Source organism: Nycticebus coucang, chromosome 5 (assembly GCF_027406575.1).
Source record: "Nycticebus coucang isolate mNycCou1 chromosome 5, mNycCou1.pri, whole genome shotgun sequence".
NCBI lineage: Eukaryota > Metazoa > Chordata > Mammalia > Primates > Lorisidae > Nycticebus > Nycticebus coucang.
The window spans coordinates 128,733,285-128,877,463 of NC_069784.1; the positions used below are offsets into that span (position 1 = coordinate 128,733,285).

Below are 144,179 nucleotides of genomic sequence, written 5' to 3' on the forward strand. Positions count from 1 at the left end.
TTTGAAAGTTAGAGTCATGATCCGTCTCCCTTTCTCCTCTCTGTTACTCTCTCTATATATATTTGTGTGTGTATGCATACACACACACACACATGGGCAAGTACTGAAAATATCTTTTTTGTGTGTGTGATTTTTTGGCTGGGGCTGGGTTTGAACCTACTCCTTGAGCCACAGGCGCCGCCCTGAAAATATCTTAAGTACATTTCAAAATAATGTGCCAGTGTATCAAGGTGAAAGTATTCCAAATACATGTATGATAGAGTTCTATTGGTATTTTCTATTTCTTTATAGATTTTAGGTGGTTTTCCAAAGGGTTCTCATTTTTCTATTTTTTGATTGTAATTCCTTCCTTTTACATTTCTTCACCCAGGCATCTGATAATTGGTATTTTTTTTTTGCAATGTTAATTTGTCTCAACTACAGTATGATTTTTTTTTCAGTAGGAGTTAGAGGTGTATAGACAATGGATAAACTCAAAATTAAGGACCAGGTGTTATTTTATATCAGCTTTAATTGGATGAAAATGTATTTTTGCTCCTAATAAATAAACACTATTTACCTATTTCTACAGTCCTTTTGCAAAACTGAACTATCAGATAAACAATACACATTTCATTCTGTAACTTAGAATCTAAACAGCATTAAAGGATACCAATAAACACCCCATGCACCATGACCAAACATGAGAACTGGTCATTCTATATACATATTTTAAGATTTCAAAAAAAGAGACCACGTTATGGTCTTGATCTGCATTTCATAACTGCAATATTCAAATTATGTTTTGGTCTTGTTCATATGCACCCTGTAACATTGCCAGAGCATCTACACTACCACTGGCTAATATAACAATTAGCCAGAATAAAGAAGTGCCATCCATCTACTATTAGTGTGATTTATGTACAACATCAATCTCTCAAGACATATGGCTCTCCAATTTATTTACGTATACATAATCTATACCCTCTACTTTTTTTCCCCATAATAGATACTTCTGAAATTAGGTACTATAGAAAGTGCATTAATCTTTTTCTGTATGCATTAGCACATTCTAACAGTACACAAAGATATCTTGGCAATCTAAAACACAAAGTGTTCTTTTTAAAGTGCTAATTTTTCCCCAGGGAGGAATTTACTCACTAGGAAAAATCAAATTCTAAAGCCAATATTGTGCTCTTGCAGTGGTAGCATAGACACCAGCTGAGGGCTTTTTTGTTTATTATAGCTCTGTAACTTAAACAGAAGGAATTATACCATACTTTAAAAATTGGTAGAGTTGCAAATACACAGACACATTTCTAAATGAGATACCCTCCTCCATAAATACGGGGTTAGCACAGAAGTGCTGACCCAGCATGTCTACCAACATAGGACGGGTAAATCTACTCCAGACTCACTCTCAACACAGTTTCCTAATCAGGTTTCAAAAGGATATTCCAACTTCTAAATCTGTATTCTACAAATGCTTAGATCAGAGATTAGGACTCTTTATAAGGGTCCCTATCTTTTACATTTGGTAAAGTATTAAAGGTATTGTCAAACAGACAATTCATCTAATAGTCCAAAGTATCTTATAAAGATAACTTACGACTAGCAGGTCACCATCATATATAGTAACAACAAGAATATAAAGTCCACATTTAAAAAGATCAATGCATGCCAGTATCATAGTATATTACATATTTTCTAGTCATATGCACCAATTTGTTGTGCCTCAAACACAGAAACAAGTATAATACTATACCATATATGTGTATACATCATAGTAGCATAATAAACTCAACTCTAATCAAGGAAAAAGTAAATAATTTAGGAACAATAGAACTTTACAATAGAAGGGATGATTCTTTAAATTTTTCTTTACTCTTTAGGAAAAAAAATAGGACTTTTTGTAAACATCTCCATAGCTATCTTTTTTCAACGTATTAGTGAAAACTATTATTCAAATAGTAAATATCTAAGTGACATGGATAAAATATATCCTAACACATTAACACTTTCAGAAAAAACAGGCATTTGTTAAAAGAAATGATTATTATAAATATTTTCTATCTTGCATTTTTAACTACATTTTCATAAATAATGTATTTAAAAGTGCTGAGTATGATAGGATAGTCAGCAACGGCAGTGTAAACAGAATTTTTGTTTTCTACTCTGCAAATTTTTTAAAATCCCATTTTGTCAAACAATGCGACAGTTAAAATATTTGCATAGGGAATAGATAATAGCCCTTTTAATCATGTCTCCTGAATTCTATATAAATTAGAAAATCATATTCACATTAAAAAAATTCTTGAAATGTTTTAAGTTTATGGAAAAAGAAACTTACGATGCTAACCTTTCAAGTAAAATAAATTTAAAAAGAAAACCCCCAACTTGTTTTTTTAAAAAACATGTTTAATAAATTAAAAAATGAGAGGTAGTTAAAAAAATGACAAAGAAAACCTATAATTTTATATACCATCCTTAATATAAGGCCAGTGTTCTCAGTGGATATAAATCTTTTTAAAACTTTCATTTTAGGTTACTCAGTATTACAGTCATTCAGTTTAGGATTAAAAAAATAAGTCTCCAGGGGGGAATGATATTCAAATGTAACACCTTGGTATAACTATGACACTGATTATTATTATAATTTTTGTGCACAGTAGGATAATATTGTTTTCTGGAAGGTCAGAAGTATGTGTTTTGCCTTAAAGATTTCGGGTACTTATAAAAAATAATATGGCAGCTAGGAGATCTGAGCACGCTACTGCCTTCTGAGAATGGATGAAAATAAATAGGTTGGTTTTAACATCTTCAAAACAATTCGTTCTTAAGATATTACGTGAAAAGAGTACAACTTCTTTTGGCAAAAACTTAGCTTTTCACTGGATTTCACTTCAAGGGAAGTGTGCCACAGGAGCGTGTCATTCATAACATGTTTTACAATGCTACATGTAGGCATTCCTTATTAAATCATTTTTATATTCCAAAACTAAGTGATCAAGCTTATTATTATTTTTTTGCTGAAGTACATAACTTTACACAACCATTTTAGAACTGGAGAGCCAGTCTTTAACAAATTGATTACAGTATTGGACATCTGATATATACATAGATTCATTTTCTTCTATTACAATTAAAAACAATATCACTCTTTGATTTGTCATTGAGATAGAATATCTTCAAATTGTTTTGTGCTTTTATTCTTTCTTCTTTTTCCTCTTTAATATAGCAAACTGTTCTGTAAGGAAAATGCCAGTGTTTGGCAGTCAATGACCAGAGGACCCCTCCACTAGGATTTTCCAGCAAACAGAGATAAATAGCTCTTTTTTTCATGTACAGAAATATTGGCTTCAAAATTATTGTACTGAACACAGTAGATAGCATATTGAATATCATTGTCACATTGTAAAAAATGCCTTTTTTGTCTTTGTTAAAAAAAAATGCAAACCATGGCCAATTTTTTGGCAATTATTTCTGTAAGACCATATTGCACAAAAGTCCTTAAATACAGATATAAGTTATGCTACTGGATTAAATATTACAACAACTACGTGGCAAATGAAGCAGTTTTACTTCGCACATGCAGTCTCTGGAGATACACTGGGAGACTGTTCATAGGACTACAAATACAGTTTGCTTGCAAATAGAAGGAGTGTTGGATAAAACCATTTGGCAATTCATTGTTTTGTGTGGAATCTTCTCCAAGCTTAATCATGGATAACCTTGGATAAAAATGGAGACAAACACCATAATGGTTGTATTTTCACAGTAGCCTGAGGAATGCTAAACTGTAGTTCTCCAGGAGCTCAAGTTTCTGATGTTATTTAACTACTCTTATTTCCCATCCCAGCCCTCCAAAATGATTTATTTTTAAGATGAAAATTAAGATTCAGAAGAAGAGCCGGCAGTACTTTCAACAAATGACTTATAAATTTGAGAGTTCAAAAACCTCGGAAAAGAATCTCTGTGCATTAAAGTATATATCTGAAGTTGGGCATCTTCATACATGTGAGGATTGGGATCCAACAGATTTCTATTGATCACCTCTCTAACTCGAGAATCAAGACTGACCTAAAAAGAAATGAGAGCAGACACATTAAACAGTATGTTTCCAAAAGACCTCGATTAAGTAAGTACCTGTAGATTGCTGATACTCAGAGAAACCTCAAAGAGTAAATGCAACTACTTAAAATCTTGGGGTCATCTTTTATTTCAAAGGCTACATACCCCCATGTACTTCTCTCTCCAAAAGCTGGATTAAACAAACAAAAGACAACCAGCCTTTCAAACCAGAAATTTAGTTCACAGACATTTCAACTTACTTGGATTTATCTTTTCTATGCATACATTCAGGGTTTTTTTGTTTGTTTGTTTGTTTTTTATTTGTTTGACATGTTCTGCTCCTTGTGGAGGTACCAGAGAGTTCCCCAGACAGAATAGGAATTCACCTCTTCCTGTGCTGTGACAACGGGGGGTGACTGGTCAACATGGTAAAAAAATCTAATGGCAAAGAAGAATCCTCTAATGAAAATTAACATGCATATCAAATGCTGATTCCCAACAGTTTCCCATCAAATCATACTGTGTCCAACGTAAGGAATGAGGACTGTGGAAGGGCAGAGTACAGAGGAAAGTAAGCCTGGTTCAGTCTTACGTCTCCCTGAGAAGGCCTAGGGAGCATCCTCACACACGTTTATCCGAAGATCTCTGTACCAAAAACAAAGCAGAACAACTGCTTCAAGTGGACTTTCCTCCTTCCTTCTCCCTCTCTCCCTCCCTTCCTTCCTTTTTTTTTTTTTTTATAGATATTGTCTTGCTCTGTCACCCCAGCTAGAAAGCCACGGTGTCAGCTTAGCTCACAGCAACCTCAAACTCCTGGGCTCCAGCGATCCTTCTGCCTTAGGCTCCCGACTAACTGGGACTACAGGTACCGGCTAGTGCACCCAGCTAATTTTTCTATTTTCAGAAGAAATGGGTCTCACTCTTCAACTCCTGAGCTAAAGTGATCCTCCCACCTCAGCCTCTCAGAGTGCTGAGACTACAGATAGGAGCCACTGTACCTGGCCTTGATGTGGAATCTTTAAAAGGAGAAATATAAACAGGAATTCGGAATACTCAGTAAAATAATCAACACAGTATTATTTGAAAAGTGTACAGAAATTAAATTCTGCAGTGACTTAGGTTTGTTTCACCTTCCTCACTAAATGCTAATCCTGTTGGAACTGGTAGGACATGTTGGAAAGGAAAATGGGGAAGAATAAATACCAATAAAGGCATGCTTGGTAGAACAAACTAAAGCTCTGTCCTGAAATGCCATGTTAGAAAAACCACAAGAGGCAAACCATCACTCAGAATCCTGATCATTTACCTCGATCCTCTCTCTACTGGGCAAGGAATAGGATACTGTAATTCACAGTCAATTTTCTCATGACAGATTCAAATGGATACAAACTTTTCACACAGCTAAACATTTCGTCATAAGCATTGTGCAGAAGGCTTTTTGGTTCTGGCTTCTTTTCTCACCTACTGTTCAGCTGATGTCTGAAGTCTCAAACAATTTCTGATTGTAGCCTAGTGTATTCCACCCCAGCCTAGTGTATTCCATCCCCAGATTCCACACCTCTGTGGACCATGTGGCATTGGTTTGGTTGAAACCTCCATGGGTGGCTGATAAACTTGTCAGAAAATGCTGATCCAGACTACATTTTTGTGTTGCTTGACAAACTTACACAGGCATCTCTCATTTTATCACACATGGCTTGACTGTGCTTGGCAGATGCTGTGTTTTCTGTTACAAATTGAAGGTCTGTGGAAACCCTGTGTCAAGCAAGTCTATTGGTGCCATTTTCCCAACAGCAGGTGCTCACTTTGAGTCTCTTTGTCACATCTTGTAATTCTCAAAATGTTTCAGGCGTTTTCATTATTATTGTATCTATTATGGTGATCTGTGATCATTAATGGCACTATCGTCATTGTTTTGGGGGGCATGAACTGTCCTCATCTAAGACCTAATTGATACTTAATTGATAAATATTGTATGCGCTCTGGCTGTTCTACTGACCAGCCATTTCCCTGATTTTCTACCTCTTCTTGGGCCTCACTATTTCCTGAGACACAACAATACTGAAATTAGGTCAAATCATAATCTGACTATGGACTCTGTTCAAGTGAAAGGAACAGTCATGTGTCTTTCGATTTTGAGCAAAAGCTAGAAATGGTTAAGCTTAGTGAGAATGGCATCTCAAAAGCCAAGACAGGGTGAAAACCAGGACTCTGTGTCCCAACACTATGCCAAGTTGTGACTACAAAAGAGAAGTTCTTCAAGAAAGCGAAATGCTACTCCAGTGAAAATAGGAATGACAAGAAAGCTGAAATGGAGAAAATACGAATGAATGAGACAGAAGTTCAAACCAGCCATACCATTCTCATAAGCCAAAACCCAATCAAGAGAAGGCTCTCACTCTCTTCAATTCTATGAAGGCTAAGAGAAGTTGGGAAGCTTCAAAAGAAAAATCTGAAGCTACTAGAGGTTGGTCCATTAGATTTAAGGAAAGAAACTCTCTCTCTAACATAGAAGTGCAAAGTGACTTAGCAAATCCTGATATAGAATTGCAACGAGTTATCTGGGAGATCTAGCTAAGGTCACTGATGAAGGTGGCTACATACAACAACAGATTTTCCATACAGACAAAAAAAAAAAAGCCTTGTACGAATAGGAAGGAAATGTCATCTAGGACTTCGATAGCTAGAGAGAAGTCAATGCCCGGCTCCTCCTTGGGTGAGCTCACTCTCCTGTTAAGGGCTAATGCAGCTGGTAACTTTAAGCTAAACCCAGTGCTCATTAACCACTCTGAAAAGTCTAGGGACCTTAGACTTATGAAAAATATGAGAGAATTATGATAGGCTTGTGCCCTATCATTGGAACAAAAAAGCCTGGATGACAGCACGTCTGTTTACAACAGGGTTCTAAATATTTAAAGCCCACTGTTGAGCTGTATTCAGAAAAAAAGGATTCTGTTCAAAATTTTACTGCTCAATGACAATGTGCTTGGTTGCTCAAGAGCTCCGATGGAAATGTACAAGGAAGTAAATGTTTTTACCACTGCTAACACAAAATCCATTCTGCAACCCATAATCAAACAGTAATTTTAAATTTCAAGCTTTATTATTTTAGAAATATATTTTATAAGGCTATAGCTGCCATAGATAGTAATTCTTCTGAAAGATGTAGGCAAAGTGAATTGAAAGTCTTCTGGAAAGGATTCACCATTGTAGATGCTATTAAGAACATCTGCAATTCATGGGAGGAAGTCAAAATACCAACATTAATAGGAAGAAGTTGAGTTCTACTCTCACGGACGTCTTTGTGAAGTTCAAGATTTCAGAGGAGGAAGTGACAGCAGTTGTCACAAGAAAAGCAAGAGAATTATAATTAAAAGTGACCTGGAGATGTGACTGAATTGCTGCAATTTTAACATTTTAACAGATGGAGAGCCCCTTCTCATGGATGAGCAAAGCAAGTCGTTTCTTGAAATGAAATTTACTCTTGGTGAAGATACTGTGGACATTGTTGAAATGACAACAAAGGATATTCCAATTTTGGAAGAAGTTTTATTGTGGGTAAAATGCTATCAAACACCATCACGTGCTACAGAGAATCTTTCATGAAAATAAGAGTCCATAGATGCAGCAAACTTCATCGTTGTCTTATTTTAAGAAATTGCCACAGCCACCCCAACCTTGAGCAACAACCACCCTGATCACTCCAGCAGCCATCAGTGTCAAGACCCAACAGCAGCAGAACGGTTATGACTCACTGAAGGCTCACAGGAATGTCAACCTTTTTTAGCATCAGGCTATTTTTGAAGTAAGGTAGGTACATTACTTTTTAGACATACTGCTACTGCACACTTAATAGACTACAGTATCATATAAATACAGCTTTTATATGAACTGAGAAACCAAAACATTTGTGCAACTTGCTTTACTGAGATACTTTCTTGCAATGATCTGCAAATGAACCCTCACTATCTCTGAGGTACGCCTGGAAAACATCTTATGGCTGAACTATATATTCTTTATTGTTGGGAATTATTTAAAAATAAAGATGTTCTGGAAAGGAATTGTTTGATTTTTATTTTCTATGTTCATTACCATATAAAGTCATCATCAATTCAAAGCAATTAAAAAGCACAGATTTTTTTTCCCCAAAGGTTTTTATTTTATCCAAAAACATATTTTCTTTTCATGCCATATGAAAATGTTGACTTTGGAGTTTAAACTGATTTATCTGATTTTCAAATGTGGTGTTACGCTAAGGGAAAGCCTTACGAGATACACTCCGCTGGTTTTGGAAATGGTGCTCTTACTTTCAAACTTGGGAGAATTTTTTGTTTTAATGAAGAAGGGAACCTTAGGTTAGTGATAAAGAAAAGAGAATAATCTTCTTCCAAATAATAATATCATTAAAGATACAGTTTCTTCTCAGTAGCTGGAATCATATTTGTTAGCTGAAGATAAGAAGACAGAGAAATAAGTTGAATTATTAAATGCCTTGAGTTCTCCTTATTTCATCTACTTTTTTTGGCACATTAAAAGCAGTAGCGACATCTTGCAGAGAAAATGTTCTCATTCCACATTTGGTAATCTGTAACAAAAATGCATTTGGTATTTGCATTTAAAGAATGAAATATTTACCTTAAGATCTGGTTGGTTGTTTGAAAAGGTTGTTGGTCAGTGAAAAGAAGAGTAGACAGATCAGAGAATGAGGATAAACCCCACGCACATTACGATCAGAGTTTCGTCTTGTGGCATCTTTGTGCTTCAGAATGTGGAACATCTACAATACAGTTATTGGAGGCCGATGCCAGCTTGGGGCTGAGCCATAGTCACCCTGGGAGGCAGGTGGGTCTGGATGGCCTGTAAAGCCACCTTATCTGGACTCTACTGCATGAGGGACTGAGGAGTTTGCTGCATAGAAGTCCTGCTAAGGGAAGAGAAGGTTGAGTAGCACAAGACAAGAACTCTCCTTGGACAATGAACATCTATCTCCTCTTCCTCAGTCTCCACAGCCTCAGATGGGGGTGGTGAGGGGAGGGAAGGTGCATCAACAATAAATGAGTTTATTACAGGGCACAAGACAGCAGTGACAGGTTTGTCAGCATTTAACTGGCAGTTTGGGCAGTGCTTAAAACTTCAGCAAATGTAAGACAAGGCAACTGAAGCTTTAAAAAGACGCAAGTGACTCTGCAATAGGCCTCTGTGACCCTGGAAACGTTTGTTCCCACAGGGAGTAGGAGCTAGGGAAGCAGAAAAGCAAGCAGCTTGCAAGTGTGACAAAAATATTCACCAGCAATTCCACAAATTACTGGGAAGGAGAAAATAATGAGAGCACAGAGTTCAATAAGAGTCTGGAGGTAAAGTGGGGAGAATGAAAACAGAACTCTTACTAGTGTGACTTGGGAAAACCTAAGGTAGACTGGGTTAAATACGGTGGCTAATCTTACTAGATTTTCTATCCAGTGAAGACTATAAAGATCAGGGAATATTGCAGGAAGGAAGTACACCAAGTTTTGTTCTAGTCATCAAGATGCAACAGAAAATTTAACCCTATGGAAAATTTTGGCAGAATTATACCGAAAATGATAAATTTTCACTGAAAGAAAGCCTTTCTGTCCTGTAGCAGGCCCTCCTTTATGTTAATTTAGTTAATATCCTGAAAAAAATTTTCACATATCATAATTAAGCCCCTCCCCCATTTTCCTCATCTTACTTTTAGTATGATTGATTAGCTTTATTTAGGATTCTTTTCCAAGAAAAATTCTGATTGTTTTCTTTTTCTCATTATAAAATTATATCCAATTTTATTATGCCATTGGAAATTATCTTTTTTTTTTTTTTAATTTGTTTGTTTTTGAGACAGAGTCTCACTATGCTGCCCTCTGTAGACAGCTCACAGCTGCTGTGGCATCACAGCTCACAGCAACCTCAAAATCTTGGGCTTAAGCCATTCTCTTGTCTCAGCCTCCCAAGTAGCTGTGACTATAGGCGCCCACCACAACGCCCAGATATTTTTGCTTGCAGTTGTCATTGTTGTTTAGCTGGCCCCAGGCCAGGCTGGAACCCACCAGCCTTGGTGTATGTGGCTGGCACCGTAACCACTGTGCTACAGGCACTGAACCTATCTTTTCTGTTTGAACTAAATTTGATATTCCCATGTTAAAATTTATAGACATAAAGAACATCTATCAATTTTAATAAATTATTACTATGTGCACATTTAGTCATATATTATTTTGTGCTCGTTGTTTTTACTAAAAATAATTATAAGCTGCAAATAAGACAGACTGTTTGAATTTATCTTTGGGAATGAATATTATTGGGAAGATAAAGCATAGTAACCATATTTTTGGTAGTGTCCAGATGATGGGAAACTCTATACTCTTGTCTTGGGGAGGATTCTGGCATGTGGTGAAGGTTACCATTACTCATTTTATTTGAAATTCTAAAGTTGGGTTTATAGAAATAAAGAAAGAACTAACCAACATGTAGCTGGAAAAGCCGCATTTCAGGAATCGGGTTGGGCTTGTGCTCTGCCTGTTCTACCAGGTATAATTATAATGTCTTAGGATATTTTTTACCTTCAGAGAATCACTTTCCTCTGATGTTAAGTGGTGCCATCTGTCTTGGCTGCATGATTATTGTGAGACTTAGATTATAACATATTATTTTAATCTTTTTCTTGAGACAAGGGTAGAGTGCCATTCAAGGGATCCTCTTGCCTCAGTCTCCCAAGTAGCAGAGACTACAGGAACTTGCCACTGCACCCGGCTAACTTTTCTAGTTTTAGTTGTGACGGGGTTTCACTCTTGCTCAGCCTGGTCTCCAAGTTCTGAGCTCGAGCCATCCTCCTGCCTGGGCTTCCCAGTGTGCTAGGATTACAGGTGTGAGCCACAGCGCCCGGCCAGGTTGTAATAATAGATGAAAGGGGCCACTGTGCCAACAACAAATTTAAGCCCAGTGTAAAGGATTAATAGTAATGATGATGATCATAATAATAATTGACTGTAATTACAATAACACCTTCTTGATCAAACACAACGTCTCTGGCGTTTAGAACAATTTGAGTTTTACCTGCCAGAGTGACTTTGCATGACTATTCTTATCCTAAACTACATGATTCACTCTTCACCTCCTATAATTTTTAGTTACTTGTTTCAACATGATCTGCCTGTCCTCCTAAAATGTAAACTCCATAAGGGATAGACCAGTGCCTGCCTGTTCACCATCATATCCCCAATATCTAGCCTAGTGCCTGGCTCATGGCAAATACTCAATAAATATTTTCTTAATGATAATATGTATACATAAAGTGATAAATTGGAGAAAATAAGAGTCAAATGATGCCTGTTTAAATAAACTAATCTACAGCAGTGACAGTGCTAAATTTGCATAATTTCACTGGAAGGTACATATACATGCACACGTAGAATCCGCAGGTGTTACCACATATGCATGATTTTTAGATAATTCTAATGTTTAAATAGGTTTTTTACTTTTCTCTCTCAGAGAGTAAGTGGAAACTTAAGGTGAAATCAGAGAAAGCAAACAAGTCCTCCTGCTGATGACATCAGCACATGGCAGAGCGTGAACATCCTGGATCTGGGGGACTGCAGGGCTTTCTCCATGTCCTCCGGGATCTGGGGGACTGCAGGGCTTTCTCCATGTCCTCCCGGATCTGGGGGACTGCAGGGCTTTCTCCATGTCCTCCCGGATCTGGGGGACTGCAGGGCTTTCTCCATGTCCTCCCGGATCTGGGGGACTGCAGGGCTTTCTCCATGTCCTCCCGGATCTGGGGGACTGCAGGGCTTTCTCCATGTCCTCCCGGATCTGGGGGACTGCAGGGCTTTCTCCATGTCCTCCGGGATCTGGGGGACTGCAGGGCTTTCTCCATGTCCTCCCGGATCTGGGGAACTGCAGGGCTTTCTCCATGTCCTCCCGGATCTGGGGGACTGCAGGGCTTTCTCCATGTCATCCGGGATCTGGGGGACTGCAGGGCTTTCTCCATGTCCTCGGGGATCTGGGTGACTGCAGGGCTTTCTCCATGTCATCCGGGATCTGGGGGACTGCAGGGCTTTCTCCATGTCCTCCCGGATCTGGGGGACTGCAGGGCTTTCTCCATGTCCTCCCGGATCTGGGGGACTGCACGGCTTTCACCATGTCCTTACGGATCTGGGGGACAGCAGGACTTTCTCCATGTCATCCGGGATCTGGGGGACTGCAGGGCTTTCTCCATGTCCTCCCGGATCTGGGGGACTGCAGGGCTTTCTCCATGTCATCCGGGATCTGGGGGACTGCAGGGCTTTCTCCATGTCCTCCCGGATCTGGGGGACTGCAGGGCTTTCTCCATGTCATCCGGGATCTGGGGGACTGCAGGGCTTTCTCCATGTCCTCCGGGATCTGGGGGACTGCAGGGCTTTCTCCATGTCCTCCGGGATCTGGGGGACTGCAGGGCTTTCTCCATGTCCTTACGGATCTGGGGGACTGCAGGACTTTCTCCATGTCCTCGGGGATCTGGGGGACTGCAGGGCTTTCTCCATGTCCTCCCGGATCTGGGGGACTGCAGGGCTTTCTCCATGTCCTCCCGGATCTGGGGGACTGCAGGGCTTTCTCCATGTCCTCGGGGATCTGGGGGACTGCAGGGCTTTCTCCATGTCCTCCCGGATCTGGGGGACTGCAGGGCTTTCTCCATGTCCTCCCGGATCTGGGGGACTGCAGAGCTTTCTCCATGTCCTCCCAGATCTGGGGGACTGCAGGGCTTTTTCCATGTCCTCCCGGATCTGGGGGACTGCAGGGCTTTCTCCATGTCCTCCCGGATCTGGGGGACTGCAGGGCTTTCTCCATGTCCTCCGGGATCCGGGGGACTGCAGGGCTTTCTCCATGTCCTCCCGGATCTGGGGGACTGCAGGGCTTTCTCCATGTCCTCCCGGAACTGGGGGACTGCAGGGCTTTCTCCATGTCCTCCCGGATCTGGGGGACTGCAGGGCTTTCTCCATGTCCTCCGGGATCCGGGGGACTGCAGGGCTTTCTCCATGTCCTCCCGGATCTGGGGGACTGCAGGGCTTTCTCCATGTCCTCCCAGAACTGGGGGACTGCAGGGCTTTCTCCATGTCCTCCCGGATCTGGGGGACTGCAGGGCTTTCTCCATGTCCTCCCGGATCTGGGGGACTGCAGGGCTTTCTCCATGTCCTCCCGGATCTGGGGGACTGCAAGGCTTTCTCCATGTCCTTACGGATCTGGGGGACTGCAGGGCTTTCTCCATGTCCTTACGGATCTGGGGGACTGCAGGGCTTTCTCCACGTCCTCCCAGATCTGGGGGACTGCAGGGCTTTCTCCATGTCCTTACGGATCTGGGGGACTGCAGGGCTTTCTCCATGTCCTTACGGATCTGGGGGACTGCAGGGCTTTCTCCAGGTCCTTGTTCTATCACACCAGGAAGCTTGAGGAACCAGAGCCCTGAAGCAAGTCTCTGAGTGTCACAGAGATGTGGAGTGGTAGGCCCACATTTGAGTCCCGGGTAATGACACTGCCATCCCTAAGCAGATTTGTACATTACTGAACAAATGCAATTTTCTTCAGTGTAGATAAAAGTCGTATTTGTTGAAATATTTATAATTATTTCTTTTTCCAATAGTTCAATGCTGGTTATAGTTGATAACAGCCTTTAAATAGATGTTTTATTCCAGATCTTTATTTTACTACATTTGTCTTTTCAATGCCTAATAAAATGCAAGCTGCCAGTAGATCTGTTATGTGCAGCAAGGCTACAATGAGTCTTAATGCCTCTCTATTATCTTCATTTGCTTCCCTGTTGGTGACATCATTTTAAAAATGTACTTTAAAAAATAATAAAATAAAAAATTTACTTTTTAAAGAAATGCTATGCATATTTAAATTTTTAGATTTTTTTTAATTTAAAATTTAGCCTTTTCCCTCTTAAATATGCACTTTACCAAGAATAGAAGTTTTATCACTTCTTTTTTTATAACATAATGCTCGAATGATTACAAATGCTTAAAACAATGAAAGGGAATGTAATTTTCAGGGCACTGACCTCAGGGGCTTCATGAAGGGAAAAAGTTATATATTTATAAATAAAATTTTAATGCTGACTTTACACTTAACTAAGAGGAACTTGATAACAATCAAATTAAATGAAAGTCTAGTGAAGAAAATACAGTTTTGTCCAATAATAAAATCTTGATCATTTTTGGTTATTTAGTCATTACTATTTTATAACTAATTCAAGTATTTACTTTCTTTAAAATGCTTCAAGTAGGGCCAAGGAAGGGAAAGGGAGTGGGGAGGTTTTAGTGGAGGGAGGGTAATGGGTGGGGCCACATCTATGGTGCATCTTAGAATGGGTATAGGCGATTGCACTAATGTACACAGCTATTATTTAAAAAGAAAAAATAAAATTAAAAAAAAAAAGTTGCAAGTAGAAACAGCCATTGACTTTCAGAGGTGGAAAGGCCAGACTGTCTAGCTCCAAAATGAGAACTATACATAACTCTTCTGGTCTGTAGGGGGCCACCTTGAGCACGGTGTTAGGAAGGATTCTGAGGTTCAGTCTGGGTACAACAGTAAAGAGGACCACAATTGAGAAGCCATGTGATTTGAAGGGCAGGAAAAAGTGGTGGCACAAATGGCCTTATAGGCTCCTTGTGGCTTTGGTTTATAGTTTCTGGGCCCAATTGTATTATTTTTGTAAACAAATCAACTGAATACTGAGACACAGGCAAAGTGATTTATCCAAGGCCACAAATGAGGTGGCAGCAAAGCCAGGACTAGAATTCTGTGCACCTGAGTAGTGCTGGTCCCGTGCTCTGACTACCATATAATCCCAACTGTCTTCATGTGACATGTGTCTCTCCAGAGTTAGAAAACAAAGTTGGAGGAGTGATTACTCGTGTCATCAGTTACTAATGTATGGCAGCTGGTTAGAAATTGATGTGCCTTTGCACAGCAAGGTCAGTGAGACAGGAAAGGGCTCTGAAATAGCTATAAAGTGCATACCACACTGTATTTAGTTTTAGTGTCCGTGAGTTAAGTCGTTGAACACGATACGTTGGTTTAAAATACAGCTTTTTAACAATTATCTTGTATGACTGAAAATACTTACTTTTGGTTTATTTCGTTTTTGCTGCTTAAAAGGGGAATTTAATTACTATGTTTACAGGTGAAAAATCAGTTGCTAAGCCAAAGCTCTTGACATAAAGCTTTGATAATTTAGATTCTATGTCAAGAGTTATTTACAAGTTATTTCCAAGTCAACAAAGTGATAAAAATTTGAATGTCACCTCTGTGAATCTCTCTTTGTACGATATTTTGAGGGTGTTAAAGAGTAATGGTTAATGTGAATAACAGGAAAAATAAAGGAGAGAATAAATATAGTTATGACACTAAATATTAGTCTATGCAATTCAGGTGAGTTCAACTATGTTCTTGCTCAGGAAATAATATTTAATGGCTTTTTCTGAAACTCAGAGTAACTTTGTAAAAATTATTTTACAAAGCTCCATCAATCAGTAACATCTAAAAAGCAGGGGCTATAAAGATAATAGGAAAATGTTTCTCATAAAAACTCAAGATTAGAAAACGGAAACTCCAGAAATAAAGGAACCCTATGCACTTACTATGGAGAGTATTTTTTTTCCTAACATTTAGAAAAATGCAACAGGAATCATTTTAAGATGCTATACATGTAGTACAAAGAAACGGCCTAGATAATCTAGACAATCACTTTAAGATGACACATTTCACACAGTTTGGGGAGAGAAATGGGATAATTTTCCCAGGGATTCTGTAATTTGGGGTAATTAAAAACACATCCTTTGGCCACATTTTTATTATCAGGTTTATTTGCCATACAATGCAACTCTTTCATTTTTAAAGAGACATTTTAGGGCTAGGTGTGGTGGCTCACACCTGTCATCTTAGCAGTCTGGGAGGCTGAGGCGGGTGGATTGCTTGAGCTCAGGAGTTTGAAACTAGCCCGACCCAGAGAAAGACTCCATGTCTACTAAAAATAGGAAAATTAGCCAGGCTACTAGGGAGGCTGAGGCAACAGATCACTTGACCCTAGGAGTTTGAGTTGCTGTGAGTATGATGCCATGGCACTCTACCCAGAATGACAAAGTGAGACACTGTCTCAAAAACAAATAAACAAACAAGATAAAAAGAAATTCAATTCAAGAACAAAGAGAAAGCTTAGAGCACTTCCAAAGAGAGTAAGAAGTGGGTCCATCTCGTGAATAAGAAGAGGTAAGAGAGATTCATATAATGCAACTTTGAAACAAGAATGTTCTGGGATCAATGTAATGGCATAAAATAAAATAATATAAAATAACATAACATAAAAGAAAATAAAAATGAGAATTAGCATGTTAATAAAATCCAAATGGAGTTGGTTATTTGTTGATGTTCTCGGTAGATCAGATATCTGAATGTATTTACAGGATGCAGAATTATACTGGTCTTAGAAATACAGTGAGACATCAGTAATAAATATTCTGAGGCTACAGAAAAATTCTCCCCACCTTTGTTTTATGAATACTTTTTCTGTGTTCATGTAGGAAATAAAAAATAAAACTATCTTTTGTGCATCCAATTCTAGATTTCTCATTTTATAGAGACAGTTATACTGGAGTACTGGAATACCAATGGCACTTTAAACTAACTAATAAAAAAATGTAAATTATGTAGGTATTGTATACCTAAGTCAAAGTGAAACAGTTGATATAGCATTCTAAACTTAGAGGTTAACAAAATAGACGCTCTTTCCTTTTATAGATCTCCAAGTAAGGAGTGTGAGGCAGGATGGAGCCACACACTGAGGGAGGGGTGAGGGACTGATGCCCAAGGCCCATGATGTTCAGGTACACCAGACAGGGGTGTGGAGGCTAAACTTTCCAGCTTTTCTAAGAGCAGAAAGTATCAGATCAGGACATTTAAATGCAAAGTAGAAAGCACAGTCTGTTAGAATAAAAAGACAAGACTAGAAGAAGATGGCTTGGAAAAAAGAGAAGAGATTCTGGGAATGTCTTTGTTCTTGAGGTGCCTCTGGAGCTGGGTCACTCAGGGATCCGGGGGCCTAGTCACACGATTAACCCCTCCTGCATCAAATGATTTTAACTATTAGCTGAAACACTTCTTGGGGACAAATTAATTTTTTAAAAGTGAATGGAAAAGTACTATTTGGTTGCCAGAAGTGTTCCTGATTGATTAGTTACATTCCGGCAAGGAGAGAAAAAAGCCTAAACTTTCAATAATATAAAATCTAAATGAAGTAAAATAATTTCCATTTCCAACCTCCACCCCCAAATATTAGTGGCCAAAAGGCCCATTCTTCAGTTCTGTAGAAATTCAAGAAAAAACACTAAAAAAATGTCAGGCAGCTGGGCACCTGCAGCTCAGTGGCCAGAGCGCCGGCCACATGCACCAGGGCTGGCAGATTCCAACCTGGCCCGGGCCTGCCAAACAACCACAACAATTACAACAACAAAAAATAGCCAGGCATTGTGGCCAACACCTGTAGTCCCAGTTACTTGGGAGGCTGAGGCAAGAGAACTGCTTAAGCCCAAGAGTTTGAGGTTGCTGTGAGCTGTGACACCATAGCACTCTACAGAGGACAACATGTCTCCAAAAAAAAAAAAGTGTCAGGCTTTTTTCTTTTCTTTTTTTTTTTTTTTTTTTGAGCCAATACCAGAAATTTTCAAACTAGTGTGTGTGTGCAGATTTCTGAGCTCTATTTCCAAAAATTCAGATTTAGAGTTCCTGGTAGGCCTTAAGAATAAATATGATTTTTAAACAAATGCTCCACGATTCTCTTACAAGTAATCTGGGGATCGTGCCTTCAGAAACACTGCCCTTAAGTATGTTCTTATTTTCATTGTAGTTTAAGCCACAGCAGATGGTGGGCTTAAACAGCCTTCTTGGTGTTAGTTCTGAAAAGCAAGTGGATACCATTCAGCCGGAGGTAAATGATGAAAGCGCAGTGTAGACCCCAGCCTCCAGCACGTGTTCAGGGAGAACCCGGGATGGAAGCTAATTTATCCACCCAGAGTTGTCTTCTGACCCGTCCACATCCCACGCACTACCCACCTTGGACAGTTGTCCCTTTCGGGTTACCCTTGGTTTTAGGAAGCCCACCTCACTGTTTTCCATATTTTTACCTCTTTTGGTGATAGTATGGAAATATAATCTTCATATATCATTCTGGCCTTTTCTTCAATGACTTTTTTGTTCTGCTCTTTCTTTAAGTCTTCACAGGCAAGCCAGAAAAGGAGGTTCTCTTCGCTGTATTCTGTCCGGAGGAATTCTCTGAAAAGGTTTCTTCCAGCTGGGGCCTTCATCATCTTGTCAAAATTTTGAGACCAGGATAAGACTTCCTCTGCAGTGGGGTTTTGGCTGCAAAGACAGAATGAGGTCATTATCAAAGGGAATTTTGATCCATAATGATACACAGGTAAGGGGAAGAGCTGATGGACAGTCTATCCACTGCTGCCCAAGATGATATACAGGTAAGGAGAGGAGCTGATAGACACTCTATCCACTGCTGCCATCTAGTGGTCATAATTCTGCCGGTCAGTGCAACCTGACTAGAAATACGTAAAATACCTGGGAAGGACTAGGTCAGTTATTTCTGGGTCTTGACAAAAATTAACATAGGCACAAGAGGCATGGGAGGAAGCCAAGCATTCAAATAGCCAGGGACTATATACAAGATGCACAACATCCTAAATCCCTAATGAGGCCTAGAAATGTTCAGACTCACAATATGTTGCAAGTTGATAAAAACAATCTATAAATTGATTAAGACAAACAGAATTTTATCTTTGCTTCTGACATAGATTTCTATTTTCTAGCCATAAGACTCAGTTTTATTGTTTTAAAAAAATCTGGTAGGTATTTTTTTCCTACTTGTCACTGGATCTAAACTGAGAATTCATTGTGTGAATTTGTGACATATTTTCCTAAACTTTAAAGAATTTTTTCTATTAATAGTCATGAATAAATTGTTGGTCATGAATGGAATTATCACGAACGTAACAGAGAGGGCTTTTACAATAACACCAGGGGCTTTTAAGATATCTACATTCAGATTTTCAGTGACTTCTTTGCTGCGGAAGCTGCCAGTCATTAGCATTTGCAGAGAAAGAAAGAAGCTTGAAGATTCTTATGGTTAAAACGATCCTGATGTTGCTTTCCCTATTCACTGGTTTGGTTAATAATTTTTTCAATGTAAAATATATTTGCTCAAAGAAGTATTTGTATTTTATATTTTCCTAACCTTTTGGACCAGGCATTTTACACAGATTTTTCTGTTCCATTATGTCTGAATGAACTTCTTTATTCACTTAAAAATTTTTAAATTTTAAAAAGCTTAAAAATTAAGAAGAAGCATCATTAAAACCCTCTCACAAAAAAAGCAAGAAGAGAAAGCACCTATACAAATAGTCTATTTGTATTTTGATTTTATTCCACGGATACTGCATGTCAGCTTCTTGTTGGAGAGAAAACATTGATTTAGTCAGAGTGTGTTCTGCTGGGAACAGGCCCTTCACGACTGACTACGACCTTCTGTATCTTTTTCTGTGTTTAAACACCTCCCTTATAAAGAGAAATATTAAGAAATCTTCACAGAAATGGAAAGTAAAGAATTAGGGTGATTTGCGGGGCTATTCATGTAATAATTTTGACTTTTAGAAAGAGAACGATAAACTTAGGTAACATTTTAGCCAGAATCTCCACAAAGCTTATAGAAAAATGGGTGAAAAGCAATTACAATGTCAGGATAAGATCTTCCAGGTGGAGCATGTGTTCATTCCATAAAACCATTTTGAAGAGGACCAGGAAGCAAAAGATAACACTTAGCACTCAACAGACGTACACAGCATATAAAGAGGAGAGTCAAGGACTGCGTGGTTCTCACACTCACCATTCCTCTAGGACCTGGATGCTCTCCATTTTTGTCGTATGTGTGGGTCTTCCCGCATTTTCCCCTCTTTCTTCATTCCTAACAGTGAGGCTGTAATGCAGCATAACAATTTATTTTGTCAAGGGTAATCCAATTAGTTAAAAATAATACATTTTGCAGGAGAAACATTTAAAAGAGATTTTACTTTCAACTGTGTGAGACCGTTTCAAGCATAAAAAGAGCAATATCATTGTTAAATAATGGGTAAGCCCATGTCAACTATAGGAAAGAGAATAATTTCTTTTAAATAGAATAATTATTTCTTTAAATAATAAAGAATTATTTCCTTAATAGAAATAAAGAATTATTTCTTTAAATAATGAACTAAATCAGAATCTCAAAAATGGATATTGTTATACATTATTATTTCATCTTTACTTAAAATCCCCAAGATACTTAACATGATTAAATGCTTTAACATTTGATATGCAAGGACTGTCCAGAAAGTATTCAGCCATGTATGTCTCTATTTTCCAATATTACATGGCTGAAAACTTTACTTTTTTTTTTTTTTTTATCGTTGGGGATTCATTGAGGGTACAATAAGCCAGGTTACACTGATTGCAATTGTTAGGTAAAGTCCCTCTTGCAATCATGTCTTGCCCCCATAAAGTGTGACACACACCAAGGCCCCACCCACCTCCCTCCTTCCCTCTTTCTGCTTCCCCCACATAACCATAATTGTCATTAATTGTCCTCATATCAAAATTGAGTACATAGGATTCATACCTCTACATTCTTGTGATGCTTTACTAAGAATAATGTCTTCCACGTCCATCCAGGTTAATACAAAGGATGTAAAGTCTCCATTTTTTTTAATGGCTGAATAGTATTCCATGGTATACATATACCACAGCTTATTAATCCATTCCTGGGTTGGTGGGCATTTAGGCTGTTTCCACATTTTGGCGATTATAAATTGAGCTGCAATAAACAGTCTAGTACAAGTGTCCTTATGATAAAAGGATTTTTTTCCTTCTGGGTAAATGCCCAGTAATGGGATTGCAGGATCAAATGGGAGGTCTAGCTTGAGTGCTTTGAGGTTTCTCCATACTTCCTTCCAGAAAGGTTGTACTAGTTTGCAGTCCCACCAGCAGTGTAAAAGTGTTCCCTTCTCTCCACATCCACGCCACCATCTGCAGTTTTGAGACTTTGTGATGTGGGCCATCCTCACTGGGGTTAGATGATATCTCAGGGTTGTTTTGATTTGCATTTCTCTAATATATAGAGGTGATGAACATTTTTTCATGTGTTTGTTAGCCATTCGTCTGTTGTCTTTAGAGAAAGTTCTATTCATGTCTCTTGCCCATTGATATATGGGATTGTTGGCTTTTTTCATGTGGATTAATTTGAGTTCTCTATAGATCCTAGTTATCAAGCTTTTGTCTGATTGAAAATATGCAAATATCCTTTCCCATTGTGTACGTTGTCTCTTTGCTTTGGTTATTGTGTCCTTAGCTGTACAGAAGCTTTTCAGTTTAATGAAGTCCCATTTGTTTATTTTTGTTGTTGTTGCAATTGCCATGGCAGTCTTCTCCATGAAGTCTTTCTCCAGGCCAATATCTTCCAGTGTTTTTCCTATACTTTCTTGGAGGATTTTTATTGTTTCATGCCTTAAGTTTAAGTCCTTTACCCATCTTGAATCAATTTTTGTGAGTGGGGAAAGGTGTGGGTCCAGTTTCAGTCTTTTACATGTAGACATCCAATTCTCCCAACACCATTTATTGAATAGGGAGTCTTTCCCCCAAGGTAAGTTCTTGTTTGGTTTATCAAAGATTAGGTGGTTGTAAAATGTTGGTTTCATTTCTTGGTTTTCAATTCGATTCCAAGTGTCTATGTCTCTGTTTTTGTGCCAGTACCATGCTGTCTTGAGCACTATGGCTTTGTAGTACAGACTAAAATCTGGTATGCTGATGCCCCCAGCTTTATTTTTGTTACAGAGAACTGCCTTAGCTATACGGGGTTTTTTCCAGTTCCATACAAAATGCAGAACCATTTTTTCCAAATCTTGAAAGTACGATGTTGGTGTTTTGATAGGAATGGCATTGAATAGGTAGATTGCTTTGGGAAGTATAGACATTTTAACAATGTTGATTCTTCCCATCCATGAGCATGGTATGTTCTTCCATTTGGTAATATCCTCTGCTATTTCCTTTCTGAGGATTTCATAGTTCTCTTTATAGAGGTCCTTCACCTCCTTCGTTAGGTATATTCCTAGGTATTTCATTTTCTTTGAAACTATGGTGAAGGGAGTTGTGTCCTTAATTAGCTTCTCATCTTGACTGTTATTGGTGTACACAAAGGCTACTGACTTGTGGACATTGATTTTATATCCTGAAACATTACTGTATTTTTTGATGACTTCTAGGAGTCTTGTGGTTGAGTCTTTGGGGTTCTCTAAGTATAAGATCATGTCGTCAGCAAAGAGGGAGAGTTTGACCTCCTCTGCTCCCATTTGGATTCCCTTTATTTCCTTGTCTTGCCTAATTGTATTGGCTAGAACTTCCAGCACTACGTTGAATAGTAAAGGTGACAGAGGACAACCTTGTCTGATTCCAGTTCTAAGAGGAAAAGCTTTCAGTTTTACTCCATTCAGTAAAATATTGGCTATGGGTTTGTCATAGATAGCTTCAATCAGTTTTAGAAATGTGCCACCTGTGCCTATACTCTTCAGTGTTCTAATTAGAAAAGGATGCTGGATTTTATCAAATGCTTTTTCTGCATCTATTGAGAGGATCATGTGATCTTTATTTTTGCCTCTGTTAATATGGTGGATAATGTTTATGGACTTGCGTATGTTAAACCAGCCTTGCATCCCTGGGATGAAGCCTACTTGATCATGATGAATGACTTTTTTGATGATAAGCTGTAATCTATTGGCTAGGATTTTGTTGAGAATTTTTGCATCTATATTCATGAGTGAGATTGGTCTGAAATTCTCCTTTTTGTTTGGGTCTTTTCCTGGTTTTGGTATCAGGGTGATGTTTGCTTCATAGAATGTGTTGGGGGAAGATTCCTTCTTCCTTAATTTTTTGGAATAATTTCTGCAGTACAGGAATAAGCTCTTCCTTGAAGGTTTGATAGAATTCTGGAGTGAAGCCATCTGGATCAGGGCATTTTTTTGGTTGGAAGATTTTTTATTGTTTCTTTGATCTCAGTGCTTGAAATTGGTCTGTTCAGGAGCTCTATTTCTTCCTGGCTGAGTCTAGGGAGAGGGTGTGATTCCAAATATTGATCCATTTCTTTCACATTGTCAAATTTCTGGGCATAGAGTTTCTGGTAGTATTCAGAGATGATCTCTTGTATCTCTGTGGGATCAGTTGTTATTTCCCCTTTATCATTTCTGATTGAGGTTACTAGAGATTTTACTTTTCTATTCCTCGTTAGTCTGGCCAATGGTTTATCTATTTTATTTATTTTTTCAAAAAAACTAACTCCTTGTTTCATTAATTTTCTGAATGATTCTTTTGTTTTCAATTTCATTGATCTCTGGTTTGATTTTGGATATTTCTTTTCTTCTACTGAGTTTAGGCTTAGATTGTTCTTCTTTTTCCAATTCCATAAGATCTCTTGTGAGATTGTTGATGTGCTCTCTTTCTGTTTTTCAAATGTAGGCATCTAAAGCGATGAATTTTCCTCTCAAAACTGCTTTTGCAGTATCCCACAGGTTTTGGTAGCTTGTGTCTTCATTGTTGTTATGCTCAAGGAAGTTAATGATTTCCTGTTTTATTTCTTCCTTCACCCATCTGTTATTCAACAGAAGATTGTTTAATTTCCATGCCTTTGGGTGGGGTCGAGCATTTTTGTTAGAGTTGAGTTCCACCTTTAGTGCCTTATGGTCTGAGAAGATACAAGGTAAAATTTCAATTCTTTTGATTCTGTTGATATTTGTTTTGTGTCCCAGGATATGATCAATTTTGGAGAATGTTCCATGGGGTGATGAGAAGAATGTATATTCTTTATCTTTGGGATGGAGTCTTCTATATGCGTCTATCAAGCACAGTTGTTCTAGGGTCTCATTTAAATCTCTTATATCCTTGTTTAATTTCTGTTTAGAGGATCTGTCCAGCTCTGTAAGAGGAGTGTTAAGGTCACCTGTTATTATGGTATTATGAGATATCATATTGCTCAGACTGAGTAAGGTCTGTTTCAAGAATCTGGGAGCATTTAAATTGGGTGCATAAATATTTAGAATTAAAATGTCTTCTTGTTGTATTTTTCCCTTGACCAATATAAAGTGACCATCTTTGTCTTTTTTGACTTTAGTTGCTTTAAATCCACATGTATCTGAAAATAAGATTGCAACTCCTCTTTTCTTCTGAATTCCATTTGCCTGAAAAATTGTCTTCCAACCCTTGACTCGGAGCTTTAATTTGTCTTTTGAAGCCAGGTGTGTTTCTTGCAGACAGCAAATGGATGGCTTGTGTTTTTTAATCCAGTCAACCAATCTATGTGTCTTCAGTGGGGAATTCAAGCCATTAACATTTATGGAGATAATTGATAAGTGTGGTAGTATTCTATTCGTCTTATTTTGCGAGAGTCCATTGCTTAGTTTTATCTTTTGCATCAGTGTGGAGGTTTGGTTCTGTCCTTTAATTTCTGAGTTCTTACTTTGCTGCTGATGCATTGTGGTGGTCAGTGTGCAGAACAGGTTGAAGTATTTCCTGTAGAGCTGGTCTTGTTGTGGTGAATTTCCTCAATGTTTGTATATCCGTAAATGATTTGATTTCTCTGTCAATTTTGAAGCTTAGCTTAGCAGGGTACAGAATTCTGGGCTGGAAATTGTTCTGTTTAAGTAGATTAAAGGTAGATGACCATTGTCTTCTTGCTTGGAAAGTTTCATTAGAGAAGTCTGCGGTCACTCTGATGGATTTGCCCCTGTAGGTCAACTGGCGCTTACTCCTGGCAGCTTGCAGAATCTTTTCTTTTGTCTTGACTTTGGACAGGTTCATCACAATGTGTCTTGGAGAAGCTCGGTTAGAGTTGAGGCGACCTGGGGTCTGATAGCCCTCTGAAAGCAGTGTGTCAGAATCTTTGGTGATATTTGGGAAATTTTCTTTTATAATATTCTCTAGTATGGCTTCCATTCCTCTGGGGCATTCTTCTTCCCCTTCTGGAATTCCTATAACTCGTATGTTGGAACGCTTCATAAAGTCCCATAATTCTGACAGTGAACGTTCTGCTTTCTCTCTCTTCTTTTCTGCCTCTTTTACTATCTGAGTTATCTCAAGAACTTTGTCTTCTACCTCTGAAATTCTTTCTTCTGCATGGTCTAACCTGTTGCTGATACTTTCCATTGCATCTTTAAGTTCCCTAATTGACTGTTTCAGTTCCTTCAGCTCTGCTATATCCTTTTTATATTCTTCATATCGTTCATCTCTTATTTGATTCTGTTTTTGGATTTCCTTTTGGTTATTTTCCACTTTATTAGCAGTTTCCTTCATTGTTTCCATCATTTCTTTCATTGTTTTCAACATGTGTATTCTAAATTCCCTTTCTGTCATTCCTAACATTTCTTTATAGGTGGAATCCTCTGCAGTGGCTACCTCATGGTCCTTTGGCGGGGTTGTTCTGGACTGGTTCTTCATGTTGCCTGCAGTTTTCTGCTGATTCTTCCTCATGAGTGATTTCTTTTATCTGTTTCCTCGCCCTAATTTTCCTTTCACTTCCTCTTGCTCTTTAAGTTCTCGTGCCTGTGGAAGTTGCGGGCGGGTTTAAACGGATTGAACACACGTGACCACTTGCCGGTTTTCTACTGTTTTAGTCCTCCTCTTGGGGTCCAGAAGTCTTTCGCTGACTCCCTGTATCCTCGCAGGGGTGATGATAGGCAGATCCCAGCAGCCAGAGATGCCTGGAGTCCTATCTCCCCAGACTCACGGTGCCCAGATGCAAGGAAGCTGTTACTCAGCTGCCATCTTGCTCCGCCCTCTCTGGCTGAAAACTTTTCAGAGAGCCCTCATATATCATTACATTACTCTATTTATTTTATATTTTTCGTAGCGATTGAGTCTTGCCATGTTCCCCAGACTGGCCTTGAACTCCCGGCCTCAGGTGATCCTCTCACCTAGGCCTTCCAAAGTACTGGGATTCCACACATGAGCAGTGGCATCCAGTCTATGTTGCTCTTTAAATAGAAAGTGATTTTGGCTTCTAGTTAGTTCTAGTCATAGTTTGTTTTCCATTTATTTCCCCTCGTCAATAGCCAAGAAGAGAAAATGTGTCAGAATTTAATACAGGTTTTGCTAAATTTTCATCATCCTTCCCTGCGGACTAGGTTGCTGTTACCAATAACATAATTCCTCCAACTACTAAAATGTGAGCTCCTGGATTTATAGTTAACTATCTTCCTCCTTTCATCTCAGTTTGTTGATCTCCCATGTCTTGTGAAAGATAGGCCAGCAACTCTGGGTGGTGGTGGGGGAGTCTCAGTGTCACTTGGAAATAGGCTTGAGAATTTTACAGGATTATAGGATCTAGGATAATCCCAGGGTGGTTGGCCACCCAGAACAAGAATAATTATCCTGGCTGAACATGGTGGCTCATTCCAGTAATCCTAGCACCTGGGAGGCCAGGTGGATTGCTTGAGCTCGGAAGTTCAAGATCAGCCTGAGTAAGAGCTGATACCCCGTCTGTACTAAAAATAGGAAAAAAACTAGCTGAAGGCTGTGGCAGGTGCCTGTATTCCCAGCTACTTGGGAGGCTGATGCAAGAGGATCACTTGAGCCCAGGAGTTTGAGGTCGCTGTGAGCTATGATGCCACATCACTCTACCAGGGGTGACAAAGTGAGACTCTGTCTCAAAAAAAATTAAAAAAGAAAAGAATTGTTTGATTCAGATAAACTACAGCTATGCAGTGCCTCAGGGGGACACCCAAGGTTCCAGGTGTAGACTAGAAATATTGGGGGGGAGGGTTACAGGGAAGTGTTAAGAAGCAAGGTGGGGAAAATGACTCAACAGCCTTAGAAAACTCCAACTCCTTCATACATCAGCCAACTGATGCCTCTGTCTAGGAGCTAAGGAGTTTCAAGAGGGCCTTTCAGAGAGCAAAGTGAGTTTGGTTAACATCCCTTTCATTTCTTTATTCTTTCCTTCACTCTATTAGAGGCAATGGAGAGTATGATTTGGTGGTGCCTGTTGGTGCTGGGCACCATTTTTTCACTACTGATGTTATTGACCCCATTTTATAGATGAGCAAAGTGAGGTGCAGAGTTGTCTGGTATGTTTCTCAAATTGAACACTGAGTATGTCTTATGGTCAGAGTTTGAAAGCCACTCTTTTGAACAACCCTGTATTTTATTGAGTGGCCTCCATGAGGCAGGCCCCTGACAGACTCTCAGATAATCACTTTGTATGAGAATGCAGGAAAGGGTCACTAAATGTGGCTGGAGTAGAAAGACTGTGGCTACAGAGAGAAGGAGTCTAACAAGAAGTTAATTCTTTTTATTTATTTATTATTTTGTTTTTTTTTACAAGTAGTTAATTCTTAATATTGAAAATCTGGTAAGAGAAACCAAAACAGTGTCTCATTCTCCCATTCTCAGGACCCAGGACCCAGGAGAGAATGTCACATAGGGAAGGACTTCAGGAAGAGAAGCCTGAGGTCCAGGCCAACATACAAGTGAAAGTAAGACTACGCAGGACAGTTCCCTGGAGGAAGTGGACTGAACTGGAAAAGAGAACCCAACAGGAATCGGAAAGGATCCTTTAGTCAGAAATAAGGGCACTTCATAGGACGGTGCCTGTAGCTCAAAGGAGTAGGGTGCTGGCCCCATACGGTGCAGGTGGCAGGTTCAAGCCCAGCCCCAGCCAAAAACTGCAAAAAAAGGGGCACTTCATAGACAAACATTGAATTTCACGATAAAATACATTTGAGTTCTCCTTTCTATTTCCAGAGACAGGTTTGTTGGTATAGAATATGGACATAAAAATGGTGTGACCCAGAGTCCTAGCAACAGAAACTAGAGCCCAACTGTCCCTGAGAGCCAAGGCACACTGGCAGGAGCCCTGCAGGAAGGGAGCAACCCCACGGTTAGAGACACCAACGCTTCCAATGTAGTGGAGCCATGGGCAGGGATTCCAAGAGAGCACTGCAATATTTCTAGGTCTTTGCATGTAGCTACCATGAAGTTCTTCTGTGGCTTGAGGTCACTAAGAAACCTCAGTCCTCCATGTCACTATACACTTAAGTGAGGTAAGTGTTTTAGAGAACATTCATTAATTTCTCAAAGTATCTTTGAGTAAGACTGCTTCTCTGGAATTCGATGTATTTCCAGTAATTATGGGAGATTGGATGGGTGGGGAAATACACCACTGATAATATTCTGTGACGTTTCTTGTATATATAAAATGTGCATTTTCTTGTAAATTCTAGAAAGATTTTATTTAAATAGGAAATTAACCCTCATTCTGCCAAGGTTTATTAAGCTCACACGTGTATGTATGCACACAGATTAAGGCACTACCGAGAGACTGGAAAAAGAGCTCTCCTTCTCTGCTTAAATAACTAACTCCTTGAGAGTTTATTGTTGTTATATGTTTCTACAGGATTCCATAAAATGCACCGCACAAAATGCAGATGCACCTCGTTTTATGCAAAATCTTTGAAAAATGTGTTCTCTGAGGTGACTTTGCTGTAGAACAACCAAATCTGGAACCCACATGCATGATTCACAAGTTTCTGAACGTGAATTCTGGCTCTTAGAGCTGTTTGTGTGATATTTACAAACATTCCAAATGCTACCATATTAGAGCGATCATTATGAAATAGGGGGTTGTGTTTACATCTTTCATTTCTACAGATGGTAAAATACGGGCACGCATTTGGACTAAAACTACTTATAATAGACATTCAATAAACGCTTAACTGTTCACCATGGTGCCGTCTCTTGGTCTAATACCGAAACACTCTTGCCCTGTAGAAAGAGACTGAACTTTAACCATGGACAAGTTGTCCTTTTAATTAGCCATCCTTTAGTGCTGTTCTTTAGAACTGGGTTTCACAACTTCAGTTATTAAGAACCACTAAAGGGCAGCGCGCCGGCCCCATATGCCGGAGGTGGCGGGTTCAAACCCAGTCCCAGCCAAAAACTGCAAAAAAAAAAACCACTAAAAATGCCACTGTCAGATGAAGAACGATGGAGAAAGCAGACAGGGAATGGATACTGGGCTGTCTCCCCATCCTGATTCCCACTAATGTCTGTCCCCACTTTCACCTGGTGCTGATTATGTGGGTAATTTTTTTAAGCCGATAAATGACTAAGAATATTTGCTGTGGATCTGTATGTCATGTTGTATGTGTTTGAGAAATGACCTAGAAGGAAAACACCAAACTTAACAGTTCTGAGCAGTCGCACAGAGACAGGTTTTTGTTTTCACTTTTCCATGCATAACATTTTAAATTACCATTTCTACCTGTTAAGCAATTAAAGCCGGTAGGAGAACACGCTGCGTACACAGTGCTCACTATAGGAGACTCGATCAAAGCTTAAATACTTCATGGAAGGACACTGCTGATAATCCAGCTAAATGGACTAAAGTCGGCACTGAAATCCCCGTAGAGATTTTATAAAATGGAGACTTGGTGCATTTGGCACATTTCAGAAAGTGAGGAAATGTACCGGGGGGTGGGGGTGGGGAGGGGATTGTTTGTTTACAGGGGAGGGTGGGTAATGGGTGGGATAAACACTACTTGCTGCCAAGGACAGAGTTTACCTATTGATTCGTCAAGCTGGCTATGTGCAGGGTCTATTTGGGAAGATAGTCTGCTATTGTAAGAAAAACAACTGGCTCCTAAGATCAGCCCTTACGAGGGTTGCAAATACTGTGAAAAACTTCACAGTAACCATGGTAACTCTAGCAGAGAGGCTAGTTTCAAAATCACAAATATTTACAGAAAAATTCAACTGAGGAATCAATAAGATGCAACATCAAGGCTCCAACAAAGAACGGCTGTCGTCGGTGAAGGCAGACCATTCCAAACTGTAATACTCTCACATTGCATTATCAATCTTTCTTGTCATTTAAAAGCCTCTACCTCAAAGTTCCCAGTGCAACAATAAAATCAACATCCTTCAGGTTCTGAAAAAGAACTGGGAGATTATTCTTTAGATCTTTCCTTTTCATTATTCAAAATATCATAGTAAAATAGCACAGCTCTATTCAGGAGATAACAATAACTTACAAATATGTATGAAATGCGTGGTTTATGCAGTGTTGCCTGGGCTGGAAAAACGAGATGAGTAAGACAAAGGCTCTGCTACTGAGGATCTCACACAGGTAAATAAATGATAGCACTGTGATAGCAACTAAAACAGTTGGCGACTTGGTGTTTCTTAGGCACCACTGTGGAATCTGTGCTTTTGGGTGAGAGAATCTGCACAGAGGCAGTAACGATTATACTGGGCTGCAAACTAGCAGGCATTTACCAGTTGGAGACCTGGACAAAGGGGCTTCCAGGCAGAGGGGGGATAAAAGCTGGGAGTTGCACAAAAGTATGATGCAAAAGCAGAACCCAACGGACAGATGAGAGGTCTCAGGGCAGGAGTAGCAAATTAGGACGGCTGTGAAATACCTGGCATGCGGTGGGCCAGACAGCAATGAAGCGGACTCCAAGGCAAGATATGGCCTTTAGGGCGATTTTGGCTTCCTGCTTTACTTTCCCCATTCACTATGGAGATAACGGTCGTGACCACTTCACATGGACACAAAGCAAGGAATAAAAACTGTGACAAAAAGGCAAATTATTACAAATGCTTACCCATTAGACTGCATATTAAAATAATAATCCCAAATTATTTCAACCTGAGAAAATAGAGACTCTCTTCTTCCACTCTAAAACACTTCGGCATACATTACCTTGCCCTTTCTTCCTCACAACAGTCCTGTTAGGTTAAGCAGAGGACTTGTTGTCAATCATTCCCACTTACAAGGAAACAGTCCTGAGGGATGACTTGACAACGTCCACTAGTGACACAGATCAGAGAAAGGATGGGGACTCACATCTTCCATCTTACACAAGAGTTCCTTGTAGTATTTTCCTTTTTCAGTTGTTACACAAATTAATTTTTCTTAAACGTTTGGAAAGGGCAACCTCCTGTTACAAACCAGTGCACTGTGTGTAAACAGAACACCATGCCACAGGAGCTGCTGCCCAGAGGAAGGTGTCTATGATAGAGACTGGTGAGCAGCGACGTCTCAATTCCCTGGAATTTGAGATTACCATGGGATGTTACAAAAGGTTTGCACGGCAATGGCTGAAAGAGGAAGGAAAAAGGTGACTCCACGAGTGACTGTGGACAAGGTGCTGCTACACCAAGGGTGCCTCCCTGGGAAGGTCTACTTTCCATCAGCAAAGACAGCTGAGAGCAGAATAAGGAAAAGAGAACAGAATTGATGTACTGCTTACGAGACAACAACAAGAAAAAAGGAAATTCACCTGAGGGTGGGACATTAACCACAGAATACCAACAATTTCAGGCATAGAGAAACTCAGTGTCAACCCTGTGACTTGATCCTCACCTCTGATTTCTCTATTTTTATAATACAGCTTGGTTGTGAATGGGGTATGTGGATAAGAGAATAGTGGCATTAAAAAAAATCCCACATCGCCACTATGAAGACTCCCCCCACATTTTATAATCCAGTATCGTGTGTCATAAACAAGTATTTCATTTAAATTTTGTTTTAGAAACTTAAATTGCTCAAGTAAAATAAGCAGCTATTAAAAATATGTCCACTAGATGGAAGTGTTACCTTTATAATAAATACACTAACCAAGTCAGAATAAAGGAAAACTGAAAAAAGTTTCTGCGAGTAATTACTCTTATTTGGAAAAAAACAAAAACAACTACTCTTACTATTTAAGAAGACAAATATTCCTAAGGAATTTGAAAAGAGTCAGTTTTTCTGTGAATAATAATCAACTTTGGAGGGGATAAATTTAATCTTTGGAGGTGTGCAGAACTGCAACCAGTTTTTCCTTTTTGGCATTTAGAAAATGTTTTGAATTCATCCTGAGCCCAAAGTCATTTGATTTAGGAATATTTTAGCCTTAAAAACAGGCTGGTATAATCCTATTAACGTTGTCCTCACTCTTTCCAATAGCAAGTTGCTTTGCTCTATACTGTCTCGTGCTGGGGTAAAAAGAAACTTAGGTCATAGGTTCGTGGAACAAATTAATTAGAAAAGATTTTTAATTACCAATAGCAAATACTTTCTATTTAAAATGTTTTCAAATTGCCACTGTTGAGAGCGGATTTTTTTTTTTTTCTTTCTGAGACAGAGTCTCACTATGTCACCCTCGGTAGAGTGCTGTGCCGTCACAGCTCACAGCAACCTCAAACTCTCAGGCCCGGGCTGGATTCGAACCCTCCTGCCTCGGTGTATGTGGCTGGTTAACCACCATGCTATGGGCATCACTGTCTCCACACTTTTAATTGCCGCTTCGGTTGTATGTAAACGTTCTCCTCTTTTTCGGACACACGGAAGCTGAAGAGAAATCTCTCCATTCTCTCTCTTTCTCTGTGGTTAATTTCTCTATGTGTATATGCTTCTGTTTGAGAAGATGAGTTTCAAAATTCCCTTTTTATCTGTATTAAATTTTTATTTCAAGCCCCAAGCCACACGTTTTAAGTTCATCAGCATATTTATTTGATTTTTAGAATGCCAGCTGCATTTAACATGGTGAAAATCTGGACCCACTCTGTAAACCTAAGTTCAGTTAGATATGGAGAAAATCTGGACCTACTCTGTAAACCTAAGTTCAGTTAGATATGGAGAAAATCTGGACCTACTCTGTAAACCTAAGTTCAGTTAGAGAACCAAAGCTTACTTGGCATGAAGAGGGTTTCTCCACTTTTCCTACTGGAGTGATATAGGTATACTTTACATAATCCATGCCATTCATCAGAACCTTCTACTTCAGCTTGACTGAAACCCTATTTTAAGCTGTTCCTTCGATCCACTATAATTTCCCCTATAAGTCATAATTGAGTTAGCAGATTTTTTGTGGGAAAGCAAATATCTTGCATGTGAAAACTGCAAAAGACTTCTATTTAGTCAGCAGATACTGTTATTACAATGACATGTCATCATCCGAGTCTTCAAGTGCATTAGTTAAACTGGAACTCCAGCTTCTGATTTTAAAAGCTTATGTCTTTAGCCTAAAAAGCAGAATGAAAATGTTAGAATTCCAGCAGTTAATATTCAGAAATGTTTCTGATGGCCAACAGGGTCATTCATTCACCCAGTCATCCCTTGCATGGTATTTTCCAGGTACTGTGTGTATGAGTATGTGTGGGATGGAAGTGGGGGTGTCCTTGGGAATAAATATTATTGAAGGCATTTTTGAAACTCATCTTTTCAAACAGATGCATATATATAGAGAGAAATCAGCTACAGAGAGAGAGAAAGAGAGAATGAAAGACTTCTCTTTAGTTTCCATGTGTATAGAACTTACAGCACTCTGGGAGTCCTATGGTCCATGAGGACCATATTCCACACAGCCATAGGACTCCCACACCACTTCCGAAGTGGTACGGGAGTGCAGAAAGAGCAGCTACTATATTAACTGACAACATACAAATAGGACAACAGTCAAATCCTAGAATGTCTGGTAAATTCCTGTGGGTCTGAGATTTGCAAGAGACAGAAATGAAACATTATCACTATGGGGTTATGAGAGGGGCTTGTAGCCTGCCCTGAGCCCTAAAGTAAGTGATGTATATATCTTATTAATCACATTTTACTGGTGAAGAAACTGAGGCTCAGAGAGATTAAGTAACTTCCCAAAGGTTTCATAGTTCTATATTATGAAACTGGGATACACCCATCTCCCATGCAGTCTATTGAAAACTGGCTTTATACAAGGAAGGCGTGTCATTAGAATCTGTGTGTAATCATAAATATAGCAAGACCACCTATATTTAGAATGAAACGTGAATTTTTACTATTCCACTAATATTTATGGAATTGGTCAGTTAAAAATGATTTTGTACTTTCAAATAATCTGTATCTGTTGTTTTGTACTTTCAAATAATCTATTTGCCTCAAATGAAAACCACCAGTGGCAAAAATTTGCCTTCTACTTAGGAACTGATTCTCCCATGAGATGTACATCAATAGATAGTCTATAGATATTTGAGATAAAAGCAGGAATTTTATGGTGTTGGAAATTACTTTCATTTGTAACATCCAATTCAGCAGAATTATGCAATCAACTTCATTTTCACAAAAAGTGGACCTTATTGTCCTAGCTGACAAAAGAGAGAACACATTAATTTTTGGGTGGAGTCCTAGAATAGCAGGCAGATTGTAACAGTCTTCCTTGCCTAGACCATGAATGAAAGTAGGCTAGACCCAAAAGAGATCGGGAAGGATTTTCGTGAGAGGAACAAACGAAGAGTTAATAGTCACTTCAATCAGATGTGACGCAAAAGGGCAGCAAAGCCGTCAATCTCATTTTTGTATCATTGGTTGGGAGGCGCTATTATTGATTGGGGAAGCTCTTTGATATTGGCTAAATAGCTAATAAATTTAGCCAGGTTTGGAAGGGTCAGATTTTATATTGTCTTTGAAATTAGATAATTTGCTTTGAATTAATCCGGAAGGGAAGTCTGAGTTCCCTCACATCAAACATTCGCCCAGAAGGATCACGGAGTTTCAGGGGCTCACTTAGCTTCTCTGCCATAGGCTTTTTTTCTCTCCAATTTCCTCCTCTTTGTGCAACTTACCATGAAGCTTGTTTTTGCAGATTCACCAACAGTCCCCTAGTTAGTCGGAGTACAAGATGTATTAAGATTCTTACCGTATTGGACCTCCCTGTAATATTTATAACCTCAAATGCTCTCCTGTTTGTGAGACTCTCCTCTCTCGGCTTCTGGGACACTCAAGCACTGTGTCTGCATGTCACCTCTCACAGTCTCTCTTCCATGTTTTCTGTATAGCAGCTCCTCCACTTCTCTGCTGCTCTATAAATGTTGGTACGCCTGAGGTTTGTAGCTCCCTGCCCTTCACCCGGGTGCACCCTCCAGGGTCATCTTCCTCAGCTCTTATAACCTGTATGTTGGTGACTCCCATCTTGTCATATGTAATCTAGATTTGCCCTGCAAGCTTCAGATCTATTTATTTATTTATTTGTTTGTTTATTTATTTATTTATTTGACAGAGTCTCTCTCTGTTGCCCTGGGTAGTGTAGCTTAACAGCAACATCAGACTCCTGAGCTTGAGCAATCCTCATGCCTCAGCCTCCCTACTGGTAGGTAGGACCACAAGTACCCGCCACTATGCCCAGTTCATTTTTCTATTTTTAGTGGAAACAGGGTCTCGCTCTGGCTCTTGCTCAGGCTGGTCTCAAACTCCTGAGCTCAAGCAATCCCCCTGTTGGCCTCCCAGAGTACTAGGATTATGGGTGTGAGCCAGTACGCTCGCTGCTTCACACTTATTTACACAACTGACTCTAGGGTCCACCACAGGATACAGGTGGAACTCGTCTGCTGGTCCTGTTCTCGCGTTCTCAGTGGGCAGGACCACCACCCAGCCAGCTACTCACAAAAGCAATACGGACTTTCCTTCCCTCTCTGCCTTGTCTATCACTAGCTCTTGGCAGCCTGTCCTGATTTTTTTCTTGAAGACATAATTGTCTCCACCACTTTTACTGCATCTTTATTTGGGGCCCCAGTGTCTCTCACCACAGCTGCTAAACAAGTCTCCTGACATTACCCTTGTTCTTTGGCTTTTCCTTCCAAATAGTTTCCATTCCCTTCGAGGGGATATACTTGAAACTTACAGTGGACTTTGTCCCCTCCTTACTTAAAAACCTTCAATGGCTTCCCATGTTCAAGAAGTAAACTTCTAACTCCTGAACATGGCGTGACAGACACTTGGCCTATCTCCTCTAGTCTTCTCTTTTGTCTTCTTGATTTTAAATCCCCTCAGACCTAAACCGATTTCAGTGTCACCACCCCATGCCCTTTCCCCTCTTTACGACTAATCAGTACTACCAATGGTACACACATGGGCAGGGGCACGGAGAAAAACGACGTGTCAAAGAAATCTTGTGATGCCTTAATAAGCTCACCTGCCCCATAAATACACCAAGGCCTGGGAGAAAGTGCCTAGTAATTTTTGAAAAGAACTTCTGCGGCACACATTTTCATATTTTATAAAGTAGCCTCAACTGGCTAAATCATAAACACCTACGGTGTGTCAAATATATTATAAGCTGAGATCTATTTTTGGCTATCTTAATGTATGGAATTTCAGTATATGTTTACAGAAATGCCCAGTGGTAACTGACTGTTGTGAATTTTTGTGAATTCAACTACAAAATCCACATATTATAATTTTACTGAGGTATTAACCTGAAAAACAAAAAAGTAGGTCAAACAGAAGGAGAATTGCTAGTATAAAAAACAGTACAATGAGTTGGTGAGTCAAACTCTGACCTTCCCATGCCTGTCACCCCAGCACTCTGGGAGGCTGAGGTTGGAGGATTGCCTAAGCTCAAGAGTTCCAGACCAGCTTGAGCAAGAGCAAGACCCTATCTCTACTAAAATTAGAAAGATTAGCCTGGGTGTTGTGGTGGGTGCCTATAATCACAGCTACTCAGGAGGCTGCGGCAGGAGGCTCACTAGAGCCCAGGAGTTTGAGGTTGCTGTGTACTATGATGACACCACTACACTCCGCCCAGGGTGATAGAGTAATACTCTGTCTAATGAAAAACAAAAAAAGAAAGAATCCCACCTCCCTCACCAAAAAACCCACCAACAAGTGACCTTCCATGTGTTCATTCTTGTCCAAAGTAGAGGAAGCCGAGCCATGGGTATGAACAGCACCAGCCCATTGCCAAGGTCATCCCTGAAACTCTGGCACAGCATGGCCTACCCAGACACAGATGGTCCTCATCACATCACCACATAGAATGAGTCAGCCTTGGCTGGGACTTGAGAGATTTTTTCCAGGATCCTTGAAACCAGTGGACCCCACCCCTGTCTTTGTGCAGAGTCCTGTCCCTAAACGCACTGCCACACCTCTACCTACAGTCTCTTTCCTCCTGTCCCCTTAGAAGTCTGGGCTTCCCCAGCCACCGAAGTGAAGCTCCTTCTACCATTAACCTCCCTCTTTGAAAACACTCGTTTTCTTTGGAACTCCCTTTCCACATCAAATATGGTCCCTGCCCTACTTCCTGCCGCTGACCCTCCTCGGCATCCAGCTCTCAGAGCCGCCGCCTCACTCACGCTCGTCCCACACTCACTCATTCCTCTTCTGTGCCGGCTGAGGCTTGTGCCACTTGACGTCCCCCTCCTGCCTCTCCTTCCTCCAACAGCGCAGATCCCTTCCCACCACTTCCTACTGTGGACTCTCCTTTCTTCTGACTCTGCACCTCACAGGGGCCACGCGCAGGGTGTCCCCGGGGAATGCCCAGAGACCCTCCAGAACCCCCCCTGGCTCCTCACCGACAGCCTCCACTGGCTCTGAGCTGCCTTGCCTTCTAAGCTGGTGGTGGCCTGAAATGATTGAATCTTTTCTATTTTCTGCCCTGTTGTTCTTTCTACTCTTCTGAGTAAGACCAGGAATATTTTTATCTATTATTTTCTTTCCCATCCACCTTTCTCCATACATAATTTTAATACTCCATACATAATTTTAATACTACAATGTGACACTTAGAAAATGTTTACCTATTTTACCGTAAATAGCCAAAAAGAGTACACAGAGCCTACCTGTCATGGAAAAGGGTCATGTCGGTTCTAATTCTGGCAGCTTTACCATAGCACACGTCACAGAGTCGGCAGAGGTAGCTTTAATGCTAACCTCTTTTAGAGGATGACCTGGGTTTAATACCAAAATATTCATACCTAGATTTAGTCACTTAGCACTTAGTGAGAGTTTGTTCCCTGTCACTGTAGAGGTGGAGGGAACCCACTAAAAACTGAAGTAGAAGAGTGCCAGGCAACAGGAAGCATCCAACAAACTGTGAATGAGTGAATTAATGAATGAATAACACAAAGAAGGCTCATAGTCCTAATGCCCACTTTTGGGGTTGATGTGCACATGGCCTGGATTTATTTTGATAGATGTCTTTTCCTTCTGTAAAGTTCTTATCATTGATGGAAACTGTTGAGGAAATCTACCTACGCCACAGTGAGATGAAGTTTCAAAAGCATAGAGTTCATTGTCAAAGATAATTATGATGATCTGTTGACAGGTACTTTGGGACTCTTGTGCAGAGTAAGTGATGCCACAGGAATAACGGATGCTCCCATGTGACAGGAGGCCCCGAGCCTTTACTCCCTGGTGCCGAGGAGGAAATGAGTCACCTTGCATGTGGAGCAGTTTTATTTCCAGGGAGTGTTTTCTTCACCATGGTGCAGACATGTGTTTTGTTTTTCCTTTCAAAAAATATCCTTTGACTTTTAAGGCACGCATCTTAGTATTTCCATTGGCAGAGAGCTAAAGTGTGACAGCATCAGAGGATAAAATAGGACATGTTTGCAAAGTTTTGAATCATGGATGCTGCATTACTTGTTAAAAATGGAGGGAGGGGCACCCAAAAACACATGTCTAAAGTGCTTAACATTCACTTCATGAGATTTACCCCCTGGTCTAGGAACACTGGGAATTCACGTGTCCAAAAGAAAGATGATTTTAGCTTTCAAAGGGCTGGTTCATGTACTAAATTTAGTCTGTGACTGTTCTCTCCTAAGAGTCTAATACAGTGGGCCAAATCTCACAGGCACAAGACTGGGAAAGCAGTATTTGGAAATGGTTCTTATCAAAACTAGACATGAACAGTGTGGAAATGTTGCATTAAAGTAGACTGAATAATGGACTGGATAAGAAGAGGCTTGCATCCTAACTCCACCTCCATCCCTAGTGAGCCCAGGGATGGCAGGCGAGCTATCAGTTTCCTTACCTATAAAATTAGACACAAGAGTTTGCCAAACATTATTTTTTTTTAAGAAAAAGTCATTTTCCCTCCCCCTAAACAAAAGCTTACACCTAAATCTAATATGTACAACAGCTAAAGACAGAACTATTCCCTTGGAAAGTACAAGGAGAAGCCAGGACTGTGGCCAGAAATACTTAGTCCTCTCTTCCCTCAACCATCAACTCTCACCACCACGAAGTGTCCAACAGAGGTCAACTCAAACACTTTGGATAGATGCCAGTTGAGGTCTCCTGAGTTCTAATTTGCTATGACTAAACACTGGAAACTCATCTTCTTCAATGGACACCTCTAGAAGCAGCCAATTGTTAAAAGAAGAATTAATATCTAAAGACTTTATATGAAAAAAAAAATAGCCTGGGCTATTTCTGATGTTATAAGAGGGTTCCTAGAGGAATTGGAAAATTACCTTTAAGCTCAAAATAAAATTGAGAAGATCTACCTTCCTATTTCCACTTTGATGCACTTCAATTTTGGAAGCACACAGCAAGTTTCTAGTCAGCAATGCACTTTTACAACATGCATTATCTCATGTGGGGGTATCTGAACAACCTCACTGACTCACTGTCTGACACATGGCAGTTTGGGGGGAGCCTCCAACATTTTTCAAAGGTTTCTTTCTCATAAAGAAAAGGGGAGTTGCAGGGCATAGTGGCTCACGCCTGTAATCCTAGCACTTTGGGAGGCTGAGGCAAGTAGATTGTTTGAGCTTAAGAGTTCTAGACCAGCCTGAGAAAAGGGAGACCCCATCTCTACTAAAAATAGAAAACTAGCCAGGAACCTGTAGTACCAGCTACTCGGGTGGCTGAAGCAAAGGACTGCTTGAACCCCTGCGTTTGAGGTTGTTGTGAGCTACTACAACACGGCACTCGACCCAGGATGGCAGAGTGAGACTCTGTCTCAAAGAAAAAGGGTCGGGGGGGGGGGGAGAAGGATAGAATTTGAAGTCATTTTTTTCCCCAGTAACAACCTTAAACCTCTAGACAAGTGGTCTTGACAAACTCTCTTCCCCTGTTGAAATAAGGCTTAGTCTTATGCATAGAAACATTTGTCCATTGACAGACTGTCCATTTTACAGCCTAGATTCAGGCATCCATCACTTCTTTAGGTAAGACAATTACAATGGCCTAGACCTCATCCTCTTGTTTCTTCTTCTTGAAGTGGAGGCCTCTCAGGAGATAGGGAGAAAGACTGATTTGGTTTCTAGACAGAGATAGAAAAAGGATCAGCTTAATAAGTCATTATAAAGTTTATCGAAACTGTTTAGAATTCTGAAGGAAACTGTGGAAATATTGAGCAGTCACGAGGATATACTTACACTCCGTGTCCTCCCCCAAAACTAAGTGCAATGGTAATTTTTAAAAGATAGGAATAAATTTAAAAATGGGAGAAGAGCAGATAATGAAATATGAATGAGAAATTCAAATTTGAGGAAAATATTATATTTTTTAAAAAACCCTTAACATGTGAAGCTAGAGTGAGGTAGTTTATATTTATTACTAGACATAGAAATTTACTTTCTTACCATTCTACTTCCTAAAAAGGAAGTGAATGCAGCCACATGACAACTGCCCCCATTCATGAATGACAGTTACTTCATATTTTGATGTCTAACTTTTTTTTTAGAAGCTAAATTATATTTTTAGTATTTCTTTTTGTTCTGCTCCTTTGACCTAGCCTGGAAAATCTGAAGAACATTTATTTCTTTTTCTTTTCACTCCAAAAAGCATTAACAGCTTTCTTTCCTCAACTCAAAGTACAAAAAGAATAATATTTTAAAACTCTGTGTGTGAAGGACATTTTCATTTGCAGTAAGACAATGTAGTCATAATTAAAATCCATAGTTCGAGGTATTTAACCTGATTCAAACTGTTTTCAAAATCAAGTTGTTTATGTTAGACATTACCTATCATTTGTGATATGAAGAAGGACTTGTAAATGTATAGATTATACATTTTATATCGTAGACTTAGCCATTCATCACTCATTGCTAACAAATGCAGCTCCCAGCGAGGATACTCTAGACCTAATAGAGCACACAGCCAACGCACCAGGTAGTTGGGGATCCTCTCTAGAGGTATTCGGAGTTGACATGCTTAGCAAGACTGTTTTGTTCTTGATCCATCATCTGTGTTCTATGACAATCTGATGCTCATGAGGTAATATTTATTTTTATATATTTTTTTATTTTTATGAAATCATAGCTGTGTACATTAATGCGATCATGGGGTACCATACACTGGTTTTATAGACCGTTTGACACATTTTCTTTTTTGTGTGTGTGTGTTTTTTTTTTTTGTAGAGACAGAGTCTCACTTTATGGCCCTCGGTAGAGTGCCGTGGCCTCACACAGCTCACAGCAACCTCCAATTCCTGGGCTTAAGCGATTCTCTTGCCTCAGCCTCCTGAGTAGCTGGGACTACAGGCACCCGCCACAACGCCCGGCTATTTTTTGGTTGCAATTTGGCCGGGGCTGGGTTTGAACCCGCCACCCTCAGTATATGGGGCCGGCGCCTTACCGACTGAGCCACAGGCGCCACCCCGTTTGACACATCTTCATCACACTGATTAACATAGCCTTCCTGGCATTTTCTTAGTTATTGTGTTAAGACATTTATATTCTACATTTACTATGTTTCACATGTACCCTTGTAAGATGCACTGCAGGTGTAATCCTACCAATCACCCTCCCGCTCATGAGGTAATATTGAATGTATTTAATGTGTAAAAAAATTTTTTTTTGAGATACAGTCTCACTCTGTGGCCCTGGGTAGAGTGCCATGGCATCATCACAGCTCACAGCAACCTCAAATTCTTAGACTCAAGAGATCCTCTTGTCTCAGCATCCCAAGTACCTTGGACCATAGGCATGAAGCACCATCACCAGCTAGATTTTTTCTTTGTTTGTTTTGGTTTTTTTTATTGTTTGGGATTCATTGAGGGTACAAAGAATTAGGTTATGCTGATTGTATTTGTTAAATGAAGTCCCTCTTATAATTGTGTGCCACCTCCAAGAGGTATGCCATCCACTGTGACCCTCCCTCCCCCTTCCTCCCCTCTCACAGCTAGTTTTTTCTATTTTTAGTAGAGATGGGTTCTCTCTCAGAGAGAGAGGCGGGTCTGAAACTCCTGAGTTCAAGCAATCCTCCTGCTCAGCCTCCTGGAATGCTGGGATTATAGGAGTGAGCCACCACGCCCAGCCTGTACTTTTAAAGTTACCAAAGGCAAGTCCCACTAAATATTTGTTTGGCAGCTAACAAATACAGGGAAATGAAACTTCAGTATTCTGTATTCTGGTGTTTTAATCTTTGAGCATTCAGAAATAAGTTTTGGCAGGTAAATAAAGTCATACACTGATTACAGAGACATGGCATAATGCAATGGAGAAACGGTCCAGTCCTCGACACCGTGTAACAAAGTATGGCGATACATGGCATTTAAAATAGAACAGCTTTATAAGACTTTATTTCAAGCCAGCTCCTGTGTCAGATACTATTCTAGATGTGTTATGCTTTTTATCTCATTTAATTTTACAGTAACCTCATAAGGCAGGGATTCTTATTACTGCTATTTGGCAGATGAGAGATCTGAGGACCAAGAGAGATTAACAAATATGCTGAAGGTCACAGAGACAGTGAGGAGTGAGGATGAGATTTGAAACCTGGCAGTCTGACCTCAAAATCACCATCTCCAGTGCCTACCTGGTATTTCATGATTAAGACCAGACCCAGATGATCTCTTCCGGTGTGGTAAAGAACAAGCTTACACACTGGGTCTGAAAGGTAGACCTTATCTAGAACTCTTATTTCCTCCATCTGAAGCTGTTAGAGCTTACAAATAAAAAACTAAAGACAAATTATGTATGTCTTTCCAACAAAGAATCATTATCTGGAAGCAATTTTGGTATTTATAAAAACTACTTTAAATCATCCAGATTACTACAATATCGGAAGGGTTTTCTGGCACTGGCGTTTTCTATGGTGAGTGGAACTTGTTCACCATCGAGGGGGCCATGTAGTGTAACACTTCTCATCTCCTGGTTCTGTCATAATGATACACATATTTGCCATCATATCCAAAAATAGATGTTGGGAATGTTAGATGTAGAGATCACACATGCATATGACAATAATCTTATTTTTATCGGTATCGTCAAGAAGCATGGATGGAGACAAACATGATATCAAATAATCTTTCTTTCTTTGTCTTATGGTCAATTTTAATGCAGATTCTGAGGAAATATATATTGCTTGTGGAAATGTCTACATGGTAACAATGATAATCTTTAATAATTCCTCGTGCAAAGGGAAAAGACAGGTTGAGAAGTTTCTGTTACTGCAGGATTTGGCACGCGTGTGCACACGAGTGCTGCCTTGCCCAGGTGTGGGACTGCACAGGTAGCAAAACTTACCAGGAGCAGCTGCAGCAACAGCACCAGCAAAAGCAGCAAGTGTTGTTGGGCCTCTGGTTTCCGGGCGTCTGAGACACAGCAGGTGTTCCTTCATTTTGGGACTGCTGCCTCTTTCGCATTTCAGCTACTTCAGTACCCAATTGTCTGAAAGAAGAGAAAAGAATGTACGATTTGAAAAAAATTGCAATAAGGATAAGCCGCCTATGCTGAAGGAAGCAAAATTTCATTAAGGGAGGAGGGAGATAAGAAAAAAAGAACAAGTAACTTTTACCAGCAGACTAAAAATTCTCACGAAAATGTTCTAAAAACTTTGCAAACAAACTTCTACCATTATCTGATGTATAAAATTATAATAATGAAGTTCCCATGAAATCAAAATTATTGGTAAGGTAAATACGTTAAGGTTTGAAAATTTATTCTTAACTTTCTTCTTAAACCAAGAATGATTACATCTGCTCTCCTTACAGGGATGTATATAACTCGTTTCTCCACTGGTGTTTACAGTAAGGAGAACTGAGCTTTACTAATCATTGTTTAGGTTTTTTAACTATATAACATTATGAAGATCAAATTTGTTTTTGGCGACCTCTCACTTCCTTTAAAACACTCAGTAGCCTTTTGGACACTTCTGACTCATCCTCCAGGCTTGATCTTGATAACATTAGCAAAGTGCCTTATTTTCTGTTAGGTGTCACTGTTGCAAAGGTATCAGCTCTCTTCTTTCCACCTCCCTCCCAAATTTATTTTAACAGAGACTTGGTGGAAGGTAAAAAGTCATCAAATTCGGGGTAATTACTTTTGTGGAATTTATATGTCATGGCAATACAAAGAATAATGGAATAGAGAGTGCCCTGTGACCTTAAAAATCAGGTCAAATTTAGAGGACAAATCCTGATTTAAGATAGGGTGGAGGATAAAAAAATAAAAGTTTTATTTTAGCAGAATAGTATACAATTTAACATGAACTCTTAGAAAAGGAAATAAAATCTACTAATAATGCTTTTCATAACTATGCAATATATGTAGATTATACTCATAAATTATCATATGTGGCTGAGAATAATATTTATTAAAACTGTAAAGCGCTTCAGGTTATTTTAGCATTGTGAGCTTGTTCTTTAAAAATTATATTTTCAGTTCTAAATACAATGATAGGCACTTCTTAAAAAAAGAGAGAGAAATAGGGGGAAAAAAATTACATTCTTGAAAAAAAGATAAACATCTCTTTAGGCCAGAAATGGGGCGGAAAACCACAGTGGTATGTGAATGGGGTCTAAAGCCACAGTCATTCTGTAGTTCAGAAATGGAATCAGAAAGGGACACAGGTCTGTGCTTCGGGGGTTGGGGGTGAGATACTCTCTTATGAGGAGCAACCAGATTCTAGGCTACCTGCATATCAGGGGCTGTGGTTCTGCTATTCATAAAAAGCAGAATAAATTATTCTACTATTTGATGACACTTAGTGCAAGAGGGGAAGGGTACAGAGAAAGCCATCCATACTGGACCTATGCCAAGCAGCCCACTGGGTCAGGGGTGTCTCCAAAATTATTCCTAGTTGGGAAAGAATCCTGAGATACTGCTTTAAGACTATGAGTCTTGAGGGACTAGTGGAGACGGTGGAAAAGCATAAACATTATGAAGAGTAAGTGAGAGTAAAAAATGCACCTCTCATTCAACGTGCTTCTTGAAAGCAAAAATTCAAATTTATACCAGAAAATAGCCAGCCAACTCAACAATTAGGAGAAGAATGTACTCCTGAACAAGTGCAAATACTATAACAGAATCACCTGTTCTGTTATAGAATGACTTACATAGTATAATATGACTTACATAAACATATGTTTAAGATAAACAATGTGATAAGAAAAGGATACTATTCATATAGAACAAGAAATGACAAAACAAAAATACACAAATATAAAACAAGAATAGATAGAATGGAAAATGGAAATGTAAAACAGAAACATTAAGACATTCAAATGTAATAATCTCTTCTGAAAATAATCCCCAAGAACATAAGTAATGGTGCCAAGGAGTATACACAGAATTCAGCAAAGAGAGATAAAAAGATAAAATGCAAAAAGAGAATTGAGATAAGCACCCCAGTTATTTTGGAAGGCTCCACAATGCACCCAATAAGATATTCATCATAAAGAGAGAAATAACAGATTGTCAAGAAAGTGATATTTTAAGGGAAGTTTGCTGAGAACTCCCAAGAATTGGAAGGAACAAAACAGAACAAAGTCTCACATGAAAGAGCACATGCTGAGCAGGATCAACAAAATAAAAATAAAAATAAATCCACAGTCTCACACCTTAAAGTATAACCACAGATTTGTGAGATAAAGAAATCAGCTGTTCTACCCACAGAGAAGTAATTGCTTTGACTAATAGTAGACTTTCCATGATCAATATGAAGACAATAGGCACTGGAATGGTGTGTCCTTTGATTGACAGTAGACTTTCATGATCAATATGAAGGCAATGGGCAATGGAATGGTGTGTCCTTTTACTGACAGTAGACTTTCATGATCAATATGAAGGCAATGGGCAATGGAATGGTGTGTCCTTTGATTGACAGTAGACTTTTCATGATCAATATGAAGGCAATGGGCAATGGAATGGTGTGTCCTTTGACTGACAGTAGACTTTCCATGATCAGTATCAAGATAATGGGCAATGGAAGCTTCATGAATAAGAATAGCACCCTTTTAAGAAGGAGTTCCGAGAGCTGTCCTGCTCACTACCCACCAAGTGAGGACACGCTGAGATGTCAGTGGTGCACAACGTTAAGGAGGACCCTCACCCCAGCCCAATAATGTTGGCACCCTGATCTCAGACTCTCAGCTTCCAGACTTGTGAGAAACAAATATCTTAGTTTATGGTACTTTGTTATAACAGCCTGAGCTAAGACAACAATCCCACTAATATACTCGTCTTTCCAGTAAAGAATTAAACAATGCTGATGTTATTCTATGTTACTATATAAAATAGCACTTAAAACAAGTAGCTTAGATCTATATAAATTGACTTAAGTAGATCACAAAATAATGTTGACTGGCAAAATGCTAAACAAAAATATTAAATACACTATCATTAACATAATCTTCGTAAGCATGCAAACAATGATCTTTTTTTTCGGGACAATATATGTAGCAGAGTTATAACAGCATGAACTGAATCCATAACTTTGTGTGGTTTGGAAAAATAATAATGTGATTGGAGAAGAAAGGGTTCCAAATTTATCTAACCATTTCTTTAAAAAGGCAAAGATCTGAGGCAAAACCAAAATTTTGATATTTATTTAATTGGGGTAGTGGGCCTAGCTACATTTGCTTTATTATCTTTTGTTACTTACGTGTATTTTATTTTTTTCTTCAGAAACACACACACACACACACACACACAATTACAATATAGCTTTATTCTAGATGGAAGTCTTTATCTACAACCGAAAAATTTGCAGAAAGATTCAATAAGTTTCTTAAGAATTGAATACCCTTGTACCCTCAATGAATCCCCAACAATAAAAGCAAAACAAAACAAAAAAAAGAATTGAATACCTTAATTTGTTCACAGTTAAATACTCAAGTTAAAAAAGTTGTGAGGTAAATGCCATCTTGGATATCTGCTTACGTAGGCAATCTTTAGTGATGTTGTGGTTTGAAATTGCTGTAGGAAGCATGGTTTCAAATATTACGTTAGGTTTATACACTTAGATTTGCAGGGCCTTTCACTCTCTTCTATGTCTTTTGGCTGGCAAGAAAAAGTTAAGTTATATACAAATATTTTCTTTGTGCTCTTCTGAGGTAATTGTATTGTTGTACCATAATCACCTTCCTTCTGGAAAAAATATTCCCACTCACTAATTTTTTGTGTGTAGGTTTCTATACCATTTGGTGAAGACTGTTTTTATTTTCTGACTGATTTCTACATGTTCCTGAATACAGCAGTTCAGCACCTCATCTGTGTTTCAAATCTAAATTGTTGGCTGCCCAGCATACAGATAAGAAAACAGTCTCCTATCATATTTTGCTACATATCTGCACCAACAAAAGAATTAGACACCCAGAGCTGAAGAAGAGGTGGAGACTACGTAAGAGCTACTTGGACCAAATCTCTGCAATAATAGTAAATACTCAATAAGGCACAGCTCTCTTAAGATAATACTGAGTAGACTTGTTGCCAAAAACTTAGTTTGGTACAATGTTTTCAGGCTACAGATGTGGAAGCTTTTTATCACTGTCTTTCTGCTAGGAGACCATTTCACGTACAGGGTGGGTTGTAAAGCTTTTATTCACTGGCTAGCATCATCCCCTCTCAGGGTTCTACACAAAAGCTTACTCAGTGAAGAAAGACTAATCTTCTGGTTTTTTATTTCACCACTGACACTATTTTTTGTCACATGTAAATGAACTGAGTCTCAAGTGACTCATAACACCCACAATCAACTCTTTACCCAACAATCAAACATCATTATCTTTGCAGCCATCTTGTCATGGTAAGAGAAAGCATTCAGTTTCACCACATAGCTGTTCATTCAGTATCGAGCCCCACAAAGGTATGTGCTAAAAAGCCAAATTTGTGAGCCTTCTTTAGCACTGGGATGGACAAGGAATCTACCAAGTACAGTTATTTATTCTTAGTTGTGATATACTTTCCCTGTGAAGAAAAGCAAATCACCTCTCAATTTAAGGTTTCTGATAATTATTCTCCTTGAGCTAAGCCAGCACATGTCTATGTAACTGAGCAAGCCTTCAATATCCTAGTTCATGATCTATTTATCTAAAAAGGATCATATCCAAATAATTTGTGATTTGGGGGCCAGGGTTGGGGGACCTTTTTTTAGTGTATTTTTCTTCAAAACCATCAATTTAATGATTAAAACTATCAGAAATTTAAAATGAAACTTGTGCATTCAGAGAGAATAATCACTATGATTGTGGTTCCAGTACATACTCTGGGTGGTCAGACTTCATCAGTAGCTACGTCCACATGGTTCTTTTTTCCTGGCTAATATAGAATCCTCAATAAATTGTCTCATAACGGTGGGTCAGTAGTTCTCTCTTCATATTTATGTTAATATTTACACATATGCAGTTACATATAAATATATGAAAAGACTAGAAAATAATTACCCCTGTGCTTTCCTCTCTCTTTGAAGAACAGAATCAGATTAGCATCAGCCCCTTCTGTCCTGGCTCTCCTGGAGCTCCTGGCTGAGTTTTAAAGCATTAATTGACAGGGCTATTTGATAAGGGCACCTTGTGCAGTTCCCTAGCTAATGTCCCCAGAAGGTTAAGCCGTTTCTATTCCACAGGACATCACAATATCTGCTCTTATGATTCTGGCCTTCTTTCAACTTTCCATCTGCTTCCTTTGAGCATGCTCTCTGTAGACTGTGCTCTCTGTAACCGTGCTCTCTGTAGACCGTGCTCTCTATAGACCGTGCCCTCTATAGTGTTTTGGCTCTGGAATAAGGGACATCGAAACTTGAAACACAAAGGTCTGCTTTGTCCTGGGTGCGTGGCATTGAGCAAGTCACGCAACCTCTCTGCCTTTGCTTGCAAAATGGGAAAATGACATTTACGTCACTCAGTAATTGTAAGGAACAAAAGGAAACATACTCAATGCTACTTCTACTACTAACCATATCAGGGTGCCAGGTGAGACGCACTCGACTAGTTGTCATCCCAATCAAAACAATTCTTTTCTTTAACTTAATTTTTATTAAATCATAACCGTATACATTTATGGGGTACAAGTGATGATTGATATACAATGTGGAATGCTTAAATCAAACTAATTAACATAACCATCACCCCATTTACTTATTTTTATGGTAGGACATTTATAATATACTCTTAGTTGTTATGAAATATACCCTTGCATTGTGTACATTAGGTGAGATCCTGCCAATTACCTTCCCTCCACTCGCCTTCCCCTCTCCCCTTCCCTCCCCCTCTTCTTCCCTGTACCTTTCTGGACTATCTTTGTATTTTATCACTCATATAATATGATATTCATATTTTATCAATCATAAAACAATTCTTATAATTATTAGTCTTAGACAAACATTTATCTTCACGTTAAAAAACAAAAAACAAAAAACACCTGATGACTTTTCTTCAAAATTTCACAATGGGGCGGTGCCTGTGGCTCAGTGAGTAGGGTGCCGGCCCCATATACCAAGGGTGGTGGGTTCAAACCCGGCCCCTGCCAAAAAAAAAAAAAAAAAAAACTGCAACAAAATTTCACAATGGGTTTTAAATTATCATTATAAGGGTGATAGATTTATTTGGAAATTTCCAAATATCAATTTTAACATAACAAGTTAATATTTGAGCCTTTGTCATTGAAAGTGTACTTCCTGGGCCAGCAAGTAGCGTCACATCGTCTGGGCTGTTATTAGATCTCTTTTGGTTCCTACCTGGGACTTTCTGGCTCTGACTCTGCATTTTAACAACATAATCCAATATGGAGTAACAGATGATTGGCATAGGCCCTGAGGTCTGGGCATCCCTGGTTCAGTCCACAATAGGTTGTCACTGACCTTAAGGGCCTGATTCACTGGGCATTACAATTCATGTGCAGGGTCTATTCCTGGGAGTTGGAAGGACATGGTGTGTTCTAGTGAGGCCCAAGCAGGAAGACGATCTCAAAGGACTTGTTGAACGATTCCATTTATCATCCTGTCTATTCTCTTCTCATCTGGGCATAAACAGAAGCTTCCCTCTCGGTATACCCACGCTTGTAAGGTTGAGCGTGTACCCACGCTTGTCTTTGAGACATAAGTTGTATTGTGACATGCTTTTTGGCATCACCAGCGCTTGCTGAAGGCTCCTCATCCAGGAAATCTTTGCAGACCCTCCTGGCCTGTGGGAAGGGCCCGGCATGGCTCCATCTTCTTTGCCCCATAATTCCCTGTTGAGTTAGAGCTCTGCCATTTCTAAGTTTCTCCTATAAGATTTTTCAGGACAGAGCCTGGGTCATTCACCTTAGTGCTCTTGATGGACATAAAAAAATAATTATGGTCTCAATCTCTGACCAAGCACTGACATCTCATGAGCTAGAACTATTCCTTTATTTTGCTTAGAGGAAAAAAAAATTAATTGAACAAGGAGAAATGTCTTTCATAACCTTTATCTCACATTTTTTTCCCTTAAAATGTTGATACGTACTAATGTTCGTGTATTTTGGAATGTAGTACAAGCCATTATTTCATTTTCAAACACACAGTTAAAAATTATATTTTGATGCTATTATTTTCAAAATGGTATGTGGTAAGAGGCATCACGAATAAGCTCGAGACTCTGTGAGCTCAGCTAACATATGTTACATATTAATTATATGACCCCTTTCTTGAGATAAGGGAGCTCCATCCCTGTGCACCAAATGAGTGGAACGAGAAAGCGAGGTTCCTTAACAGAGGCCGCATTTGCACAGTTAAGATGAAGGGGAAATTTATCCAATTATGTAGAAATTTTGGAAAGCCTGGAAGACCAAAACACATGAAAGTAGGGCTTTTAAAAATCCTCTTTTTACTGGACTTATTCAGCCTTTGTTTTATTTCAGAATAACAGCATTAGCTTAGGACAACTGCCTTAGAAACTGGGAAAAACACATTACAGGAAGAGCAGGCTTTGTCAGAAATACTGTACGGTGACAATGAGAATCCTAAGGATGGCCTAATTATATTCTCCATGTCATTAAACAAGAATGAGCGTTTAACGTAGAGTCATGATGGGTTTACTTAGGAAAGTACCCACAGCACGTTTATGTGTGTCACACGGTCACTCTGAGAGTCAGCGAACTGAGAACAGACATGTTCGTTATTTCAGTACGGGTAAAGATAATAACTAACATTAAAATAAAGAAAAAACTACTTAAAATGTAACAAGAAAATAAAAAATTAATAGACAAAACCACAACAATTGAAAAAGGGGATTCCAAAGATTATTTCCGCTAATAATAATTATCCATATAATTATTTAAGATGGTTATACAAACAGGGATAAATGCTATAGTGAAAATAAAGAGTTAAATGCTGTGTGGAAGTATGCCCAGAAGGAGCTAACACACGCAGAATATACCCCATGTCTCATTAGTTTGTGCTTACTGTAACAGACTTAAATGTTATTCACATTTTTTTTTTCTATAATGAAACCCAGTAGGTTACCTGTGGTTCTGTCTTTGTACTTCACAATACTTCCTGTTGTAAAGAACAGCTTTGCCTGGCCATCTCCTCTGGTCTACTCATCATATAAAGGAGTGTACTACCTTTGCTTTACAGAGCTACATTCTCGCCTTTTGCCTTACACTATAAACATCTACAAAAGAGCATTGAAAGACACAATCAAGTAACAGTAAATTTACTCAAAAATCCACGTGTATTCAGGTAAAAATTTGCTTGGGAGCATTTTTGGTCCTCTTTTCCCTACAACATATTATTTATTGTGTCTGTTTGTTCAAAATAATGTCTTCCCCTTATTCTGCCTTTAATATAATGTATTTTCAGCAAAGTTCATACCAGTTCAATCTTTTTTTTTTTTTTTTTTAATGGACACACCAGCCTCCAGGAATTATACAGGTGATGGAATCAATTCAATCAGGTCTCTTCACTCACGTAGCAGAACACGTTTGTCATTCCAGGAGGAGTGGGCAGCGGCTATCAGGAGGGCTGTGCTTGACCAGCAACCCCTTCCCAACCTCCCACCCAAGTCCCCTCTGAAGTGTAGAAAAAAGATACCAAGTAAAACGACAGGATTTTTGTTTCTTTTTAGGGGATCTGCGGGAAGGGGTGGGAAATTCTGGTGATTCTCTATCCCCACATGTGCATGAAGAGCACTGGACATGGAAAGAATCCAGTTAGTTCAGTTTTTAGCAAACAGTAATTCTAGAGGGGAAGTGGATACCAGAAGCAATACCTGGGACATAATTACATAAACCAGGCATAATAAACATCTACTTTATAACGTTCTGGAATTGTTGTAAGGATGCTGTTACGTGTTTGCACAGTCAGCCCTCTGCATCCAGGGGTTCTCCACCTGCTTCACCCAGCAGCAGGTTCAGATACAGAGCCTGCAGGTATGGAGCCTACAGATATGGAGCCTGCAGATATGGAGCCTGCAGATATGGAGCCTGCAGGTATGAAGCCTGCAGATATGGAGCCTGCAGGTACGGAGCCTGCAGATACGGAGTCTGCAGGTATGAAGCCGGCAGATACGGAGCCTGCAGCTACGGAGCCTACAGATACGGAGCCTGCAGGTACGGAGCCTGCAGGTACGGAGCCTACAGGTATGAAGCCTGCACATATGGAGCCTGCAGGTATGGAGCCTGAAGGTACAGAGCCTGTAGGTATGGAGCCTGCAGGTATGGAGCCTGCAGATACGGAGCCTGAAGATACAGAGCCTGCAGATACGGAGCCTGCAGATATGGAGCCTGCAGGTATGAAGCCTGCAGATACGGAGCTGCAGGTATGAAGCCTGCAGATACGGAGCCTGCAGGTATGAAGCCTGCAGATACGGAGCCTGCAGGTATGGAGCTTACACATACGGAGCCTGCAGGTATGAAGCCTGCAGATACGGAGCCTGCAGGTATGGGTATGGACAGCCGCGTGTAAGGGGCTTGAGTACGGTGGATTCTGTTATCCTCAGGGGATCTGGAATCAATACTATGTGCATACTGAGGGACATTTCTTTATATACACAATGTAGACACATATATACACACACACACAAATACATGTATCTATAGTAAGCTGTTAGGTACGAAGCACAACGATGGGCACATAGTAAACACTCCCCTATACTCAGCTATTCATATTGTCATCATAATCCCTACTTCATCCATGACACCTTCCCACCTCAATAATCCTCTGAATTAGAAGAGTGACTCACTACCCTTCACAGTATGGGTAGTGAAGGACCAAGGTGATTTTTTTGTTTATTTTCCCCCAATAAACCATGGACCTATACTTTTGTCAAATACAATAAAAAGGAATAATGAAATGAAAATGCACACGATACAAACCCCAATTCATTTTTATTATTAGGATTTAATAGATATAAAATTACTCTGTTAACTTGCCATAGAAGTTTCTAAATTCTTACTCCTTTTTTTTTTTTAATTCTTACTTTTAATTCCTTTTCTCAACCAATAACAACTTCTCTGCAAAGAGCCCAGGCCCATGATCACACATGGCATAGCCATGTTCTAACACTTAGTGTCTGCACCAAATGTCAGTACTAGTACTGTTTGGAGAATCGGTGATAGCAGCGGAGAATTCAAACCCTAGGTCTACCTTCCATCCTTTCGGCAAGCCATCTAACCATTTCGAGCCATGCAATTATAAAATCAAAGTAATTGTATCACCTAATTCATCCAGCTAGTGTGAGGATTAAATAAAAAGACCCCTGTAATGAGCACGGTACTGGGCACAAAGTGAGCTCTCCATTTCTGTTAATCGCCATTAGCTTTATGCTTTTATACTTTTCTCTACAAGTAGTTTGAGGATAAGAAACTTAGCCAATTATTATTAGTATCCTCAGCATCTAAGGCAGTATCCACCTGTCACAGGCTTGCTCAGTTAATGCTAATGATTTCTCATATAGAAACAGAAATATTGCTATGGAGCATGAAAAAAATATAATCAATTCATGCACTATTGGAAAAAAAATCATTGCTTATTCTGTTCTACCTAATTCACAAGCCATTACACCATTAATTAAAAAAAAAAAAAAAACACACACACACACTGCAGTTAGGTTTCATATTGAAAGTCAGCCTCCTGAATGAAGGGCTCTGACAGTGTGTTACTAAATTGTGTAGAAAGGGCTCATAATTAAATAGAAGATGCATGAGCTCTTCTTTTACCGAGCAGTGTTTACATCCATTCTCATGCAGCTTTCAGAGTAAACATCTAAGGCAGACCTTCCATTTTGTAAATAAGAAAACTGAAAATAGAGAGATGATTACTTAATCCCGGGCTGTCCAGTTAATACCCACTACAGGTTTAAATTTGAGACTGCCCATCTCCAGAATATGTTATCCTTCTTTCTCTGTAAATAACTCCCAGGCAACATGGTCTAGCACAGATTTCTAGGGGAAACCTTAAGAAGTGATCACACCGAGAAGTAGAGCCCTCACACAAATCTCTCTGCCAGGCAACAGGCATATTGCAGATGCCCTGGAAAGCTGGCTGGCTAAGTCCATCTAGGATGAATGATTTTGTCAATCTCTCTCCAGGCTTCTCCACTTTTCCATAATAACTTTGAATCTCTACAGTTAAATTATCTTATTTAGCAAGAAGCCCGGTAATGGTCAGCTCTTAAACACCTATTGGTAGTTTATTGTTCAAATAAAAACTTGATTTCCATTTCTTATCAGTTGTGAAATATTTGGTCCAAAAATAAAACTATAGAGAGTGTCATTTATAATTAAAGGTTTAAAAATTTCAAGTCAGTGAACATGCACGTATTCAGTTCCTGCTGCACACAGCTCCTATCAGGCCAAAGATAGTGTCTTATTTTTCATCTTCATGATGTATCAGTTTCCATTCAGTTAGTTTACAGTGAAAGTTTGTAGGTTGGCTTGCAATAAAGGGGCATCTCCTTTGCTATGAATGCATCTCTCAAGGGCTTCTAACAGGCATGCCTTTGATAACCTACGGATACTTCATGAAATTTTCAAAGAGGATTTAGCAGTCGGGGTCCCAGAAAGTAACCGATGGCACAGAAACTTAGAAAGGGTTTACTAATGGGTTGTTTCAAAAAGGTGTGGGCAAATGTAGGGAAACTCTCAAGGACAGTGACGCACTCTGGGAAAAGGTGCGCAGAAGGTGCCAGGTGTGGGTCGTTACGCAGGCACAAGGCGAGAGAGCAGGGAACGAACCCAGGGGCAGAGAGGGCTGCACGGTGAGAGGCCTTCGGACCAAAGTTGCGACCTCAGTGCTCTTGCTCTCCTGTGGTGTCTGCCATCAGCCAAATCAATTGTGTTGGTGGCCCTTACGCTCCAGCGTCCTGCGACAGGGGAGACTGAGGGAGAGAATAATATTCTGAAGGGACAAATGGTAACTATCTAACCGAAGGCCCTGCTGTTCCCCTTTTCCTGCACGTCCTGAGTTCTGATTGATGGATGACACAATGTGCCAAGAGCGGCTCAGTTTTCCTTTCAGTATGTTGCTCAGTGTGACGTTCAGTCCTAAATAAAGAGAAATGAAACTGAGACCAACCTCAAGATGTGTGCCAGAATTCAGATGTATTTCAGGAGTAGTAAGATAAATATTTCATATCACTTTTTTTTTTTTTTGAGACAGATTCTTAGTTACCCTGGGGTTGAGTGCCGTGACATCAGAGCTCACAGCAACCTGAAACTCTTGGGCTCAAGAGATCCTCCTGCCTCAGCCTCCTGAGTAGCTGGGACTATAGGTCCCCACCACAAAACCGGCTATTTTTAGAGATGGGGTCTTGCTCTTGCTCAGGCTGATCTTGAACTCCTGAGCTCAAGCAATCTGCCCCACCTCATCCTTCCAGAGTGCTTTCTGTCACTTTTGTAACATAAAGACAAGGGATTATTATCAGCACTTTAAAAAATCTTGAGAAGGGCTCCATGCCTGTAGCTCAGTGGCTAGAGTGCCTGCCATATACACTGAGGCTGGAGGGTTCGAATCCAGCCCGGGCCGGCCAAACAACAATGACAACTACAACCAAAAAACAGCCGAGCGTTGTGGCGGGCACCTGTAGTCCCAGCTACTTGGGAAGCTGAGGCAAGAGAATCACTTAAGCCCAAGAGTTGGAGATTGCTGTGAGCTGGGATGCCAAGGCACTCTACCGAAGGTGACAAAGTGAGACTCTTATCTCAAAAAAAAAAAAAAATTCTTGAGGAGAAAATGAATCCCATCATCCTCCAGAAAAGAGCTACCCCTACCTGTGAGAGAAACTTACACAATTTCTTACATTTCCAGAACGAATAGCGTGTTCTGGGACTTGTTTCACACTTAGTTTACTTCTGGCTTTTCATTCACCCACAGCACAGCAGCAGTGAGCAGCGCTCTGCTGAGCCTCCGTTGGGGCTTCTGAGTTTTCAGAGGTGGGTGAAATTTATTATTATTCAACATGACTGATACTTCTCTCAATGGTCCATCCCCTTCATTCTGTTCAGCTCTGCATGCCGCATTTGAACTAATCACATACAATCGTTATTACAAATACTATTCATTTTCCACAGCTTCCTCACTACAAAACTCCCTATTAAAGCAGAATAGATGTCGGAAACACTTGGAACAGAGTCTGTTACCATATTGACATGACTGTGGAGTAGAATGAAATTTAAAAAGGTTTCCTTAATTCCATAATTGGCAGGAAAAAGGCTCCCTTCACAATTGCCTAGGCTAGGGAAGTTTTAAATGGGATACAGTGTATTAGAAATTCTTGCTTAGCCTTAGTAAATGGCATGTTAGCAATCTTTATTCTCGTCATTAATTGGGTTTGTAATATTTTCAAAAGGATTTTTTGTGTGTGTATACAATAGTTCATTTCCACACAGAAGGATTACACAGTGGCTCAGATCTGTAATCCTAGCACTCTGGGAGGCCCAAGTGAATAGATTGCCTGAGCTCAGGAGTTTGAGATCAGCTTGAGCAAGAGTGAGACCCTGTCTCTACCAAAAATAGAAAAACTAGCTGGACACTGTGGCAAGCACTTGTAGTCCCAGCTTCGTGGTCAGGCTGAGGCAAGAGGATAGCTTGGGCCCAAGAATTTGAGGTTGCTGTGAGCTATGATAACAGTACTCCAGCCTGGGCAACAGAGTAAGACTCTCTCTCAAAAATAAATAAATAAAATAAATAAATACAAATTCTAAAATTGAACATAAATACAAATAAACTTAATGAATATTAAATTATTAATATAACTGTACACAGAGGGTATCATTCAAATATTTTTTAAATACTATACTGTTTATAAGACATTCTTGGTTGTATATAAACAAAAAAATGTTAAACTTCCCTCAGAAGGTTTTCTGTTAGTAGTTAACACTGGAATTGTCAATAAACAATAACACAATTGTGTAAAAAAATAAGTAAATGTGGTATTCTTAAGAACCAATATTTTCCATGTTAGAAAAAAGAGAAATAGAAAAGGTAAGAAAATTTGTCATATTGCAACTGAATTAGAATTATTCACATGATGTTATGATTTTTTTAAAATCTTATTTCTTGCTCTTCCCATTGAACAATCTCAGAATCAGTGACACTCCAGTATCAAGGATCCTGGGTTCTACATATCATTCCCGACAAAAAGGAACCAGAGCTTCACAGAGAAACAGTGACTCAGGTCTACACAGAAAACTCTTTAGAGGAACCAAGGGCATCCTACACCAGACAGTGGGGAAGCGCTTAAAGAGCAGTGAGTTCACGAACAAAGAATTCAAAGCCAATTTGAAGAGGACTCTATAAGCCAAAGTTAGAGTAATTTAAGCACCAAAAACAATGTATGCAATAGATGCTAACACTGAATGAATGAAAATTCATCCCCACAGTAATATTGAATAAGGGATGCAAGGTTTCTGCAAACAGAAGAACGCCAGTCAACGAACGCCTTGGTGCGTGCCACACCTTTTGGGGGCAAGACATGATTGCAAGAGGGACTTTACCTAACAAATGCAATCAGTGTAACCTGGCTTATTTTACCCTCAATGAATCCCCAACAATTAAAAAAAAAAAAATAGGAATTACAGAATTAGGAAATCCTCATTTCCCCCCAATAAAACTGAGAATGGGGCCCAAATATCAAAGATCCTTTACGAATTAGAAAGGAAAAAAGAAATACATACTTCCCTAGTGGAGAGATGTTTCAGAGGTCTCTTTTAGCAAACACCACTAATGAGAAACCACCTGACAACTGACGCAACATGAAATAGAACAGAATGTACCTTCAGTCATCCACTGTTATTACTGAAAAGTACTTGAGTATCATCAAGTCTATACCTGATTTTCAAATTACAGAAATAAAGGAGACAAAGGAACAAGTAAAATGACATCAAGAAGAAACAGTAAGACAAATCAAAATATAGGAATTTCTAAAACACAGTTCTCCCGGCCTCTTCACAAAATCAGTATTACGGAGGGAAAACATAAGGAGATTGTTCTAATTTGAAAGGGACTAGAATACATTACCAAATGGGATGCCTAAGTTTGGATTAAATCCTGTTTAGAAAATAAATAAATAAATCCTGTTCAGAAATAAAAAAAAAAAAACTGGCTGGAAATGATACTTGGGACAACTGGGGAAACTTGAATAGGCTCTGGATGTTAGATGTTATAGAATTATCATTAATTTGACTAGCTGTGATAACGGTACTGTGATTAAGTAGGAGATCGTATTTATTCTTTGGTGATATACATTGAAGTACCTCAGAAATCTCTTTATATCTGCAGCTTTTAAATGATACATCTTTCTGTATGTTTTAAAATTTCATAATTTAAAAGTTAGAGCAAAAATTAGAAGAAGAAAATTGTCCTTAACAACAAAAACTAAATTGCAGTTATTTACAAGTAAAATCATTATTTTCAAATGGGTAGCAGGGAGAATGGGTGGTGAGCTTCTCTGCATAATTAGGGCCAAAGTACCAGGTGGGAAGAGAGATAGGAAAACAAATAGTTTGATGTGGGTTGTTTTGGGGTGACTTGTACATTTCCCATTATCTAGAATAACCATTAATTGCTAGCATAAGGGTACTTACTGGCTAGTATTAACTAAGTTATTCAGTGTTCAGAATTTTCAAATATTTTTGTCAATAATTTTACAACTAAGTAACATAGTTTGGTAACATGGAATGTGAGACTCATGGGAGAAATATTCAGCCATGCTTTGGGACTTTTTTTTTTTTTTTTGAAACAGTTTCCCCTCTGTTGTCTCAGGCTAGAGTGCCTGTGCATTAGCCTCACTCACAGCAACCTCAAACTCCTGGGTTCAAGTGTGATTCTCCTGCCTCGGCTTCTCAAACACCTGAGACTACAGACACCTGTCACACCTGCCGCCTGGCCTGACACCACTTTCAATTAATCTTTGGAGAAATGCTTAGCAGAACATCTGTATTTTGTATTAACATTGACAAACTGTACACTGTTTCAGAGAAAAATATGCACCTAGGTGTTATAATCTCCATCACTAGTTTATACAAATTGACCATTTAAAAATATCAGCTATATAAGAGATAGATACTGATTTCTTCCTTTCTTTCTAGGCATACCGGGTGGAGCAACATCATATTCTTTTCTATTAAAAAGTAATTGTAATTGTATTGTTTTCTAATTTAATACATACTTGCTTTTAGAATTTATAAACTATACAAAAATATTTCTCTCTAATGGTCAGAAGTGATTTTATGTTTCTAGAAACACATTTCATTAAAAAAAAAAAAAGAGTATCTATTATAGCACAATAAAATGCACAATGGCAAAGAACATTGACCTTGGAGTCAGACTCTATGACTCTGAGTAACTGCCTGACTTCTGCAAAGAGAGGTTAACATCAGGGCAGTGCCTGTGGCTCAAAGGAGTAGGGCGCCAGCCCCATGTACTGGAGATGGCAGGTTCAAACCCAGCCCTGGCTAAAAACTGCAAAAAAAAATGAGGTTAACGTCCTTCATTACTTCCTTCCTTCCTTCACTGAGTAACTTCCCCGAAGGCTAATGTTAGGCACATTTCCATTTGCTTATTTGTGCTTATTTCTCTTATTTTATGAAATTCCATTGCAACTTTTTTTTGAAATTACAGAGTGGTATTTAGTTAACAGAACAACAATTATTTCATACAAGCTGCATCAGAGACAACTGAAGATGAAAAAACTACCATCCCCATATATAACTAACTTGTGCTATGCACCAACAAGAACCTGCTTTAAATTTCCGTGCCAATTTACAACCCCCATACTGTACCAGGCAAGGTTAGTGGCTATTGAAAAACCACCAGGACAGAGCTATCTAGACACATTTGGTAGTGTGTTAACTATACAAAAAAAAAACACTGTACAGTTTAAAAACAAATCTTACACAGCCTTACATTTCAATTTTTTTCTTTAAAAGGAGTGAGTTGTGTACAGGGGAGTTAAATGCTTTATAGACAAGAAAAAAAAACTGCGCTAGCACCAACTTATTCATCATCGTCATCTTCTTCTTCATCTTCATCTTCATCTTCCTCCTCCTCTTCATCCTCCTCATCTTCCTCCTCTCCCTTCTTTTTCTTGCTTTTTTCAGCCTTGGCGACTCCCTTTTTCACTGCATCAGGCTTTCCTTTAGCTCGGTCTGCAGCAATATCCTTTTCGTACTTTTCCCTCAGCTTTGCAGCCTTCTTTTCATCAGGCTGCTTGTCCTCCGCAGCAGTGTTATTCCACATCTCCCCCAGCTTCTTTGCAGCATCACCAATGGATAGGCCGGGATGTTCTCCTTTGATTTTTGGGTGATACTCAGAACAGAACAAGAAAAAGGCCGAAGGAGGCCTCTTGGGTGCATTGGGATCCTTGAACTTCTTTTTTGTTTCCCCTTTAGGAGGGATATAGGTTTTCATTTCTCTTTCATAACGGGCCTTGTCTGCCTTTGCCGTATATTCAGATTTTCCTTTCTCTTTAGCAGACATGGTCTTCCCCCTCTCTGAGCACTTCTTAGAAAACTCTGAGAAGTTGACTGAAGCATCTGGGTGCTTCTTCTTGTGCTCCTCCCGACAAGTTTGTGCAAAGAATGCATAGGATGACATTTTGCCTCTCGGCTTCTTAGGATCTCCTTTGCCCATGTTCAGTTATTTTTCCTCAATGAGGCACATTTTCCTCAATGAGGCTCTCACTTGCCCCAGCGCTGTCTCTATGGAGCTCACTGTACTGCAAGGGCTGTGAGAGTGGGAGCCAGACGCAGCCTCCTCACTCTCTCCACTCTGTCGGCTTGTCTCCTTATTACAAGAGTACTCAGTATATTCTAGAAAGAAATCCTTTGACAAATATAGCTACTGTGTATGTTTTCTTCCAATCTGTGAGTTGCCACCTCATTTTGTTAATGCTTTCTTTCAAAGAACAAAAGACTTGATTGTGATGAAGCCCAATTAATCCATTTTTTTCTTCCCATAGTTCATGGTTTTGTGTTCCAAAAAAAATCTTTGCCTACTACAAGATTATGAAAATTTTCTTCATTTTCTATTTTACTATTAGTTTTATAACTTAAAATTTCACATTTAAATCCATGATCTATTTTGGGCTAATGTACAGAATGAGGTGAGAGTCAAGGTTCATTTTTTTTTCCCTATAGGGATCAATTTTTCAGCAACATTTGTTAAAAATCTTATCTTATATCCATTGGATTCCCTCTGAACCCTTGAAAATAATCAATTGACCATACATCCATGGGTCTATTTTTTAAATTTGTAATCATTTGTGTATATAATAATTGTTTATCTTTATAAGTTACATGTCGTTTTTTGACAGAGGCATACAATGTGAAACAATCAAATCAGGGTAATGGGGTATCCACCACCTCAGGCATCTATCCCTTCTTTGTGTTAGGAACTGTCCCATTCTTTTCTTTTAGTTATTTTTAAGTATACCCAAACTTATAGATTGATTATTGGTGAAAAGTTCCGATTGTTTTCTTCTAACTTTTTCACACTGCCTTTTCGGCACTTCTAAATAGTAAACTTGGTTTAACTGTCCAGTTGGTACGAATTCATAATGAATAATAATCCCTCTGATATCTAAAGTTCAGCAACATCATTTTGACTCTTAATCTGGACTGACAGAATTTTTTTGGTTATGGAGAAATTACTGACTTCTATTGTTCACTGTGATGATTTGCTTCAGGTTGTACTGGTACACCCATGTTTCATCACCAGTGAGAACATGGTCCAAAACATCATCTTGTCTCTCCAGAGTTCTTGACAAACTTGAACTCCTTTGCTTTGGTTCATCTGTTAGCTCTTTCGAGACCATTTTTGCACACACCTTTCTGATGCCAAGATTTTCAGTTAAGATTTTTGTTTTTCTCTCTATCGACATTTACTTGGTCTGCTATGCTCCTCACAGAAAGCCACTGATTTTGATGCAAAATTTGATGAATTTTTGCAATGTTTTCATTAATTTTGCACATTACTGGCCACCCTGACCTCTCTCCATCAGTGGCACTTTCTTTCCCTTAAGAAAACATTTAATCCATTTGTACACTGCTGTTTTCTTCATGGCATTATCCCCATAAACTTAGACTAGCATGTCCTTGATTTCACGTCCACTCTTGCCAAGTTTAACAAGAAATTTAGGAGTGAGTTGGTTGTTCTAAGTCAAGCTCCAACATGCTGGCAACTACACAAAAAACATGCAACAATAATGAACTCCAGTCAGCAAAATATCACCACACATTGACACAAACACAGCTGTGAGACACGGATATACCAAGGTTATGAAACCTTACCAAGTTGTTTGTACAGTGCTGCCAACTTAAGCACACAGTGCCAAGTTCATGAACTTAATTGTCAGACATCCTATTTATGTATTTTTTCAGACATCTTTCTCTTTTTAATTTAATTCCATTTTGGACTAGATAAAGTATACATGTTTTAAAAATTAACTTACATTCAGGTTTTTTTCTATGTAAGAAGAATTAATTTAGTATCTATTGTGATAAATACTTCACTTAAAAAGGTGTATGCTGCTATATTTGGGTACAAGTGCTTTATAAATTTCTGATTTCCTATCTACTTGTTTTATGAATTATTCAGAAAGGAATGTTAAAGTCTCCAATTAGCACAGTCAATTTTTCTATTTCTCCTGTTAGTTTCTGCTACGGGTATCTTGAAGCCTTCTCATTATGTATACGTACAGACATTGTTACGTCTTCTTATTGAAATGTTCTTCTTTTTTCTGTCTATATTTCTCATTCCGAATTCTAGGTCTCTGATATGCATAAGCTCCTCCAGATTTCTTATGGTTACTGATTTGACAGTATGTCTTTGTTTGTCTTTTCATCTATACCTGTTGCAACTTATATTTAAGGTGAGATTTCTGTAGAGTTAAGGTCTTGCTTTTTTATGCAGCCTTAGAACATCTACCTTCAAAGTGAAGTCTTTGGACTATTTACATTTAAAGTGATTATTGATATGGTTGGTTTTAAGTCTGCCATCTTGGTATTTATTTTCTATTTGTCTTGTATCTCCTTTTCTCCATTTTTTTCACCCTTTTTTTTATGAGTACTTCTACTTCACATGCATCTGGTTCCTGTGCTATCATTGTTATGTATATTATTTTCACATATGTTATATACCCCACAATACATGTTATTATATTTTCTGTAATGAATAATAAATACCTAAAGCAAAGAACAAAAAAATGTATATCTTCCCATACTTTTACCATGTCAGGTAGACTTCACTTCTTTGTGTGATCTAAGTTTCTACACGGTATCATTTTCTTTCTAATTGAATTATTTCTTTTAATACTTCTTTTAAGATGGTTCTGTTTGGCATGAAGTTTCTCATTCTGGCACAAAGTTGATGATTGGATAAAATTTTCACTTAGACTTCAATCTTGAAAGGTCAATTGGGGAGGGTGTAAAGATTCTAGGTTTGTTGGTTTTTTCAGCACTTTAAAATGTCATCCCATATCTTCTAGATGGTATTTTGCAGTCATGCTTATCTTTGTTTCTCTGTACATTACGTGTGTGTGTGTTCTGGCTATGTTTAATTTTTCTCTTCATTACTGGTTTTTATTTTATTATAACATTTATTGGCATGGTTTATCTTGTTTGGGCTTCATTGAATTTTTTGAAGCAACATGTCTACAGAATTCATCAAATTATGAAAGCTGTTTGCCATTAAAAATAATAAAATAATAAAATTTTCATCAAAGTTTGAAAGCTGTTTGCTATTAAAAATGATAAAATAATAAAATTTTCAAATAATAAAAAATTTCTTCAAATATTTTTGTGTGCTGCCCTCCAAATTCTGCAATTTCAATTACATATACGTTACACAGCTTGACAGTGAGACTCCATCAATTTTTATTTCAGTATTTTTTTCTCTGTGTGTTTTAAGAATGGTAGACTTCTATTACTAAATCTTCAAGTTCTCTAATTTTTTTTTTTTTTTTTGCAAAATCTAATTTCCTGTTAAGCTTCAAATGATTTTATTTGGCATCAAATTTTTATGTATAAGAGTTCCATTTTGTGATTTTTTTATGTTAGCCATTTCCCTTCTCATTATGTTCATATTTTGTTATCAAATGTTGTTATGACAGCTACATTACTTGTTAGTTCCATCATCTATTCCCTAAAATTTTTTTTTTCCATTGGCTGATATTTTTCTTGGCAAGAAATCATATTTTACCATGTGTTTACATATCTTATAATTTCTCTTTGGATACTAGACATGGTAATTTTACATTTTTAGATGCCTAAATTTGGTTTTTTACTTTTAATGGGTGTTAGACTTAGTTCTGACAAGCTATTAAGCTACCAGCCAGTCAGTATGATCTATTCAAGGCCCATGTTTAAGCTTTGCTGGATTAGTCTAGAATAGCTGCCACTCTAGGGGCACATTAGTCTTACTAGAAAGGCTCAGGCCCACCAGGGTCTCCACTGAAGGCTCCAGATTATTACTGTGGACTCTCCATCCATTCTGGCTGGTTGGAGTGGCTACTTGCTACTGATGTAAGCACGAGGGATTATTTAACTTACAGCTCTTCTCTTTTTCTTAGCTTGGTTTCATACAGGTTCAATATATGCATTCATGAACTAGTACTTAGGAAAAACTCAAAAAGACCTTAAGCAGCTTTCTGAAGTTCTTTATCTGAAAAGTTATCTCCTCTCTGGAACTCTCCTCCACAAATTCCAGTCTCCATTTCTTCTAAAATAATATTGGATCTCTAATTAAACTTTTATCTGGATTCTAATGGTAAGAAAACATTTGTGTCTTATTTACAAAGAACATTTTATGAGCTAAGAAAGTTGTTTTCTTTTTATTAGCTTTTAAAAAATAGATTAAAGGAAATAGTTATTACAATTGTCATCATGGAGTTTAAAAAACTGTCCCTTTTGAAAAATGCTGAAACAGACTAAGGTCTATGCACAAACAGATTGATGGGAGACAAACATTTTCTAATTTCCTTTTAACTAATGGGTCATTTCCTTACTTATAAGCAAGCTTTCAGAAGAAAAACCTGGTAGAATGGTGAGCCTGTTTTTTATGGAAATAAGGTCATTAGTACCAATCTTTGATGGTCGTGATTCATTAACTTTCAGACAACATTGATGAGGGAGGAGAGAAAGAGAAACAAGAAATTGAATCAGTAAACACCACTCTATGGCTTAGATCTTAGAACTGCAATGGAAGAACTGCCACAACAGCAATTAAATTTAAACCCCCAAAGCCTTATTTTAACAAAAACAAATACATCTGAAAGACAAACTGAACTTGCTTGAATTTGGTAATGCCATGAACTATGAAACAGTATGCTTGAGTAGACAATGTTAGTTTTGCTGTACTAAAGACTGCAATATAGCTTTCCAGATAAAGGGTTTAGTTTTGAAGACATACACATGCAAGTATCTATAAAACATACACAAATACTAAAAACATCATTGTGAATCTCATCATGAAATAGGAAGGCTGACAGTATTGATGTAGGATATTCAGATGTGACATGTGACCTCCGGTTGTCAGGATGTAGTGATGAACAGCTCATTGGAATTTTGATGAACGGTTACTTCATTTAGCAGAGGAAGGCCATGGCCACATTGGGGGGAATTGGTCTTCTGGCATGTGAGGTGGTACAGGGTTTGGTTACTCAAAGGTGAAGAGTAGCACAGCTCCCACCAGCAAGCCTGGAGCTTTGTCAGCGCTGAACAGAAGTGGCAGTGGTGTTTTCTCTGCAGCTGCTCCAGTAGGCCTGGTTCCTACATGGTAGTTCTAGAGCAGTGGTTCTCAACCTTCCTAATGCTGTGACCCTGTAATACACTTCCTCATGTTGTGGTGACCCCCAACCATAAAATTGTTTTTGTTGCTACTGTTCTAGAGCCTATTTCCCTGCCCCTCTTAGAGATCCAGGTGCTACCTAAAATCCTTTAATGAATTTGCTTTCTATTTTATTTTAGAGGGGATTCTATATCTGACTGACGCAGAAATCAAGAAAAAGTATTGGATTTAATTCCATGGGGGTCAAATTCAGTTCACACATCAGGATTAGTCCAAAGACTATACCTTTGAGTATCACAACTCTAATTAAAGGAAAAATCACTCATATAACAGCTGGTTCTTTCTGTACCTATGAATGGCGTCAATAAATACTAGTGAAGTTTCACAGCCACATTTAATCTTATACTTTTTCCTTAACAAAATCCAATAAGTCCCCAACAGATTGACTTTTAAAAATAGAGCATATGAACCGGGTCTTCAAGTACAAGCATGGTGGCAAGCATTGTGCAGGTTTAAATGCCTCCGTTTAAGAGAGTTGCACAGAAAAATGGAGTAGAGAGGAGGCAGGTTGCTCTTTTAACATGGTAATTTTTATTGTTTGATAATTCAGTACAGTTCTTGGGATCCATATTTGTCCATCTGTCTGAGAGGCACAGATTCCTGATGGATAATTATATGCCTACTAACTCATGGGCTTCAGTTATTATGACTACTACTAAACTGTTTAAAGAAATCTTTTATGAAGTTAACCATTACATGAACCATGATGAGACTATTCTGTTTTTCTCCTAAGCAGGAAAAATAAAGATTTTGAAAAAACAAATAAATATAGGACTAAACAATGGTATGATTCTCATACTCAATGTGAATTGGTTTTCACAAATAATGACAAATTTTGATGTGGTGCTTTTAGAAATGTATTTTATAACTCATAGGTTATCTGAAAATTAAATTCTAACCATAAGAAAAAATTACTATTGAATTGCTGGGGTCAGAGAGAACACCAGTGGTCACTGATTTGATTGCTCACCTTATAAATGTTCCTGCACATCAGTTATGCTGAAGAGAAATCAGATAGGCTGTTCATAAAGATCTCTAGGGGAAGACGTGATAGTTCCATCTCTGTGATGGATACCACAGTTATATCACCCCTAAGGAAATGCTGACTTCCAGTTGCTTCCAGAATAGGTATCTTCCTTTGGTTGCATTTGCTTAGGCATCATTATTACTGTTGTTAATAGCAGAAAAAAGTCTACACACACAGAATATATTACATCACTTAATTGTCACCAACACCTTAAGAGGTAGCCATTATTATTTAACCCATCACATACAGGAGGAAAGTAAGACATAGAGAGGTTAATAACAATTTTCTTGCCTCACTAACCATACAGATGTCCCCTATGAATGGAGGAGCCTGGCCAGAAAGCCTGTCCGCTTAATCAGTAAATGTGTCTCACTTGAAAATGAGTTAAACTCCTGAGACTACTGGAATTAAACTATTGAGCAAATTCTGTGGTGCTTTCCATTTTAATAGTCTTCTGAGCTGTCCAGTATGTTTGCCACAAGCCATATGTAGCTACTTAAATTCAAATTAGTCAATATCAAATACTATTAAGAAATTGACCTCTTCGGTCACATGGGACACATTTTGAACAGCTAGTAGATGCTCTATTTCTGGTGCAAAATTTCCACCATTACAGGAAGTTCTATTGGACAGCACTAGTCTAAAGTGATACTAAAGTTCTTAATATTTTACCACCTCTTTTGTTTTTATTCACCTTTTCTTTTGAATGCAATGTGAAAAGATGGTACTACGTAGCAGTGTCAAGATTTATGGGCACAGAAAAGCCCACCAATACCTATGTGATCGCATCTTTTAAAATGAGGGCTTTTAGGACAGTGAAACTATATGATACTCTAATAGTGGGTATGTGTCAATATTGTGTATATTTATCCACACCCACAGAATGTACACCACCGCATGTGAACCCTAATGTAAACTAGGGACTTTGGGTGGTCATGACCTGTCAATGTATGTCCATCAGCTGTAACATCCCCACACTCTGTGAGGTATGTTGATAGGGAGGGAGGACACGCGTGGCAGAAAGGGATATAGGAATTCTCTGTACCTTCTGAGCAATTGTGCTGTGAATTTAAAACTGCTCTAAAAAATAAAGTCTATTCAAAAAAGTAACTTAGGAAATGCAACTGAGCTATTTTATTTAGTGCAGCAGAGTTAATGTTAATGCAACTCAGAACTCTTAGAGTGAAATCAGTGAGAACTCCAATTAAAGGTCTCCATCATTTGCAAGAATAACCTCCAAGGTTTTTTGTAACTTTGTGGGGAAGGTGGTTTGGAAGACCTGACACAAAGCAGCTGAATTTATGAAGACAAAATGGTGTCATCTGAGGACAATATTAGAGATGGCCTCTTTACACATTAAAAGCAGTTCTGAAGTAGATCTGAAAGGCAAGACCAGCCCAGGTTAAGTAATGGATGGCTTAACAAGCTGACTCAGTGTCACCACTCTGGAAACATTTACCAAGTTATAGCACGAGGACACTAGTAACTTATTTCATCTCTCAGACTAAATCCATGTTCACCAAGAAACTCATTATGACTTAGTTTTCACATAATTATTCATACAGGAAAAGAAGGCTAGCAGTAATATTAATACATTTATATTAATAGAAATTAGTAAATTAGCAGTAAAGTGTATAAATGTTTGGTCTTGTGATCTGGTAGTATAAATCAGTTAATTACATCACCTTTAGGTATCTGGATTAAATGCATTTCTCCTGTTCTTTAAAAGAAAGTATTTTTGTGAGTATGTGTAATAAAATTGAAAATGTTCATTAAAGAAAATCTAGAAAACACAGATATGCACAATGATGAAAAACTTTCCATAATGTAAGAACAATGCTTAGTAGGCATGTGTATATCTAACTCTCTCCCTCCCTCGCTCCCTCTCATCCCTCACTATCTTTTGTCCCAGAATCAACACAGTAAGAAAAGGATGTTTCCAGGCAACAACAAAGGTGGACTTGAGGTCTCTCGTCAACATCCATCCATGTATGTGTGTTTGGAAGTGGCTTTTCCCCAGTGGAGCCTTGAGATAACTGCTGTCTGCAGCTAACACCTTGACAATAGCCTTGTGAGACAGTCTGAACTTCAATTCATGACCTCCAGAAATGGAGATAATATTCACTGGCTTCACTGCTAAGTTTTGGGTAATTTATTATAAAACAGTCACTAATAGAGATGCTGCATTGATATAAGATTGAACCGTTTATGATTCTGATTAAAGATGTCAGACACATTGAACCTGGGCTATTATTCAGAAGTTTACAAACAAATACATAAAGTTAAATTAATAAATTATATTTTTCTTAAAATGATTGTTTCCAATATATTTTTCCCCTTTTATATGTTTATTCTTATTTTTATAAACAAGGTATTTTATATCTTGTAAACTCTGAGACCCTACTATTAACGTTTTTTATTTCATATTCTCGGGGCCAGTTGTATGGCTTGTTGGCATTGCTGATCTCTTCCATGGTATTCATCGTCCTCGGTCTCCCTTGGTTGTCTATGTATCCTGGTCTGTGAGACCCCGTTTGCCATCCATGGATATTGCTGTGACTGTGAGATGCAGAGTGTGGCACATTGAGAAGGACATGGGCAGGTGGCTTACTTTTAGGTTATGGGGCTTACCCACTTACGTGTTCAATTAGAAGCTTCCAGAGTGAGGACTATGTCTTTTTAACCATATTCAGTACTTCAGCCCGGGGTAACTGCAGCTGCCCAAAGATTATTATCCAGGAAAAAGGAATGAGTAATAACTCAACAGTTTGAAATGTGGTTACAACTGCTCACCTAATGATTTCCCCCAATACACATCCTACCCTGTGTATTTTATGACTACATGTTTGTAGAATTTTAAGAACTCCTTCCAGCTACAAAAGAGTTTTCTCAAACACTGTTTGAGAAACAGTGGACTGTTGGACTGTGGCTTTTTCTAGTTTTGTTTCTTTGAGAAATGCTTCAAGTCTCTGATTAGCCAATGGTACTCTGGCTTTTTCTTTCTTCCTATTGTTAAGCCTGCAGCATAAAACACATATTTATGTTTTACCAATGTGCAAATGTATGTGAATATATATGTGGATTTTTATTAAAGGGTTTGAGTAGGGGGGGAGCAGACACGTGCCTTCTTCTGTCAATTGAATCCAATTAATAAAAAATAATATTCTTGAAATTAGAAGTCTAAGACTTCATCTAGAAATAAAAGGAAGTCTATTTTTGAGCAAATGAAAATAAGAGATCCTTATTTTAAACCAACTGTAATCCTAGGGATTCAGTAGTTGAAATGAACAGTTAGGAACTAGTCTAATCATTTAGCAAATGTTGCTTCTGCCATCACCACAGTAAGGAGGCACAGCATTTCAATATGTGTGTAAGAAAGTGATATTTAGGACATCTGAGTACGTGTATACAAAACATGTGGCTCTGAAATCACACAGATGATTATTGGATTCTTTTTATTCCTGAGGGTAACTAGTCCTATTAATGGTCTATTTGGAGTTGTCTTTTCTTCGCTATACTTCCTGTTAAGGCTGTAATTTCTGTATAATTTTACAGCCTGTTAAGGAAATAGATCTAATAATATTTTACCTGCTGTACAAAGAGAAAGGTAATACATGAAGGTATTTTTATATGTACCTAAACATAATCTTAAAGTTTACTTTCTGACTTTTATAGCATGCATGCTCGTTAATATGTCTGTAGTAAGTCTTCTGAATGTGTTATGAATATATTTTTTCCACATAAAAGATAAATTTTTAATAAATCTTCTCTAGGCCTCAGTGTCATGTCCACATAATCATTAGCAAATGGTCCCCTTGGCAGCACGGTCTTAACCCTGACCAACTTCTGTTTGATAAACTTCAGGACTGAACAGTGTTTGAAGCACATTTTTTATTCCCAGTTTTAACTTTTTCTTCATCAATTTTATTTTATTTGCTCTATGATGTTAGAGAAAGGAATAATTTTAAAGAAAAAATTAATTATCAATTTATAAAAAAGGAAAAATTGAGATGCTGACAACAGAGTTCCCCTGAGGAACAACGTGTTCACTTCGGGAAAAGGTGGAGGTAAAATTATAGCCCCCCCTCCTTAAGCTCTAGTTTTCCTTTCTGAGGTTTCAGTTATCCACATCAACCATGGTCTAAAAATATTAAATGGAAATAATTAATTCACAAAGATAAAATTGCCACCATTCTGAGGGGTGTGATAAAATCTTCTGCTGTCACACTTAGGATGTGAATCATCTTTTTGCCTGGCACATCCATGCCGTCCACGCCACCTGCCCCTGCCCCCAGGGGCTTAGCAGTTGTCTCCATCATCACATGAAAACACGTAGAGTATATACACACACACACACATACACACACACACACACACACACATATGGTTCAGTACTATCCACGGTTTTAAGCATCTACGGAGGTATTAGAACTTATCCCCCGTGGATGAGGGGGGACTAGGGTATTAATGTACACATTTCACCCTCTGGTGGCTCATGCCCACAATGAGACCATTTAACATTTAGCAAAAACATTTTAAAAACAATAAATCAATGATTTATATAAGATGGAAGTATTTATAAATACCAAAAATGTTTATAAATATTGTAAGGAAAAATTTATTTTTCATTTCAGATTAATATATAGGTACAAAAGATTAGGTTACATTGTTTGCCTTTATTAGGTAAAAATCCAAGCTGTAGTTGAGCCCTCACCCAGGAGGTATGCCTTATACCCCTACATGGCACCCGTTAGGTGAGAGCTTACCAAACCCCCTCACTCTTTTCCCCTCCCCCTCTTACTTGAATTTAATTTGTGTTTTTTTTTCTTGAGTGGGTGTGTAGTACTTCATCTACTAGTTTCAGATTAGTATTGAGTACATTGGATGCTTTTTCCATTCTTCTGATACTTTACTGAGGAGAATGTTCTCCAAATCCATCCAGGTAAATACAAAAGATGTAAAGTCTCCACCTTTCTTTATAGCTGAATAGTATTCCATGGTCTAAATATATACAATACATTTTACTTTCGTGAGTTGATGGGCACTTGGGTTGTTTCCACATTCTGGCGATTGTGAATTGAGCCACAGTAAACATTCTAGTGCAAATGTCCTTATGCAAAATGATTTTTTCTTCTGGGTAGATACCTAGTAATGGGTTTGCAGAATCATGGTAGATCTGCTTTTAGCTCCTTGAGGATTCTCCATACGTATTTCCAAAAGGGCAGTATTACTACTTTGCAATCCCACCAACAGCGTAAGTGTTCCCTTTTCTCCACACTTATGGCAGCATCTGCAGCTTTGGGACTTTGTGATGGAGCCTATTCTCACAGAAAATGTTAGTATTTGCAATTTTCTAATTTTATTAGATAAAAAGTTATGAGGAAGAGAGAGTTTTGTCTAGAAGCAGCATGGATCTGGGATAGATTCCTCCTCACTACTCTTACTGTAGAATGATATCCACAGGTCGCTGCCATCTGGGAGTACAATCCAAAGGTACAACTGCTCTAAAATGTGTTTCCCAGTATCTTGACATGCTGTATTCTACTCTTGAACAAGAAAATAATGGCTACTTTGAAGAACTGTCTAATACAATTTCATCAAGTGTAAATTCATCAATTTTTTGAAGAAAATATCTCCATTCATAGTTGTTGAGCTAAAAATCTCCCTAATTATATATTATGCAAAGAAATAACACTTAAGATCTATAATTTAAATATAAAATTTCTAGTCAAGTACTACACTTAAAAATACTACTTCCATTGAATTAAAGAAAAAAAAAGAATCTTAATTTTTAATTTTCAATCACTATTTGACCAGATACATCTTTCAATCAAGCCATGTGTTTTTTACATGAAAAAAAAGTCTTGCCAGTGGGGAAACTGGTGGAAATGTGACATCCCTATTCAGCTGGGACTATTTCAAGACAGATATTTCCTACTATATGTATCACCATATGAAAGTCTTCTTTGAAGCCAACCATTAAAAATTTTTCAAAAGATTACTGGACCTACTTTTTCCATTTTTGTCTTTTAAAAACATAGACATAATTCATCTTCTCTTAACCCACTTAGATATGTATTATGTTAAAATTTTACAAGGTATAGAACTGCTCACTTTGCCTAAAGAAAATGCTGTCAGGTTGATATATTTATATACCGTTATGCAATTTCCCTATTAGGACATTCAAGGCAGCAGTTGAAGACTAAAATTTCCTTACTATAGTCAAAAGAGTTCTTGTGTTTGGCTTTTGACAGGAAAGCTTCTATCAATATCTGTCCTAGTAAGGAAACCACAGAATTTTTGGTATCCCTGTACTAAAGTAACTCCCCATTAGTGTGGCTGCTTTGTGTCTTTTGTCCCCATCTACCTCCAACCCCATCTTTGTTCATTCTCCCTTTTGGATAAGGAATGTACAATTATACACGGCTTAGTGTGGAATGGACTTGGGACATCACAAAATTAAAGTGGCACAATCTACTTAAAAAATACCTCTAAGCTACAGAGTCAAATGAGAGTTGGAAATGCTGGAGGTCAGAACATTGCTCACAAATTATCCCAGTTCAATTTAGCTTACGAATGTTTTGGAATTACACAAACAGTGTCTGATGACTCACATAACTTGTACCTTACATGCATTTTGCTGTTGTACATTCCTTTTAGTCCAAGTACCCCCTGAGGAACAGAGTGTTACAGAAGCAGTTACGGTTTTAATTTCCCACTGTGATTTGGTTTCATTTGAAAACCAGTCTAAGAGGGGGAGAAATGGACTTACTCCTGACATTACCAGAGCTGCAGCATACTAAATTTCCACTTTCTCTATTAGCAGGGGAGAGAGTCCTAAGGATGTCACAGACAACTTGAAGGAACCAAAAAATACAAAGATTCTACTTAGGAAAAATCATTATCAGCAGTCATTAATTAGACTTACAACCAAGTACTATGTTCGTGAAACGTTTGTTTTTCAAGATAATCTCGTTGTCTTATTTGCCTCCAAGTTTTGACTTAGTGTCATTCAACAATGGATGTTTTTATGGTATCTTCATGCTGTGGACAGGCTGATGAACTGCATTTTAGATTATTGGAGTAACCTGCTCTGATTCTTTATCTCAGAAACTCTCTGTTCTCCAGGGATGACTTTTCACCGGCCCCCAGGTTGGGGAAAGCTTTTGAAAGTCAGTGCAACATTTGTGCCTCTGGTATTCATTTGGTTCGTTTTTGTTGTTGTTGTTGTTGTTGTTGTTGTTTTCCACTAGGAGAAAATTCACTTTGCCTTTCACAAGCTCCTAAACTACCAAGGAGGAGACTCAATTCCTGACCATGATCATTCTTTGCCTTTCTTTTAAGGATGAGGAATAAACAAGGGGACAAGTGGTGAGGACACTAAACACATTTGGGTAAGTTTATTAAGGGGGAGACAAACCGTACATACACTTTCCACTGAGTCCACAGAGATGAGGAAGACAGAGGCCCCAGATGGGCAGCTTCTCAACACAACCTTGGCTTGGGAGATAAGGGAATAAAATGATTAAAAAATTTCCACTTACAGCTTTCTGGAGTCTCAGTGATCTAGTGAAAAAAGATCACTGATCTTGCATTCAGAAGACTTGGACTTCAGCCCCACCCACACTGAATCGCTTCTTAATTGTTGATAAGTCATTTAAATTCACTGAACCCTAGTTTTCCCATATGTGATAAAACCCTCTAATACCCCACAGGATTGTTCTCAGGCCCCCAAGTCACAACATATATGAGAGTGCATTACACAAATACAATTACGTTACAGCCGGTATCATCTAGGGATGGGGTGTTCTGTACGTGCTCCCAAAATACGTTATACACACCCATGACTTAAGGTAGCTATGCGGAACAATTTAAATGATATGCATTTAAATGGATAGTTAAGAAACATAATCTCAACTGCATTAATAACTTCTAGTTCTGGTATCTTTGCTTTTCTCTACCTAATTTCCATGTTTTTATTATGACACTTTTTGAAAATCAAAAAAGAAAATTCAGAGCATGGACTCCTTTTAGGAAGGTTGACTCTTGTGTTAATGGCAGAAAGATAACTGCAATACAATAATTTTAATTCTTCGTAAGATTTTTCTTGAGGTACTTTGACATGTTCTGAATGTATGGACAATTTGAAAATTGCATAAGCAATCAGTGGAAGAAAGAATGGCAGGGGTCTCAAAATAATTTTCTGGTCCTTCCCCCCCCCTTCATGTTTACACAGAGGCACATATTTTCAAGGAGGGCTCTTATACCTCCTCCCAAATAGTGTACACAGCTTTGTTATCAATGAAAGCTCTGTAAATAATTTTTGAATTGGAATATTTAATTTTTAAACATTTGTAACTATGTTTTAATTGCCACATTCACAGATGAATATAATTTTATGGTGAATATAATATTCATAAATAAAATAAGTAAGATAAATATTTATCTCTAAAAATGACAATGTTAATATTAATTCAAAATCTCAGATGGATCCCTTAGAAGTGTAATATTTGGTATGTATTTGTGGGAATTTCTAAAAACCAATTATTTTTTAAAAATAATTAAAATAATTTGGAGAAATTTAAGTGGCTTATTCTCTGTGGGTAGATAATATATATGAAATTTAGTTTTGTTCAGTTCTTACATATTATTTAAAAATCCTGAGTAACAGAGAATCATTGTTCCATAATGAAATATTCTTTGTTGAAGATAGTCTATTAAAAAAAACTTTCAGGGGGTACATCTCAGCTTTCCTGTAATATATATATATATTTAAAAGCAGCAAAGAGAATATAGCATGAATAAAACAGGAGTAACATTTCTGAAATGGTTCTGTTATGTTCACAATTTTAAATATTTCTATTTTTTTTTTTGAAAAATTGCAATAAAAAGGATCTTGAAATTAAACAGTGAATGTATTTAGGAAGATCCTATCCACTTAATAATTGATTCTGTAGTATCGCAGGCTTCTGAAAATTACATACACTATTCATAGAGATACAAAATTGAATTTCCAAAATTACTCCAAGTGATTCCCCAAAATAAGTATTTTAAGAGGAAGGATCTCAAACTGGTTACCAGAATAACACTCCTCTAATTTTACGGGCAGATTATGAAAAATGATCTAATTACATATATTACTCCTATTTGCTGAGTCATAAAAGTGATATATAACTTTCCACACGGATAGGCACTTGATTATTTAGAATCTATAAGAAATATTAAGTTTGCTTTGCAGATAATTACAAAGAACACTTAGGATTGAAGACTGTTTTCGTCCCTTAAAATTCAAACATATCAGCTTCAGATAGGTCTCTAAAACACATATAGAAAAACCTCCGTAGTTGACCATCTCCCTAACCTGACCACCTCCTTAAGCTGACCTCATCTGCATGCACCAGGCCTGCACCATGTGTACATATTGGTAAAAGGAGGGTCTACTTCCTTATGTTGCCCACCTCCGTACGCTGACTAGTTTGTCTCAGTCCCTTGTGGGGTCAACTTACAGAGGTTATACTGTAGTTTGTCTGGAGCATTCTAATAAAAGTCATCCAACTAATATGGCTAGGCATTTTCCATGACTAGAAGATGTAAGAAAAAGTAACAGTCTTCCAGGAGCCAACAGTCTTATAGGAAGAAAGATAATTTATAATGTGGCTGGAGTGGCTTCTCCAAGTAGTTATGTGAACAAGGCAAAGAGGACTAACAGGTCTGTAGAGTAGAAGAAATATCACATGCAAAGGCACGGGGTTGGGAAGGGGCATAAAGTATTGGGGGAAAGCAAGTTCAGTGGGCTCAAGTTTGCCTCTGCCACTAATTTGCTGTGTACTACAGGGATGTCGTTTAGCCCCTCTGGGCTGTTCCTCATTTTAAAAAAGTGGCGACCTATCTAACTACCTTATTGTGAGAATGCTGTGATGCATGTGGAATGCTAGGCAAAGTGTTTACTCCCAGCTTAAATGCTCAACAAGCATTAGCTGCTGCAGACTGGAGACTCTGAGTGTCAACTTGGGTTCATTTTCTTATCACACTAAGTTGGCCACTTAATCCCACTGGGTTTCCTCTTCCTTTTCTGTAACAAGAGAAGGATCAAACTAGACGTTGATCTCGAGTCCCTTCCAGCTCACAGATTAGCATAGCTATATGACCACTGCCACGTAAGAGTTCACATTAATCTTTACAATTTAGGAATATTTCTTTCTATGATGAAATTTTCCATTACAAAATTTTAATATGTTCAGTTTGATGTACTTGGCTTTATGTCTCCGAGCTGGATGATTCATTTAAAACTGAACACCTCTAAATTCCATGTTTATTTCAGATAAATTAACTTAAAAAAAAAAAAAAAAAGATTTCAGAAAGATGATTGAGAGTATCTGAAAAATATGGACAGAGGTAGAGACTGCCCCTTCTTTATACCACGGCCTCATCTTGTAAATATAACTTTGGGTGTAAGAGAACTCCGGAGAGAACCTGTTTGTTTTGTGGCTATTTCAACTCAGTATCTTGTTAGCTCACAACTTAAGCAGAGAGAGGGAAGAAGGGAGGGGGGTGGGGCCTTGGTGTGTGCCACACCTTCTGGGGGCAAGACATGATTGCAAGAGGGACTTTACCTAACAAATGCAATCAGTGTAACCTGGCTTATTGTACCCTCAATGAATCCCCAATAATAATAAAAAAAAAAGAATGAAAGAATGAAATGTAATTGTAGTAACATAACAAGCTCTTGGACCTATTTGTTCCATAACAAATCATAGATAAAGCAATGAGCTGGTCAGCTGTTATTTGTGACTTTTGACAAAATTAGTTTTGTAGGCTGGCTGTGGTGGCTCATGCCTGTAATCTTAGCACTCTGGGAGGCTGAGATGGGTGGATTTCTTGAGCTCAGGAACTCGAGACCAGCTGGAGCAAGAGTGAGAACCCTGTCTCTCCTAAAAATAGAAAAACTAGCTGGGCAAAGTGGTTCATGCCTGTAGTCCCAGCTACTTGGGAGGCTGAGGCAAGAGGATCACTCAAGCCCAAGAGTTTGAGGTTGCTGTGAGCTATGACATCATGGCACTCTATCCAGGATGACTGAGTGAGACTCTGTCTCAAAAAACAAACAAATAAATAAATAGATAAAAATTTTTAAAAATGTATGTTTTGTACTTGCATGAATGAGCAATTATTTCTTAAGAGCGAAAGCAAGGAAAATGATCTGTAGATTTAAATGCTCACTCCAAGTATCTCCCTTAATTCAATCAATGCTGAGGGGTTATAGGACAGTGAATTAACGGATTTTAGGTCCCAGTGTGGACAGAAGATACTCAGAAGTCTGCAAGCAGAGTGAGCAGTGGGGTAGTGGGGTCAAACATTTGGGGAATATTGAGATTCTGGAGGTATTAAAGAAATCTGTCACGCTTCAGTCTATGCAGGGATGACTCAGGAGTGAGAGTCTAGCACAGTGAGGAGGTCAAGAAAGAGGTCAGAGGTGGCCCAGGGGCTCTGTGAGGACAGCAACGTACCTGGAGTGAGAATCTGTGAGCAGTGAGGGATGAGTAGATGACAGCCACAATGAGGGGTCCAGGGTGCTATAACCCGATTATGTGAGGTTCAAATGTGGAGATTTTCAAGGAGAGAGAAAGGCTGGTCTGGGAGGGGTCATGGTGAGCAAGAAGGATTACCTATTTCACCTCTTAGCCAGTGGTCCAAAGGGATGAAAAGCCCATTTGCAAGAGCTGCCAGGGTAATAATAACTTCAGCTCCCCCGTGGAAGTCCTGAGCCTCTTTGCTTCCCCCAGTGAATTATGAACTGAAGGGACAGGCAAGTGAGAAAGGGACCATGACGTGTTTGCAGTAGACAGGGTATAATCCCACGCGCCAGGTGATCAGTGGCAACTCTGTCTTAAAAGTCTGCATTTACAGCTTGGCGCCTGTAGCACAGTGGTTAGGGTGCCGGCCACATACACCAGGGCTGGTGGGTTCAAACCTGGCCCGGGCCTGCTAAACAACAATGACAACAATAACAACAACAACAAAAATAGCCGGGCGTTGTGGTGGGCGCCTGTAGTCCCAGCTATTTGAGAGGCTGAGGCAAGAAAATCGCTTAAGACCAAGAGTTTGAGGTTGTTGTGAGCTGTGAGGCCACAGCACTCTACCCAGGGCAACAAATGAAACTCTGTCTCTTAAAAAAAAAAAAAAAAGTCTGCATGTAAAGTCAAGTCAAGGTGTGGGGTTGTCTGCCACATAAGGAAAACTCAAAAATCAGATCTTTACATAATAAAGTTCCTTGCAATAAAAGTACTGTTTTTCTGTTACCTTAACAGATTGGAACTGAATCTGAAAATGCCTTTGTAAGTCAGAAAATTAGCCAGAACTACACCTGGTACTTCAGGTATAATTATAAGGAAGGTTCACTGAAGGAAGGGCCAAATACCAGAGGGCAAGATTCTTGGGGTCAGTATTAAGTGACCATTTATTGTGATTTGCCTGGAAATGTTCATTCTTACATCTCTTTGCCTAACATAGAAAATGAACACCCCAGTCAGAGAAGCGTGTGCATGGTATTCAGTGGAAATAAGTTTAATCCACGCCCCCTGTTATAGACACTTTCAAAATAAAAGCACGGTTTTCACGCTTTTCTTTCGTTCTCTCCTATCAAGAGAGCTTACAGTGATTTTGTCTCTTCATTTTTAACACTATTTATTGATTTTCATTTAGATACATTCGGGATTTTTGATTAATCTTCAATGATCCAGTGAAAAAAATTTAGACTAAATTTTAAATATCTCTGGGGGAAAATCAAGTTTAAATAAGTATAACCCTGACATAATTTGGATTTTTGTATCCTGCTATTATTAGAGAAGCATAACAGACAGATTCTTCTAAAATTTATTCAGGAAAAAAAAAAAAAAAACAACTCTATCTGTCCTAGAGAAAGCAAGCATGCATTCCGCTCCTACCACATTTCTTTCTTGCTGGATTCTATGTGACTTTGTGTTTATCGAGTGGCTTTATAAAGAACGATAAAAAAAGGGGAAAAAAGAGGTTAGGGTTTGTAAACAAAAGTCCTGTATCGGTTTCTGGTTGTATCTCTTGTTAGTTCAATGGCTAATTGTAAGTATATTACCTAAATTCTCTACACTTCACTTTCCTTATCTGTACAACAATTATTACAAGGGGAATACTTCTCAGAGTGGGTGAGGATTAAATGAGAGGAAATACGTTTGAAAGGACTTATCACAGCAGCTGGCACTCTTTCCCTCAGCGTTAGGTGGCTACTCCACTCCCAGCTTCCATTTCAATCTATAACCCTCCGTGAGAACTGCTCTTAATAATGATATTTGCAAGATGCTCCTGGTTCCCGAATCAAAGACTATATTTAGGACAGAAACGTAAATTAATACTACTATCAATTTGACAAGAAGTTTCCTTATGAAATTAAAGAAGACTTTTTAAGCCTTAATTAACCTAGCAGATCATTCACCTAGAAGATACATTCTGAGTGTTCAGATTAATGAAAATTTTATATAAGAGTAACATTAAGCAGTTTATGCATTTAAAAACAAAATACTTTTATTTATGTGCACATATTCCCACATTTTTCTTGCCTATATTACATGTATTTTGTGTAAGATGCAATAATCAATTCCTATTTGTCATGGTTTATTTGTTCTTTTTTCTAGAAACTTATTATTTCTCTTAGATACTTGTTTACATTCTAATGTAATTCTCTATATCCACTCTTCATGTGCTGTATGAATTCTCATGTATACACATTCCTTATAATTCTATCAGGTAAATATTCTTGGCACTTTAGAAGTAAAACTTGAGTTTTGAAATATTTAAGCAATTTTCCCAAGTTCCAAGCAATGGGATTAAGATTTGAACCCAGAATATTCAATTTCAAAGTCCATGAGCATTCTACTCTATACAGCTGACCCTTGAATAACATGGATTTGAACTGTGGGGCCCACTGATGTGTAGCTACCACAATGAAAAATATGGTATTTGTAGGATATGAAACCCAGGAGAACCCTATACACAGGTTCGGCAGAGCCACTGCTGGACTTGAGTCCTGGAACCAATTCCCTGCCAGTATTCTATTCATCACCATATAGTATGGTGTGGACTTCAGAGTAATGGCCGATGTCATTTCAATATACAGAATTCCTTCATAAAATAGAACTGGAGACTGGTAAGGATGATCTCAGCAGTTAGCAGTAGATGTCACCACCACTGAGGGACCACCTCGGCTGGGGGATTATGAAGTGGTACTGCCAGCGAGGTATCAGATACAGTGTCTGGCATCCAGGCCACTGACACAGCTGCCTGCTTTGTGCTCCGGGAGCATTTTGCCTCTTTACCATCTTCTATTAAGGGAAACGAGAGCCTTGTCACCCGGCTCCTTCAGTGAGTCCTAACAGCTGGACCCCTGATGATGGTGTGCGACAGGATATGCGACAGGCCAGAGACACATGTGCCTCCGGTTTTTCTCTAACCAGGCTAACAAATCTCACACGTCAAGTAAAATTATAAGCATAATGTGCATGTATGTATGTGAATCTACATGAACATTCAAAGTACTTCTAAAGTTTTCACATTCCTGTGGATATGACGTTGGCCATGAAGGAGCAGAATAATCAATTGTATCGGAACTTTTTATTCCACAGGGATCTTTATTAATCAAAGAAAAGAAGGTTTCGGGCGGCGCCTGTGGCTCAGTGAGTAGGGCGCCAGCCCCATATGCCGAGGGTGGCGGGTTCAAACCCAGCCCCGGCCAAACTGCAACCAAAAAATAGCCGGGCGTTGTGGTGGGCGCCTGTAGTCCCAGCTGCTCGGGAGGCTGAGGCAAGAGAATTGCGTAAGCCCAAGAGTTAGAGGTTGCTGTGAGCCGTGTGACGCCACGGCACTCTACCAGAGGGCGGTACAGTGAGACTCTGTCTCTACAAAAAAAAAAAGAAAAGAAGGTTTCGCATTCCCTGCTAGCTCATGGCCGTGTCGCCCTGGAACTCAATGCCGCTTTTTATTTTGGATGGAAGCATATCCAAGTGGAAACTAACATTACCACATTTTAGTATTCGGATCTAAGGTGGAAAGTTTCAAACTCAGGCGGTATCAGTTCATGAGTTAGAAGAGTTTCCTAGGTGTCAACTGGTTAATCAATTCCTCAGAGAAAGGAAAAATGAGGGTGGCTGAACTTGATAGGCCTTACACCTTGCAAGAAGACGTGCTGAACCACGTGCCTTACCTGGAGAAGTGCAGATATGGAACGGGGTAGAGTTGAATCAGACTCGACTGCGACATACTTGATTTTGTCCACCCATAAAACACATAATAAAAACAGGTAGGAGAGAAAACAGGGTTTGCTGCCCTCAATAGACTATCTCATGCCAGTGGCTGTAACACTGACAATGACATAGGCAGAAATGGTCCCTTAGAGTTCCTCCATGCCCCCCACCCCCCACCCCCAGGCATGTGGAGAAATCTAATCATGGTTGCCAACTCAGGCTTGGCCTGTGTGGATGGATCCTCCAAATATATTTTTTCTAAATATTACTTCCTTTCAAATGCTAATAAGGGCTAAGACCAAAGCATTTTGGTGCCTTCTTCAAATAAAAGCGTAACACAAACATTAGGCGTTCTGTTCCACTGTGGATGTGTCTTGTTTTATGCATTTTATCTTAAAATATTTATTTTCAGCCATTGCCCTGATATTCAGCGGCTGGCTCTTGGAAAAAATCTCAGCCATAAATGCTGAATGAATGAAAATGAATTGTACAATGAGCCTGTGCCACTGAAAATTGTTATGGAAGTATATTACATCCATCTCACAATTTTATCACTTAGCAAACAAAAAAAATTGTCTAATGAATGTAGAATTTCTTACAATAACCTACATGGCACTCTTCAGTTATTCTTCTCTAATTTTGCTAACTGAAAACCAGGGACGCTACAACAAGCCACAAGACACATGGGAGGATATAATATTTTAGTAATGACCTTCTGCTAGACTATACTACTACATCAGTGGTTTCAGTTTAATAGAAGAGTGTTTAAGAAATAATGGGCTCAGATGTTTCATATCTTTACAATGACTCCTTCAGTAGTAACTTTTTTTATTCCCGTTGTGTTTATAATTCATTTAAAATGGGCCATGATTATTGCCACAATTGACCAGCGGCCTGACAGAATGTTACGTTTGCACGCTCTTCAGCAGGAGCCAGGGTGGAGCTTGGTGCTTTGAGTTGCTGGCTTCTGCCACAGCCACCCGCCCCTCCAGGACAGCAGAGCCACACTTCCTCTCCAGAGCTGCTACCGTCCTTCTCTCCTAGCAACCATAGTATGTGAAAGTGCAGCTGCAAGGTTGCCAGCATATTTTCCTATTCTTACGCTCTGTGACTAAGCCAAAGGCAAGAGAAAGTGGAAATGGAACTATAGGAGAAGACACAGTTAGAGGGACCCAGAGAAACAAAGTTTCCTCCTCTTATTAAGAGCAAACAAACTGAGCAATTTACTTTGTTGTTAATGCTTTCAAAATGTATCAATTCTTTTCTTTAGGCTAAAGTAAAAAAAACCCAAGTTGAAAGACCAACCACAGAATAATGGCTACCAGGCATTCTAAGACAACCTTCACCTCTTTAACATTCATTAGAAGCCACTTTTTCCCAGTAGAGAAAGAGAGGCAAATATCTTAAAATTGTCAGAGTGACCTGAACAATTCTAAACTGTAATTACCTCCCTGCTTCACATATAAAAGCTTTGAAGTGGATGCCACATTTCATTGAACTGGAGACACCATGGACGGTAAAATGAAATGTTGAAATGTGAAAAAATGTGCATTTTAGAATGGTTGCAACATGGCGTATTACCTCATTCGATATTTTAAAAAAATTCTGAGATAAAATATCCTACTTATTTATAGAAAAAGAACCAAACTAAGGTTCTCAGAGTCATAGAACTAATAGTGAGTGGGTAGAGACAAGATTCAAATCCATATCCATTTGACTATTAAGTGCAAGGTCTTCATAATGCCAAGTTGTGTCCTTAATTGTGTTTTCACAGATAGTAGATAAGAATAGTTTCCAAGTAACGTGCTTATAGAACTTTATAGTTGCCAACACGTTTGTCGAACTCCTTATCATTCACTAGGTATCATTAGGCCTGTTTTCCAATGTGAATAACTGGGCCTAGAAAAATTGAACGACTCACTCAAGGTCACATAATTAGAAGATGGCAGAGCCAGGAGTGAAACCCAAGATAAATGACTCCTAATCCAGAGTGTGTTTAACTAAGGTCAGACATTAACCAACAACCAGATCTGAAATTAGATCACAGACAAAAAGCTAATTCAAAGAGAAATATATCTGTAGGCACCATAAGAAGAGCTGTTACATACCTCAGATGGATTCATTGATCCATTCAACAAATATTTAGGCTACTGTGACTGAGGCTAGGTTTTACTGCCTGGGATACAGTAGTGAATGAAAGACGTAAAAATTACATGAAACTTCTAAGTGCTATGGAGACGGACAAGGCGGGTGGGGTAGAGAAGGGAGAAACTTATAATTTTAAACAGTTGTTAAGGAAGACATCTCTAAAAAGGTAACATTAAGGAAAAAATGCAATTTGTTTTGCCCAGCTAGGAATGTCCTGGCCCACTATGTGAGAAGGTAAGAGGCTGGGTGACCAGGGCAAAGTGGGACAGTGGAAGGTGGAGTACAGAAGGGTACGGGCTAGAAGGCAAAGAAAGATCACCCAGGCCCTTGCCGGCCAGTGTGAGGATTTAGGGATTTACTCAGAACAAAACAATGACCTTGGGCCAAGCAGCTTCATGATTCTGGAATCTGGTCAGGTTTAAGGCTTCTGTCCTTGACATCCCAAATATGTCTACTCCATCAGTCCAATTTAATCTCGGGCTACCCAGCACACAGATGTCACTCCGTTGATCTTATTACTGTGTTACAAAACGTGGCCTGTTCTGGAGAGTGTTGACAGGTAAGCTTTCAGCTCTATGGGTGGCTGATAAATAAATATTTATTGGAACTCTATTATTTGTGCTCAGCATTTTAAGAAACTCCCCCACACCACCTCCCCAAAAAAGAGTCACCAAGCTCAATGAGCTTATAACCCAGCTGTGAAATCACAAAGGTCTACACCAAGAGCTTGCCAGTGCGGGGAAGCGAGCCCAGAATCGTGGTCATGCCAGGGGCAGCCAGGGATAGCATCACTGCAAATAGTATCAAGAGCGAAGTCTGAAAGAATGTATAAGGTGAGGGTTTCCATGTGGATAGAGGCAAGTAAAACATTCCAGAAGGTGTCTGAGAGGTGGCAGCAACCTGGGACAGACAGGCAGGGAGGAATCAGGGGAGCTGCAGCACAAAAGCACTGGGGTTTCATCCTGAAGGTGGTGGGGAGATGCTGCATGCTGGCAGAGCACACAGTGGCACAGGAGTCACATGCTGGATCACCCTGGCACCTGTGTGGCAGGCATGGAGAGCTGAGTGACCACGAGAAGGCTCCTGCAGTGGTCCAGGCCAGGGGATGATGGTGAGCTGGGAGAGCAGGAATGGGGACATGGGACAGAGGTGTGAATCCATGCAGAGGTGGGCGGAGTCTCAGTTACATCGTTTACACTTGAGCAGGGTGTGACTCCTGGTGACTACGTAGCTGCCACCCCCTGCTAAGAGTATGCAAAGTAAAAGGGTCTACTCACGGAGAAGACGAGGAGAACACAAGTGTCATTGTTCTGACGCAGGCAGTGTCAATGGAAGGAGAGATGGCTACGAGGTCGCCAGACAAGGATTCATAAAGGTCTTAGGACTTTAGCTTAGACTTTAAAGGATGTTCAGGGTCTAGAAAAACGAAGGAAACAGGTACAGCATTCTAGGCTGAAAACAGTCTGAGCAAAGGCACAACAGAAGTGGCAAATTAGAAACCATTTTCTAGCGGTCAGTATATTGGACTTTGCAAGTAGGAATGGGTGAAAGCAGAAGGATGAAGAGGTTGGTCCTTGAATGATGCAGGGTCTGCATTTGGAGTTTTTCTTCCAGGGAGAGGTAATTCACCATCTTAGAAGGCAACTGGGCTCCCTGATTGGCAACCCTGAATCCCTGATGGCAGCCATCATGTGTGTCCTGATGACATTAATTCAATTCTCTGTCATGCTAAGATTCAGGAGTCCCCTGCACACTTCTGCAGCTAGTGCCAGAACTCAGTTCCCCTGATGTCATCTCAGGATTAAATACACATTTTCGTAGCTCAGTATTCATAATCACTGGTGTCACGTTCTCTCTAAACACCTAACATTTTAGCTACAGCTGAAGTGCCAGAAAACAAGTTTAATACAAATTTAATAATATTTTATTTAAATATATCATCATTTCACTGGGAAGCCTTTAATTATTCTTATAAGCCAAATTAAATAAATTCAGTAATGAATACTGTTTCTAAAAAGAAATTTCAAGTATGAAATCAACATCTTGGAATCTATATTACATTTTCTATTATATCAGGCATGACAATAATAAAATTTCAATTCTGTACAAACAACACAGAACTTTTTAAAAAATAATATTTCAAAATCTCAGCTGTAAAAATACCACTTGCTCTGTTTTACCTTAGATCATCGCAAATGGTGGTGGAGTATTTGCAATGCTTTCTCCAAGTCCAACATTTCAAAACAAATAAAATACCAACTGGAGCATTAGCTATCATTACATATTTTCTTGGAATGCTTTCAGATTCTTTTCCTTCATTTCCCCTTGGCAGCAATCAAATCCCTAACAGCTCCTGATAATTCATCATTTCTTGCTTCAGTGCCATCCTTGAAAACAAAGCCATCCGTTATTGTGCCTGCCATTATGAATAATAAAAATCACAGGTAAAATGGGAGCTCAGATGGCTCCAAATGAGTTCTTTCAGGAAATATCGCTTCTCTGATGATACAATTGTAAACCATGAGTTAATATCCCAGGGCAATCTGCAAAATACCTCTTTCCTCCCACCCCCCAAAAAAGTTCCACGTCCTTGTTGGTCATTTTAAGCTGCCTCTGCCTCTTTGTTCATTTCATCCCATTCTGGCTGTGCACATTAAACAGCTTCCATACATAATTTTCCCAAGGGTTTAGACAAAATAAAATTGCATCCCTAACTTATTGCCTAGATCCAAATTTTGGGAACATACATCTTTTGGTTTTCTGCCTCTATTAATTGTGATCTAAATTTTCTTGTCATCTAAATTCTCTGAATTGTATCTCAGAGCCTAGAACACTAGGAAACAAGTTTGGCAAGTGAGTGCAAGAAACAGCTAAGGGATGAGGATGAAACAGGAGAATCATTCCCAGGAAATTCCTGGAGGGATGTCAGGTTTCTAGACTAAGAAAAATGAACTCACTTCTCCCCATCATGCCTAGAACTCTAGATCCTATGAGACATATATTTCTTTGAATGAGAGAAGGCATTCTTCTTCTACTGGCCTCTCATTCCAATTCTTTCTGAACTGCAATTAATACATTAACATGTTGGTTTGAAATGCAGTAATACTCAGTCACGTCAGGTTTTTAAAAAATTAGAAAGTCAAAAATGTCTATTTACAGTCCAACCTGATCTGATCACATGTCTTCAGCACCACTTCATTCACCCTTATGTATTTTTACCCAATGTAAGAATAAAAGTATATATATATATATATATATATATGCTATGTACAGAGGGTGCCAGAAATGTATACACATTTTAAGAAAGGAAAAAGCTGTACTAAATTTATAATACCAAAGTCATGTTTGACTTTTGCAATTACAAGAGGCGCTCAATGTGACTTGTTACCAGTAATAACAGTTTTTTCCTTTCTTAACATATATATTCATTTTTGGCATATACTATATATATGTAAAAACTCGATAGTCCTGCTCTACAAAGGACCCCTAATGATGCTCTAAGAGCCAATAAAAAAACCTCAAAGATCCCGCACAGAAGCCTCATTGGTGCAGGTATTTTTTTCTATTTTGTTCTCCAGTAAATCTGAATCTTCCAGAACAGTGGCTGGCACATAGTAGGCACTTAATAAATATTTGCTAACAGTGAAATTCCTGCTTCAGTGCTGTCCTTTAAAACAAAGCCAACCTTTATTGTGCATGCCATCGTGAAAGATGAAAATCACAGGTAGAAGGGGGACACAGATTGCTCTAAATGAGTTCTTTTAGGAAATACTGCTTCTCGGATGATATTATTGTAAACCATGAGTTCATATCCTAGAGTAATTTGCAAAATACCTCTTTTCCTTCACCGGGGATAGATGTGCCGCACACACAAATTCAGTCTGAATCCCTTTTAGTTATAATTTTTTTCCCAAATTCACTTACCCTTCATTCCCAAACTATTTCTATAACAGCCATATGCAGTGGAATTAGAAACAAACAACAGAACATTGCAGAAGATGAATTTAATTCCTGCTTTATGGTTTGCAAGATCTGTAGCTAAACACCAATGTTCTTTTCATTTTTATTATCTGAACTTCAATTTCCTGTTTATCCCCCTACTTTTGAAGGACAGTTTACTGATTCGCCTGCAAATAAGAGATGGAGTAGATGTGAAAATCTACCTTCCTTCTTATTTGCATTCGCAGGAGTACCTCGGCCATGAGTCTGTAAAGTGATTATCTTTCCTTGTAACATTCCTTTCCACTTTTAAAGAGTATACAGTCTGACCTGGTTAAATATGGTAATTTACTTTTGTTCACTGCACCAAGGCCATATTCACTAGAGTGCACATCTTGTGGAACAATTTTGACACATTACAATCAGGAAATTCTTTGTTTACTTGTTTGCTTTACCAGCCAAACATTTGGTTAATGGACTAAGTAATATAGTTAATATTAAGATCAAAACTCCTCATTCAGCATACAAGGAAAATTAGATTGAGTATTTTTTTAATCTGTCTCTTTCTAAGCGGAAAGCATTTTTGGTCATTTCAGACGCTTTAAGGAAAGCCATTTGAGAAAAGTGAATTTGTAACATTTATCTCACTACATTTTCCTCCTGGCTATGAGTTAAAATGTTGGACATGAGGAGATGACAGACAAAAGGAACCACTATTTTTGTGGACACAGATAGTTTCAAGGTGCCTTTTGAACTTATAAGCTCTGTGATTCTAAAAATCTTTTGCTTGTCCACAACCTCGGGGAAATTCCACTATTTCTGAACTGCAAACTGAGCCCCTGGGGCCTGGAGGCAAAGCCCAACATGGTGCCTAAATAATCAAAATTTCTTCCAAACAAGAGATCTCACCTTAAAAGCAAACAAGTACACAAGCAAACAACAACAACAACAAAAAATCCACAAGTATTATATATTGTTCCCTAAAGTTTGTTTGTATTTTAACATGGTGACATTTTAAGTTTCTCAATACATGAAACTAACATTGCAGGAAGTTCCATGGCCATTTTCCATGGAACTTTAATGATAATTTTGCTTCTCAGGGGCAACAAGCTTAGCTCTCTAAAGTCAATGTTAAGAAAAAGTTTGATGTGGCTCTGCTACCCACCTGGGGCTGCCATTACCTCTCCTAAAGTTACTCCTCCCCTCTCCAGAGCTCTCACTAACTAGTCTACCTGGCTCACACCCTAGTCTGTCTCCAGGCTCCTACTGTCCTGCTTCTCCGTTCCTTTTTCATTCTGATAAGCTTCTCTCCACTCGCACCACTGCTTTTCCATTTGCTTGTCAACTACTTGATTTATATTTTAGACAATTTTAAAACATTCCTTACTGCTGACACACACAAACGCTTACACATGCGCAGATTTTAATCCAACAAGGGGGTCTGTTGGAGGAGGCAGGGTCACAAAAGGACATCACATGACTGACCGGCTACTCTCAGGGAGAAAGCTGGAAGGTTGTCTTTAAAATGTAAATGGTTATGGGCGGTGCCTGTGGCTCAAAGGAGTAAGGCGCCAGCCCTGCATGCCGGAGGTGGTAAGTTCAAACTCACCTGCCAATAAATAAATAAATAAGAGCTTTAATTAAAATGTAAACAGGTTGTCCAGTAAGAGAAGGGGATTTTCCCCAATGGAGGACTCTTTGAACTCTTTTTATGTAGGCGCCTTCTCTTATAAGCGTGATCAATGAATACTCAGGAATTTATCATTCATATGAGTACCCCTGCTCCCTGTGAGTGGACAGGAAAGTGTACAGAGAATCTGTCTTCTTCCTCCAAGCCCCAGTGTTTCTGAAGTTCCCAGGACAAGACTGTATCGTTATCATAATCAGAATCCTCATGCTAGCTAGAATTTTAGGGAGAATTTACTCCATTTCCAATACTACCATCCTATGTAATTACCACATAACTGAAGAGCTGAGTTCTTTTCCGTACACAAAACACCGATTCTTCTACCACACTGAGCACCTACTCTGCTCCCAGCACTGTTTGGTGTGCTGGCTTCCATTCCCGTTTGTGGGATAGGGAGCCTGACCCTCCATAGCTGACCATCTCCCTACACTGACCACCTCCTTAAGTTGACCTAATTTTCACAGACTGGACATGCACCACATGTACCCATCAGTACAGTGGGCCTTAGTTCCTTATGCTGACCATCTCCATATGTTTACCAGTTTGTTACAGTGCCCTATGAGGTCCACTTCATCCACTCGGTTATATAAAAGAGCAGCAAATGCTATGAAATAAATAAAACGGATTATTATTAGAGAGTGACGGATAGGAGGAAGAAGGAAGAAGGACACAGTAGACAGCCTCACAATAGTCTCCTTGAAATGCTGACATCTGATCTAAAACTTAAAAGATGAGGAAGATGAGCAGAGAGTTTGGTAAGTGGAACAAGTGACAAGTCCTGACAAGCATCAAGTGCACAAGACCCGAGGTTTCAAGGTGCTTTGTGCTCTCTCCCCTGGTCCCGGAACCACCCTGTCCTCTTCCTCAGTGCTGATTTTTTATATGCTGATTTTTCAGACTCAGGAGTATTCTGATGCCCAACCAGTGTCTGCGTAGAAGAGATATTACTACGTCTTGGTTTTTACAGATTTCATCTCAGAATTGCACATTTGATGTGCAAGAAGAAACAGCAATTCAAAGCAAGCCTGCATCTTCAGCAGAACCATTGCTGACACGCTAATGTCACTGTCTCTCATCTGAGAATCATGGGATATACTCTTCATACAATTTAGTGCCAAGAAATAAAAATTCTTCTGGAAAAACCGTTTTCTTCTATTAGCCAATGAGTTACAGGTAAACTGTCCCACAACCCTCTTATTTTGGTTTCCAGGAACCTCGGAGCTAACGGAAGTATTTCCATTACAGTAAATCTCACCAGGTTTTGTGGTCCATACACCACTCCCCCTCCATTTATTTCTCTTCATGGCTTCTTTTCTTTATATTTCGTTTCATTTCCATTTACCTTGTGTGAAAGTGCTTTTATTTAAGCTGCCTCAAACCTGGAAATAGATGGTGTATAAATCATTCATCACAAGGATTTTCTGAACAATCGTAAGTAACTTCCTCATTGCGAAACCTGATGTGTCACTCTGGTTCTGATTTTTTTCACCCTTCTGCCACATAACTCAGGTGATCTTCCTTTTCAAACCTCTTCTTATCCTCTGTGGAAGATTAATATACATACGAATAGACTTGGTTAAAAAAAATTCCACTTCCTTGGCTTTATGTCATATTGCTGTATCTTTATTCTCTTTGTAACATTGTTTTTCTTTCATTCTGATCATTGTATGTGAAGTATACACATATATGTGTGTGTGTGTGTGTGTGTTTGTATGGAATGTATACAGGTATGTGTGTATTTTCAGATTCCCCCTCTTTCCAAATGTCCATTCATGCAGATAAGCTCCAAGCTTCTATTTTACGTTCTCATTTGTTTTCTGCTCCTTTTCCTTTGGCAATCTCCCAATACTGTCACCAGTAAGTAAACTACTTTCAAATGTTATTTCTAGCTCCAGTCTTTCTCCTAGGTTTGCATTCCAAATTTTCTGGAAGCACTTGAACCACAGAGTTACAAGGAGGCTTATAGTTCTCTGGCCCTCCCACTCTGTAAATCTCTTCCATGGCACCTCTGCCAAGCCCTTGTCCAGCACGCACTCTCCCAGGGAAAGCAAACTTAACCACCTTTCAAGGCAGCTCACCTAACTAGCCCACTGTGACTATTAAAAAGTCATTTCCAGTAAGATGGCAAAATCTCTGTCTATGAAGTGGGTCCCCTGGTTTGTATGCATTTCTAAGAGTAACAATAAGAGCTAAGTTACCCTGAATGGCCAATGTGTGCCGGGGCATTGCACACATAACCTCTTTACAACATCGCCATGTGCTTTTATGATTTCCGTTTTATCACTGAGGCCTTTTAGAATTAGTCTAATTATTTCCCCTGGCTTTTCTCCAAATGGTGCAAGACATATTCTCCAGGGGAACCACTGTACCTCAGGTTAAGAAAGTACAAATTCTTCCAATCATTTCTCACATGCATTACCTTTATTTTGTAAGCTAATTTTACCATCTCTATTCCTAACATCTAAACATGGTATCTAGAATAAATCCAACATGACATTTATTGTGATTTTGAATATGCAGAGTAGAACAGAATGTCACCAACTTCATTCTGGACACTATGGAGTGCTACTGACAAGATATGATGCCTCCTGCTTCCTACTGAATCAACTGGTATCCTCAACGCTTTCATCAACAGGGCGTGTAGCGTCTGCCAGACCTCTGACGGCTGCAGCAAACTCCTTCCCAAACTGAACTCAATTCACTTCCTCACTAACCCTTCAAGGGCTTGGCTTTTCCATGTCTTCGCGGCACCTTTATTACTTAGATTCACAGGCTGCAAACCTGGCTGTAAGCTTCATGGCTCCTGTTACATCTTTTAAATCTCTCCCTTCACCAGTCTCGAAGGGTCTGACTTGGACATCTTCTCCCCATGAGATCCATGGGTTCAGCTCTATGTGGTTTCTCAGTTCAGGCCTCCTTTCCTCTCAGTTCAGGCTGAGATTGTGGTGCTCCCATTTCCCTTCACTACCCCTTGTGTCGACCCGATCAAGTGCCCATTCCGGTCTGCAGCGCTCACCCTGGAACCATGCTTGGCCTACTTAGGAAAAGTCCAACTTCTTACTTTCATCTTAACACCTGGCAGAATATAGGTCTTCTTTCTAGCCTCATCATCCTGTGATTTCCTGTGTGTACCATGTGCTTTTAAAATTTGTGCCCGAAGTGTATTTTTAATTTTCCTAATTCTGAGCCTATCTTTACTTACATTGTCTTTGAGCCTCGAAGGCCTTTCTTTACCTGTCAAATCTTTATCTTTCAATCACCTGAGAAAATGTTACAAGCTCTGTGAAGTTTTTACCATATCCTGGTCTGGCCATCTAAAATCAGCATCCAGTTCCTAAGTTCTCACCACATTTTATTTCTCTCCAGGAAGGTAATAATAATAAAGATTTACATACAGATCTCTCTTCAGTCTTTAGGCTCCTTGAGACTTGGCTAGACCTTATTTAATTTCACCATTCCCAGTTACAGAGTGGAGAGTCAATTACGCAGTGTATCAATTAGGAATACGGAGAAAGAAAAAGATGAAATAAAACCAATGAGTAGCTGAAGCTAAAGAAAGCTCAGAATTGTAATGCAAACACTTGAAAATTCAGCCCTATAAGACTTTTCTTGCTTGCCTATCTTTCCACCTGTCTCTAATTTAGCTTTTTAGGCTGTACTTTCTGGGTTCTTCTCTCAGCATGAACTCCTTCTTTTACCTTGAAATCTAACCAGACTAAAACTCCCTTGGGGCCAGGGGTCAGAGGTCAGCACACTAAGTGTCAAGGTCGATATCCGTTGCCATCAGCAGCTGTATTGAGTAACCACTTTCAGGGAGGGAATCTACTAAACCATAAATCCACATTCTCTTAAAAATAATTTCAGTGGCAATGAGCAGACAAGCTTCTCCAACACACTTGCCGCTCCCTCAAAGTCTTAATAAATACTTTCGACATTACGTCACTGCACTGCCCTGTTGCTCAATAAAACAAAGCGCAGCATGCACGTTTATTCACTGCTGGTGCTTTAAAGCAATACGTAAAGGTTTTTGCATCACAAAAATAGAATTGATTTTCCATAAGATGGACTTAAAATAGATGCACTTAAACAGAAAAACTTGGAATAGCTTTTTTTTTTTTATTAATGTGATTGAATTTTGGTATCACCTACAAGAATTTTTAACTATTTGACATAGCCTATGTCAGGTCAAGCAAAGTGCTTCACATTTGTTTTCCTTCCCAGAGTTAACATTTATTTAATGGAATTCTACCTCATGAAACCCCACTTGCATTACTCCATGTTCAGTCAATGAAATTACTGAATGGGAAAAAAAATTACCTTCTTAAGAGTAGGTCACATGAATTCATGAAACTGGAAGTGGTTACATAATACAGCAGAATTACATAACAATGTATTGGATGATATTATAATTTAAGATTATAATGAGTTTAAAAGTCATAGTTTTATTTTCTGAGTCCAGCCTTTCTGCTTTTCACTTAACTTTCTTTCTCATCTCACTGGTACCTGCCCCAGCATTATGAAGGATGCGCCCTTTTCTCCTGAACATTTGCCCATGATCACACAGGCATCATGTCAGTTGTAACCTGCTTTCAACCCATGACTAACATAGCAAACATACACATATGTGTGCGTATATTGACACAAAAAGTCATCTTCTCAAAATCTCAAGCTTTGGAGACTATTCTAGTGTATAAAGGATTTCTCCATCTCTTGGCTTCCAGCATTAAAATTACATGTAAATATATATTCCAACTAAATCCATCATTCATATAAACATAGGTGGGTCATTAGACATTGAATTGAACTAAAGGCAATTCAGTCTAAAATGTTTCTTCAACAGTGAAAATTGAGATTAGTACGTGAAGAAAACATGGGCTTTAATATAAGTCGGATCAAAAGTGCCAACATTATGTAGTCACTAACTAGCAAAGATATGTCAGTATGATTTATTCCTGACTATCAGAAGAGAATAAAATAGTAGCATTTTTTTCCCCTGACAGATTTAACATTTGAGTTCTTGATATGTTTTAAATTTCAGCAAGAAAATATTTAAATAGCCTAAAATTATGTAACATATTTTCTATGCACTTTCAGAGGTACAAAAATAACTAATACTTTTTTCTGCCTCAATTTATCTATTTAGAAATACTACTACTGCTAAAATTAATAATATGAAAAGAGAAAGAGGGGAGAATCAAATGTCAAGCTTCACCTAAACAGCAGGTAGAGAAAACATTAATATTTCCTTTCACAATGGAGTGTTTAATATTTCAATTCACATTAGGGCATTTAATACTTCAATTCACAGTACAGCAGTTAGTCATAAGTTTGTAAATTATACAGGTTATTGTATTGCTTTATAGAATGTCTATACCTTAGTGTTCTCATAAAAGATGTTCAGCTTTTTCCTTTGCTTTTATCTAGTAAATCTTGAGCATACTAAACTCATAGGTCACAGGTAAAATGCTGTATGGTAGTGCTGAGAAGAAATAAATTGGAAGAAAGAAATAGGTGCAAACCTTGAATTAGCACACATGGTTACTTATTAACAGCCCAGTCAACGGTTTAATGATGGGGCATGTTAAATTTAGTAGCTGCCATGAGGGTTGAGCTTACCTCCCAGTTAATTCATTCATAATGTCAATGTCTTTCATTTCCATAGTTAGGCAGTTACTGCTAGAAAGGATTTGAAGGCTTTATCCTGATTTTGTAAATGATACAAAATCTTCCTAGATCAGGATAAATCTGTTAGATTTAGAAATTATCCTAGTGATTTTAGCAAGTTAATGTTGAAGATGGTTTTCTTTCTCAAAATCAAGTATGTGTGTGTGTGTGTGTGTGTGTGTTTTAAACCTGAACAGAGTATTCTCAGTTTTGGGTCAATGTCCTATATTATAAGATTGTTATTAAAGATGGAACTCCAACAGTATAATGAAAAAATTTAAAGCATTATTATTTGAAGGGAAATGACTGTTAGGAAGGGTGGAGATAGCACCTCTTACCCCTTTGTTCATACCCTACATCAACCTTTTAGAATACTTTAAATTACATTATGATGACCACCCAGTGTAGCCTTTAAGAGAGGGGGTAAAAGGCATAGTGGGGATTTATGTAGCCTTTATTTCTTTTTTTCAGTTTTGGCTGGGGCCAGGCTTGAACCCACCACCCCAGGTATATGGGGCCAGCGCCCTACTCCTTGAGCCACAGGCGCTGCCCTTTTTTTTTACTTTGATGAAGGGACTTGGGGGATGAGGTTCACAAAGAGGGTTAAGCCTCCAGGCTTTTGTTGTTTTCATGTTATGGTGAAGAGGTTTTTTTTTTTGCTTTGTTTTTGAGACACAGTCTCACTCTGTCACCTTTGGTAGAGTGCCATGGCAATGTAGCACCCAGCAACCTCAAACTCTTGGGCTTAAGTGATCCTCTTCCCTCAGCCTCCTGAATAGCTGGGACTACAGACACCTACCGCAACACCAGGCTATTTTGAGAGATGGGGGTCTCACTCTTGCTCAGGCTGGTCTCAAACTCCTGAGGTCGGGTGATCTGCCCGCCTCGGCGTCCTGCGGTGCTGGGATTACAGGCGTGATGTCCTTCTGCCTCCCTCCTCACCTCTGAGTCTCGGCTTAGCACCTGCATGAACTTTAGGAGTAGAAGCTCCTACATTTTGAGATCAATTAGGCTATATTGTTAAACCCTAAGGAAATCCCTGCTCACTACTCCCAGGTTGTATTTAATTATGACATGTAAGCTTAGAATGACCAGTACTCACCAGATAAAAGCAAAATAGTAAGTAGAAGAAGCTTACAGAAGTCCCTATGGAAAAGGGGGATATAAATTAATCTTTACATCCAAATATCGTATCACAGAGTCTAGTGCACAGTAAGCCCTCAAAATGTTTATAAATAAACGAATGTTGATTTAAACAAGCTAGTCAGGAAAGGATAACGCAGGAAACACATGGTCAACTTCAACTTTAATAAGGACCCATTAGTTAAGACAAATACTGGCAAGAAATTAAAATCCCTTCAAATCCATATTGTCTACAAAATGTTTCTTATATTTCACTATTTAGTACAGTATCTAACACTTACATAATGATTGCCAATATCTGAAGCATGTTATGGACATAATTTCATTTAATCCTTCAACTTTTTTTTTTTTTGCAGTTTTTGGCCGGGGCTGGGTTTGAATCCGCCACCTCCAGTATATGGAGCTGGCGCCCTACCCCTTTGAGCCACAGGCGACACCCTAATCCTTCAACATTTTTAAAATGGCTTCAACTTTACAGATAATGATATGGAGGCACAAAAAAGATGAAGGCGAATTTCCTGGGCTAACTATAAAACCTGGGCTGCTTCTACCAAATTACATTCTTTGTTTTTAAAATTTCTTTCTTTCTAAGATGTTTTAATGCTTTTTTACATTATCTAAATTAAATCATATGGACTGGTGCTTTTCATATAGCAGACTTTCAAATATTTGTTAATTTTTATGAACTGAATCTTGGCAAAGTAGAACTGGGGAAACAAAGGACAAGGTCATGGTCTACCCAGGGCCAAATTTGCCTCATAGTATCTCTACATTGGATAATGTGCGTTCACAATACACTGAAAAACGAGTCCCCACTTTTCATTGAGACAGAGAAAGTGTTGTCAACTTTAACAGAAAAGTTTTCACAAAAGGGTTTTCACTGTATTTAATTCACTCTGCCATCAGGAGGTTTTGAGATAACTGAAGAAATGAAATGAACACTTACCTGTTCATCTCATTATGTCATAATTTCCCCTGGGTTGTATCTGTTTTATTGCAATGCCAGGACTCTTGAATTATAACCTGTGTATTTTAATAGTCAATCAACAGTACTGTATTGTGAAAAGCCTACGACCCAAGATAAGGAAGCAAATATTTCCTTTGTGAACCACACTCATTGCCTATAATAAAATTATATTTACCGACACAGGGATTTTAAAAACAACCTCACATGGCAAAGTTTAATAAATTCAGAGAGACTTTAGATGTTTATTACTCACACTAGAATTCTAAGTCTAAAATACTTATATAATGTCATGAAAAAAGCCCACACATCTAGTAAATAGTAGAATAAAAATTCAAATCCATTTCTATTTGAAATGAGATTTTCTAATTTAATTTTTAATTAAAATCCATAACTATATACATTTTAGGGCACGATGTGATGATTTATATATAATGTGGAATGCTTAAATCAAGCTGATTAACATAACCACCACCTCACTTACTTTTTGTGGTAAGACATTTATAATTTACTCTTAAGAGATTTTATTTTTAATTGCAGCTCACTGCTTCTCCTATAAGGATCTCCTATCATCCTATATTCTAGATTCCTTGATTCTGAACTGTCAAGGTTTTACTATATAAGATAAGGACCACTGATGACTATAAAATTTTATATTTTCCAGGCTGTCCAATAGCTAAGGACTTTATAGATTTCCCAAGATAAATGATTAAACTTTGAATTCAAATTTTCCAGAAGCCATAGAACTGAAAAAAGTCAAAACCTGGAGCTTACAAGGCCACAGAATCAGGTGAAACATTATAAATACAGAATTCATTAAGGCAACAGATTAAATTAGTACCTTTTAAATAATTAAACTAAACTTGTCATGTGAAATTTGAGATATGATTCTAACCTGACATAGTTTTATAATTAAGCATAAGTGATCTCATTCTGATGAGAAATCACAGTTGATGTCCCCTGGACCTTCATCTACTTCGATCTTTTCTTCAAACCCACTTATTTCAGGAAAGCTGAAAAGTCCTCCCAGAACCCTGGCAACTCGGAGAAGCAATCCATGAAAATTTGGGAATGCTTCATGCACAAGCTTCTCATAGTAACGTGTCCGTGTGCAAACTGTCTGGAGATCCTGAACTTGTAGAAGGTGCTGGGCAATCTGGAAAGCCCACACAGAGCCGCACCTCAGGAAGACGCCTGCACAGCTCCAGTCCTACGGTTCGTCCAGCTGCTCTGGGTTAGCCACAATGAACTTCGTGGTCTTGGCCACTAAACATTTCCTTCCTTCTTTGCTTTTCCCTTAAAAAAATTAATACTGGCACTCAAGCAAATCAGAAAAACCTACCAGAATACCAAGGGAAACATGGAGAAAAGACTTAAACAAGTCATCCTCAAAGACAAAAAAAAAATTGTTCAATGCGTGTCCAAAAGTAATCAACCTTATTAGTGACCAATGAAATAAAAGTATGAAAAATATTATTTTCCCCTATCAAGTAAGCAAAGTTTTTTTTGTTTTTATTTTTTTGGAGACAGAGTCTCACTTTGCCACCCTCAGTACAGTGGGGTGGAGTCACAGCTCACAGCAACCTTAAACTCTTGGGCTTAAGTGATTCTCTTGCCTCAGCCGCCCACGTGGCTGGGACTACAGGGGCCCGCCACACTGCCTAGCTATTTTTTTGTTTGTTTGTTTGTTGCAGTTGCCATTGTTTTTGTTGTTGTTGTTGTTGTTTTTAGCTGGCCCAGGCAGGGTTCAAACCTGCCACCCTCGGTGTATGTGGCCACTGCCCTACCCACTGAGCTACAGGTGCCACCCTAAAGATTTTTTTAAAAGATGGCATTATGTTGGCCAATGGGAACTAGGTGGTGTAAGAATCAAGCCTAAAGAAAAAAACTGCAATTGAGATATCCATACAAAAATTTAGACGTAAGGATAAAAATCCCCAAATGAAACAATGATTAAGCAAGTTAAGATAGCCATAAGATAAATTATTTTGCAGTCGCTAAATTGAATTAAAATGTTGATTTTAATTTTCTTGAGAAACAGCAACAAAATAATGTTAGCTTTAAAAAAAGCAAGTATAGCGTTCTACAACATACTTCTAATTCTTTAAACAATGGTATATTTGTGTAAAGAAAATGAACTGGTGGTAAATTATTCTGTATTTTCTGGGGGCCTTTTTGTTGGTTTTTGCTTTTGTTTTGAGACAGAGTCTTACTCTGTCACTCTGAGTAGAGTGCCATGGCGTCACAGCTCACAGCAACCTCAAACTCTTGGGCTTGAACAATCCTTCACCCTCAATCTCCCACATAACTGGGACCATAGGCAGTTGCCAAAAGGCCTTGCTAGTTTTCTTTTCTTTTTTTTTCTATTTTTAGTAGAGAAGGGGTCTCACTCTTGCTCAGGCTGGTCTAGAACTCCTGAACTCAGGCAATCTGCCTGCCTCAGCCTCTGAGAGTGCTAGGATTATAGGCGTGAGCCATTGCTCCTGGCCCATTTTGTATTTTCAATAGCAATTCTTTAGGTGCTGGAAAAATTATGAGTGCTCAGTACATGCGAGGCACCATGTTCAGCACCTTACATACACTGGATTATATTGACACTTGCAAACACCCTTTATCTTTGTTGTATAACTGGGAAACTGAGGCCCAGGACTCATAAATTATCAATGAAAGAGCAACAGAAATACTAAATGGAAGAGCCAGGACACAAACTAAGGTCAGCTTCACCCCAAATTTATGTTCATTCCTACATGACTGTCCACAGATAATTTTCATCTGTTTCATACATTTTTTCTGTATTCCGGGAGATTGAACATAAGCTAATATCGCTTTTATAATTTGGAAACAAATCAATACTATAAAGGGTACACTAAAAATATACATATTCGTAGGGTGGCACCTGTGGCTCAAAGGGGTGGGGCGCCGGCCCCATGTGCTGGAGGTGGCAGGTTCAAACCCAGCCCCAGCCAAAACCTGCAAAAAAAATAAATAAATAAATACATATTCACAGAGTGGCAATGCTAAAAAGATGTAGGTTCCTCCAAAGATGTAGGACAATTAACACAATTTTAGGACCTTAAACTAGTGTACTTAGTAAAAAGCATGAGTGCTCTTTCAAGAAAATTCAATTCTGATCTTGAAATATTTTTTTTCCAGCCATATCAATTCTGTAAAATTTATTCATTTAAGAGCAATTTATCTAATACCTGCCTTTTGCCAAGTATTGTGCTAGGTGCTGGCACAATAGTAGGAATAATGGTCTAAATACATTTCTTTGGAAGTCAGGAAAGTGTCTTTCTGGGATAAGTGGAGAAGGCAGAGAAAGGGAAGGCGGGACTATCTGTCAATCTAATATTGAAAGTCCTGGCTATCCACAGCAACGGATTCTTTTATTTTTAAAAGCTTTCCATAAAAATGCTTTTTTTTTTGGCAAATCAATGACATGCCCTTAGCAATGTCATACAATTTTAAGCCTCTGTAATGCATTTATACTTACACTCTAACTACAGATCAAGTGAGAAAAAATACTTCACACATCACGTAGGATTATTCTCAATCACTGGGTATACAATGGTCCTTGAATTTGCCCTTCTGGGTAGTGCAGTACCTTTATCGTTAAGTAAGCAGAGTCAGACAACTATCAGAAACAGGACTCTCAGGAGAAATGTGGTTGAGTGGATGCCCATCCTTCTTAGCTCTGTGTCCAATGGTCCATGCTCATCTTCCACTTCTCCAGGAAAGCCCAGGCATTTCAGCAAATGCACTTCTAATACAAAGGGCATTATCTCTGAAGCTTTAGAGATAATTCTTTCTTACACTTTATTCTATGAACCAGTTAGAATTTGTAATCAATTTAGATTATTAACTGATACCTGTCTGTTAATACAGTCAAATGGGTAAGGCCCTTGCCCTAGTGTTAGGAAACGCTTATGATGACCATGGAAAAACATAAGCAGCCCATCCGGATGGTAACGGAGGTAGACCTCAATGTCATGAGCTCAGCTAGCTGGGATTTCAAGGGAACTCCCTAAAGCCAAAGACACAACCTATTTGAGAAGAAAATGCTGTTTGCCTTAGGATGGAACAAGATAGCAAGTGAACTCTCCCTGCTAATTCCTGTCTGTGGAGACTAAACACCAAGGAATAACTGAGGAACCAGAGGAAAAAGTTGAAATCATGGGCATGAAGGCACCTTCTGTTGCCTGTTCCACAAATGAGAGGTTTTCTTAATCTTTCAGAGAACAGTTCCCGGAGGAAGGTGAGTGCTCCTGACTTTGAGATCAGGTGTCATGGTCATGGAGACACACTTCATTTAGTTAATAATACCACTCAATCTTTTTGTAATAATAAATCCCGGTTTTCTCCTCTCACAAACTGTAAACTACTCTCCCAGGGTTCCCCTAAGTAAAAGTTTTATAATCATAAAAATAGTGACTACATCTACTCTCCCAGAAGTGTGCTAATTACCCTTGTAGTGAGGCTAACAGAAAAAAAAAAGCTCAATCATAATGACTTCACTGGAGGGCAAACTAATTCATACGAATCCCCTTTCCTTAGACACAAGAGCTCTGATCAATATTTCGTGGATAATTGTTACTATTCATCTACAAAAGACTTCAGAAACAAATACAATGTACTTAACGTGTTTCATACTTTCCAAAATTATTTAATACCTACAGTGTCTACCGGCCATAAGTCCAGGAGGAAAATATTTTCCTCTACACAAGTAAAAATTATTTCTCACTTCTTCATTTAAATGATTTTCAGAAGGTTCATCATCACAGGATATCTGAACGCCGGAAATGGCAGTTGGCACCCAGTCTCAGAAGTGCTTATCCCAGACTGGAGCCGGGCTAAGATTTCTCTCTATTATTTGTGGTAAGTATTCCGTGATGGGAAGATCCTCGCGGTAAAACAATTTTTAAAACGAAAGAAACAACTCTAAAGCGTGTGAAGCTCTCCAGACAAACCTTCCAGAGCATCTTGTAAAGAAAGAAGCATTTCTCGGAAGGGTCAGGGGGGTGGACAAAACTCCGCCGGGAGCCAGGGCCGGTGTCCCCGGAGAGCAGGGTCCCCAGGTGAGCGCGCCCGGCCCGGGCGGAGGCGGGGGGCGCAGGACGCGGGGGGCGCAGGACGCAGGGCGGGTCCGCACGCTCGCGGCATCTTCCCGGCCCGGCGCCTCCCGCTCGGTCTCCGGGAGTCCGGGACGCGCGGCCAGCAGCCCCCAGCCGGCCACGAGCGCCTCCCCCGCGGCTTCCCAGGCCGGCCCTGCCCTCCGCCATCCTCGAGTCCTCCGGCATTTTTTACATTGAGAAGCGGAGAAAACCGCCGACCACCTGCACCCCGCCTCTGCCGCAGCTCAAGCAGAGGAAGAGGAGGAGGCAGGCAGTAAACTGTGATTCCCTCGGTAATCAAAAGAGTCGCCATCACCCCGCCAGGAGGGCTCAGATACACCCGCCGGGCAGCGGCCCGGCTCGGCGGGCGTCCCCGTCCTCGCCCCCTCGGGGCCGCGCCACCTCCCCGGCGCCGCGCCAGCCAGAACTCGCTTTCCTCCGGGGAGGGGAAGGAACAAAAGAGACCCCCGCCCCTGCACACACACAGCCCAGGTATCTGGCCGCTGCTCAAAGGATTCATTTACACGCCCCCTTCCTTACATCTTTCTCACCTGAACGGTGCGTTTTCCCAAAGGTGAGGAGAGGTAGGGGAGAAGGAACAGCCCCCGCGGCTATTCGGTCGACTCGACTGTCGATTTCACGTTCGGCTGTCACCCTCCCAACCACCCAAATCCCGCAGGACCCGCGCCCCCGCGGGGTCTCCCGCCGCCCCCCGCCCTCGGCCCCCGGCCCTCGGCTCTCCACGGACACTCCGGAGACCTGGCCGAGGATCCCCGGGCGGGCAGAACGCTCGCCCCGCCGTCCGCAGCAGCTGGAGGGCGGCGGGCGGACAGAGTCCAGAGGCGACGCGAGATTCAACTTCGCGGACCGCGGCCCCCGCTCCGTCCGCCCGCGGTGCCGGCGGAGACCCCCGCGCCCCGCAGCCTCCCCCGCGGGCACCTGCAGGCGCGCTCTCCGCCCCCTCGTTCCTCCACCCCCCTCCTACACCTTGAAAAAAACCACCCATTGGTGCAAAGCAGACATTTTGATGTCATTTACTGAGCTCCGCTGGCTTTGGCGGCAGCATCTTACCTAGTCGCCTGGAGGTGTGGGCAGCGCACTGCTGCGTCCGGGGGCGCGAGGCCGGGCTGCTCGGGCTTCTAGCGGAGCCGGTTCGCTGCCATCCGCCCAACTTCAGCACCCAGCGGGCGAGGAGAGAGCGAGAGAGGAGAGGATGCAGGGGAGGGAGTGGAGGAGGAGGGAGGAGTGGGCGGGGAGGGAGCGGGGCGCCGCTCGGCGGCGCGCATGCGCCTCGCGGGCGGGCGCAGCCCCTCGCCCCGAGTGGCCAGAGGTGCAGCTGCTGCACCCGGCGCGCGGCCGCGTGAGTCTCGGCCCCGCCCTGTCCGCGGGCTGCCCCCGGCCCGGCCCGGCCCTGCGCGCTGGCCTCTGGCGGGCGCCCTCTGCGCGGAGGGGCGCAGTCTCCGCCCCCCGGGTCTGGCGACCTTCGCTGGAGCTCTGGAGACCAGAGAGCTGTCCTTGGCCGGCGCGGCTTTCCGCCTAGGCGCCTTCAACTTCACGTTCACCTGCAGCCCACGTTCCGCTGTCCTGCGCCTGGGTCGGCTTGCTACCAGGAGCATGTCCGTAAGGCGGGACACCGCGCTGCAGCGGCAGCTTCCCGGCGGAAGCATTCCCTGCTAGCGGGTCCAAGAAAGTGTGAAGTTAAGCAAGTTTTGCTTGCAAAAGGACTTCATGAAGAGTCCTTCGCTTTCCTGACTTCCTCTCCCAGAAACATCACCCTTTTCCCTAAGAATTGGCCCGGAGCAGAGTTTTCAGGAGAGAAGCCTATCGATAACAAGGCAACAGCAGTGAATTCCTGACAGAGGTGATGATGCTTGGGGCCTAGAGCATCCTTAGGGGACAGTTTGGTAGCTATCTTGTCTGCTAATTGTTCTATTTGCCTGAGGGAGCCCAGCTTGGGAGTGAAGGAACTCCGGCTACTTAATGCATCTTGAGCGCTAGATTGCCTCTGATGATTAGATTGAAGTGTTTGTGAGGGCCAAGCAGGGAAGCAGTGTCTTGCTCTTCAGAGACCACATCTGTGGGAAAAGGAGTGAGTTCCTGCAGAAGTGATTAGGCTTTTTTCTTTTGCCTGATTAAAACTGATGACCAACCCTAGTGCGCAAATGTGATTTCCCATTGTACAGATGCTGAGGTGTGCAAACACTGTTACCGGTATTTCAGCCTCCAGAGCACCTTGGGCCCCACCCTCCACACGTGCATCTGGGCTGGGGTAGGTCCCAGCGCTTCTTCCAGGGCCTCGGTTCTTTAGCCATCCCCATCCATGGCTTTGAGCTCTGCAAAGTCTGCTCATTTTCGTTGGATTTAACAAAAATATTTTTCTTCCGTTCAGACTGTTATAACAAAATACCATAAACTGTGGGTGGTTTATAAACAACGAAAACTTATTTCTCACAGTTCTGGAAACTGGGAAGTCCAGGATGAAGGTATAGAGCGATTCCATGTCCCCGCTGCTGGCTCGTGGAATTCTCACCATGACTCCACGTGGTGGATGTAAACAAGGGACTTCTCCGTGGTCTCTTTAATACGGACACTAATCTCATTCACAAGGCCTCCGCCCTTACCATCTAATCACCTTCCAAAGGTCCCACCTCTTAGTACCATCACGTCAGCATAAGAATTTTGGAGAGACAAACATCCAGTCCACTGCAGCTTTGGTCCAATGGATAAAAATGATTAAAGTCCTTCACCAACAATGGTTTGAGCAGCTCTGAATCTTACATAATTCCCAGATTTATGTCAGCAGTCCTGGCCTATCACAGAGTTCTCTTTTCATCCCCTTCTAAGAATAATTACAGTCATTGATACTTATTGAACAGTCGCTACAAGCTAGGTACTGATCTAAATTCTTTTTGTGTATTATTGTCTGTTCACAACAACCCTACAAGGTAGATCCTTTTATTATTATCGTGTTTAACAGGCATCTCAGAAGCAGAACTCCGGATATCCACCCCCTCCAAACCTGTTCCTCTTCAAATTGTTCTACACAGTTACTCCATCCAAAAATTTAGAAGTCATCCCTGTTTTGTCTCTGTTTCATTCCCACATCCAATTAGTTAGCAAGAAGTGGTCACACCTATCCCCGGCTCTTCCAGTACCCTCCCTCTCCAGTTCTGTAGCTTTAGTCTGAGTCCTTATCTCTCACCCCAACCACTACAAAAGCTTCCTGTTGTGTCTCCTTGATTCTGTCCCCTACAACCCCAAACAACACCTGAGTGATCTTTTGAAAACATGACCAGATCTTGTCATACTTTTGCTTAAAACTCTCCAGTGAGTTTCATTTTACTTCAAATACAACTTGTAGTTCTGCTGCAGCCCATGTAATACTGTCCCTGGGTAGTTGTCTTATGCCACACTGCAATAGACTATAGCCAGGAGTGTTATGACCATATCAGCCTGTTTCTTTTACTTTATGTTATAAATCTATAAGAGCTTACCGCATTTGCTGTTTCTTCTTCTTTTTTTCTATCTGGAATCCACTGCCTTCGGATCTTTGCACAGTGTCCTCCTTCCTATCATACAGGTGTCTGCTAACTGTCACCCTCAGAGTGGCTTCATCTGACCACTCAATCTAATCTGCCTCAGTGAGTCCTTTTCTATTGGATCTCTTGTTTTATTTTCTTGAAAACCCTTTTCACTGTCTGAATCAGCTTGGATTTATTTGTTTACTTATCTATTCTTTCCTAGCCTTGGCTACAATAAAGTATCTCAAGAGCTTTGCCTTCACTTTTCACTGTTTTATCTCTAGAGCCAGGAACAAAATTTGGCACATAGTCTATACTCAGTAAATATTTAGTGAACAAGTGAAAGACAGACTGAAGGAATAAATAACAAACTTTGAAAAAGATTCTTTATTGTTTGCCCAGGCTTCTTCTTCTTGGCATCTAGTGGTTCACTGCCAAAATCTGGTGTGTTTCAAAAGTGCACAGGCAGATCACCTTTCCTCTGCCCAGCCTATCAAAGATGGTTTCATTCAGCTGCATACATTTAAACTACATGCAGGGTAGGGGTCTTGGAACCAACTTTTAAATGATCATACTCAATGAAAAGGGGATTCTTACTTTGTGAACATCTCTAAATTGCAATAGTGGCTGCTTGGGCAATTTTTTGCACATTTGACTAATTGACTATTCTGTTATTCATTTACTTGCTAAAGTCATATGTAACCTTTTGGTGGCTTTCTTTCATGGTTGTGTTTTTGGCGTAATCCCTCATGCATTACCAAAGTCTTCAGTGATATTATGCTATCTAGGAACTGGACGTGTCCCCCACCATCTGAGAATTGGCTAGATGGATGTAACTAGCCACAGCTGTAATGACCTTTACCTTGGAGAGTTTGATCATTTACAGTCTCTGATGTATATCTTGGTGGTACCATTTGAGTTTGTTCCTTCCAAAATGCATGTTGAAATTTGGTCCCCAATATGGTAGTGTTAGAAGGTGGAACCTGGGCTGAAGTGTCTGGGTCATGAGGACAGATCCTTCATGAATGGTTTGGTGAGTGAGTTCTTGCTCTAGTGAGACTAGGTTAGTTCTCTGGGAAAGAATTAGTTCTCCTGAGAGTGGGTTGTTATAAGTCCAAGATGCCTCTAGGGTTAAATCTCTTCGCATGCGTCCACTTCCCCTTAGGTAGACCTTCTCCACAATTTTATGACTCAGCATGAAAGCTCTGATGAGAAGCCAGAGCTATTTATTTGAATTTCCCAGTCTGCCTAATTTTTAGCTTTTATGAAAATAACCTCTTTTCTTTATAAACTACCCAGTCTCAGGTTTTCTGTTATATCAACACTAAATGGACTTAAGCTTAGTCTCAAGAAATATCATCAATACCACAGACATCATCAAGTGATAACTAGGTTAATAATTCAATTCAATAAACTTTATTAACATTGCCTATGTGTCTGGCATTATATCTTCAAGTTTTTTTCAAAAAATGTAAATGTTATATAAAATTATTACAGAGGACTTAGACATGGATTTTAGTTCATTTTGGCAATGGGAATGTCTTCTCTACTCATACAGAATTTCAGAGCTGATTGGCCTAGTCATCATTAAACAGCTATGTGATAATAGTGATAAGCAACATTTGATCATGAGTCTTTCCATATCATAATAAATATGGAAAAGGACAGAATATCAAAATATTTACAGTACATTTACTCATTAATAAATGTTTTTCTTCAAAAGGAGACCAGCAATCTACCTTAATTAATTTGGTACACTTCAGAAATTATTGCAGGCAGAAACTGTGTATCATTTAAAACTTGTCTTCTCTTGTACCCACTCGCTTATTGATTTAAGAGAAATGGTTTTTCCTTTTTCAAGCAGAGGAAAAGAAAAGAAATTATTTGGTTGAATCTAGAAAATGTTGACTACTCTGGCCAGGCAAACATCTCCAGGGGAGAATGTGGAAGGATAATTAGAATATGACTACTGAAGTACACTTTTTCTATATTTTTAGTAAATAAAGCTTGTCATATTTTTCCAACTGATTTTAATCAAACCTTTCATACAGTTCTTACCAGGGAACTGATTTAAAATGAAAATCCTTGTTTCTTCAATATTTGAAAGAGATAAGAGAAAAAATATTCTGCCTTCCAAACACATAAGATGGAATATAATTAGTTTCACATTTTACATGCACTTAATCTTTTTTTAAATCACTAGTTATTAATGTTCCCTTAATGTTTAACTTAGCAGCTTTCAACTTAAAAGGCTCAGTGTTATTCTTTCAGAATAGAACTAGTGGATTTACACATCAAGATCATTGAGTGAGTTCACGGAAGTAGATGTAAGCATTTTCATGTAATTTTTTTTTTTTTTATTGTTGGGGATTCATTGAGGGTACAATAAGCCAGGTTATACTGATTGCAATTATTAGGTAAAGTCCCTCTTGCAATCATGTCTTGCCCCCATCATTTTCATGTAATTTTTTAATCACTTATGGCCAATTTTGTATATCATATATTTCCACAATGGCTTGATAATGTAAAATTGTTTTTGAGTCAACTTAAATACTTTATGAAAGTACTCATTAGATGGATCCTACATATTTGCATTTTCTTTGGTTCAGTAGATCTTTCGTATAATGTCAGGTAATAATTCTGGGCTCTTCCTTGGAAAAACAGCAAAATATTTACCTTACCTAGGGAACATGATGACAATTATCTTAGTGGGTAGAGCAAAATTACAAACTATAGTGGTTGATATTGTATTATCTTGAGATCGGTGGTAGTTACTGGGTTGAGGAGCACTTCTGACCTGGAAGGTCTACTCTTCATGATGGAAATGAGGATAAACAGTGATTTATTTTGCAAGCGTTTCCAGTATCTTCACTGTGTTTTGGTTCATGGCAGAGCAAGGTCAGGCGTGTGAAAAGTTAATGAAGATATTTGTATACATATGTGTGGAGGGTGTTCAGTATCTAGAATGGTCCATGTGACTAATTTTTCGAGTTCCATATTGATTTCAAAGCTTCTAATTTGCAACTTAAATGTTTTTCAATAGAATTAAGTTGAACATCAGATCTATACTTACATTGAAAAAGTGTTAAAGACTCCCTGATGTCTTGCTTTTCTATGAAGTAGTTTCACAGTGAAATGTGTTAAAGTAATACATGAAAATTCTTTACATGATCTTTTCTGAGTCTTCACACTTGACTATTAGTAGAATTTACCCAAACCATATAATTGTCTATTCAAGTTTCATTCATTCACTCATCACCCACTCTCTTAAAAAGCTCTTAGAAAGCATCTGCACTGGCCTTGTGGACAAGAGAAATACAATGGACGATATTACCCTATCCTTGAGGATTTATAATCCAAGTGAAAGGCTTTACATGCCTGATGTAACCAAAGGAAAGCAATGAGAACACTTGAGATAATGTGGTATTATCTTTTCTTTCTATGAGTTAGGGCAGACAATGGTGAAAAAGGAATTGTGTGCTTTATAACCAGAACTCTCAAGAGCACAACATAGAAATTACAAATGATCAAAGTGGCCTAGTGGAGTAACACACTGGGACCTTCCGTTGCCTTTCATGAGACTAGATTTGAACGGCTTTGCAGATTTGCCATAGAAGTTCAAGTAAGGAGAGATTTAGAATATAAAATATTTGAATAGAATTATTTGTTCTAATTTTGGTTGGCAGCCATTTAGGAAATATTTATTAAGCAACCTTAATGTGTGAGGCATTGTTCCGGGCTCTGCAAAGTTTACATAAATGAACCAGAATGTGAGGAATAAAGTGGTAAGTAGCATCTCGTCTAGACAGATCACACTCAGCTCAGTGGTTATGAATGACTGAGCCCTACTAGGGATCTTCCATGGGTGGATGGAAGGCATTTGGCTTGGAAGTCACAATATGATGTCATGCTCAGTTAGAGTTGTCAGTTATAGAAAGTCAGGAAGTTTTATATGTAGATTGAGCCTACATTGTGGTGGGAAAGGCCTTAAAATATCAGGTATGCCAATGTTGGCTCATCACCATACCAAGTCTAATCAATTGCTAGAGGTATTGTATTGAATAGGATTCGGAGGCTATTAACACATTGGCCTGGTATTTGAAATACTTGTTCTAGTCGACTGAGGAATCAAATTATTTTGACAAGGAGGAGTCATAGATATCAGGACAATAGTTCTTGAAAAACTTTTGAACTATTGTTTTCCCTCCAAAATTAGTGCTCAGAGAATAATGTGTTCACTTGGTAAACAAGATCACATAATGAACGCTATCTCTAAATTTATTTCTTAGGGTCTGGTAAATACATTGGCATACTAAAAACTCTGAAAAGCTCCTTAATAAAAAAAGAAAAGCCATAAAGTCTCGTAAATACACAAAAAGGTTCTCTCTCATTCTTTCTCTCACATACACATAAAAAGCACATTCTATATAGACACACACATACACATATACATGTGATAGAAGGGTCTCAATTTTGTTGATTCTATAATCTAAAATAAAATTAAGTCACAATGAGAATCCTCTGTATGTATAAATGTACTTTGTCTCCATTTGTCTGAATTCATGGAGACAATATGTATTGAGCATCTATGTGTGGCTATGTGGCAGGCACAAAGAAGCCCCTCAAATCTCTGCCTACATTGAGCTTATATGCTAGTGCTGGAGACACAAAAATCAACCTAAGTAAGTAAAATATATAGTAAGTTAGATAATTATAAATGCTAAGGAAAAAAAGGCAGATCAGGAAAATGAGTATGTATGCATGCATGAGAGTTGGAACAGGTTCTGAAATTGTAGTGCAGATTGGAAGGAATATCTCCCTGAGAGTCAAGATCTGATGGAAGCAAGGGGTTGAGTTCATGGATGTGGAGAGAGAGCATTCCAGCAGATGCAACAGCCAGAGTAAAGATCCTCAGTTGTAAGGACGTTGGTCTTAGACACACAACAGCAGTGAACAAATGAGGGGAGTGGTAAAACATGAGGGTGGGGGGGCAAAGGAAGGTAATTATGTACCACCTAATAGCTTAGGAGGTTGACTTGGACAGGTATTGGAGGATTTTGAATCAGCCACGAAGACAAGCCATCCCCTTAGAGAAGATACTTGCAGTGCATGTATTATACGACACAACGTTATAAAGCACTGCTGAGTATCAATAAGAAAGGGCCAACAGGCAAACAGAAAATAAAAATGAGAATAGAATGGCTCTGGGTACCACAGTATTGTGGGTAGACTGAATAGGGAAGGACAGAAAGCGACTCCTGGGTCTATTGCAACTCACCAGGGAAGAGATGGTGATGGGGAGGCCAGCATCACACCAGGGAAAGTGTTAAAGAGTTGTCAGGCACTGCATATGTTTTCAAGGGAGAGTTTGCAGGATTTACTGATTGGACATGTGATGAAAAAGAATTTGAGGATGAGGCCACTAGTTTTGGCCTAATCACAGAGACTTTTCTTTACTATGTGTGACGATGTGCTTGACTTCCTGCATCCAGAGCCCGCCCATCTCCACAGCTGAGACCAAAAAATTATTATGAACTGTCAGGTTACATGACTGTCCTTGAAGGGTCCCCAGGTGCAAAAAACCAAGAGGAAATGCAGAGAAGCCTGCCTGCCCGGCCTGTGGGCTCAGCACCTCTCAGGCCCTCCTGTTGGTGCAGCTGCAGCCTTGTACCCTGGCTACAGACCTGGTCTTTTTCTCTCCATCCTCATGCTCTGAACACTCACTTCTGTTGTCCGGGATAGCAGTGCTATTCTGTTACCCAGGTGCTTAAATGGCCTGAGATCCTGCTATAGTGCTGTACTGTTTGCTACCCGATTCCAAAATCCTTCATGCCATCCACCTGCCTGTTTGGTTTTCCATCTATTCCTAGTGCCAAATCCATTGACACAGGGACTGCCTGACTGCCAGGACATCTGCCTGTTGCTTGTGGCTGGATTTCTATGATGCTGGCAACTTGCCATGCTGGCTTGAACCTTTGCCCATTCCCACTGTCACCGTCCCCTAAAGCTCTGTGGCTCTTCCTGTGGGCTTAGTTCCTGCCAGTTCTTGACCTGAACCTTTAAGGATCTGCTCATTTGTGTGTGTGTTAGTGCGTCCAAACTAACACTTACTGAGCTCTAATGGGGAGTCATCTGCCCACTGGGGACTGCAGAGAAAAGGTGAATAATCCGTACACTCTATTCTCCGTGTTCAGAGATTCTCCAAGAGTCTAGAAGGACATATATTGATGAGGAAGAAAGACAGGTGAACATTCACAGTGAATTGTGATCATTGCCCCTAATCTATACTTTTTTTTTTTTTTGTAGAGACAGAGTCTCACTTTATGGCCCTCGGGTAGAGTGCCGTGGCCTCACACAGCTCACAGCAACCTCCAACTCCTGGGCTTAAGTGATTCTCCTGCCTCAGCCTCCTGAGTAGCTGGGACTACAGGCGCCCGCCACAACGCCCGGCTATTTTTTGGTTGCAGTTTGGCCGGGGCCGGGTTTGAACCCACCACCCTCGGTATATGGGGCCGGCGCCCTACCGACTGAGCCACAGACACCGCCCATATACATTTTTTTTTTATTGGAGACTTTTGTTGCTATATAAAGAGTGTGGAACAGAGTTTTATTGCCTAGGACTGCAGGTAATCTGACCAAGGCAGGGGTTTTGGTTTACCTCTCACTAGCTGAGTGTCACTGCCAAGTTCATTTACCTCTAATCTATTTATCTTTGAATGGGAATAATAACTAAATGTTTTGTAGGGTTGTGGGGATTAAATAAGGTATTCATATAAAGTGCTTTATCGTAGTTTCTTACACGCAAGGAGCACCGTATCCTTTAGCATGACTGCCTTTTCTTCTCTTCCCCTCCCCACTTCTTTTCCTGGCAGTCTAAATGGGGCTGATAGGCACACAGTAAACAATTTCTTGGTAAGAGAGAAACCACGATACCCAGGGTCTTGCATAGGAATCCATGCCTCTCGTAGGGACCTGCACTGATCTTGGCCATAACATTATTTAGTAACTGCCCGTTTATTTGACCTTTTCTCTCATGAGACTTGCTTCTGGTGAGCAAGGACTTTGCTTGCTCACATAGGCAGAATCTTGCCCAGGGCCATATATACAGGGTGTACATAAAGTTCACGTGCAGTTTACTGTATTAAATGATTTTAAATTGTACATCAACTTTATATACCACCCTGTATATGAAGAAATACTCAATAAATACTTGTTGGAAAAATAATAATAAAAGAATGACAAGACTTCCTGGCGGTGGTACCAATTGAATTAAATTTTAAAGAACAAATTCATCAGATGAAGGAGGAGTCCGATTGTGTTGAAAATTAAGGCTAATGTGAGCCGAGCAGCAGGAGATGAGAACTCTCCATGTCATCAAGGAATCTCAAGTAGTGCTGGAGTCTAGGATGCGTTTCTATGTGGTGCATGGGATTTTGAATTTTGAAAGTTCAGCAAGAGCCAGTCAAAAAGGACCTTATCTACCTACTGGCTGAGGGTTTGGACCTTTTTCTGGGCATGGAAGGACAGAAAGTAGGACACTCGAGGCCGTTCACCACCTAGTCCTGAATTTCCCTTTTCAGATCTTTCTCCCTGACTAGTGGTTTATGCTCCAGCAACATCAAATTGTTTGCACGCCACACCCCTCCCCCAACATCAGGATGCTTCCGTCTCTTGCCTCCTGTCTTTATTTGCGTTGTCTCCATGGCCTGGAATGTGCTTCCAGCAACTAGCAACATCCCCTACCCCCCTCATCAACATCACCTTTCCCTTGGCTATTACATTTTAGCCCAAGAGGGGCACCTTCACAGCCCATTCCAAGTTCTATAACTCTCAGCCAGTCACTAAAATTCACCTTCAACTATGTGTCAAGCCTCTCAGTGGATACTTTGCAGCTATCATTTGATTTAATCCTTACAACGACCCTATAAAATAGGTACTATTATTGTCCTTGAATAAGCTGACACACTTTAAAAATTATTCTACATTTTGCAGATTACCCAAGTTATCTAAGGCGGAAGAGTGGCACCTGTAAAAGCTACCCTCCCCACCCCATTTGAACTTGAACTTACATTCTGTTGCTTAGGTGGTACCACGTGACCCCTCCCCTGTGTGCCCACTAACACCTCTGTCACATTGTGTCCAAGCAGTCTTAGTTTGATACAATATTAAGTTGACACAGTTTCCTTTTTTTTTTTTTGTTACAATTTTAAACCTTTCTGTGTCAAAGCTCTTTTCACATTCCATGAGGACGAATTGGGCAGATTTTATAATTCCCTGGTCACTTTCCATTATTAAAGTTAGTCCAATCCAGTTTAAAATGTATCTTTTTCATAATCTTGTTTCTCCCATTACAGGACAGGCTTTTGGCTCAAGGGACTGGGAATGGAGACTCGGCTGTCTTCTCTGTCATTAGCTGCCCAGCTCCCTCACCGAGGATTCAGGATCCAAACTCCCCTGGGTAGGAGGGAGCCAGGGAAGGGAGATGGAGGGTGCAGAGGAAACATCTCTCCACTAGTCTTGAGTACAATTCTCTTCTTTTTGGCTGTTGGTGCTTTGGGGACAGACACTAATGGGCTGGCAAGTTTATTGATGTGGAAGAGGTCCAGATGCTGGTTGGCCGTGGGCACCTGTGGGTTCCTCAGAGGGCATAGACCCCCCCCACTGCACAGTTTCTGATATCCAGCCACTGCTCCAACACTTCCACAAGCCCTTCCCATAGCAGTGGCTGCCCCCAGGGGTCTCCTACAGACTGTTGTTTTAGGGGTCTCTTCACTAAGTAAGTGGCTCTCTGGGCTTCCATCAAATTGGCTCAATATACAGGTAAGTTTCATCATGTCCACACAACCATGAAACATTCACACAACCTTGCTCCAAAGATGCCAAAGTGTAGCGTGACTCCTGCCCTGTCATGGGAGCCAGTGAGCAAATCCACAGTGCAGGGGATGTCCATTCAGGGCACTAAGGGTTGCTCCTCCTATAGCAGGCACCCTAGTCTGTTGCTTTTCTTTTTAAACATAGTTTTTCAATCTAGAATATATTAGTCATAATAAAGAATATACCAACAGGTTAAAGGACAGTAAGAAAAAAGGACGCCCATAAACTATGTATTTATCCTTTTGAGAATCAAAACATTTCCCAGTACCCCAGAAATCCCTGAACACATTCTCTGATCCTGAATTGTGTTTTCATTCCTGTCTATTAAACACAATAATTGTGCTACATGTATATTGTGTTTGATTTCTATCACTTTTTGCTTATAATGAATGAGCATGGAAGTGGTGGCCTAAAAAAAAAAAAAAAAAACAAAAACAAATACAATCTTACAGTTCTGTAGATTTGGAGTCTGACCTGGATCTCACTGAGCTGAAACCAAGGCATTCACAGGCTGTGTCCCTTCTGGAGGCTCTAAAGGGCAATCTATTGCCTTGCCTTTTCCAGTCTCCAAAGGCACCCACGTTCTTTGCCTCCTGGTCCACTTTCATCTTTGAAACCAGCAACTCCATTTTGTTCACCCTTCTTCCTTAGTCACGGCGCTCTCTGACCACAGCTGAAAACTATTTTCTGCCTTTACGGTTCCACACGATTGTACTGCGCCGACCTAGATGCTCTCCCCATGTCAAGGTCCTTAACTTCACCTTCTTTGAGATCTCTTCTGCCGTGTAAGGTGACATACTCACAGGTCCCAGGGGACTGGTGTGGGCATCCGCAGGGTGCATTATTCTACGTACCAATGTACATTGTTTTGAAAAATATCTTGAATAGTTTTGCTATTTCCACACTTTATCTGAACAGATTTAAATAGCATATATTCTTTTGTGATTGACTTTTCTTTTACTGAGTTTATCATGTTAATGCATGAGCTGAGGTCTGTTTCAGTTACTACCTACTATTCCATTATGTGACTATAACACCATTTATGACCTATTTCACTATCAATAGTCATTTCAGTTATCCAAAGTTTGGGCTCTTTAAAACATTGCTAATGTGGACATCCTTATAACCTTCCCCTGATTTATTTCTTGAGGGTTATATTTCGGTGTGGAATTGAAGGTATTTCAGTTCCCATCGTTGTTCCTGAGAAGTCAAGTTGTCCATCTGTCCACTTTTTCTTTCTGAGATCTTTCAAGTGTTCTCTTTGTCTTTATTCTTTTGCAGTTTTGCCTTAGTGTGGATTTCTTGAACTCCTAATGATGAATGTATTCATGTATCCATGTATTTATGTGGTTGGAATTTGTTGGATTCCTGGACTCAAGAAAGACTGAAAGAAAATATGCTAATGATCCCTTCCAAGTAGAAATAAAATCAACAAAATAATCTGAAGAAAAAGGAGGAAGGAATTACTACAAATGAAAGCAGAAATTTTTGAGCCAGAACAAATAAAAATGTAAAACACATAAACTAAAGGATCTAATAAAAATCCATAAAGCAAATAAACCACAAGTAAAATCAATAAATAAAAATGGAGAAAATACAAATACTGAGGACCAGGAATGAGACCAAAGAGGAAGAAAGTTTCACAAATCACAGAAGATTTCTTTGTACAACTTTATGCAGATAAATTTAAAAATCTATCTAAGCCAGAAATGATGGCAAATATTTTGGCAAAATCATCAGTGGGAAAACGTTGTATTTATTTTACTGTTACTATACTGCATATAAGAGTTTTAAAAAGATGACAGATGTGATAGAATATATGTACATGTACACATTTACTCCTTGACTTATGATGGATTGTGTCCCAGTAAACCCATTCTAAGATGAAAATATTATAAGGCGAAAATGTATTTAATTTACCTGACCTACGTGACATATTACCAGCAGCAGACTCTTCCAGTGTGTTTCCGTATGTCCTCAGAATACTATTCATGCCTTGCTGTGTGACTTACCAGGCTGCAGCAATGCTCCAGACCGCATTCAGGGGTGTCCAACCTTCAGCCCGCGGGCTGTGTGCAGATTACATGAGGACATTTTTCTCTGCCCAGCTTTTTATTTTTTTTCTTCTCATCAGCTTTCATTAGTGTTTGTGTACTTAAGGTGTGTCCCAAGACAGCTGTTCTTCTTCAAATGTGGCATAGAGAAGCCAAAAGGTTGTACAATCAACCTTTTCAAAACTCTGGGAGCATTTGGCCAAATTTGGTTGCTTCAACAGCCTGCACAAATGTTTGGCATAAATAGTATGCTTTGAATGTAGATGCTGCACTCAGGTCTGTTAGTCAAAGAAATGAGGTTGTGTTCAGTAGCAAGTATGTGTACACAAGCTTTATACCTCAGGATGCATGTTGCTGAGATGCTGTGGACGCCCAAGATCAGAAACATCTGGAATAGGATGTTGTTTTGCTTATAGTATTTTCTTACCTGGGACTAGAATAGTTAAAACCCAGTCTTCAAGCAATGCTGGGGTCCTTTAGATTTTCTTGTTAAGATGATAATCAACAAGAAGCATATTCTAGAACGCTTGAAAGTTGTCCACGTAGTAGTTGAACAAAGTATTTAATTTTAATCCTGCAACATTTCCACCCCTAAGCATTGCTAAACTGTCCTTGAACACGTTGAATCCTGGCATTGTCCTGAACTCTTGATGAATGCACGCATGTTCCAGTATACGCTTCCATGACAAGCTTGTTTCATCTACGTTAAATATTTGTTCTGGAAAATGCATCTCATCCACAATTATCCTATTCAGCTTTTCTTAAAAGCTTTAGTACCTTGAAAATAGGCCCTTGCTACTTCACTAGTGACCTTCGCACTATAAAACTTATGGCTCCTTTCAAAGCCTTGGAACCACCCATGACTTGTTAAACACAATTATGTACATGTAGACTCATCAATGTGCTCTGAGCATCTCAGAGAAACTTCCTGCCTGGCCTGGACTGTTCGTAGGCAAAGCAGTTTGTGCTTGTGTGTGGTCTTCCATCCAAGTGACAAGTAATTTTTCCATGTCATCAATCAGCCCAGCTATTTTCTTCGTGGTGACAATGGAATTAATTGATACAGATGATTTCACTGCGTCACTGATTTGCTTCTTTTCCTTTAAGATGGTTGAGATTGTGGTTTGGGGAAAGTCCTAACTCAGGTGTGATGGCTATCACTGGCTTGCTGTCTTTATGTGGGGCAATTATTTTGAATTTCAATTCAAGAGTTATCGCCTTCCCCTTCTCACCTGAAGCAGGAGACAAAGATAGTGCTACAGTTTGCACATTTGCCCTTCGCCCCAAACTCACGTTGAACTTTATTTTTACTGTCATATTTACTATCATTGGGGTTCTGCAAACCTTCAATCCTAGCTTTTCTGAGCATGGCAACACTGGGACTTAACATTTCTGACAGAACAGCTTTCTAATAACCCTTTCTATCTGCTTTAATGTATGTGAAGATGTTTCAATTTCTTCCTCATTTCTTGAAGGTTATCTCTTCTGCATAAAGACTTTTAGTTGACAGGTTTCTTCCAGCCTTAAAAATTAGATTTCACTATTTTCTGACTTACTTTGCTTATGACAAGAAACCAGGAATGCCCGTTTTGTTTGGTTATTGTTCTGAATGAAGTGTGTTTAAATTCCCTGGCTACCTTCACGTACTTCTCTCCGGCTTCTGTTTTCCTCTAAGGGCCTCTAAGACGTCCAGGTTACGCTTTCTTTGTGTTTCTCTTCTTTGAGTTTCACTGAGCTTGTATCTCTGTGATTGTTACCACCAAATTTGTGAATTTTTTGCTATTATTTAACTCTTTTTTAACAATCCTCATTTCCCCAGCTATTTCGCAAATTCAATTCTATGTATGTAAAATTAACATCGTCTTATTTTTCAGTTTCTTCAACACTTTTATTTCCTCTATATTTTGAAAAATGTAAGTCAGTCAGCCTGTCTTTTAAGTTTACTGCTATATTTCTTGCTGCGTTGTTTAAGGCTGCTAAGCTTAGTTACTGTATTTTTTATTTTAGATATTACATTTCTGAGCCATCTTGCCAGAGTCCAGAGTCAGCTGGCTTACGCTGGTACTTTTTTTTTTTTTTTTTTTTGGCTGGGGCTGGGTTTGAACCCACCACCTCTGGCATATGGGGCTGGTGCCCTACTCCTCTGAGCCACAGATGCCGCCCCTACGCTGGTACTTTTGCTACAGTGCTCCAGGTTCTAGGTGTTGGGTGTTCAGAGTTTCTGCTTTTCAGTCATAGCATCTCTTCTTTTTCCCCACAAAATTAGCGGTTATAGTCAAGAAAAGTTATCAGGCCAAGAAAATTATTAGAAATTAAAAATAACGTAAAAACCAATGAAACAAGCTTATACCTTCAAATGTTAGGAAAAGAAGAGCAAAATAAACCAAAGCAAGAAGGAAATAAGGAGGTTTAGAGAGGAAATCTAGGAAAGAGAAAACAAACAAGAGGTGGCCAACAAGATCCGAAACAAATTTTAAAAATTTATCGATAATATTGATAAACTTCTATCAAGGCTTAACAATTAAAGTATAAGAAAATTAAGAGGAAAAACAGGAATAGTATTTCAAATCTATAGCAAATAAAAGGAGTAAGGAGGAATATAATGAATGCTTTTTTGTAATAAATGTGACAGCTTAGATAACAATGACAAAATCTTTTGAAAGACACAAAATATATAAAATGGCATGAAAGCAAAAATATCTGAATCATTTTATATTTTATTAAGAAATACTTATGCTTCCCCAGTCTCCGGTCTCAGCCAGGGGCAGCTGACATCCTTTGTGTGCAAATATTTTCTCCCATTCTGCTGATTGTTTCTTCCCTGTGTTGGTTGTTTTCTTCACTGTGCAGAAGCTTTTTAGCTTGATGTGAGCCCATTTGTCCAGTTTTGCCTTTGTACCCGTGCTTTGGGTGTGTTTTTGAATATGGCACAGTTGCCGTCTAGTCTGGTGAATTCTCTTTATTTTAAAATGATTAAGGCGCTATTCGTCTTTTCATTATATCCATGTTGTATACTGCTAGAAATTATTTTTTTCTTCCCTATATTTAAATGAGCATAATTTAAGAATTTCTTTCTCTGTTTTTGCCAGGAAGGATCAAAAAGATGTCTTTTCTCTGCTGGCTGCTTGTTTGTTTCTGTAAGCAACGTCCAGTGTAGAAAGGCTTTTTTGCCTCCCATGGCTGTGCCTTCTGCAGTAGGTCTTGCATTTACTCATTTAAAAATATATCCATTAAGGGCAGCACCTGCGGCTCAGTGAGTGGGATGCTGGCCCCATATATGGAGGGTGGTGGGTTCAAACCCCACCCCAGCCAAACCGCAACAAACTGCAACCAAAAAAAACTGCCTGTCGTCCCAGCTACTCGGGAGGCTGAGGCAAGAGAATCACCTAAGCCCAAGAGCTGGATGTTGCTGTGAGCTGTGACGGCACAGCACTCTACTGAGGGTGACAAAGTGAGACTCTGTCTCTAAGAAAAAAAAACTATCTGTTAATAATCATGGATACATTCCTGTATGTGTTGAATTTTTAAAAAGTAAATCTTATTGTGTATATTCAAGGTTTACAATATGATGTTACGAGATACATATAGACAGTATAATGGTTATAGCAGTGAACTTGTCCATCATCTCACATAATTGCTTTTTGGTTGGTAAAAAGAGCTAAGAAGTCTTTACTCTTAAAGTTCATTCTGGGGCTTCTTTTCTCTGTACTTCTCAAAAAATCTATCCTTCCTTCTCTGTCTTCTTTGATTGCTGTGGTCCCTTTCTGTTCTAACGTGGTTGTTCCAGGGGACAGAGGCACTCTTCAGGAGGGGACGATTTTCCGGATCTGTGTGAGATTTCATGGGAGGCTGGAACCATCACGTCCTGTGTGGCTTCCGCCCCATCTCTGTGATGTTGGAGAGCATCCACAGCGCTGAGCCTGTCAGGGATTTTCTCCGATTTCACTAATTGTTTCTGATTTGTCTTCCCAGATTTCTTCTCAGGGCAAGTCCTGTCTTTTGGGGGCTTTTTGGTTTCCACGACTTTCAGGCTGTTTAGCTGTTTTTCACTTCTTGTTTTCTTGTTCCATGGCGGTTGATCTTCTGGACATCCTGCTGTGGGGCTGGAGTGTCATCGAGGTTACAATTCTGTACATATTCTGAAAAGCAGTTTATTGCATGCTTTATATATTTCAGATATCTACCCCAGCTTATTTATAGTCATTTTGTTACATGGAATATGTTAATTTTCTCATATGTTCTTTGTGATTTAAATGTTCCTACATCTTGTTTAAGAAACTTCTCTCAGTTTTGATGTCATAAAAAGTCTACTGTTATTCTAAGAGTCTTAAAACTATTTGGCTTGTCTTTTATACGTGCTTATATAATCCACTGGGGATCGTATTTTATTTTTCCATTTAACTTAATCTGTGACTCTGCCTCTGTTATATATTGAGTTTTCATGTATGTGCAGGTTTATTTTTGGTTTTTGGTTTCCATTGTTTCCAAAATTATCTCCATTGATATATTTGTCTCTCTCTGTGGAATAATAAAATGCTTTAGTTACCATAGTTTTCAAATAAATCTTGATTCCTCATTTACTTGTTTAATTTCTTGGTTATTTTTATATAATTACTTTTTCATATGCATTTTAGAGCAAGCTTGTCAATTTTGAACAAAAATTTTATTGGTATGTCATTTTGGTTTAACTTGATGTATATACCAGGTGGCCATGAAGTTCATGTGCAATTTAAAATGGTTCAGTATTTGAAATGAAATTGTGTCATGCTGAATCCTCTCTTTTAGAACGTTTGTGTATCTTGCCATTTGCCCATTTGTGTTTTTCAATCGTATGTTCTAATCTTCTTCATACAGGTGTTATCCTTCTATTTGGTTATTACTGGGTATTTTTGTCCATTTGTTTCTCTGGAGAATTAAACTTTTTGCTTTTCTTGACTAAAAACATTTATAGGAACATTATTTCCTTTGATATGTTAAGCACATATCAAATTACTTGCTGAACATCCAATAATGACACTGTTTTCTCTAAAGAACCTATTCTTTTAATAAAGAATGCAATTTTGTTAATATTTTATCCTTAAGTTATTTAATATAGATAAACAGCTCAGTAAAGTGGCTCATATAGTAAGGGCACTGATAGGGTCAACTATAATTGTTTTCATTCCTAATATTTTCTTGAAGACGAATATGTGTCACTGGAACAAAATGACACATTTTTATGTTTTTAAAATATTTTCATCTCTTTTTTTCTCAATTTGGTGTGTTAGTTTGGAAAAGCATCAATCATAATAGAAATGCATTTATATTTATTTAAACGTGAGGTATGGTTTTATGGTTGGTAAGTTATTAGGTTAAAGAAGTTAACTTTTACTTCTTGTTGGCTAAGAGCTTTTAAAGAATCATAAATACAAATTGGTTTTTACAAGATGATCTTTTTTTGCATCTGTTAAAATAATGTTTCTTCTCCTTTGGTATATTAATGTGCAAATTCTATTTCCAGTCACCGCCTCTAGGAAGGTGGGCTCAGCTGGGGCTGGAACTAGTGCTGAGTGAGCCAATGTCCAGTCTCTGCCCTGCCCTTTTGGCTTTCCAACATTCCATCCTAACCATCTTCTGATATATATTTATTTTTTTGTAGAGACAGAGTCTCACTTTACCGCCTTCAGTAGAGTGCCATGATGTCACAGGACTCACAGACATCTAGCTCTTGGGCTTCCGCGATTCTCCTGCCTCAGCCTCCCAAGCAGCTGAGACTACAGGTGCCCACCACAACGCCCGGCTATTTTTTGGTTGCAGTTCAGCCGGGGCTGGGTTTGAACCCGCCACCCTTGGTATATGGGGCCGGTGCCCTACTCACTGAGCCACAGGCGCCACCCCATCTTCTGATATTTTAAGTTCAAAATCAACTCATCATAACTTCAAAGTGCTTCTGCCTACCATAATGAATTCATTCCTTGTACAAACAAAAACAAATCTTTTATTTAAAAGTGATGGCAGAAAGTCTCATCAGTTCATGCATTAATTTCTGCTTTATATTCATTCTCTTTTTAGTTCAAAACTTAGCAGCATCTTGATATCCTGTAATCTCTGCACTGAGGTATCATTATCTGCACATCTTGTATAAAATGAAAGGTAACAGGGAGAATGGGAAATAAAAGGGATCATATAAAAATAAGGGCATAACAGGGCAATGAAAGAAGATTGCTTATCAGTCTAGTTTTTACAGCTGTTCATGAGGTCATGTTTGATATACAATAATTTCTTTCTCAAATATGCATTTCATATTTCTTTGCTTTCAGCCAACCCCTTTATTGGACACTTTCTTGAGCTGACAGGTTTCTTGAAATTCATTCCTGAGAGCTTTGAACTCCTGATGATCCTGCCTATATTAAGCTGCTGAATTATTTCTTTTACCTTTTAAATTGCCTGTAGGCATATTAAGAGGGAACCAGCAAGATTCCCGGAAAACCACACATACTCCTTTTTATCTTATCTCTAATCGTATACCAGGAATCCATTTGTCCTTAAAAGTAAGAATCATTTACTCCAATAACACAATAATAAATATTGTACTTCTTCCCATGTGGCGTTCCCGTTCCTATTATCCTTCAGGACCACCCTAAATGGAAAATGTAGAGCCCTAATAATCCAATATCCAGATGCCTGGATATCATGAAGAACCACTTGTTAAACAGACTTGAGATTTTTTTTCTTCTCAACCAGTCAGAGGGAATTCCAAATGAGGTGCAGGTGTTTCCTGAGAGCTAGCTAAGTAGTGGGGCAAAGGCTAGGCATCCGGGATTGTGAACCCCCACCCCCCGCATGTTATTAACTATTTAGGGCCTGTCTATGTCTGATAAAGTACTTGGAAATGGAGGATTACTAGGCTTGCCTGTCTTCAGTTAGTGGATCACATATCACCCACTCGATGATGTGAGGTTCAGATCACTTGATCACTGGGTGTCCCATAGTTATATATTTAGTCTATATCAGAATTTAACAGCAAGCCAAGAACTGTTTCTCAAAAAGGAGATACCTACTCATTAAAGAAGGCATGGCTTTGTCCACAGCTTCTACTATGATCTCCACTTTAAGGCCTCTTATAGGATTGATCCAGAACTATTCAGTCACAGATAATTTGAGTGATATCAGATCCATTCACCATCACAGGTTAAAGATGGATGCACATTCTTTTTTACAACACTCTTGAAAAGTATTCTAATTACTCTGCCCCTGAATCTGGCATGGCATATGTATTGACTTGACTAACAAATTATAGAAGATGGACTGCATAGCCAAATCTGAGCAGAGCCTCGTTAAGAAGAGCTGGAAGGTTTTACTTTTCCTGCTTTGATCCCTGAGCATTCATGCAGGAAATTCAAATATCCCAGAGCTGCCATACTGTGAGGAAGCTCAAGATATATGGAGAAACCACATGGAGAGATTCCACCTCCTCAGCCATTTGAATTATGTCAGCTAAGGCCCAGACATTGTAGGAGATGAGTGTTTTCCACAGAGCCCTGCTCACATTTTAGATTTGGGAGTTAAATACACCAATGTTGTACTTTTAAGTAATTATGACCTGAGGCGGTTTGTTATGGCACACTAGGTTACTGACCAATAGTTCATGGATACTAGTTAGCATAGCCCCTTACATTGAAGCCTAAACCTACTGAACCAAGTTTTAGAGTCTTTACTTGTTCTGATGCCTCTTAAAACTGTCAGCCTAATTGGTTACTTGGCAAATACATGGCATTAAAATGCATTATGCATTTTTTTCCAAAGTCCAAAGAGGCCATCAAGTGTTTTGACTCTCTCTTAACCAAAGGAGGTACAAGTCAAAGGAACATGTATTTCATTTTGGGCCTACAAGAAATACTGCAAACATTGGATACCTAAAAATTTGTTGTGATTATAGATCCTTCAATTTTCCTGGACTTTTTCATTTAGCCTCCAGCAAGCCCACGTCTTACCAAGATTTTGGAAGCTACACATGTGCTACTTTCTGCTCACTAGGTCCCACCAGCAAGATGTCATAAATTCAGTGAATCATGGTGATTGGCATAAGCCCCGTGTTGTTTATTGTTTATTCAACTTTCAATAAAAACAGAGGTCTAGGATGATTTTTTTTTCTGATCTAGATCCAGGGGGAAGACAATGTTTTATTCAATTCTTGAAGGTTATTAGGCATTTGTTTAGTGTTCCCTGGGCCATTCTTCTCCGAGTTCTGAGATCACTGACTTTGTTAGAGAATCAGAACAACAAAATTTTGAACCTCACAGCCTTATTTTAACCATTCTCTGAAGAGTTAAGAGAGTTGTTTATGCTCATTTGCAATGAAAGAATTTGGACAAAATTATTGTTAGATAGCTGGCGAAGACTTGAGAAAGCCAGAATTGCGGGTAAGTAGCCATCGTAGGGGAAGCTGGCCACAAAGAGGAACACAAGATATCTCTCTGGAGTCCTAGTCAGGGTGAGGATTCTTAGTAAAGTATCACATTTCCTGTCCTAGGGTGAAATTAAGGGTCTGTGTATTTTAAAATATATCATCAAAGGGGAGGTTCTTCTCTCCTGGAAGATGGAGAAGATGGATTAACAAATCCTTGACTATTAGGACCAGGGGCATTTATATGATATATATAGTTATAAAAGTAAATATAGTAGAATAAAAGATACAGGTTAGCATGTTCACGACCATGTATATTTTACCTAAAATCACCAAAAATATGTATAGGTGCATTCTTGTTTGAGGTTTCTATGCTAATTTATCAAGAGAAGATAAAAGTATTAGCATATCATTGATGCTTAGAAACACCATTACTTTGATTTTCTTTAACATGGCACATGAGAACTCCAAGCGATGTACTTCCACTGGTCAAAAAAAAATCCAAGCATTTCTGTTTGGTAGAAAATGATTTGGATATGCAGAAGAGAGCTAACTCCTTATCTCAGCCACTTTCTCTCAGACGTGCATTTGAAAGGTTTGCATGTGTGTTCACCCAGATAGCCCTTAGAATTCTCAGGTATCCATCACAGTAGGCTGAGAGCAGAACCCCTTCCATCATTTCAGTGCCCTGTTCTTTGCTAGCAAATATGGGAAAAGTTCTTGCTTGAGAGTGTCCTGATTTTGTTCCAGGGGCTTGCTTAGCAATTTGGTGGTGGTCATTTTTGGAAGACAGAGGTAGAGCTCCGAGTGATACAACCTTTCCTAAGTGCTACCCCGTTTCCCCGAAAATAAGACATCCTCCGAAAATATGACCTACTTACAGGAAAGATAAGACGTCCCCTGAAAATAAGACCTGGCACATCTTGGGAGCACACCTGAAAATAAGACACTGTCTTATTTTCGGGGAAGCAGGGTAGAGGTAAAATAGGTGTCACCGTTCTCTCAGTACCATGAGGTGAACCTACTGAGGGCTCCACATGCTCAGGGATTGAAACAAAGTAATATTATGTTCCCTCATCCCATTTTGTAAATTAAGTCCCTGGGACCCAGATATGATTTATCCATTTCTTTCATCAGCAAAGGCAGACACTAGTCTACATTTTTGTCATTTGTTTTTTAAATTATTGTTAATAAGATTATACATCCTACCCAGTGGGTCAAGATGATCGCACACTGTCAACATCTATTTTCTCCTCATTAGTAAAACTGAGACTAGCTCAGATCAGAGTAAAATGCTTGCCAGTTTTTGATGTTTAGGCCACATATTTCTGCCTATTTTATTTATTTATTTATGTTTTTGTGAATGTGCTGTCCAGTAACTCCTATTTTTGCTTAAAGAATTGTTAGTAAAGGGTATTAGTAAGGGCTTAAGCACCATGGATGTTTGCAACCTACCAAAAATGTTTTAAACTATGTTCTTGGCAAGTAAAAACCATCCTCTTCTTTTTCAAAGTTAGAGCTGTGGAAAGATCCCCCCCCCAACCTCAGAATCATTACTACAATGACATTGTAAGCACATGTTTTGGGAAAGAAACTTTTCTTGGTGTATTTTTCTGTATTAGTACCTGTTTTCCTCCAGAAGGAGCTGGAAGCGAAGCCTCCCACTCCCGTGTTCAATCACAGACGTGTACCCTTTTGCATTTTCAGCATGTCTATTTCAATGCTTTTGAGTGGGAGAGATTTGTTGGTGAGCGTGGCTCTGGGAAACAGATAAGAGAAAAAACTCGAATTGGCAATCTTTTTCCTAAGTGACTCTCTTTAAAAAAAACAAAACAAGAAAACAGAAAACCTTCCAATACTCCTTATTTTAAAACTTTTAATGGAATGTTTAAGAAATGGGAAGTATGTGTTTCATAGTTATTAGACTGTGTAATTTAGCCATTACATGTTTCTTTCCTTATGCTAGTATAAATTTGGAAATTAAAAAGTACCAAATTAATGCATACTTTAATGGAGAATAAGTTATGAAAAACAAAAAATTCTTTGGACCAACCTTTATCTTAATATTAGTACCTGGTATTATGCACATCTCTACACCGAAGATAGAATTTAATGCATTTAAACCACTGGATGCCTAAATTATAGGTTAATTATGAAGTTATCTACATACCATATTTTTAGAATCACTTTGCTGATGTTTAAAGTATGCTAATTAATTCTGTGCTGTATGCTCAATAGCACCTAAGAAATAAATTCCAATTTTTATTTTTTTTATTTTTTATTTTTGTAGAGACAGAGTCTCACTTTATGGTCCTCGGTAGAGTGCCATGGCATCACACAGCTCACAGCAACCTCCAATTTTTACACTTTGAGAAAAATAAAACAAGAACATGAAAACAGGCATAAATTGGAAAGAGAATTAAGTTTAAAGATAGGCAAATATTTTCATTTGTGTCTTACAAAGTTGTATGGATCAGATAACATTCTTAAATATCTTAAAATGAAGCTATGTTTTTTATAAACAGGCATACACTTTTAGTCAAGAAGGCAAAAAAGGAAGAAGGGAAAAAGCCCTTTATATAATCTTTCAAATAATCTCTCGTAGAACATGAACAGTGTAACATATTTCCTAAATCAGCTGTGTAAGGAACAGAAGCTTTTTACTAAAGAGTTTGACAGTATCTGGACATTGAATGTGTCTTTTCCTATTATCACTCTTGTTTGAAATGCTCCGTGCATTTTTGTACTTTTTAAAAAATATAAACTATGTTTTCACCAAGACATTGTTGAATTTTGACTCTAGAACGTATTACATATAGAAAAAATGCTTATACATTTATTGGATTTTACAAAATACATTTTAAAATATTGATATAAAAATATAAAATTTTGAAAGCCACGTAAGAAAATAAAATACCAGAAAAGAACATTTTGAAACACATTTTTAAAAAAATTAAGTATAGCTTTTATGAATAAATTGGGTGGTAATGAGGGAATCAAAATAACAATGATCTATCACTTCATAGGGTGATTATAAATAAAAAGAAGGAAAATAACAAGTGTTGGTAAGGATGTAGAAAAATCGAAAGCCTTGTGCATTGTTGATGAGAATGTAAAATGGGGCTGCCTCTGTGCAAAAGTCTGGTGCTTCCTCAGAAAGTTAGACACAGCAATTCCATTCTTGGGCATGTAGTGAAAATAACTGAAAAAAAGACCCAAACAGGTATTTGTATGACAATTTTAATTGCATCATCTGTCAACAAATGAGTGAATAAATAAAATGTGGCACACACATGTATGATGGAATCTTCTTCAGCCATAAAAGGCATGGAATTTTGATGCATGCCGTAAGCTGGGGCACACTGTGCTAACTGAAATAATCCAGGTAAAACCAGTCAATATCCTATCACTCCACTTTCATTAAATATCTAGTTTAGGCAACTTTCTGTCATAAAGATGTAAATTAGATTAAAGGTTATCAAGCGCTGGAAAGAGGAGAGGATTAGTAGTTATGTTTCATTGGTATTGTCTGGGGTGACAAGTTTTGGAAAGAGATAGTGGTGATGGTTCCACAATGTGGTGAATGTAAAATGCTACTAGACTTTCTTTTCAAAGTTAAGTTTCCTGGGCGGCACCTGTGGCTCAGTGAGTAGGGCGCCAGCCCCATATGCCAAGGATGGCGGGTTCAAACCCAGCCCCGGCTGAACTGCAACAAAAACATAGCCGGGCGTTGTGGCGGGCGCCTGTAGTCCCAGCTACTTGGGAGGCTGAGGCAAGAGAATCACCTAAGCCCAAGAGTTAGAGGTTGCTGTGAGCCATGTGACGTCATGGCCCTCTACCTGAGGGCGGTGCAGTGAGACCCTGTCTCTACAAAAAAAAAAAAAAAAAGTTAAGTTTGCTGGTCCTAAGGTATTATACTGAAAAATCAGGGGGACATGCAGGTCATTATAAATGACCATTAGAATTAACTATGATTTCATGATTCTTTCTGTGTAGACATTTACTTATTTTTTTCTTTATTAAATCAGAACTGTGTACATTAATGCATGTATGGGGTACAATGTACTGATTTGATATACAGTGTGGAATTTCTATCTCTTACAATCTCCTTTTAGAAGGACTCTTTGTTGTCACTCAATTTTAATAAAAATCAAGTGAACGTCCATAGTCCAGGGTGCCTTCTAGAAGATGGTGTTTAATAAAGCTTCTAACATTTATACTAGCCTTCCTGCAACATAATAATGTCTGAAACATTCCACTTAGTTTTTTGATATCTATTTTTGTTTTTAATTTTCTCCTTCCAGAGTTCTGGCAGGTCTTGTCACTAGATGTGAGATCTGGAGAGGGATAAGTGGAGCTGGTGTATCCCCAGTGTGACTTTTTTGGAAAAAGCCAGCTCTTTTCTGGTTGTAAAAGTCCTTCAATAATTATCTGCCCTAACCCTGCCTAATAATTCAGACTCCCATAAATATACAGCACTGGCTGTGTTCTCTATTTTTTTTTTTAAACTTCACATTTTATTTATTTATTTATTTATTTTATGTTAGTTTTATTGAGGTATAATTTCTTTTTTAATTTCAGGTTAATGTGAGGGTACAAACAACCAAATCACAATATTTGAATTTGTTAGGTAGAGTCTCTCTTGCAGTTATGCCCTGCACCCCTACACTGTGCTCATTCAGTGGGAGCACCAAAAATCCCCCCTCCCTCCAACTTGAATTGAAATGAGTTTTCTCCTCTATAGTTCTGAATTAGATCATATACTGACATCATATTAGTATTGACTACACTGGATATTTGCTTTTCCATTCTTGTGATACTTCACTGAGAAGCATGTGTTTGAACTCTCTACAGGTAAACATAAAAGATGTGAAGTCTCCATCTTTTTATGACTGAATAGTATTCTAGGGTATGAACACACCTCAGTTTGTTAATCCATTCCTGGGTTGGTGGGCATTTAGGTTGTTTTCACATTTTGGCAATTATAAATTGAGCTGTGATAAATAGTCTAATGAAAATGGCCTTCTGATAAAATGATTTTTTTTTCTTCCGGGTAGATACCTAGTAGTGGGATTTCAGGGCCAAATGGGAGTTCTAATTTGAGTTCTTTGAGGATTCTCCATACTTCTTTCCAAAGAGGTATTAGTTTGCAGTTCCACCAACAGTGCAAAAGAGTCCTCTTCTCTCCACATCCATGCTAGCATCTGCGACTTTGAGATTTTGTGATGTGGGCTAATCTTACTAAGGCTAGGTGATACCTCAAGGTGGTTTTGATTTGCATTTTTCTGATGATTTGTGTTCTCTATTCTTAAGCCTCAAGCTTCATGAAGAACTCTGTTGCCTCTGTTTATACTCCTTTGCACATTATCCTAATGAAGCAAGGTGGGTCTCTGTTCTCAAGCAATGTTTTAATTATAAAGTTTGCATTTACAAGACTATATATGACTACTATAGATGTGAATTGTACTTTTGGGATTCTTTTTCAAATTAATCTACTCTCTTGACTCTATTAGTTAGAACATACTGCAAACCTGTAAAAAAAAGTCCTCATGATCAGGATCCAGGCCTTAAATAAGTTGCCTTGAAGAGGAAACCGTCAGCCTCACGTGTCTAGAATGCTTCATCATAAGGGTGCACACTCTTGCTAAGCATACAACCAAGTCAGAAAAAATGCTGCTTGCTTTCTTTATGATGAAACAAAGGGAAGAACAATTAAATGATTCAGGAATAGCAATCAAATGACGTTAGTGACTGGTAGTATGAAATTGCCCTGTTAAGCTGCTGATAAATTAGGAGATTGTGCTAAGCCTCTGGAAGTCAGTGGAAGCCTTTTGTCACTAGTGCTAAAAAATATGGATGGCTTCAATTATTTTGTGGAGTTAATCTATATTTATAAGAGATGGTTTGGCAATTATAGTGATTTGATATTTTGTTGAATTTCATGACATTTATAAATCAATATAAATATCTTTTGCTATATGTTTGCTTTGCTAGAACATACTTGTTGAAAATTAAGCACTTACAAAACATCTGGGCAAGAGCTTAGATGACTCAGGACAAACTCATGACATTATTGAAACAGAGAGCGTGGCTTCCTGGAAATGAGTCATGAACATTACATTTTAATACAAAGGACAGTGGTCACAAGTCTTTTCCATGTTGCTCTTGCTTCCCAGCCCTTCCCATCATGTTCAGGTAGTTGTACAGGCTTCAGTGGTAGACTATTGGCAATAAAAATAAAGCGTGCCATTTTTAGCTTAAGCATTGTGCTTGCGTTGTTTAATGACTTGATACAGTAGTAACCACAGAAACATAATTTTCCTTTTACAACTGATACTGATTAAGTCATGAAATATGAGAACCATGAGCAATAACACAGAATAGTAATTTTTTTATTATTGCTTACCATAGAGATTCCAGGAAAAAAAAACTGGAAAGCAATAATCCATGTTCATTTAAACTAAATTCTAGTTATTAACCTTTCTATTCTCAACAAAAATCAGTAACACATTTTTATCATTGCCATGATAAGCCGTAGTTTCCATGATAGTGGTTAATAGTTACATAACGCATATACTGTTTTTAGATTAAGAAAAAGGATTGCATAAATATGCCTTTTAGAAACTCTTGCCTTAAATATGTTTTTAATTGTATGTTACTCCTGTGCCTGCAATGTTCAGACCACATGTTAAAATCAAAGAGTTTCTAGTAAGAGATTAGAGCACTTACATTCCAAAACAACCTGGCTTTTTTTCCTTCCTTTCTTTTTAAAGCTTGTCACAGTTTGACACAGGCTGAACCTTTGATGTACATATAAGGTTTGGTTTTTACTTTAATGTTTTTGTTTATGATCTATTTTATAGAATAAGGAGGACATTCTAGGGTTGGAAAAATGGGGAAATTCTTTCTAGAAATAAAAAATTTGTCCAGCCTGGAGCAGCCATTTGAAAATTATGCAGTCACATTAAGAGTAGCCTTCAAAATTAGTCTATTTTTCAAATGAAACTCCCATAGGTGAGCAGCCAATTTCACACTAGGAATAATTTCATCTAGCATTGACATTGCTTCAATATCAGAAATGCGAAGTGTTACTGAGCCATGACAGTTTCTATTAACCAAAGATTTTGGAGAAATCTGAGTAGCTTTCCATGTATCGCCTGGTGCTGGGAACAAGTTGCCTGTTGTATGTCTAAAGTAGAAATACAGATAGAAGCATCAAACGAATTCAACCAGTTTAATACTGTCTCTGAATTCCAATAATATAGCGTGCTATTTGTTCCTTTAAAATGTGAGAAAGATATTCCAGTGAGGTAGACCTTTTAACAACTCTGCTATTAAGAATATAAAAAACAAATTAACTTGGGCAAAAAATTAAAAAAAATAGCAATATGTTAAAAAAATTACACACAAAGGAAATTGTAACTGAAGTTTGCTCATGATCCTACTTTCTTGTCCAATAACAAGTTCATGTATACATTGTCATTATGGTAATTCTCTAGCATTTTCTGGGGACTTCCTGTGTACCCACAGGGGTAGTGCTTTTGCTCGCATAATTTCTCTTCCATTTTGTATTGAGATCTTGGTCTCATTAGTGAACCTGTTTTCTTTTGCATTTACCATTTGTTCCCTAGTGGATTTACCCAAATGCAGAAGACCTGAGGACTTCGCGGGAGCAGCTTCTCTGTGGCCCGGGGAACACAGATTACAAGGAAAATGAATCATTTTATCAAAAAGATACCAGCACTCAAATGTTTCTCCCAGCACAATTCATAATTGAAAAGATATGAAGGCAAAATAAGTGTCCACTTTATGGATGTGTGTGTGTGTGTGAGAATACTACTCAGCCATAAAAAGGAATGAAATAATGTCTTTTGCAGCAACTTGGATGGAATTGGAGACCATTATCCCAAGTATCTCAGGAATGGAAAAACACCTTTTGTAGACAACATAGTTAACAAAACAAACAAACCCCAAATACCACATATTCTTACTAATAAGTGGGAACTAAACTATAGGTACACATGGATAAAAAGACATGAAAAGGACATTGGAGACTAACAAGGAGGGACAGTAGGAGATGGGGGATAAAAAGTTACTTTGGGGTACAATGAACATCGTCCTGTGGCAGGCACCCTGAAAGCCTTAACGTAAGCATTAGACATCGTATCCATGTATCAAAAACATTTGTACCGTCTTAATATTTTAAAGTGCACACACACACACACACACACACACACAATTCTAGTCCTAAAATAAGAAACAGTGTTCAGCAAGCCAGGTGTCTATGACAGGACAGATCGTCCCTTCCTGTCCACATAAAATTACACTCTGGCCGCCTGTCCGATGACCCCACTGCCTAAATATGCTAGCAACATACCGCACGTTAAAACCCAGAGGCCAAACACCAAAATGAAAACAAAAACCCTGGAGATCTTGTTTGGATCTTGGATTTCAGTGCTGACTTCTCAATTTTTATGACCTTTCACCAAACGAAATATTGAAGATCCCTGGCATCTTAATTAAGAGAAAAGCTACTGACCCAATCCAGGATTTAAAATTTGATAGCTATTAGTTTTATAATCATAGTGCAGAAAGCTTATAATTCATTTATCCAGCATTGCGTTCTTATATACTACGTGCCGTACGTGGTGTTGGACGGTAGCAATACAAAGGTGAGTACTAAAAGGTGTGGCCTCTGCTATCACAGAGCTCGACGTCGGGGGAGGTAGCAGAGATGAGGAACACATCATCAATAGCCCCAGCAATTAATACAACATTGGATCTCTGAGAAGCACCTGCAGGCGTGGCCTGCAGTGCTGGGAGGCCTCTAATCACAGGATGTTGCAGAGACAGGGAAGGTGCTCTGAGGTAGCGAGGCTTGAGCTAAGACCTGAGGGATGACTAGGAGCTAACTGGGCAAAATGTAGGACAAATTCAGGGAGAAGAACACGTGTGAAGGTCAGCGGATGAGAGAGCGCATGGCGCCTGAAAGAAGGCTGGAGAAAACAGCAAAAGAAGAGAGCAGGGAGCCACGTGATGCTGGGATGAGGCGGGATCATAGATTAAGTTAAAGCATTTTTTTGGTCTTAAAAATGTTGGATGTTAAAATGTAAGGGTTTTCATTAAAATGTCAGGGTTTTCAAACTGACATAGTTAGTTTCTATTTTTTAGTGTTTTCAAAGTGACATTTGAGAGAGACCAGAGTGGAAGCTAGTAGTCCCGCGGTAATTTAATAGAATGGTCTAGTTGAAGGATGATGGTAGCTCTTATATCTAGTTTATTAAGTGGTGTACACTTCATTAAGCATAAACATGAAAAGGAACAGTTTTATTCTCTCCTCTCTCTCCCTTCAAATAAACCTTGTCAGATCTTGTTTCCCCATCCCTAGGCGGGGTCTGAAGAGACCCACACCTATGGCCCCTTTAATAATTCAGTCCAGTTATGTTGGGCCCATTGAAAACCCGAGTCTCGTGTTCCCCTGGGAGACTCCCCTCCACCCTCCCTCTCAGCCTCATCCAGACTCACTTGCTCATCCTCACCTAAGCAAACACAGGGACTTAGGCTATTCCTGGGCTGCATCTCTGAACTGCCATCTCTTTCTGGTCCTTGATTTCCTCTTCACTCATATAGTCACAAGTAGCACATAAACTGGTCGACCAGAAACAGAGAACCCAGTGAGAAGCCACCTTCCAATGGGCTTATGAAATTTTCTCGGAGCCCCTTCACTTGACCTTGTCGGGGGTAACAGTGGTGTCAGTGGGGGTGACCAATGGACCACAAAGCTTCTGGATTCTCCTCTAATCATAACGTACACTATTTTCCTTGACTCCTCTCCCTCCTTGGGGCCATCTGCTCGTGTAGCCTGGAGGGAGGTAGTAAGATGATGTCTGGTGGCTGGATGTCCACCTGGTTTGGATGTTTTTTAATAAACCCTGAGGAGGTATCTGGTTCCTAAATGCTTTGTGGTGTGTGTAGAATATGGAGTAATTTTTAATTTTTTATATTTTTAACTTTGGCTCCCACATTCATCTCTCATGATGTGAAATGTCTTATTTAGAATCCTATAGGAGTTGGATTGTTTTGATGTTAAAGGACTTGGAGATGCTGATGTCGACCAGAAAAAAAAAAAAAACCTGATTAAATATGGAGCATTTCATGATAGTTTGAATATGGAGAATGGAGGAGAAGGTGGGAAACGGGTGACTCTTAGGTTTCTGTCTTATATTTACATACTCAGTGGATGGTGGTTTGATGGAAAACCCTTGAGGAGGCCCAAGGCTCCCTGGAATCCCAACTCACCCCATGGGAGGGGAGGCAGGAAGATGGCAGTCTGTTCAGCTTAGACATATTGAGTCTGAGAAGAACAAATAATAATAATAATAATCAATAAATAAGAATAAATAAGAAATAATAATTGATAAACAAGGGTAGAACCCAGAGGAGTTATTTGGGCTGGAGACAAACACCTGTAAGTTGCCTTTTATCAGTGATAACAGAAGCTGTTAGTATGGGTGACATCACCAGGGAGCATTTATAATGAGAAAACAGGACTGTGTCCATCCGATCCCCACATATGTGACCATGGACACCTATAGAAACACACAGAAAGTAGAATGATTTTTTATGAAGTTTGTGGAACTGCTGTCATGATTTCGTGGGCATATACTCTAACTCAATATCACTGTCTCCATATGTTTGTGAAAAGTGATATGATTTGTTCTATTAGCCTTCCAAGTGGTTGGTTGGCCCATGTAGTTCCCACAGATTCAAAAGGTGTATAACTTCTTTCAACAACAGACAACTTCAGCAACATTACATTATCTCCTATTGAATTGAGAGGATCAGGGAAGCTAGAGGGGGCTAGAAAGTAATTCCTTAGAAAATATGGCTGGATAAAAAGTCTAGTTTTTCTCGGAGGTGTTTGTGCCCAATTTAGGTCAGAGGGCCCCGTAGGAGCAGCAGTGTCAGAGACAGGTGTGTTCAGGCACAGCGTTCCCCCTGGAGGAGGCGTCTCACAGCAGGTGCCTGCAGCAGGTGGGGTTTTGAATGGCACTGAAGACCACTCTGGTGAACTTGGACTGGAAGATTCAGAGATTTTAATAGAAGTGCTCCAGAACAGAGACTGGTTTTCTTTTTGCCATTATTAGTATACCCTTTCCTCCTAAAACAGTGATAAAAAAAAAATAATAAAGGTGGAATCCCTGAAATCAACAAGTAAAGCTAGGAGGAAACGTGTGAAAAGAAACAAAAGTGACATTGTTTAGTCGTGTTTTTTCTCATACTGACTAAGTGAACATCTCCCCCTTTGGCACTTACAAGTGAAGGATGAACTTGCTTCCCAGATGCCTCCCACATGGCTATGATTGTCACATGGTGTCCACTGATGTAATCACCTGTGACAACAGGTTAGAGGCTCTGGACGGCTTCTGCCAAACATTTACGCCTGGGATTTATTAGACGGTGTGAAACTGTTCACAAGCTAAAATGTAAATCCAAAACGCTCCAAGCATAGTCAAGTAACAGGTGCTGTACTTAGAAGACCTGGCCTGTACTGAGAAGTGTCCTGATGCATTATTAATAATCCTCTCTTAGTTTAGGAAAGAAACATCTTACCTTAATTTAATCTGCATTGTGCAGAGTCATTGAGACTGTAACACAGCAGCGATTTGGGCTGAGGAGCACACTTGCATTTTAATTTGCATGTGTCAGTGATTTTAGGACTCTTAGGACATGGCTGACTTTGTATTACAGATCTATTTTCCCCTCTTCCTTAGTGTTCAAGGGTACTTAAGAATAAGAAATAGTTATTTACCTGAGGGGTTTTTACACTTTCATGAATAGAAGATTTTGAAAGAGGTCAATTCAATATTTTGCCTAAAATATCCTAACTAGTGGAAGAGATTTCTTTTTAAGACACTGAGGGTTTTTTTTTTTTTTATGGACTTTTACATAGTTAATAAACTAATCTGGTTTTGGCGTGCAATAGTCTCATTAAGAGTAGTTTATTCTCTTAAAATTAGTTTATCATATGGCTTAATTTTCCTGCTCCCTACTTTATCCAGGCATAGGAAACTCTCTGCCATTATAAAGATCCTTAAATGTTCAACAGGGAGAGGTGGGGAGGACCGTGCCAGGGTCTCAGGGGTTAGGCTCTCACGTGTGACAGTTTTCCAGGTCGCTCTGGTTGCTCTGGTGGCCAGAAAAGATGGGAATTGCCTCCATTCCTGCCTTCACTGTTCAGATTATAGGTCCTTGAATAGAAACTGGATCCCCTTGGCTTTATGCTTGTGCGAAGGGCAGGGGTGAAGCGTGCCTAGTACACCTGCAGAAATATGAACAGCTTAGTGTGCTGGGGCGCAGAGGTAGGGAGAAAAGGAGAGAAGACTATTTTATGTAAATCAGCATTTCCCACATCACGTATGAAACTGTTCCCTAAGGCGCAGGTGGAGACACTTGGCGACAGGGGAAAACACCCCAGTGCACGGCCCTCACTAAGCCGCTCTTTCTTTCATTTTTTTTTAAACCTCCATGATCATATCTGAGGCCTGTTACATAACATAATTTAAAAACACTGCATGCCTGAATCTGAAAATCTGTGCACACGAGACAAGTAGAAGGTTGGAAGCATCTGGTTAGTAATCTTTTGGTGATTTTTAAAAAAGAAGACATAGAATATTTTATAAAAACAAAATCAGACGTATTAATTATTGGTGTCTGAGACACTGTCTAAGGCAGACAGTGGTGCTCACCAGTCTCCGTGTTTTGCTGTGACTGCTTTGTGGATGTCCTGAGGTACCAATTCCCTCTCTTCCCAGGGAAAGCCAGGTGGGGCCAGGGGCAGCCCCACCTGCAGAGAGCCTGCTTGGCTTCACTGTGGTGCTGTACAAATACCATCTTTCACTTTCTGAGTGTTCTGATGTGAAATGGACAGAAAGCTCTGGACTCACGTGCCCTTCTGAATTGTATTGTCATCGCATTTCCCCGTTGTCTGGAATTTTCATCTGCAGACATCTCTCTTCCACTGAGAAGAGAGTGTACCCTCTCCCCATATAGGAACCCAGCCTGTATTTTTGAAGTATAAATACTTTAGCAAACCGTTATAGAATGTGATGATCAGTTATTTCTGTTTCAGGAAGTCCTGTGGGGAAAACGGCATTCTCACATGATCACCAATCAGATGTTCTGTGCCAGGCATCCCAATAATCTGCAAAGTTGACAAAAGAATTGCCATAGGAGATATGAATTAATGTAAAGACCAGGTCTGAATTCTGGCACTACCACTCACCAGCTTGGGCAAGTGACATCTCTGAGCCTGAGCCTTGGTTTCCTAATCTGGGCAATGGGGCTCATCACAGGATATATGTACCTCATTAGTTAGTTGGTCAAAATGAACCACCTCATTAGTTAATTGACAAAAATGAATAACCTCACCATTTGGGGAGGATCACGATGTATATGGGGTTCAGAGAAGTGCCAGTCATGTGGTAAGTGTTATAAAAATATTAGCTACTATTTTATTTTCAGGGATTCACAGGGTAGGTGGAGGGTGGGGTCAACACAGTATTCCCGTCTGGGGAATGATTTGAGGATGTGGGTGTTTTATCTGAACTGATTCCCTGAATGTGCTTTTTCTGCAGTGTAGCCCCAGTGATGTTGTCTTGTGCAAAATGTTCCTATGTTTCTGATCATTTTATCAGCCTTTAATGGAGCTACACTCCAGGTGTTGAGCAGTTCAAAAGTCTTCAAATAACTTTCCTTTTCTGTCTAAGTTAGCCTGAGTTAGTTTCTATTGTTTGCGAACAAAAACTTGGACTAGTACACCCCCCATTTAGATGTTTAGGAAGAAGAGGCTCAGAAGGAGCACGAATCTTGTTCAAGTTATTGAAAGTGGTGAAGTGTAGAGAAGTAATTCAGCAGGCGTCATCCTTACTCCAATTCCTCTGAGCCCCATTTACTACAGCGAACCTTGGAAGTACTTTAAAAAAATAAAATATAACAACGGAGTTTTGTTAAATCTTCTACATAAAGATCAATATGTGTATTTAATAAATAGTTACATAGGGATTTTTGGTATTAAAAAGGAATTTTGTTTATTGTTTTGTGTTTTGAGCAATATAAGGCAATTACCAGGAAAATTTTAAGATGGGTAATGCAATTTTATTCTGTGGCATTCTCTGTAAATGCACTGCCAAATATTACCATGATCTTGAAGTCTCTTTTGTTTGAAATACTCTGTTGTACAAAGCTCAATGTAAACCAAAATACATTTGGAAATCCATCATAATGTGTGCAATCAGGATTATATGATGAAGTATCAATTATAGTATTTTACAACATTAATTTAGTTAATTTATAAAAAATGAACTACAGTTTAATGTTTAACAGTAGGTTTTAGAGAAAGTATTTTTAGAATATAGTACAAATGGAGCTGAGCCCTTGAAACACCCTTTAGAGAATAATGAATGCTATGAATTTGAATTGCCCAAGTTCCTGTCCTTGTGTCCTTCCTTAATTTGAAATACCAGATTTATAACCACCACAGTTATAATTCAAGTATCAAGTCATGAACCTCAGGGGATGTTGTTATAATTTCCTCTGGACGGTATGGTGCCTTGCAAAAATGACCTGGTCTAGGGCAGTCTCATTGCTGATGGGGTCACCAACAGAGTTTGGGACCATAAACTCTAAAGCCAAACCATAAATCCGGGGACTAAGTAGGAATGAGAATAGGGCTGTTAAACTGGTGGGGGGGGATCTTCAAAGAATCCAAGCTTGAACATGAAGTTAAACATAAGGTCGCAGTCTTATGTCAAGAAAGGCTGAGGAACAGGCAGGAGGAACTGGGGACACAGCAAACAGAAGCCAGGGGAAAGGCAGTGGGGGGTTGTGTTTGGTTCCTCAATGCCTGGCTGCCCAAGAGGGCGATTCTCCACACTGGGCCACCGTTCAATACTCTGGCAATACAGACGGGATGTTGACAGGGAGCTCCTGGGTAGATGGATCTGATCTTTACATTGTGCTTCAGGACTATGAAGTCAACCTGATGAATGTATCTGCACCAACTGAGACACTAATTCAATTAGTTATGGCACATGATATCTGAACATTGGAAATCGAGCCACCAATCAGAGGAAAGAAGTCTCTTTTCCACTAATCTTCAGCTTTCATATATTTTTTTTTTTTTATTGTTGGGGATTCATTGAGGGTACAATAAGCCAGGTTACACTGATTGCAATTGTTAGGTAAAGTCCCTCTTGCAATCATGTCTTGCCCCCATAGAGTGTGACACACACCAAGGCCCCACCCACCTCCCTCCTTCCCTCTTTCTGTTTTAATTAAAATAATTTTATAGGCAAGAGCAAAATGAAATAGAACAGATTTATTAGAATAGAAAAACAAGGGCGGCGCCTGTGGCTCAGTTGATAAGGCGCCGGCCCCATATACCGAGGGTGGTGGGTTCAAACCCGGCCCCGGCCAAACTGCAACCAAAAAATAGCCGGGCGTTGTGGCGGGCGCCTGTAGTCCCAGCTACTCGGGAAGCTGAGGCAAGAGAATCGCTTAAGCCCAGGAGTTGGAGGTTGCGGTGAGCTGTGTGATGCCATGGCACTCTACCGAGGGCAGTAAAGTGACACTCTGTCTCTACAAAAAAAAAAAAAAAAAAAAAGAATAGAAAAACAAGAGTCCCCTGTATACCTTTAGCATCTCTAATTCCATTTTCCAGAGAAAATGAATATAAATAGTTTCTGTACTTATTTGTTCTGACAATTATTTGATTCGCTGAATCATCTATTTACTTAGGTGTAAAAGAAGAGGATTTTGCTTACCTACGTTCTTTTTCTCTTCCTCTTATCATCATTTTTGATAAGGTTCTTCTATTACCTACAATTTATGCCTTTAAGTAATATGTGAGAGTTGTAACTTTTTATTAAATTCTGCAACCGCAAGAAATATTTCATGAGTGCTCAGAGGTTGATTCAAAAAAAGTTTTAAAAATGTGCTAGTGAGTCTGTTCCATTTGTTCTTGGAGTTTTTTTTTTTCTTTTTTCTTTTTTTCTTCATATGCTTGGTCTTCAGTTGTTTGTTCACGTCAAAGAATCAGGACTTAGTTGAATTGGAAGGGAGGCCTCTGGGTTTCTCTCCTGACGTTGTCTGTGGAGGATGTTTTCCCATCAGCTCTTTTTAATGAGTAGAAAATGTTACCGTGAGTCTGCTGGGAAAGAGCTTGTCCGTGGCAGGCTTCACTTGGAGAAGAGCAGGAGAGAGCTGGCTTTTAGACTGGGGCCTCCTTGGAGGAGCCAGAATGGGAAGGCCTTTCCTGGAGCTCCAGCATCATGCCGTCCACACCTCATTTCCATAGCACTTTGAAGTTTATTTGAAGTTCCCAGGTACTTGCCAGGGTAACACCTGGGCGGGAGATGTCAGGCTGAAGACGTTAGCTGCATATCATGCTGCTTCCCCCTTGTCCTTCTTTGTACTTGGCAGTCTGAGTCTGAAACCGCTCTGGAGTCTGCCCTGAGAGCTGCACGCCCTCCTTTCCTGTCATCTTGCTTTGCATATTTCACACTGCTGTTTTTCATCTGCCAACAGTCTTTGACTTTGCTTCTGTCTCTTAGAAATTGGTTGAAAATCTCCCATCTTTGGATGGACCATTCTCTCTGTTGTAATAGGTTTGTTTGTGGATCAACATTTTTACTGGGAATATTGAAGTGATGGAGATAACACCTGCACTAAGTCTGCATTCCTAATGAGTCTTGCTCAGACTTGATCCAAAAACTAACAATGACTTTTTGACACCTCTTTGGAAAAATCTTGCAAACTCCCCTCAAATTAAAAAGAAAAGAAATTAAGTTGCTATATTTATAATGCTTTGAAATATGCATGAAGCTACTTATATTTTTAATATTATTCATCAAGGACATAGAGATAGATCCTAATCTGATGTAACTGAGGCATCAGTTCTCTCTGTCAAGTGAATCCATGAAAGGTTTCTGGAACATCAGAATAAGATAGATGTCCAGGTGCCTGTAGTCCCAGCTACTTGGGAGGCTGAGGATCACTTAAGCCCAAGAGTTTGAGGTTGCTGTGAGCTGTGATGCCACCGCACTCTACCCAGGACAACATAGTGAGACTGTCTCAAAAAAAAAAAAATTAAAAAAAAAAAAGATAGATGTCTAGACCCTACAGCAAATTTTGATATTTCCCATGATGCAAAACTGAGGGGTTTTTTGTTTGCCTGATGGCATTTTTCTATGAGAGAAAAGAAGATAATTGAGAAAAACCTCAAGGAAACCTTCACTGTATGTTCTTCACTCAACTACTTTTGCTTCTCTTCTGGCTGAGTTCGAGATTTCAACATGCCTTTTGGAGGATTCGGATAACCCTGAGAATACAGCCAAGCCTACCATTTTGGTTTAGATAGTAAGGATGAGAGAGCCAGGCTTCAGCAAGAAAAGTATTAAAATAAGCATGAAATAAAAGATCTAAAAATGAAAATTAGGGAAGGGCTCTTAGACATAAAACAGAATGGAGGCTTAGCATGTGGTACTATTGAGCAATCTAGCTGCGGACGCATGTGCAGCCATTGGGAAGGTGTGGGTCAAGGGCTGAAAATCATTCATTAAGAATTAATTTGTTCATTCATTTATTTAATCATCCTTTTATTAATTCTATAAAATGCTTATTGAAGAACTGTTACACTGCTTACCATGAGAATTCTGGGGATCCAGTGGAGAAAATTCAGACTTGGCTTTTTCTCACAGACAGATGAAAATGTAAGGTGGGACCCAGTGATAAATAAGACTAGAGTCTTTCCTGAGATCTAGCTAGAGCCCAAACACATCAGGCTACGTCAACAGAGTCTACACGAAAAATGTATTTTTCTTAAGGCCTATTATAGTTAAGTAATTTATTATTAGATTTTTAAAATATATAGATATTGGCATTAATAAACTAAATACACTTATAAGAGGGTGGACAGGACAGTCTTAACTGTAGGTTGAAAATTACC

General features: G+C 39.3%; 1 protein-coding gene across 1 annotated transcript; it reads right to left on the bottom strand.

The window, feature by feature from the left end:
• Positions 1–3,040: 3,040 nt before the first annotated feature.
• RGS17 (regulator of G protein signaling 17) lies at positions 3,041–104,550 on the bottom strand. The gene is made up of 5 exons (XM_053592828.1): positions 104,409–104,550; positions 43,384–43,527; positions 19,988–20,077; positions 18,222–18,456; positions 3,041–4,059 (listed from the first exon to the last, which is right to left on the bottom strand). Exons 2-5 carry the CDS (start codon positions 43,500–43,502, stop codon positions 3,871–3,873), a joined length of 633 nt encoding a protein of 210 aa, XP_053448803.1. The 5' UTR covers positions 43,503–43,527; positions 104,409–104,550; the 3' UTR covers positions 3,041–3,870.
• Positions 104,551–144,179: the final 39,629 nt, after the last annotated feature.

Bases quoted from the DNA above. Each gene is read 5' to 3' on its own strand.
- RGS17 (XM_053592828.1), bottom strand. From the start codon at position 43,502: ATGCGAAAGAGGCAGCAGTCCCAAAATGAAGGAACACCTGCTGTGTCT. The intron at 20,078-43,383 runs GTAAGTTTTGCT...GCTGCATTACAG, and splicing joins TGTTGCTGCAGCTGCTCCTG to CCTCACTGTTAGGAATGAAG. The intron at 4,060-18,221 runs GTAAAAATATGG...ATTTCTTTTTAG, and splicing joins CCATACTATCACCAAAAGAG to GTCAGTCTTGATTCTCGAGT.